We start from the raw sequence: 144,179 nt of genomic DNA, 5'->3' as shown, positions 1-144,179 counted from the left end.
TTAAGGTGTTATATACAGTGCCAGATTAAGCCTTCGGGGGGCCCAGGGCACTTTAGACAGGGGGCCCCCATGCACGTGTCATTACTGGCTGCAAACTGCATGGGAGAATATTACACTGTCAAAACACAGGCCCTTATTCAGATCTCATCGCAGTACAAATTTGTTCTCAAAATGGGCAAAACCATGTGCACTGCAGGTGGGGCAGATGTAACATGTAAAGAGAGAGTTAGATTTGGGTGATTTATTTTTTTCTGTGAAGGGTAAATACTGGCTGCATTATTTTTACTCTGCAATTTAGATTTCAGTTTCAACATACCCCACCCAAATCTAACTCTCTCTGCACATGTTACATCTGCCCCACCTGTAGTGCACATGGTTTTGTCCATTTTGAGAACAAATGTGTACTGAGCTCAGATCTGAATAAGGGCCTCAGAGTAAAGGCAGTATAAACTTGGTCAATGGGTAACTGCAGGGGGAATATATATATATATATATATATATATATATATATATATATAGGTGAAGAAACCGGCACTCCAGCGATAAGGTGAGGTAACTGACCGGGGTGCTGCAGGTGGAAGAAATGCAGAGGGGGTGGCGTAGCAGCACTCCACGGATTTCAATAAGAAGACTCCAGACACTGGTAACAGTCAACGTTTCGGAATTTACTTCCGTTATCAAGACAAACCAAATGAATACTGAATAGTGAACAACATAAATACCGTGCGCTGTGTGTAGTTCGTCCAATCCCACCGCCTGCTTCCAGGGTGTCAGCTCCCGTCTCTCCGCCATTTCCGGGTCCGTCAGGCCGGCGTGCTGATGTCATCAACCTGCGTTGCACTCATTCCCTGGTTGCCTAGGGAACGCCTCACGCCCGCCCGTGTTGCTGGTCACACTGAGCCGGCATCCGCGATCTCAACATCTGAGTCTCCAAAGCGCTACTATGAGACTTCCATCAAGCTGTGTGTAGTGCTCGCTGGCGTCAAGGGGAGAGTGTACCGATTTGAGTGCATTTCACCAGCACACTGGAGACGGGACCCACGTAGATAGCATCCGGTTGCTAGGCAACCCACTAGAAGCTGTCTGGAACGGAAAGGAGACACAACAACACATAAGTGAAAGACATGGACATAAGTGCATAAAACCAACAGATCACAGTATCAGTGAAGGGAACTGACATAACGTTGCAAATCTAGAGGCCAAAATCAGGGTAATTAAAGAAAAATATTAAATGGCATGTGTTCATTAAGTCCCTTGGGGCTCAAGGTTTGGAGCCTGAAAATCCAATAAGTTTCCAATTTTAGTAACTTGAGGGCCCTGTCACCGCCCCTAATGTCCAGTGGCACGTGATCTATGATCACATATTTCAGGTTGGCCAAAGAATGTTTGGCAGCCACAAAATGCCGAGCTACCGGCTGGTCATTCTCTTTATTGTTGAGTGCAGTTTTAATGGCGGATCGATGAGCCGCAATCCGTTCCCTGAAGGTTCGGATTGTTTTCCCCACGTAGCATAGACCACAGGGACATGTGATCATATATACTACGTGGGTACTTAAGCAGGTAACAGCATGCTTGATGGGTATTTGATGTCCCAAGTGCGGGTGAGGAAAAGATTTGGTGGTGCGCATCCCACTACAGGTGGTGCATCCCACACATCTTGTACACCCCCCGGGTTTGCGTTGTGTATTGGGTGGTAATCTGAGGGAAATGTCCGACCTCACGATCCAATCGCGAAGATTACGGCCGCGTTTGTAGCATGCCATAGGGGTCTTATTTTTCAGTACTCGAAGATCTTTGTCAGTCTGTATGACCGGCCACAGAAGCTTGGTGTTTTTAGAGATGACGTCATCAGCGTTATTGTATTCTCGCACCCATCCAAACCTATCATCGAGGTTTTTCTTAGGCCCTGATTTCTGTAACAATTGACTCCGGGACAGATTATTGACTTTGTCTCTAGCATGTGTCAAAGTCTGAGCAGAATATCCTCTATCTGAGAATCTTTTGACCATGCTGTCAAGGTTAGAGGAGAGTTGATCGTCTCTGCTAGTGATTCTTTTCACTCGGATCAATTGAGAAAAGGGTAAGCCTTTTTTGAGTGCCGGGGGATGGTGGCTTTGGGCACTCAATAGGGTGTTTCGATCGGTGGGTTTAGAGAAGGGGGATGTCTCCAATTTCCCGTTGAGTATAGATAATTCGACATCAAGGTAGTGGATAGTCGTCTGACTTATCTCGTAAGTGAATTTGATCGGACAGTCCCTAAGGTTGATTTCATTCACCATATCTTCAAACGCATTCCGGGTTCCTGTCCAAAACAACAGGACATCATCGATGTACCTCAAATAAAAAATTATTGAGGCAGCATAACTGGACTGTAGGAACAGATCTTGTTCCACGAAGTGCATATACACATTAGCGAACGAGGGTGCCACGGGAGATCCCATGGCACACCCCGTCCGCTGTTGAAAAAACTCTCTGTCAAAAATGAAGAAGTTGCGAGTGAGCGTCAACTCTAGTAGCTGGTTAAAAAATGGGACGGGAGGACCAGTGTACAGAGGATCAGACTCCAACAATTTCGCAGTAGCCAGCAGCCCCTCACCATGCGGGATGCTGGTGTAGAGGCTACTTATATCCAAGGAGCAAAGCCACATGTCAGGAACTGGATCCCCGAATCTTTCAATTTTGTTCAACTGGTCCGTCGTATCTTGAAGATAGGAAGGTAGTCGCTGTACGCATGGCTGTAAGAAGTGATCTAAGAAGGAGGAAATAGGACTGTATAAGGACTCCCGAGCCGAAATAATGGGTCGGCCGGGAGGACTCTGGGCATTTTTGTGGACTTTCGGTAAACAATAAAGGACTGGTGTCCTTGGAAAGTCTGTGGTAAGATATTCCCGAGTGGTGTTGGGTATCCAGCCCTGGTTAACCGCATTAGTGAGAATCTGATCCAACTCCTTCTTGTAGCCGGTCGTTGGGTCTGTTACCAACCGTTCATAGGTGTCAGGTTTGGATAGTTGTGAGTAGACCTCCTGTTTGTAGGCCGTTACATCCCACAGGACGATCCCCCCACCCTTATCGGCGGGGAGAATCATGACATCCTCATAAGACTTCAAATTTTTTAAGGCCTTCCATTCTTCCTGGGACAGATTAGAGCGTGAAGGAATTTTGGGGACGTTCATCACCACCTGAGAATCAAGTACCTTGATGAAACTCTGTATTGCGATATTGTTGGAAGGTGGGTCGAACCGTGACTTCTTCTTGAAGATATCATATGGGGTTGGGACAAGTTCAGGTCTGTCCCCAGATTGATGCCCGAAGAAGTCCTTCAATTTTAAGTTTCTATGAAGACGGTTCAAGTCTATCCTCCATTTGAAATCGTCCCACTTATTAGTCGGGACGAATGATAGACCGCGATTGAGCACTCGCGTTTCCATATCGGTCAGAGATCTGTTGGTTAAATTAAAGATTAGGTTCTCTTGGTGCGTCCCTTGGTTTTGGATCCTTCGCCCTTGTCCTCCCCTGCGTTGGGGCCGTTGTCTTTTTTGATGCCTGCTCTGGTGCGGACCCCTGCACCAGGGCGCTTGGCGTTTTTTGAAGCCTGGTTGGACTCGGCCTGTGATGCTGTCGACTCACTACTAGTATCAGTCTCAGGACCGCCTCTGTTAGCTTGTCGTCGTTGTCGTGTCGATTCTTACAGCCATGCGTACAGCGACTACCTTCCTATCTTCAAGATACGACGGACCTGTTGAACAAAATTGAAAGATTCGGGGATCCAGTTCCTGACATGTGGCTTTGCTCCTTGGATATAAGTAGCCTCTACACCAGCATCCCGCATGGTGAGGGGCTGCTGGCTACTGCGAAATTGTTGGAGTCTGATCCTCTGTACACTGGTCCTCCCGTCCCATTTTTTAACCAGCTACTAGAGTTGACGCTCACTCGCAACTTCTTCATTTTTGACAGAGAGTTTTTTCAACAGCGGACGGGGTGTGCCATGGGATCTCCCGTGGCACCCTCGTTCGCTAATGTGTATATGCACTTCGTGGAACAAGATCTGTTCCTACAGTCCAGTTATGCTGCCTCAATAATTTTTTATTTGAGGTACATCGATGATGTCCTGTTGTTTTGGACAGGAACCCGGAATGCGTTTGAAGATATGGTGAATGAAATCAACCTTAGGGACTGTCCGATCAAATTCACTTACGAGATAAGTCAGACGACTATCCACTACCTTGATGTCGAATTATCTATACTCAACGGGAAATTGGAGACATCCCCCTTCTCTAAACCCACCGATCGAAACACCCTATTGAGTGCCCAAAGCCACCATCCCCCGGCACTCAAAAAAGGCTTACCCTTTTCTCAATTGATCCGAGTGAAAAGAATCACTAGCAGAGACGATCAACTCTCCTCTAACCTTGACAGCATGGTCAAAAGATTCTCAGATAGAGGATATTCTGCTCAGACTTTGACACATGCTAGAGACAAAGTCAATAATCTGTCCCGGAGTCAATTGTTACAGAAATCAGGGCCTAAGAAAAACCTCGATGATAGGTTTGGATGGGTGCGAGAATACAATAACGCTGATGACGTCATCTCTAAAAACACCAAGCTTCTGTGGCCGGTCATACAGACTGACAAAGATCTTCGAGTACTGAAAAATAAGACCCCTATGGCATGCTACAAACGCGGCCGTAATCTTCGCGATTGGATCGTGAGGTCGGACATTTCCCTCAGATTACCACCCAATACACAACGCAAACCCGGGGGGTGTACAAGATGTGTGGGATGCACCACCTGTAGTGGGATGCGCACCACCAAATCTTTTCCTCACCCGCACTTGGGACATCAAATACCCATCAAGCATGCTGTTACCTGCTTAAGTACCCACGTAGTATATATGATCACATGTCCCTGTGGTCTATGCTACGTGGGGAAAACAATCCGAACCTTCAGGGAACGGATTGCGGCTCATCGATCCGCCATTAAAACTGCACTCAACAATAAAGAGAATGACCAGCCGGTAGCTCGGCATTTTGTGGCTGCCAAACATTCTTTGGCCAACCTGAAATATGTGATCATAGATCACGTGCCACTGGACATTAGGGGCGGTGACAGGGCCCTCAAGTTACTAAAATTGGAAACTTATTGGATTTTCAGGCTCCAAACCTTGAGCCCCAAGGGACTTAATGAACACATGCCATTTAATATTTTTCTTTAATTACCCTGATTTTGGCCTCTAGATTTGCAACGTTATGTCAGTTCCCTTCACTGATACTGTGATCTGTTGGTTTTATGCACTTATGTCCATGTCTTTCACTTATGTGTTGTTGTGTCTCCTTTCCGTTCCAGACAGCTTCTAGTGGGTTGCCTAGCAACCGGATGCTATCTACGTGGGTCCCGTCTCCAGTGTGCTGGTGAAATGCACTCAAATCGGTACACTCTCCCCTTGACGCCAGCGAGCACTACACACAGCTTGATGGAAGTCTCATAGTAGCGCTTTGGAGACTCAGATGTTGAGATCGCGGATGCCGGCTCAGTGTGACCAGCAACACGGGCGGGCGTGAGGCGTTCCCTAGGCAACCAGGGAATGAGTGCAACGCAGGTTGATGACATCAGCACGCCGGCCTGACGGACCCGGAAATGGCGGAGAGACGGGAGCTGACACCCTGGAAGCAGGCGGTGGGATTGGACGAACTACACACAGCGCACGGTATTTATGTTGTTCACTATTCAGTATTCATTTGGTTTGTCTTGATAACGGAAGTAAATTCCGAAACGTTGACTGTTACCAGTGTCTGGAGTCTTCTTATTGAAATCCGTGGAGTGCTGCTACGCCACCCCCTCTATATATATATATATATATATATATATATATATGGAAAGAAAAAAGAGTGAAGAGCGCCAGAGGTTTACCAACCACCTTAATGATATATATAGTGCAAAAAACACAGAATACAATATAAAATATTTTTATTAAAAAATCAGATGATCACATCAGGATTTCATCTCTAGAATGCAGTTTCAATAACTGCATTCTAGAGATGAAATCCTGATGTGATCATCTGATTTTTTAATAAAAATATTTTATATTGTATTCTGTGTTTTTTGCACTATATATATCATTAAGGTGGTTTTGACTTTTATTCGGAAATAAAAGTCAAAACAGACTTTTTTTCCTCTGCAGATTGCCGGAGGCACGTGACGTCAGCAGCCCACCCTGAATAGGCATCGGCTCGCCTGTGTTCCAAAGGGAACGCCCAGTGTTTTCATGGGGATGCCCATAAAAGGCTGGACGTTCCTCTGCTCCTGACCGGTGTACTCCCACACCCGCCCCGTGCATACGCCTTGGCGAGTGTGATACTTGGCGAAGGCGTTCGCACAGGGGGTCTGCACATATGCAAATTTGTGCATGAGCAGATCCCAACCATTGGACCAAGGCTGAATCTGTCCCTTTCCGATCACTGTTCGATCACCCCCTAAGGGCGTCACACATAGGGCTATTTCGCACTGTCCGGCTCCTGCCGGATGGCGAAATCCCGCACGGCCAGGTAGCCGTGCCGTGCACAGTTGTTGTGAATGGACACTATTGTGTCCATTCACACGGGAAAACCACAGCCCGGCCGTCCAGTTGCAGCTGGATCCCGCCACTAGAAGGGACGGCTGCCGGTCTGTGGCCATCCCCTCCATGATAAACTACAGTGTACTGCACGGCTTTCTGGCCATGCGAGTTTTCGCCGCCCAGCAGGAGCCGGAGTGTGTGAAACCGCCCATACACAGTTAAACAGAAACGTGGACTTTTTTTCAATGTTTTTATTGATTTTAAAAATACAGAAGTCAAGAAAACTTACATGTGACATAAAAAGAGAAGTGGGAAGTGAAGGGAAGACAGGATGGATACCCAATCGGAGATACATCACATGTACTTGTAATAGCATACATAAGTAAACATTAAATAGGTGGGGTAACAAAACATAATGCTGGGAATAAACAGCCCAAGAGGTCTGAACTGAAAGAATGGCTAGGAGCAGAATATAGAATAGCCAAGCAACAATCAAACTAAATTGGCTGCCCCCTACAGGATGGGGCTGAGAGTTCAGCAATGAAGAGGGGGGAGGGCGTGGTGCGGCAGAGGTGGGTGGGTCTGGGAAGTTATGATTGATTAATTGTGAAGCAGGTGCAAACCCATTATGATGGATTCAACGCAAACAGCTTTGCTGGATGTTTTTACCCCACAATTCACTCGGAAAGTGGGCAGCTGAGTGGCTCAAGTCTCTGGGAGACTTGCCCACTATTTCAGGGGGCCAGAAATGCCACCCAATTTTCAAGAGCTTCCTGGCTGTTCTGGGAGAATGGGCAAGTATGAACCAAAGTAGTGTGTTTAGCAGTGCAAGTCATTGGGCGCGAGTTGTGGTCAAACCTCTGAAAATGCAATTTTTAGAGGTTTGGCCATTTACCACGTATGCCCCAAGGTCCAGAACGCAATAGATTCCGGGCTAGGATGCAGTCTAAAGATGTTTTTGCCTATATGCTCCTTTCACGTTTCCCCTCTCAGAGCGTGTGTGTGTGTGATGACTCGGGGGAACAGTGTGTGTGTGTGTGTGTTTGTAGTTAATTAAGGGGACAGGATGTGTGTGTGGAGACTTGGTGACTGGAGTGGACAGGGTGTGTGTGTGTGTGTGGGGGGGGGGGTGATGGGGGGGGGGCAGGGGAGGCTGTGTGCGTTTAGCGCTTGGCGGGGGACAGGCTGTGTATGTGTGGTGACTGGGGGGCTGGCTGTGTGTGTGTCTCTGTGTGAGTGGTGACTGGTGGGGGCAAGCTGTGCGTGTGTGTGTGTAGTGACTGGAGTGGACAGGCTGTGTGTGTCTCTGTGGGTGGTGACTGGTGGGGACAGGCTTTGCATGCGCGCGTGTGTGTGTGATGACTCGGGGGAACAGTGTGTGTGTGTGTGTGTGTTTGTAGTAAATGAAGGGGACAGGATGTGTGTGTGGAGACTTGGTGACTGGAGTGGACAGGGTGTGTGTGTGTGTGGGGGGGGGGGGTGATGGGGGGGGGGGGCAGGGGAGGCTGTGTGCGTTTAGCGCTTGGCGGGGGACAGGCTGTGTATGTGTGGTGACTGGGGGGCCAGTCTGTGTGTCTGAGGGGTAGATGTATGAAGCAGTGATAAGGGAGGAGAGGTGATGCTAAATCAGCAAATGATGTCATAGTAACGGCACAGGCTAACATATCTTCAATATAGGAAAAAGAAATACTTTAGTTGGGCCAACTGCCCAGGTAAATTGTTAGCCAATTTGGTTAAAGCGTCCATGGGCCATAATCTCTTCAATGTATTTATTTATTTACTTACAGTTTCTTATATAGCGCAGCAGATTCCGTTGCACTTTACAATAGTAGACAGTGATAAAACAAACTGGGTAACAACAGACAGAGTTGGAGGTAAGAGGGCCCTGCTGCAACCTTACAATCTATAGGGATATACAGTATGAGGGAAACACAAGGACAGGCATCAGTATCAGCATAGCAGTCCCACCAAGTTACAAGTCCAGAAGGGAAGCTATATAAGACATAAGTGCCTCAGAGGTTTATGCGTGTAGAACTTAAATATGATCATTTTTAATATATTTGACAAATATTCGATCAGACTTCTCACAGTAGTCTGTGACCATTTATCATACCCGGTGGGGTTTGGGTGAGTTATTTTGTTTCTGTGCAGGGTAAATACTGGCTGTATTATTTTACACTGCAATATAGATCTCACTTTGAAGTAAAACCCCACCCAAATCTAATTCTCTCTGCACAAGTTACATCTGCCCCACCTGCAGTGCACATGGTTTTGCCCATCTAAGAAGGAATTTGTCAGAAAGAATAAACTAGAATGACCCCCATTGCTCCACCATTACAAGTAGAAATTGAGTCCAAAAACATCATTGTTGCTCTTAGCTGTGGTTTATGTGTCTTTTTCATAATAAAAAAATGGTATGTTTGTGTTACAGTGAAAAAGTTGACACATGTTGACATGTCGACTCCTGTGAATTGAGTGTCCTGCTTTTTACAGTATAAAAAAACCTTTCTGAATGGGTGTAGATGGTTATAAAATAACTACCTGGATATATATAACCAGGTACTGTATTAGAATGAATATTACCTAAAATTAAACCAACCTTTCCATGTTGAGAAGTGTAGAAGTGTGGATATGCTTCCAATGTGTTTGAGGGCTGTGTGTGGCTTGAAGGTAGTGAAATAATGGTTTTCACTTAATAGCCTGCAGCATTGCTTATTACATTCAGGTGTATGTGTTTGACTAGTAATCAGTGTTAATTAGCAGACCCAGGCGTCCGCTCTCATGCGGTATCTCTAGGGGTGGTCTGGAGCAATCTTTGGCGTCCGCCTGTTTTTGGGCCAAAATGCACGGTGCATTCGCCGATCGAGGTGGTTGTGGCACCGTCCATTTTGTGTGCACACCCCCGTGGACACCCATGTTTACGCCCAGTTTTCCTCATTATTCCGGCCCCTCCCATAAAAACGCCCACATGCCGCCCGCAATGACCGTATTCTTGCGGACAGGTTTTTTCGCACGGAGAGACCCATCCGTGAGCGGTGTGAGGTCGCCGCACATGCGCATTGTGAAAGATACGCATGCGCAGATGAAAAAAAAGCCTGATCCGCCCGTATACGGTCCCACCGTACCAAACAGAGTAACCCCCTGAGTTCCTAATAGTTCCTGCTGAAAAATAGCATTCTCCCTACTCTTTCCTCAGTGGAGCCCAGAAACACCCCAGAAATTGTTACACCTTCAGATAGCACATACACCTGTCCCTTTAACAGATGAATAAAGAATGGATATCTATGGGAAGCCACCTTAGATTAGCATTACAGGTACTCTGCTCTGTGAACTAACAAATGTGTGTGAGACAGGAGGGGGTGGGGCCACTACTCTGGACAGGACCAGATCATAAAAACAAGTGACTGGCTGATGGCTGGTTCCACACACTCCGGGTCCTGCCGGACAGCGAAAACCCGCACGGCCAGGGAGCCGTGCCGCACACAGTAGATTATCATGGAGGGGATGGCCACAGGCTGGCAGCCATCCCTTCCAGTGGCGGGGTCCGGCTGCAACCGTGCAGCCGGGCCGTGGCCGTCCCGTGTGAATGGACACAATAGGGTGAGATTTAATAGGATGAGAGATTCAGAAAATGAGAGATTTGGGAAGAAATCTCCAGTTTTTTTAAAGCGGCAATCATTTACACTGCAAAATCAACCTGGTTTAGCAGTGTAAATGATTGTCGCTTTAAAAAAACTGGAGATTTCTTCCCAAATCTCTCATTTTCTGAATCTCTCATCCTATTAAATCTCACCCAATAGTGTCCATTCACAACTAATGTGTGCGGCACGGCTCCCAAGCCGTGCGGTATTTCACCGTCCGGCAGGAGCCGGAGTGTGTGAAACCAGCCGATAAGGCTGGTTTCACACACTCCGGCTCCTGCCGGACAGTGAAATCCTGCACGGCCAGGGAGCCATGCCGCACACATTAGTTTATCATGGAAGGGATGGCCACAGCCCGGCAGCCGTCCCTTCCAGTGGCGGGATCCGGCTGCAGCCGTGCGGCCGGGCCGTGGCCGTCCCGTGTGAATGGACACAATAGTGTCCATTCACAACTAATGTGTGCGGCACGGCTCCCTGGCCGTGCGGGATTTTACCATCCGGCAGGAGCCGGAGTGTGTGAAACCGGCCTAAATGTCCTCACAGTTGCACCCACCTACCGGAAATCTCCTATGGCTATTATGCCCTATATACAGGGCTTAGGCTAGTTTCACACACTCCGGTTTTGACCGGACAGCAAAAAGCCGGACACACTTTGTCCGGCTTTTTGCCTGACAGTTGTCTCTTTCATATGCACCGGCTCCGTGAGCCACTGCTGTGTAAATTTGAGGGTAAAAACTGAAGTGACGTCAGTTTGGGGGCGGTGGAGAGCTAAAACCGGACACCAAATGACCGGTGTGTGTGAAAGGCCTCCATCGCCCTCAGCACACACTGACCTGTGAGGACGGGACGGCCACGGCATGGCAGCCGGACACTGCAGTGGAAAGATCCGGCTGCTACCGGGCAGCCGTGCCGTGGCCGTCCTGTGTGAATGGACACATAGCTGTCCATTACACACTGCAGGGATGGCACGGCTTTTAAGCCCAGCGGGATTTCGCCATCCGGCAGGAGCCGGACAGTGTGAACTAGCCCTTTCAGTGGCACTAAAGTCCAGAGGCAATTAATGATCCAGCACTGACCATGTATTAAGCCTCCAACTGTCATTTTAACCCCAGCCTGTAACTTGTCAGTTAGGAGCTGATCGGCTACAGCATTAACCAATTCCCCAGGCTTAATACATGTCTCCTGGATTCAGGGGCTTTTAAAGGGAGGAGAAGGCCTGTGTGCAGCCACCTTTGTCCTGGCCCACTCCTCTCTGCTAGCATTCAAGCAGCGCTATAAATGGTAGGTAGAAGAGGGTAACTGCGATAGACAATGACCAAGTAAATACATTTAAATTGGTCAATTTAACAGTGGATAAACAGTGACATAATTGCGGATTAAGCACATATAAATTCCTATATGGCACATACACAAAATGATATGTGCTTTATTTGCAGTTATGTCAATATTTAATTACTATTAAATGGACCATTTTAAATGTATTTACTTGGTCATTGTCTATCGCAGTTACCCTCTTCTACCTGCCATTTTGTTCTGGGGAAGTAACTATCCCCATTGTTTGTAACATTTGCTCATACCTGCCTACCCTCCTGCATTCTGCAGGAGACTCCCTGAAATAGCAGCAATCTCCCTCTCTCCCTCATTAGTCTAGCAATCTCCCTTATTTCACCTAGCTCACATTATACCGTTACATTTTTTGGGGAAAAAAGGAATGAGAGACAGATACATTTACATTGAATTATCAGTGCCATTTCCCAGCACTTTAGCAAGTATAGTAGCTCTTACTAACTGCTTTGGGGCTCATCTACATTTGGATACAAGTCATAATAAAAGATTTCTCTCAGATGTATCAGTGCACACCCACGCTTCTAGGTGCCACATTCACAATCTTTCCATATATGGATCTAAACACTCCCTTTGGGCGAAGCATGATATGCCCCCTCAATGGGGCGCTGTGCAAACTTTTAATACCAACTATAATCTCCCTGAACTAGCTTTCAAAAGTAGGCAAGTATGCATTTGCTTGACCAGTCTCATTGCAGAGTGCCCTAAATTTATTTGATATTCTCTGTTTGTTTTCATGTAGCGCTATAAAGTCTGAGCACAAGAGGGCGCAGACTCTAACACGTATGCGCTGATCTCCAGAAAGATGGCATTGCAGACGTTTTACCGGGGATTTAGGCAGCAATGCTGCCTATGTCTTGGGACTATGAAGGGGTAAGTATTAAAAAAATAATGGGTGCAGCATGTGCGGTGTTGGACCCCTGGGACTCAGGGGCCCTGTGTGCACAGCACACACTGCACCAATTATAAATACACCACTGCCCTGAGTGTTGGCTCAGACAGCCCTAAATATCTAGGAGTAATTATACAATTACCCAAAGCCAGACCATTGAACAGAGTCAAACTATATGAGGAAGCTGGTGACCCCTGGTGCGTGGACAAGTAGATTTATGAAAATGTCAGAGTTTCAGTATAACTGAACAATTCTAAACTGCTCTCAAGTGTAACAGAGAGAATGAACAGCAGATGTTTGTATTTATGTGAACCTAATTAATAGTCTGTATTTGTGACTGGTTTTCATTTCTTTTTGCACGGTAAATGTTACCCTATTATTTATTCATACCACTGGGCCTGATTCAGACCTGATCGCTGAGCTGCGAATGTTCGGAGCCCAGCAATCAGGTAAAAGCTGCCGAGGTAATACGTTTGCAGCCATGCACACAGGGGAAATCACGTAATCACTTACCGTCTAACGGCTTTCCCCCTGTTCACAGCTGCCAAGTAAATTTAGACTGTGGGGAGGAGGCCACTGTTGACAATTCGGCCCTCCCTCCCAACAGTGAAAGGCCGCCTTTGTTTTCTGGGGCACTCCCAGGAAATGCCAGAGTGCCACCCACAAATGGCCTATGGCTGTTAATCACCTTGAGTACCACTCGCATACGCGGCCATTCCATAATCGCTCTGGCTGTGAATTCAGTCTCAATCTGCCCCACTGACCAGACGGTGAGATACTGCAACATCTACTAGTACAATTAGGGTTACCACCTATCCCCTTTAATTCCGGACACATATTAATTACACAGGTTCGGTGGAAGTTTAAAATCAGGTGAAATGGATTCTTGAAGTCTGCCAGCCACAGAACCTGTGTAATTAATATGTGTCCGGAATTAAAGGGGAAAGGTGGTAACCCTAAGTACAATTGTCCTTCAGGGGCAAACGCAGGATTTTCAGAAGGGGGTTTCCAGGGGGGCAGAGCAAAGCATGGAGATGGACACTTAGGTGACCCAGTATATGTCGGGTCAGTTAAAGTATTATAAATAGACCAAATGTATAATAATAATAATAATAATTCATAATAATTATACAACAGTGTAGATCCCTGGGCATATCAATGTATTGGGGCCCATACTGATCCTCCAGTGGTAGGGGTGGGGGAAGCTTTGATGTCCCGCGGGTGGTAGGGGGTATTATATCAACCGCTCAGCATGTAGGGCCTGGATCAGTAATTTCCACTAATTACCCCATTTACTGCACAGATGGTGGGAGAAGGGGACATTGGGCGGAATGAAGGGTCCCTGATACATAACTTCCAGGGTGGTAGAGGATGTTTAATATGCAGAGCAGGGGTGTATAGTGGAGTGGGCTTATTATTCATAATTTTCTGGTGGGAGGACAGCTTGCTTGACTGCGGATATCTCCAGTTCCCGGAAATAGATTTCTTAGATTTTAGTGGAATTAAAAACTAGAGAATCCCACTTACCAAATGCTATAGGGGACTAGGGGATCAGAGTTCAGGAGGCAGAGCAATCTGCCCACGAGTATATAATACTACATACCAGGTGTGTGTAGCTGGAGCAGTAACCAGCTGCTCGACGGCTGATATCTCTGGTTCTGGGAACAGTAGATACAAGCTACTAGTGTCCATCAAAGAGGGGGAATCCCAGCTTTAGGAATATACCCTCAGAAAAGCTCTAAATCAGACAGAACCTGAAATATCTGTCTGGGATTAGCAATTAACAGGCTTGGATGGGGACCACTGATTTGAAGTCAGATATCTCCGGTTCCCAAGGGCCAATTTTTAAAATTCTTATACCCCTGGAAAGAGGGGACCCTCAGCTTTCAGAATAGGGCCCTTAGACTCCTGGGGGGGGGGTTTCTGGGTACTCAGAAACCCCCCTGCGTGCGCTACTGTCCTTATACATCTCCTGGCACTAAAAAATTTGATATGATCCTCGCCAAGGTAAAACAGGTGCATAAGCTACTGTTGCTGGGCTGTATGTATCCTGCAATAGTGCCGCTCTGCAATCTACACACATTGAGGCTTTTTTTTTCAGGACACTTTTGATTCTAAAGCAAATTCTGGCCAATGACTACAGTGCTGAAACTGAATGATGGGTGCAGTCTGACCTAATTACCTCTACTGATTTGCAGAGCCCTGCGATCAGATAGCCGATGTGCCGCCAGAGTGAAATCCTGCCCTGTGTAAGGCTGGCACAGCTTACAAAAACTTTGCAGATCGGCAATTCGCAGCTCACTCACCATCGTGTGATTTTTTCAGTCTGTGCGTAACCCAGGACCTACTCAGCCAGTGCGATAGTAACAGGCAGATCAGGCCCTAGCTGACATCACACGCCCTCCCTGAAAACGCTTGGCTCATGCCTGCGTTTTTCCCTGACGCTCCCAGTAAATAGCTGGTTACCACCCACAAATGCTTTCTTTCTTTCAATCAATTTGCAAAAAGACGCTAGGTTTTTATTGCTGTATGGCCTTCTGCATGTGCGCTACAATCTGTGCGCATGCTCAGTCATTCGATAATCGTCCAGCTTGCGGATTCCCAGCCCACCAATCAGGTCTGAATAACCCTCAATTTCCAGACATACAAGGCTCAAGTATATACAACTAGTATTTTAAAAAGGGAGCACAATAACATTCCGTCATATATAATTGCTTTCAACTTGCTGGGCTTATTGTATAGGCTTATTGTGCTTAACGGTGTTTATGCAGTAGTATTTTTTACACACAACATTATAAATTTGTATATAAAGCAGTGTTATATTTATAATGAATGCAGTGTGTGCAGTGCACATGGGGGGGGGGGGGGGCTGCCCACCCTGGCTGGTCAGTCCTATCAGGTTCCCTGGGTGTGCTGTGCCCACCATACAATATTGAGGAAAATCCCAGTTACATCAGTCACTGGGACTCCCTTCAGCCAATCAGGGCTGAGCTCCAGAGGAGTTCCCTACCTGATTGGATGTAGTCGTCTCCATTGACATGGCTACACCCAATCAGGGCTGAGCTCAGATTTCTCTCAGTCTCTGACTATACACAGATGCAGCTCTTCAAGTGCGGGGATTGGGAACAGCAATTTTTTGACCCCTTGGACTGCTGTTGAACAAGGGGACCAACCTGTGGGGGAGCATGTGCCAAAGGGCCTTATTCTAGTTCAGTCTTTCTGCCAAAATCCTTCTTAGATGGACAATACCATGTGCACTGCAAAGGGGCAGATGCATACCCTCCAACATGGCCCATTCCATTAGGTAAAAAATGCTCTGTTTCTGGACTTCCCTGCCAGTGGCAGTTACAGAGGTGGGGCTGCAGCACAGTCCAATATTCAAACAGGGGAGTCACACCTACTGCCACCCCAAACATCACTGTCAGTTGATGTGACCCCCCCCCCCCCCCCCCTCTTTGAATATTGGTCTGTGCTGGAGTCCAACCTCTATAACTGCCACTGGCAGGGAAGTCCAGGAACGGAGCATTTTGTACCTAATGGAATGGGTCATGTTGGAGGGTATGTAGATGTAAAATGTGCAAAGAGAATTAGATTTAGGTGAGTTATTTTGTTTCTGTGCAGGGTAAATACTGGCTGCTTTATTTTTACACTGCAATATAGATCTCACTTTGAAGTAAAACCCCACCCAAATCTAATTCTCTCTGCACAAGTAACATCTGCCTCACCTTCAGTGCACATGGTTTTGTCCATCTAAGAAGGAATTTGTCAGAAAGAGTGAACCAAAATAACCCCCAAAGTGAGTATGCATGTTTGCGTGTGTGAATGCATGTATGTTATTAAAGTTATACTGCCCTGGGTGTGTTTTTTTTTTTATTGGTTATGTTATTTATTGGGCCTGCAAGTCCCAGCAGGACCAATAAAGCCCCACATGCTGGGACTTATGGTTCTCCAACTCCCTGCATGTGAGGAGGCTTGCTGGGACTTCTTGTTCCACAACACAACCCAACGTTATTTTTTATTTCTATTTTAATAAAACAATCAGCTCGGCACCAGGGGACAGCAGACAGCCTCAAGCTTCAGCCTTGGATGGGTGAAATCTGGGGAGGGTCCTTTTATTGAGGGATCCCCACACACCAAGGGACCATGTCCAGGATTGATCAGCCAGGATAATCCGGCCCTGTGTCTATCTGTTACAGAGACACAGGCCGTGTATGACCATACCTCCCAACTTTGTCCCTTCAGGAGGCGGGATGCTGCTGTTGCGCGCCGGAGGCGTGCCGAAATTTTCGGGGGTGTGGCCTAATTTGGGGGCGTGGTCTATACTCACGGCTCTTCCACGAGGCCACGCCCCCATTTTGCCGCTATGGGGGCATGACCCAGAGGCTCTGTGAGCCTCTAGCCATGCCCCCAGCCCCCTGGCTGCGGGAATAGACGCTATGCGCATGCGCACAGCGTTTATTCCACGCTGCTTAGCAGCTGACAGGGGGGACTCCCAACAGCCCCCCCCCACACCGCGGGACACTGCCGCCCGTGGGTGGGACAGTGGGACAGGCCCTGACAATCGGGACTGTCCCGATAAAATCGGGACTGTTGGGAGGTATGTATGACTATATTCAGGAAAATTTACAGAAATGTTTCCTCAGACCATCTTCACCTCCTCCTAGTGCCAGAATCTGATACTGATAGAGTAAAGGGGCCCACTGTTTTCACTAAACTATATCTGCGAGGAGATTATGCTTTAAACAGGTGACAAATGGAAAACTGCTTTCAATACCAAAGGTGATCACTTTGAATACCTCTTTTGGATTTTGCAGTGCAACAGCAGTGTTCCAACACTTTGCCAACAATTTATTTTTATTTTTCAGACCTGATCACTGGATTGCTAATTTGCAAAGTCATGCATTCCAAAGATAATTGAAAACTCATTCATGGTTTTTCTACCCTCATTTAAAAAATTACAGATCTCACAAAGGGCCAGATTCTCTAAGCTTCAAAAGTGATAAAATGGAGAGTGATAAACAGCCAGCTAATCAGCTCCTGTCTGACATTTTTCAAACCCAGCCTGTGACATGGCAGGTAGGAGCTGATTGGCTGGCTGTTTATCACTCTCCATTTTAACACTTTTGAAGTTTAGAGAATCTAGCCCCATGTGATAAACCACCAGCCCATCAGCTCCTAACTGCCATGTCACAGGCTGTTTGAAAACTGACAAGTAGGAGCTGATTGGTTGGTCATTTATCATTCTCTATTTTATCACTTTTTAAGGCTTAGTACTGGGGTAGCCAACCCTAGTCCTCGAGAGCTACCGACAGTGAATGTTTTGCAGGTCTCCTCACAGAATCACAAGTGAGCTAATTAGCTCCATCTGTGGATCTTTTAAAATATGTCAGTGATTAATGAGTGCAGCTGTGCAGCAGCTAGGTTGTCTGGAAAATGTGAACTGTTGGTAGGTCTCGAGGGCTAGGGTTGGCTACCACTGGCTTAGTACAATCTGGCCCAACCACACTGATGGTCAGAAGACATGGCCCGATCTGGGTTTACAGTCTACAACTCGCTGAGGCAGGCTGCAATGGAAGGTAATAGGGCTGAGGATGGTGGCTGTGGCTAATGAGGGTACTGAGGGCCTTGGAAAGGGAGGGTGTGGGGCTAAATTTAATCCCACTGGTCTGGTATGGACTATTTGAAGGAATGCACTCACTGGTCTGGACTTTCTGTAGTGACTGAAAGCTGGTATTTTGCAATTAGTTCTGCAACTGTGACGGCTCAGCAGGTGAGGTCAGTCTTCTGTAGGGGCTGGGGTTATCAATGCTTGTTTGATTCATTTAATCTAGTAATCAATGAATCTAGGGGGGAATAAACGAAGGCTGTGTACACACGGGTGCGATTTTGTGTAATATCGCGGGCAATATGGTCGCTGAGCGACAGGGGCGTAACTAGTACTTTGTGGGCCCCATAGCAAAATTTTTAAAGGGCCCAACTCCACCGTGTCACTACAATGCCACTTAGGGGGCATAACAAAGTGAGCAACAAAGAGGGTGTCAGGGAAAGAGATAGAAAAAGAGAGAGGAGCAAGAAAGAAAGGAATAGTGGAGTGGTCAGAAGAGAGAGATTGCTTAATGGAAAATGAGGGAATGAGTGAAAGAGAGAGAAGGGAAAGCAAGCAAGAAAGAAAGAAAGAAAGAAAGAAAGAAAGAAAGAAAGAAAGAAAGAAAGAAAGGGAAGGCTGTGAACAGGAGAGAGAATGTCAGGGAGGAAGAGAGATAGAGATGCAAGCAAGACAGAGTGAAAGTGCTCGGTAGAGAGACAGGGATAGATAGACAGAATGAGATAGAGAGAGGGGGAAGGAAGGGGGGGAGAGAAGAGGAGAAGGGGGAGAGAAGAGTGGAGGGAGGGACAGAGAAGCATAGGGGAAAAGCAAAAAAGAGGAAAGATGGGGGAGCTGGGGGCGTTAGAGAGTTGGCTAAGACAGTGGAGAGGGGGCTGCAAGCCAAGGAGATTTCCATTTACAGATGGATTTTATTGGAGGTGATCCAAGGCCTCAGGCATGGCAGCTAAAAGAGTGACTGTGAGAGGAGAGAGGGAGAGCCAGGCTCTGACAGCCATCAGGTTGTAATTCCCCCTCCTCTCCACCCTTCAGTACTACCTGTGTACCGGCCGGTCCGGCAGTGAGCCCTGGTCTTCGGCTTCTCTGGTCTCTGGCTCCCCCGCAGAGTGTCCTCCTCCCGCCATGCACACTGTAGCCGCCCGCATCCTCCTCCCCCGCAGACTGCCGCCGAGTGTCCTCCTCCCGCCGTGCACACTGTAGCCGCCCGCATCCCACTCCCGCGGGAGTCTGCCTGTGCTCCTCCCCTGCACACTGCGGCAGGGGCCCAGGTCTCCTGCTTCTCTGCTGTCCGCCGCCGGCCGGGTCTCTACCTCCTCCGTATACTGCCACCAGGTCTCCTGCGTCTTCGCCATCATTTCTCCTGTTCCTCCGATCCCTGCCGCTCATATTTAAATAAACAAATAAAAAAACTTCACAAGGGTGCAGGGGACAGCCTGCTGGGCCTCGGGCCCCCCCAAGCTCACGGGCCCCATAGCAACTGCACCCCCTGCACCCTCCATAGTTACGCCACTGCTGAGCTACCATATTGCCCGCAAAGGGAGTGTGCACCGGCAAAATATCGCCGGGTGCGCGCTCCCGTTTTGTCCCCCGTAGTGATCGCTGGTCGCAGGAACATGCTCCTGAAATCAGAAATGATAGGACCCAGGACCAACAAAATAGGCAGGGCCCCACCACCACACACCTTGACCCATATACACACACTTAAGCACTTGCACTACCCCATTGGAACTCTATCCTCTCCTTCCACTCTACACACATACACACACCTTGCCATTGACAGGAGACCCTGGTGGCAGCATTGTGGATCAGGGATGGGCCAGCTGCACACTCGCGATCATCCACGGCAGGACAGTGCTGCTGCGGTAATATGACTTTAGTCGTGAGCCAATCGAAGCTCCTGATTGGCTGCCAGTCCACCAGCTCCAATTGGCTCATGGTACTAAAGTCATTCATATGTCCTTCTGTGAGCAATTGGACCAGCCTTGATCCACACAGCTGCCACCCAGGCTCCCTGCCAGTCTGGGCCTTTCCTTGCACACATGACACCTGTGATATGCCAATAAATAGAATGAGCAATTTTCATTCCGTGTCACTGGGATGCAGATAGGTAGAACAGACAGAACACCTCACCTAGGGGGTTATTCTAGTTCATTCTTTCTGACAAAATCCTTCTTAGATGGACAAAACCATGTGCACTGCGGGTGGGGCAGATGTAACTTGTGCAGAGAGAATTAGATTTGGGTGGGGTTTTTCTTCAAAGTGAGATCTATATTGCAGTGTAAAATCATGCAGTCAGTATTTTCCCTGCACAGAAACAAAAAAACTCACCCAAATCTAATTCTCTCTGCACATGTTACATCTGCCCCCCTGCAGTGCACATGGTTTTGTCCATCTAAGAAGGATTTTGTCAGAAAGAATGAACTAGAATAAACCCCCTAGTCAGCCTTATATGCAAAGGAGAGATCTGCAGATTAAGGACATTGGTTAGACACCAACCAATTGTGCTGCTTAGATTTAAAAAAAGAATATTGTATGGTTCACCACTGTAGTGACAATATAGTTATGTACAATTGGTGTGCTTACTTATACTACAGCATGAGACTGCAGCAGATATTATAAATTGTGCCCTTTGAAATATGCATTTTATAGGACAAATATTAAAGTGTCTAAGCATAATTAGCTGTTCCAATATAAGAACCTACTGTATACTTTTTTGTATGAAGTAAACGGACATTCCTTTTACTTTATTTCTATTGGTGCTTATTTCTAATCACATATATTAATTCCTACTTCAGTGTCAAAGAATTCCCTTATTGCAATCCTATTATATGACCTAAAATAATATAATTGTTACAATTGGGTGCATCATGCCACAGAAATATACAGCCTGTAGTCATTTGGTAAAATACTCTACCAACCAGGTACCGTAATACATCTTTATTTGTGCTCTCTATAGTTTACATCCAGCGCAACAGGGCCAGATTAAGGGGGGGGGGGGGGGGGGGGCAACAAGGCTGTCAAGAGCAGGTGTGACTTTGATGATGCAGGGGGGTCTGGCCCCACCCCCCGAAGTTCCCTTTAGGTAGCCTCTCCATTATTTTATTGAAGAGGATAACTCAAAAGTAGGTAAAAATACCTACTTTTGAGTTACAGAATGGGGGCAGTACGGATAGTGTAATGGCTAGCAGTACTGCCTCACAGCACTGAGGTTGGATACCCACCATGACCCTAACTGTGCAGAGTTTGTACATTCTCCCCGTACTTACGTGGGTTTCCTCCCACAATCCCCCCAAAAATATACTGTTAGGTATAACCCTAGAATGTCTGTGCATGTACTTGTGGTAGGGAATATAGATTGTAAGCTCCACTGGGGCCGGGAATGTGAATGGTCAAATATTCTCTGTAAAACGCTGTGGAATATGTGTGTGCTATAAAAGATACGGTTAATAAATAAAATAAATTATAGCAGTGTTCTTGATTTTGACAGCATTCAATGCTAATATGGTGTTTCTTCTTCCACTGCCATCTACTGGCGTTTTGAAGGAATATCCCATTTCTGAAATTTTTTTGTTTTCCTGCAATTAGAAACATAGAAACATAGAATTTGACGGCAGATAAGAACCATTTGGCCCATCTAGTCTGCCCCTTATTTATCCTTCAGTTAATCTCAACCCTTTTTAATCCTTATTTCTTTGTACGGATATTCATATGCCTATCTCAAGCATGTTTAAATTGTTCTACTGTCTTAGCCTCTACTACCTCTGATGGGAGGCTATTCCACTTACCCACTACCCTTTCTGCGAAGTAATTCTTTCTAACATTTCCCCTGAACCTACCTCCCTCCAGTTTCAGTACATGTCCTCGTGTTCTATTACTTCTTTTCCTTTGAAGAAAATTTCCCTCCTGTACTATGTTAAAACCCTTGATATATTTGTATATATTGATATATTAGATTTCTATCATGTCCCCCCTTTCCCTTCTCTGCTCCAAACGACACATGTTAAGATCTTTTAGTCTTTCCAGGTAAGTTTTGTGATGTAGGCCATGCACCATTTTAGTTGCCCTTCTTTGTACACTCTCCAATGTATTTATATCCTTCTGAAGATATGGTCTCCAAAACTGGACACAGTATTCCAGATGAGGCCGTAGCAATGACCTATAAAGTGGCATTATTACGTCTTTCTTCTGCTACCCATTCCTCTCCCTATGCAACCAAGCATCTGACTAGCCTTCCTCATTGCTTTGCTACGTTGCTTTCCTGCCTTTAAGTCACTTGAAATGGGATGCGGTCATTCGTCAGAATGCATTTAGGTCTACAGTCATTAGGTCGACCCCACTAGGTCGACTGGCAGGAAGGTCGACCTGACTTAAGGTCGACATGGGCCAAGGTCGACATGACTTAAGGTCGAATTTGCATAAAGGTCGACATGAGGAAGGTCGACTGGTCATAAGGTCGACATGGGTTTTTCACTGTTTTTTGAGCCGACATGTGCCGACAGGCGGTATTTCATGCCCTACCATCCACTAGGGCGTGGTGGGAGAATAAAATAGTGTGCCGAGCGCAGCGAGGCACCGTGCCCGAAGCATCGCGAGTGAAGCGAGCGATGCGAGGGTCCGATTCTCATTGCCAACTGTGTCCATGTCGACTGTGTCGACATTCGGATCAAAAAACAGTGAAAAACCCATGTCGACCTTATGACCAGTCGACCTTCCTCATGTAGACCTTTATGCAAATTCGACCTTAAGTCATGTCGACCTTGGCCCATGTCGACCTTAAGTCAGGTCGACCTTCCTGCCAGTCGACCTAGTGGGGTCGACCTAATGACTGTAGACCTAGAATCATTCTGACGAATGATCCCAACCCCTTGAAATAGTGACTCCTAGATCTCTTTCCTCCTCAGGAGTTTTCATTATAGTACCCTTGATACTATATTGAGCCTTTGGATTTTTGAGTCCCAAGTGCATAATTTTGAATTTTTTAGCATTAAACTGTAGTTGCCATGCTCTTGACCAATTCTCAAGTTTACCTAGATCATCAGTCATTTGATTTACCCCTCCTGGTGTTGCATATCTTTGTGTCATCTGCAAAAAAGGCATACTTTTCCTTCAATACCAGTTGCAATGTCACTAACAAAGATATTAAAGAGCACTGGTCCAAGTACAAATCCCTGGGGTACTTCACTGGTAACATGTCCCTCCATAAAATGCACTCCATTTACTACAACTGTCTGTTTCCTATCCTGCAACCAGGTTCTTATCCATTTATTTGTTTTATAATCCAATCCCACACTTTCAAGTTTATTTAGCAGCCTGCGATGTGGGACTGTGTCAAATGCCTTACTAAAGTCTAGATATGCCACATCTACAGCCCCCCCCCCCCCCCCCTTCATCTATTATTTTGGTCACGGAGTTAAAAAAGTCAATACGATTTGTTTGGCATGATCTCCCTGCAATAAAACCATGCTGTTTTGGATCCTGTAAAATGTTTAATTTAAGATATTCCACTATTCTTTCTTTTAATAGTGTTTCCATTAATTTCCCTACTACTGATGTAAGGCTTATTGGTCTGTAGTTACTTGCTTCTTCTTTGCTTCCACTTTTGTGCAGTGGAACTATATTTGCTCTTCTCCAGTCCTCTGGAACGGCACCGGTATCTAGGGACTGGTTGAATAAATCTGTTAATGGCGCTACCAACATATCTTTTAGTTCTTTTAGTATCCTTGGATGCGCTCCATCTGGCCCCATTGATTTATCCACTTTCAGTCTTGAAAGTTCTGTTAGGACTTTCTCCCTAGTAAATGTACTTCCATCTACCTTATTTTTATGACTGTCCTTGCAACTTAACTGTGGTCCCTTCCCTTCTCCTTCTATAGTGAATACAGAGCAAAAGTAATTATTTAGATGATCTGCAATTGCCTTGTCACCCTCCACCAAATGCTAAGTGTCTTTCTGCAGTCTTATTATTCCTCCATTTGATTTTCTCCTTTCACTTAAATACTTTAAAAAGTTTTGCTTCCTTTATCTACCGACTAAGCCATTTTCTCCTCAGCTTGTGCCTTGGCATGCATGATCACTTTCTTAGCCTCCTTGCGTATGGCAAGATACACTTCTTTGTCAATTCATGGTTATCTATTGCATATGCATACCTGCCAACATTGGAGGAGACCGGGGCGGGACAGGCGAATTTTGAGGGGTGTAGCCTGTCGAAAAGGGGGCATGGTCTAGTCTTGCTGCGCTGCCGCGAGGCCACGCTCCCACTTTTCGCCACTGTGGGGGCATGGCCAGCAGCTGCTGTAAGCTGCCGGCCAGCCCCCAGCCCCTCTGCCTGAAAGAATAGACACTGACTACAGGGGGGGAACTGCCAACTGCCCCCCCCTCCGCCGCGGGACACTGCCGGCGGCGGGAGGGATGTGGGAATGTCCCAAAATACCGGGACGTTCCAGCGATAAGCAGGACAGTTGGGAGGTATGCATATGGGCAGTGGTCATTAGTGTATTCCCCATTAAGCTGCTTGTGTTGGTACTATCAGCTCAAAATGTACCATTAACTGCAAAAGTGTTGGGTATGTGAGCCCAGTGTTTAGAATGCCAGCAGTCAAATGACTGACAGCGGCATCCTGATGCTTAGGCCCTGGGGAGAGGGTTAGTATACTCACCAACCAGTTGTCACGATTCTGAGTTAAGGTTCCAGGTGCCCTAGTCTAATACACATGTAGCTCCCCTTGTAATGCTGCTAAACTCATGTGTATAAGCGCTCAGGGACATCGCTAGTCATACTGCCAATGTGCACGTAACAAAGGTTATACAACTGGCATGTATGATCTAATGCTTGTGGCATGTGAAGGAGGATTTGGCTTTAGGCTGCCCAGCTGGCGCTGTAGCACAATGTACATAACGTAATAGTTGCATCAGTAAATCTCCCCCCCCAGTCCTGGTGCTCTAAGCTGCAGCCTATTCAACCTATTGGTTAATCAGGCACTGAACCTACCCCTAACCCTGCCTTCCTGCAGCCTAACCCAAACCCTTCCCGTCAAACTTATGTAAGGGATGTTGGCTGTCAAGATTCTGGTGGCTGGATTTTGGCAAGCTTTGGGATTCCAGCACCAGGCTGTCAAGAGCCCCACCCCCCGAAGTTCCCGTTAGGTAGCCTCTCCATTCTTTAATTGAAGAGGATAACTCAAAAGTAGGTAAAAAATACCTACTTTTGAGTTACAGCATGGGGACAGTACAGATAGTGTAATGGTTAGCCGTACTGCCTCACAGCACTGTGGTTAGATACCCACTATGGCCCTAACTGTGCTTAGTTTGTACATTCTCCCCGTACTTACGTGGGTTTCCTCCCACAATCCCCCAAAAATATACTGTTCGGTTAATTGGCTCCCAACAAATTAACCCTAGAATTTCTGTGCGTGTACATGCGGTAGGGAATTTAGAGTGTAAGCTCCACTGGGGCAGGGACTGATGTGAATGTTCAAATATTCTCTGTAAAGCGCTGCGGAATATGTATGCACTATTAAAGAAACTGTTAACAAATAAAATAAATTATAGCAGTGTTCTTGATTTTGACAACATGCAATGCTAATATAATGTTTCTTCTTCCACTGCCATCTACTGGCGTTGTGAAGGAATACCTCATTTCTGAATTTTGTTTGTTTTCCTGCAATTATGGTTATCTATTGCATATGGGCAGTTGTCATTACTGTATTCCCCATTAAGCTGCTTGTGTTGGTACTATCAGCTCAATATGTACCAATAACTGCAAAAGTGTTGGGTATGTGAGCCCAGTATTTAGAATGCCAGCAGTCAAATGACAGACATCGGCATCCTGATGCTTAGGCCCTGGGGAGAGGGTTAGTATACTCACCAACCAGTTGTCAGGATTCTGAGTTAAGGTTCCAGGTGCCCTAGTCTAATACACATGTAGCTCCCCTTGTAATGCTGCTAAACTCATGTGTATAAGCGCTCAGGGACTCGCTAGTCATACTGCCAATGTGCACGTAACAAAGGTTATACAACTGGCATGTAGGATCTAATGCTTGTGGCATGTGAAGGAGGATTTGGCTTTAGGCCGCCCAGCTGGCGCTGTAGCACAATGTACATAAAGTAATGGTTGCATCAGTAAGTTACATTGGCACCACCATCTTGTAGTAATCTGAAGAACATTACCCCCCACAGTACATTGGGACAGGTGATAGCTAACAAGCAAGGAATAAACGATGCCTTCATTTAATTCCTCAGTTGTCACCTACACGGTCATTGGCATTAATGCTGTGCAAGTCACTCTGGAAATGGAGCATATATGTTTTGCACATGAGCAGTAGGTAAATAACTGGGAAAATGACCATCATTCCATTTCTGTCCAGATCTGCACATGCTTCGCAGACTCTAGATTGTAAGCTCCTCAGAGCAGGGCCCTCTTCCCTCCTGTCTTCTAAGCCCACTTCTCTTCACATTTCACTCACAGCTCTCCAATACTCAAACACCCAGCGTCCATCTTTGGCCACCAGCCCCTAGTAGTACATTGCTCAAGTCTTCACTGCTTACATTTAAGCTGTAATGTGTATTAAACTGTGGCAGTCATTTTACCTGTACTCTATTTCTGTTATTTATTTACTGTAATGCTAAGCTTTGTCTCCCAGTACTGTTCCAATGTCCGGTGCTGCGAAACACTTGTGGCGCCTTATAAATAAAATAAATAATAATAGTACTCGTTGTGCTCAGAGTCTACTGCACTGCAAGAGAGGAGGGGGCCCGATGGAGACTGCACATGGACCCCCATCTCTTCAGAAAGAATGTACCCGAAATGAAGCACTTCTTACCAAAGAGGTGACGCACATTCCCCCAGGGGGAGGTCAGAGCTAGTGCCAGGCTTTAATCAAAGTTCCCTGACACCACTCACACAAGAGGAACAGCTCCCATTCATGTTAACTTACACTTATAAAAATATATAACAGAAGCTGTCAGGTCACATTATATCTATCTATCTATTTGTATATATATATATATATATATATATATACACACACACACACACACACACACACACAGAGTATATACACATAGGGGGTAATTTTGGTTCACTCCTTTTGACCAATTCCTTCTGAGATGGACAAAACCATGTGCACTGCAGGTGGGGCAGATGTAAAATGTGCAGAGAGAATTAGATTTGGGTGAGGTATAACAACGTTTGCCAGGGCCAGGCTGCCGCCAGCACTTGTGGGCACACAACAGAGTAGCCAACCCCATCAGCTGTCACCAAACTGTTACCCAACACTTGCTGCCCAGAATTTCCAGGAATGCTAGAAAAAGGTAGTTCTGTACATCTATTTTATGGGACATATTAATTTGCAATGTGACTTCAACCTATTCTCCATAATAATGTATACGTTTTAAATAGAATAACACACACACACAGCTGCCTAATGGTACAGCCGGCACTGCCTGGCAAGAACCCTTAAAACAATATGACACTGGGCAGCAACCTTTTGTGTGTGTTGGAAGAGCTGCTAATTTTTTGTAATTGATAACATAATAATTTGAAGATGTTGACCCAGGCAACTCCAAGGAATTCAGCTAGTATAGATACGTGGCCTAGCATGGGCACTTTAACAAGGAGTCCAGGTGCGAGTGTAACAGACTCCAACTTTAAGGGTGCGTGGCACCAATCCTACAGATGGAGCCCCTCTCATTCAGGCAGGGGCTGGCGGTAGGTTCGCCAGCTGTCGGAATGGGATGCGTGTGCACAAGACACACGCGTATCCCCTTCAACCTGAGCACCCCCCCCCCCCGCGCTGTCCCCGCCTGTCTCCCTGAAGTGGAGACAGGCAGGGTTCCCATCCTCCACCAATGGGAAACTGGGACGCGCGTGGAGCACTCGGGCGTCCCAGTCAGATGTAGTGGGGGTGGCCTGGCGAGCCCCAGCACTGAATGAGCTGCGCTACATCTGTATGCTGTTTGGATTGCAGTTGTTTACACCGCCGTTTGTGGTACGTGATGTGTACATTCAATATATTTTTAACATATACATGCATTATGGAGTGCCTGTTCTCATTGTCTTTCTAGAAATCACCTGTTGGACACAGGAACAACTTCCTTCAAGGTGGAGAACGGAGCTACCGGGTTGCTAATTAAGATCTGAGTGTTTGACATCAAATATTGCACACATGAGTGGACAACTGTGTTTGCACACTGCTGGGACTTTTAGTTCCATAATTAATCACACTTTTTTGTGCACTGTTTATCTTTGGATATATATACATATATAGTGTGTATGTTACAGCCTGTCAAAATGCCGAACAGCATAACAGTAATGTCTGTGCGTCTGTGTGCACCCAAACAGAGCAACACTGGGACAACCCGAGTGGTATCTGAAAAGTGTACCATGGAGTACTTTGAAGAAAATTCTTTATCATTTGCTACTTCCCCTTTAATACTTGATGGCATATTTTACAATGGGACGTATCCAAGCCATTTCTTCTACGACTGTATGATTACTGCTCTGATCTGTTCAGAAATGGCTTGTTTGGAAGAGGTCCTGCTGAAAACTCAAGTGTTTGCTAAGTGTATTAGGAAAAGATCCACTACCACCCAAAATAGCTGCACAGATCCCATACCTCTAGAATACAGGAAGACTTAGATTGTATAGCACAATCATCCCTTACTATACAATCACAGGGGATGCAGTCAATTTATCAATGGTCAAAATACCGACAACTGTTGGCAGACAGTCAAAAAACGATATATTAATTATGCAGACATGGTCAAAATGCCAACACTCAAAAAATGTCAACAAGTCAAAAAGTTGACATCTTTTTCATGATTATTTCTTTGAACAGACTTGTTCTTACTTCAAGTATATATAGGTATAGAGTTAGATAGCATAGCAAATTAGTGTGTCCTTGTCGGCATTGTGACCATTGGCCAATGGTGGTCGGTATTTTGAATGTCAGGAAACCATACTGAACCCAGGCACCATGTAAGGTGAAGCGGTATACTTCTACAGGTCTATGACCTAAACAAAGTATCGTCATTTTTAAAGGTCAGCATTGTGACGGTGCCTGCATTTTGTCTGCCAATTCTTTTTTTTTATGTTGGAAATCATACTGTACCCAACCACATCCATGTCCATTTTCTGGTCAGGCACATAGATGTTCCATATCAGAGGGAGAAGGCAAGAGCTTAGTTCAATTCTACGACAGTGTTTGGTACAGTGTATTAGCAAATAGCAAGGGTCAGACAAAAAGTCTAGTTATTCATAGCAAGTCACTGAGACTATGGGAATACTTTATTTCTCTGTGGTTCCTGAGGAAGTAGGATATTTTTTATTTTTAAAGTACTTTCTATCTTCCCATCCATGTAGTCGCTAAGGCCCTTATTCTGGTTCACTGGCAAAGGCAAATACCTTCTCAAATGTCAAACCCATGTACACAGCAGGGGGGGGGGGCAGATGTAACATGTGCATAGAGCAGGGGTTCCCAAACTGTGTGCCGTGGCACCCTGGGGTGCCTCAGGACACTTGCAGGGGTGCCTCAGGTTGGTGGTCCAGAAACAATTCAAATTATTTATGGTCAATGTAAGAGACAAAATCAGTGCTGGTGGCTGGCAATTATAAAATATGTGTATAAACAGAAGCAAATGTTGTCCATCACCACATAACTGACCAAAAGGATGACATTTAAACACAAGTTACTCAATTTAATATATGTTTCATCATTTTTCAAAAAGAAATGTTTGACTAGGGGTGCCTTGACAATATTTCGATGCTCTAGGGTGCCGTGATTCAAAAAGTTTGGGAACCACTGGCATAGAGAGTTAGATTTGGGTGGGTTATTTTGTTTCTGTGCAGGGAAAATACGGACTGCTTTATTTTTACACTGCAATATAGATCTCACTTTGAAGTAAAAACCCCACCCAAATCTAATTCTTTCTGCACAAGTTACATCTGCCCCCCCCCTGCAGTGCACATGGTTTTGTACATTTGAGAAGGAATTTGCCTTTGCGAGTGAACCAGAATAAGTGTGGAATTGAATTGCCTCAGGAAACTCAAATATCCTGCAACCATGGGGTTTGCTATTCAACTGTAGTATTGAGGACTGAAAATTACAAGGGATGATTTCTTAGAAAGCACAGCATTTTTTTTTCCATGCACCCTAGAGCAAGTCTTATGTTTTGCAAAATCATTATTTTTTTACAAAAAAAAAAAAACAGTCTTGCTCTGGCACCCCAGCAGCACTAATTAAGCAATTGAAAACTGCTAATTAGCTTAATCAGTATATCTGGTCACTGTAAAATAACCAGGGTCCGGTGACCCAGGACTCTGGCCTGGGTAACAAAGCAGTAAATGAGTGACCATGGTTGGATGAAAGCATAGGGACAGCCAAATCATTGGCAATTGGGCATTATACAATGTGAAAGGGGCCATCCAGGAATGACCCGGGTTGAATGTGCAGTGGAAATGAGCTTCGTTGATTAACTATTGCATACCAACAACATTCTATTATAATTATGTTGTTCTAAGAAAATCCACTTTTGTGATGAGGAGGACATGGTCAGGTCTGTGAAAACTGTATGTTTTCTTGTAGATTAACAACTGAATGACCACTAGGACTAGACTATAAAAAGTATATATCGTCACTACACAAACCAGAGTTTAAAAACTTTTTATTACATCAATTTGAGGTCTATATTACATGAGTCTGGTGCTTAAAAGTTTACCTTGGCAGTGTGCTGAAAATTAATGTCTGCAATGGTATTTTTTCTTATAAAGCTTATACGTTTGTTATTTTTTTATGGTACTCTTTACCTAGAACGGCGCCCATCGCGACCATCGAATGCACTAAAAAACGGGTGCGATGCGATGCCCGCGATTTCCCATAGGGACCAATGTTAAAAGTCAGATTGGACGCGATTTTAGTGTTCAATGCCTCAATGCCCGCGATTTTTCCATAGGAAACAATGTTAAATGGGCCACAGAGCCCTAATAGTCCCCCTGAAGTCTGAAATGGCCCCCACAATTTTTAACGGCACCCCACGATCAACGTGAACCCGAAGCGTGGCGAACGCAGCGAGCCCGCGAGGGGCGGCGGTACGCGTCCTCCGACCTTTTCATACCCCCACTATCCACGTCGGCGTGGAGTTGAGAATAGAATAGTGTGGCGAGCGCAGCGAGGGGACGCTAATACCTTCACAGGTAAACGCGTCCCCTCGCGGGCTTCACAGGTGTCCGCGTCGCCACGGACACCTGTGAAGCCCGCGTATAACTGTGAAGGTATCCGCGTCCGCTCGCCACGCTTCGGGCTCGGTGGCTCGCTGCGCTCGCCACACTATTCTATTCTCAACTCCACGCCGACGTGGATAGTGGGGGTATGAAAAGGTCGGAGGACGCGTACCGCCGCCCCTCGCGGGCTCGCTGCGCTCGCCACGCTTCGGGTTCACGTTGATCGTGGGGTGGCGTTAAAAATTGTGGGGGCCATTTAAGACTTCAGGGGGACTATTAGGGCTCTGTGGCCCATTTAACATTGTTTCCTATGTAAAAATCACGGGCATTGAGGCATTTAACACTAAAATCGCGACCAATGTGACTTTTAACATTGATCCCTATGGGAAAATCGCGGGCATCGCGTCGCACCCGTTTTTTATGTACCCGCGATGCCCGCGATTTTTTACCCCCGACGCCCGCGATTCTAATCGCGGGCGCCGTTCTAGGTAAAGAGTACCTTTTTTATATTTCAACCAATGAAATAAGTGCAATTCTGTCAGAAGTGCAAAACTGGTCAATTTAGCCCACTTACAGCATATACCAAGGCGTCAAAACAGCTGCAAATGGAAAATGTGGAGGAAATGGTAGGTATATTTTACAGCAGGAACAACCTTGTTGAGATCGCTGTGTCAGGATGGATGGGTGGGTGGATGTGTGTGTGTGTGTGTGTGTGTGTGTGTGTGCGCACTTCAACAGCACTAGTATTTCCATGATTTGTTTTAACCTTTTTTGAATTGATCACTAAGCTAAGCACAATACAGACAAAAAGACAAAACTCACAGTAACCCTAATATGTAAGCCACTGTATTCTAATTTCAACAATATTTGGGAGATTTATTGAGATAACTGTACAGAGGAGAGGGGAACATACACAAATATAAACAGATAGAATGCAAACATATGCCACTGGAGCAGTATGTATTATTTATAGGTCCTAGGTCTTTATAAGCCCTCTCTTTTCTGTTGAACTCTTGTCAAACGAAAAGCTTGTGGTGCACCACAAAACTATGCTTCCCTCTTACAGATAATAGTCACTACATGGATGCAAGAATGATGCAACAGAAGTCTTAACGGCACTTCGCAGCTGACACAGCTCATTACTTGCTGTTCAGATTAGAATTGTATTCGTAGTAGTTTTGCTTCCAATGTGTCTTGTACAGAGATTATGAAATTATTCCATATATTCCATTGAATGAAAAAGTTCATTATTAAAAATCATGCAAGGGGTGAAAAGAGCTACAAAACTGCCAAATGATGTCGGCCGGCAGGCCTCTCTCAGTTGCTGCCTATGTGTGAGTACAAACACGTTAACTTTCAACATGCTCTTGTCCTCAAGCGAGATCTGCAGTGTGGGCACAGGCGAATTGCTGCAAACATGAGATACATGATCAGTACCAGTATTACACGCACTCAATATAGACCTTCTACTCGTGTGTAAATGTAATGTCTAACCAGCACTTGAAATTATGGCAGAGTGTATACTAGACATACTTGTTGTGATTGTAACCACTAAAACCCAATCCACTGTGCAGATGTGTACAGCACATCCTCTATTTTTTATTACTGAAGAAAAAGCATTTGTAGCTACAGTATAAAACATTCTCATATAAGGTAGAACTATACAAAATAATAATATGCTAGATACGTTTCCCATTAAAGAAACACATTCAACATAATTAATCAGTAGTATATAATGGGCATAGTCTTGTAAAAGAAAACCAATATTACACCATATTCCTCAATGTTCATGATAGTGGATGCAAGTGACAGAGAAGAGAGTATCCTTAAGGGCAGGTAAACCTGATAAGGGGTCTGGAATCTATAGCACTGTATAGGTCATATTACTTTTTAGCCTATACCATTTTGCACCAACACCAACTTCTGAACCTTCCTTTGTACATGCTTTCGTTGATAGAACTTCTGTAAATTTCTGTTACTTTGTATAACCATTTGCTTTAATGCACAAAAACATCCGTTCAAGCATCCCAGAGATGGATATATTTTTATGGTGTTGGAGATTGAAGTTCCATGTTTGTCTTGTCTCACAGCTCTCCAGGTGAACAAAATGCAGCAAGGGTGGTCTCCCGGCATCTAACCGGAAAGGTCTCTTCTATAACACAGTGGTACAGGGGGGTCTTTTGATCTGAAGCACAGTGAGCCCTTAAGTGTACAAATACACCAAATGTGCATGGAATATGCATATGTAATGTACTTGAAGGTATGTGTGATTGTCTTTATAAATGTAGCACAAAGCAATAAAGGTAAGAACATGTATTAAAACGCTCTCCTATTTCACAACTAAAATAGCAGTGTGTGTCTACTGTCACAGACAGCAGGAGTACACACAGCCCTGAGATAGTGCTGTAGGGAAATGAGGAGAGGCGGATAATGGTTTACAGAATGGTGGTGGTCACCTTCAATTAGAAGAATACAGCCATGTATGTCTTTTCTCATTAGATCTACAGTTTTCATTTGGGCAATAAGCCATGGTCCCCCCATATCCTCCTGGCACTGATCTAGGAAAAGCAGCACATCAAGCTTGTGCAATATGGAATCCACCTTTGCAGGAAGGAACACAGCTTTATCTGGTCATGGTAAAATACGGTGTTAGACCGTTGCTGAAAGTTCGTAATTGTTCAAATCACCATCACAACATGATTGTAGGAGAATCATCCCCGTCAAAGGTATACACCAGCTAAAGAGTGGTAGATGGCAGTTTCTTGACACGTCGCTGTGCGAGGATGGAGGATTTAATTGGCTGCAGCTGTGGCGTCGGCTTGGAGCTGTTTAAGGCAGAATAGGTTGCAGCCATTGCTCCCTGGAACACAGAATTACATATCATTACTGCTGTATATTACATGGAAAAATTTAATCACAAAAATTATGCAAATTATATTCATCTTTGTGCAGACAAACTAGACAAAGGGTAGGATTTACTATATGTATTACCTGCCCTTTTAGTAAACTACTATATGTAAAATAAAAAATAAAAATAGTTGACTCATTTGGGGAGCTGTATCAAGCCTTTGAGAGGTTTCCTAAAGCAACCAATCAGCTTCTGTCATTTCAAACAACAAAAATAATGACAGTCTCACAACCGCGCTAAGAGCAGCTATCTAGAAAAAATCCTAAAAGAGATATAGTCAATACCCTCCACAGTAAATTACATAAAAAACGGCAGATGATTCCCTGATTGTGCTCTTACCACCTGGACGGATAAGTGGTCAGAAATATAGTCCATTTGAAATCCTTCTTTGGGGAAAACAAAGAAGGACTTCAAACGGACTTTATTTCTGACCACCCATCCGTCCAGGTGGTAACAGCGCAATCAGGGAATCATCTGCCTTTTTTATATGTTTTTTTTATCTGTCATTTCTGTGCTGTATGAAAGTAAAGCTTGTCCAATCCTCAATGGATCCAACTCCAGACCTGACTGGATAACTTGGTCGCAGGCACCGCATGCAATATAATGATACACACCTGTTCAGTTTTGCTGCAGATCTCCATTCTACATTTGCTGGAAGGATTGTGCCACAGTACACACTCTTTAAATCTCTGGCAGACCAGCTGCCGCTTACAGGGATGAATTGGGAGGAGAATTGGACATACCAGTCTCAGGAGCATACAGCTTCTAAATGAGTCTGGGATTGGTGATCTGGTCTTCTGATTTTCAGATGACCAGGACTGGATGAAACCAGAGGTATTGGGAGCATGCATACTCTACAAATGTTTGATTAAGGCTGGGTGCACATCAAAGTGATGTGGTCCTGGATGATAAAATGTGTAACTAGACTCTGCATCCTGCCATGCATGCACACTTGCAGGGGAGGATTGCATAATGTACAATACCATGCTGCATTGTACATGATCCCTTCTGGTTGGCCATGCAGCACCAGAAAATGTTGCATGTGGCCTGTGGGAGCATGCAATTGTGGGTACATACCAAACAATCCAGGCAATATGTTGTTCCGATTTGGCAGAAAACTACATATTGTGTAGAGATCGTTCTAGTGAGTACCCACCCCTAACGGGTTGGCCAGATGTTGGCTTGGACATGACTTGGACAGGTGTGTAGCTTTAGAATCAGATAGGGTGATTTAGGCTTGACACATCTCACACTTTATCCCAAATCATAAGTAGTTCTGTATTTTACCATTAATATATTCTGCTTCACTGTAAGCAGTACTAGATTGTGCTACTTTACAACAGAAAAGAGATGCATATGGGTAACATTTATCACACAACACAAACACTTATTTTGATGAAATGATATTTCTAATGTAATAAATTAGTGCTAACTAATCTAGAAGGGAAATGGTAAATGACAAAGCACAACAAGACTCCCTTACCTTAACCAACTGTGCATCTTGTCGGTTAAGCTGACTCTGAGGTAGTAAGTCTCTTTTTGTAATCCATTCATGTTGCATCACTTGACGTGCTGTTAGTCGGCGGTGGGGGTCCACGTGTAACATGCGAGTGACCAAGTCCTGTGAGAGAACAGAACAAACCTGGTGACACAGGATCACCTCATAACAAGTAAGCAGTCAGAACGTAGTCCTGATGTGTATTTGGATGTTACTTTAGCTCTCTCCTAACAATGATAAACTGATAAATCTCAGTGCAAAGTGGGTTCTCTTAGTAAGTGCTCCTCCAATTTCTTCTGAGAAATCTTGCACTCACATTATCCCCTCAATTTCAAAACAGGTTAAATTTGCCCCACAGCCGTCATTTTCACGAAACTACCAGTTTAGTAAGGAAGGCTAATCTTTAGCTAAATGAGTCACATGGCTTTATGCACTGGCAAATCAGCATTTATATTTTTAGAGCTGGATACATTTGCTTCAACATAGGTCATTGAACTACACATAGAACATTTACTTTGACAAGCAAAAATTAGTTTCTTGCTAAATGAAGCATCTGGGCTCTATGACCAAGTCAATGACGAAACGCGTTGGGCGTGGCCTAGCGTGATCTCTGACCAAAGTATCCTGGGTGATCTCCTCCGTGCTTCTGGACTATCTCCGCCAGGGAAAACCGCGTCCAACTGTGGCCGAGCTGAGTGTCACCGCTCCAACAGTCCTTGTGCGTGAAAAGAGTATTTAATTATGGCTGATATTTCTGACTGTTGGAAATATCGGCCATCAGTATTAAATCCCGGACATTTTCTGCCAGGACTCCCCTTATGCAGATTCGACTTTGTTTAAAGTCGAATCTGCATTGTCGAAGACGGCCGCTAGATTATCAAATCCACTTCCGTTTTCAACTATAGGCAGCCGTTTTCACCGGTTCACAGAATTTCTGACTATTAGAATCTATTCGGACAGTCAGAAAACAGACATTGGAGGAAATTTACTAAGATGTGTATTCTACTTCACATGTGATGTTGCTATGGGCAACCAATCAGAAACTACTTCTTATTAATTTAGCACCCTCTAGAACAGTGGTAGCCAACCCTAGCCCTCGAGAGCTACCAACAGTGCACATTTTACAGACAACCTAGCTGCTGCACAGCTGCACTCATTAATCACTGACACATTTTAAAAGATACACAGATGGAGCTAATTAGCTCACTTGTGATTCTGTGAGGAGACCTGCAAAACATGCACTGTTGGTAGCTCTCGAGGACTAGGGTTGGCTACCCCACCTCTAGAAGATAGTAGACAGGATCTGATTGGTTGCCCATAGCAACTTCACATGTGAAGCAGAAATACACATCTTTGTAAATATCCCCCAATGAATGTTAATTCACCCTAATCTTGTTTGAAACGGACGATATTTCCACCTGGTGATTGAATACCCCCCATGCAGAATAAAGTCTGTCCTCCTACAAAAACAAATAGTTTCCTTCTTCTTTGGATTGGAGGTTACAGAGATGTAGACAAATTGTCAATACTAGCAGGTTGACATGCAACATGAAACATTGCGATTGTCAGAATGTCAACATTACATTAGGGTTAAGCTATGGAGGTGGGGGGGGGGTGTAATAATTCAGCACTAGAGGGAGGGGTAGGGATTAGGGGAGAAATATTTTCCAGAATGCCAGAGGATTGGAGGTCTGATCCGGAAGCGATGATCACATGACTGCTGGGACCCAAAAGAAGCCACTCCATCCATGTGGAGCAGATATATAACTGCTGAGCCACCAGGGACACTTTTTCCTCTCCCATACCTCTTGATTAGGCTTTTCATTTATAAGTACACCCGCCTCTCAAATTGAAATATCCACAGTACTCATGAGTGGAGTGGAAGGGAGCAGTATGCGTGTCCTTATATTAAGAGTAGTGTGCGTTAGGAATTGGGTCCCTCTGTGTCTGGCTGCTGGCTCAGTACTGTCTCCAGGATTCCTGCTAACACCTGTAGGATTAGTGCTGCTGCTTTCTCCACCAGTGTCAGCTCGGGGATGATGATCGCTGAGGTCTGAAGGCAGCGCGGGTAGCTCCTAGTGGATTGCCGGTGGTAAAAGCTCGAGGAGGCACGGATGATAGTGCAGATGGAACTGGAAGTGACACAGCATAGTTCATCTCTGCGGCAATGGGAGACTCCTTCCATCATCGGAAGACTTCTTCCACCATTATATAAGGTAGTGACATCCCTTGTTTTTGTTGCAGCTTGACAAAGCAGTTTCATACAGGTGCCCTTTTTCAGATACCCAGGTATCTGTCACTTTCTCTTTCTTCCACCATTACCAATATTATTTTCAAGTACCCCAGGTTGGGGACTGCTGGTCTACATGATGAATGTCATCAGAAGTGTCAAATAACCATGACACACCCAATGTCATAAACAGGCTAGATGACCTTTAATGATGGTGTGGACACAAATTGCTAATACCACACTAAGTTGTTTTAATGTTATTTCATATGGAAAAATGTATTTTTACACGACAAAACCTCTCCTCATGAGCAGTGCTATTGTAGTATACCTACATAAAACAGCTTTATAGTCATATGATTGCATATGTCATACAGTAATCAATCCCTAGGTGTAACTACTGCTGCTCCCTGTGCAGCCCCAATTATTACACACACTTGTGTGGCAAAGTTGGCACTTGACAAATGCCAGTATTCGAGAACACCACTTACCTTTGCAGAATCTGATACCGTGTTCCAGTTTCCCCCTCTCAGCGTAAACTTCCCACCCCCAATGCGTGCTAATATCTCCTCTGGTGTGTCTTCTGGACCATTAGCAAAGGGTGTGTATCTAAGTATGAAAAAACAAACATTATTGAGGATCACCAATCCCATTTCTTTATAAAATTGAGCACTTTAATAATCACTTTACATTTACAATTATTGTCACATAGGCTACAATCATTTTATTAAAGGAAAATGGATTAAAATAAACTGTTTTACTGCTTTTTACCATTTTACATTTGCAGAGACAATACAGTCTCAAACTAACTAAACATAATCACCATCAGTAACAGCAAGTTAGAAAGCATTTGAAACCTGCTAATATCAGTAAAGTCATTCTGTGGCAAATATTGTACTTGCACATTCAGAAAAAGTTAACATATGCCATGTTTTTTGTCTGCCTATTGTCCTATTTTAATTTGTCATGATACGTTAAACAAATAAGCAACACACACTGGGGTAGTTGTAACAAACTTGGATAGCGATAAATGGGGCAATTCAATTACAGGCAAAGAAATGTGGCCAAAATCAAATCAGTGCGGCAACAGCTGCACTTTACAGCAGAAAAAATTTGCACAAATGTGCCCCATAGGGCAGCAAGCACCTTTGTGCAAATTCAGGATTCAAGGGGGCGAGGGGTGCAAAATGCAGTCACATAGCCTGTGTTTAAACCAGCCAACCAACTTCTGTCATTTTTTTTTTAATCTATTTTGGACCATAGCATAGTAGATCTAAACAAATACAGAAGACGTAACACAGCAAACAAACTGTAAAAGAGTCTAACCATAGTGACATATTGAGATATAGGTACATCAATCCTCTTGTCACTTGTCAAAGTGGTGTGGCATGGGACATTTTTTCATAGTACTCAAATCTCTACATATCCATGCTGATACACTGCAGAGAATGGTGAGTGCTCCTCTCCTTTGGAGTGTGTACATTTGGATAGACAGTTACAGATCTATCCTCTTTCATCTATGCTGTAGTCATGCCAAACAGCTCCTCTTGGCACACCAGGTGTCAAGTTGGGTGTCTTTAATTGCCCAAAAATGTATGTTCGCTGCAACACAATATGACTAGGCCACACAAGAAGACTATGCTGATTAATTGATGCATTACACTTTTAGAACTGTATGCGACAGACTCCTTATGCATCCTAGTTACACTGTGTTGCAATTCAGACATATTTTCTGACGTTAGCAGAGTTGCACAAGATCTTGCATCTCACTTTCTAGAGCAGTGGTAGCCAACTCCAGTCCTCGAGAGCTACCAACAGTTCACGTTTTCCAGCTCACCTCACTAGTACACAGGTGCACTCACTACTGACTAACACATTTTAAAAGATCCACTGATGGAGCTAATTACTTCACTTGTCATTCTGTGAGGAGACCTGGAAAACGTGCACTGTTGGTAGCTCTCGAGGACTGGAATTGGCTACCCCTGTTCTAGAGGCATCTGGCACTGCATGGCGTATTGAGGCTAGATGTACGAGGATGCAACTGTACATCATAATTTCTTGGTGAAGTGAATGGGGAACACTCCCCTGTGACAATGTTTTTATTGTGGAGTGGTTTGAAGAATATGGAAACTAGAAACGAATTAGTGTTTGAAGACCCCACCTTTCAACATATGGCATATTTCAGGGGTAAAGGCACATAGTTCTAGTTAGGCATCTAATCCAACTAGAATTCTGCTGTTGGTATTTAGGCCTCAGTTACAGCTGGGAGTCACCTGTAAGCATTTAATCATATTTTTAAACTCTGGGCCTAATGTCACTGTCTACTGCCTAGAGGTGTCATTAGATATTAAGTTTGGTAGCCAGCGCTGCTATAGATCAGAAAAGGAGAAACTGATGTGGAAATGAGGCAAACAACGCAACAAAATACATAGCTGAAATGTTGAATGTTGTAATCATTTTGCATTCGTTCTGGTTGTTGGAAGTATATATATATATATATATATATATATATATATATATATATATATATATATATAATTTGCCTTAATATGTACTTACCCTGCCAGCATTGTATAGAGAAGTATGCCCAGGCTCCAGATGTCACACCCTTCGTCATACCCCTGCCGCTTTAAGACCTATTGAAATGTCTTAGTTAGAGGAATCCTCTATAAATCTTGCCACCTAAATGTTCATATATGCCTTGTGGGAATTCTAGAAATAGTCTTATGCAAATAACCAGAACTCTTGTCATCATTAGCATTTGGACTGTCGTTGTAGATTAACTTCTATTACATTCCCCACCAGCACTCACAGGACTTGCAGTTCCATAAATATTTCAATTTTATTGTAAAATACTTTTATCACGTTGACTGATTAAGGGTTGGGTAGGCATCACTGGCATATTTATGGAATTACAAGTCCTGTAAGTGCCATAGTTATACGGACTGCTATATATATATACATACATACATACATACATACATACATACATACATACTTATCTTTCACCTTGACACAGACAGAAGTGGCTACCAGGAGTAAGCTGCCACCACAGTGGGGAGGAGCTACCTAACTGCCCTTTTATCACTGGTATTGTTAGCATAGAGAAAGCTCAGATTTCATTCTGACTATACCCTGCAGAACATTGTCCAGGGTTGAGTATGAAATGGCATAACAGCATTACCAGTGGAGGGGACAGTGCCAGGTCATGGGGGAATGCGACTAGTCCTTTAAAGGATCCCATCTCCACCAAAAGCAACACTGCATAGCAATGCTGACTGCAAATCTGTGTTCATGTTGCATGGAGCTGATGGATTCCAATATATAATGCACCCTCTTTATGGATTTTGCTACAGTATATATCCACTCTCGTTACACTATAACTCAGGACAGGCCCCCTGTTGCATTCTCTATATAGGTCCCCAGATCATATATCCTAAAAGGCATGATATCTTACACCTTGAACCCCCTCTACTCTCCACTTTTCTGCTACACCTTTCCTGTCTACTCTCTTTCCCGTATTTCCTACCTAATAACCATTACCCTCCCACCACTAACATTGTACTAACTCCCACTAATTTTAACCCTCCTATATTTTAAGTTTTTAGGAGCAAGGCTTGAATAATATGCGCTCTATAGTACAGATGGGCATGCTATAAGAAAAAATGATATGTATAATAGTAGGGTGGTGGTGTCACAACCTTACCTATGCCAGGGGCATCTGGCCCTTTAGCCCTGTCACACACACACACACATATATATATATACTTTCTAAGGTGGTCAGTCCATACTCAAACTTCTGCTCAGTGCTAGCCGTCTCCTCGCACTCACTGTCCAATGTGCTGCTCTGATTGCACTGCTCTATAGACGCATAAACAGTAATAGCATATCCTCCAACATGACCCATTGCATTCGGTACACAATGCTCTGTTCCTGGATGTCCCTGGTAATGTATGATTGTCATCACCTGTGTTGAAACACCCTTCTTGTCAATTACCTAGTTCCACACAGGTGCTGGCAATTCTACATTACCAGGGAAGTCCACGAGCAGAGCAATGTGTACCGAATGCAATGGGTCATGTTGGCGTGTTGTATGTAATAGTGGGCAGAGAGAAGTGTTGGAGGTGGGAGCAACCATTAAATTGGACTCCCGTGGGCCTCTTTTACTTTATTACCCTCTGTAGGGGTAATAAAAACAGGGATAACAATTACCCCATAACCCATTGTGCCCCATTACCTCTGGAGCCACAAAATTAGCTGTGTAACATGGGGTCATTAGTAATCCATTCTCCGCTCGCAGCTGTTTAGCAAATCCAAAGTCACAAATCCTAATTGACTCCGGGTCTCCAGATTCATCAACGTACAGGATGTTACTTGGTTTCAGGTCTCTGTGAACAACCTAGAATGGAAAAGGATAGTGTGAACATGACTCATTTTAAAGGTTACTCCATCCAAATAGTGTGGGGAGAGAAGTGCAGATATATATGTGCAGATATGCTCACCCCTTGTGAGTGCAGATATTCCACCGTCTTGCAGATTGTCAAGAGAACAGCAGACGCCTCCCTCTCAGAGAAAAATTTCTGACGTAAAATCCTGTCAAGTAGCTCTCCCCCTCTCATAAGCTCAGTAACCATGTAGACACTATTCCCCTCTCCATATACCTGTCACAGATTGTATAGTGGAATATTTATAAGCATTTGCTACAATAGTGCACTATTATGGCCTAATAGCAGATTTTCATTATTTTACTAAGTATTGCGATGAGAAAGTAATTGTAACCATAAAGACAATAAATACAAGATAAGGTGTATGATTAGGCTGAGAACTTACATCCTTTAGTGTAATTATATTGGGGTGCTGGCCATATCTGCGTAAAATCTCTACTTCCTCTGATGGGTCCCTCTTGGTTTTGTCTATCACCTGTAGTAAAGAAAAGCAATGACCAGAAACTTTACAAAAGAAAAAGAAAGGTTACTCCCATACAGCACATGTAGTTGCATATAGAAAATAAAGTGCAAAAACAAAGTAAGGTCTCGATAAGGGTCTTCATCACCTTGCAGTATTCCTGATCACCAGTGCTCATCTCCTCCAGCAATACTTAAGCTCTATCCATATGGATCAATCGATATATCACTCAGCGACCAAATTGCTGAGTGTCCCGCTTTCATTAGCGACCAGCGAGACACTCTGCCAGGGGAAGCCGCTGGTCACAGAAGCATACTCCTGTGACCAGCGATCACTTTAGGGCTGGTTGCGGAAGCGCTCTCCCGGCGTCCCGTACACACAGGGATAAGGGCGCTCCGCGCCTATATCCCGGCGATTCATGCTGAAATCGCCCCGTGTTTACGGGGCTTAAAACAATTTCTGCTCACGAAATGATGATCTACAATTCCGCCTTTATATCTTATACCTGTGTATGGTGTACTGCAAAGTCTGTATGTACGGTGTACTGCAAAGTCTGTATGTACGGTGTACTGCAAAGTCTGTATGTACGGTGTACTGCAAAGTCTGTATGTACGCTGTACTGCAAAGTCTGTATGTACGGTGTACTGCAAAGTCTGTATGTACGGTGCACTGCAAAGTCTGTATGTACGGTGTACTGCAAAGTCTGTATGTACGTGTACTGCAAAGTCTGTATGTACGGTGTACTGCAAAGTCTGTATGTACGGTGTACTGCAAAGTCTGTATGTACGGTGTACTGCAAAGTCTGTATGTAGGCTGATGGTTCACTGTTGTGCATTGTATTTATGTTTTGGTTTTAGGTCCTTTTGTTCACCAATGTGAACATGAGGCCAAATGCAACAAGCTTCAAAAAGTGATAAACAACCAGCCAATTAGCTACCAACTGTCAATTATTCAAACTCAGTCAGTTACATGGCAGTTAGGAGATGATTGGCTGCTAATTTATCACTTTTTGAACCAAGGTGCATCTGGCCCATTGTGGAGTAAAAAGGTTATTAGGGAAAAGACAACAAGGATGCGGAGTAATGCACACTAAGTAATAGGAAGAGGATGTGCAGCATGTAGCCATGCACACATTGGAGATGTAGTGGTATTCAAGTGCTAGAAGATGCTTCACCTCCTAGTCTCTAGCACAGCTTGCAATGGTAGGTAGAATGCAGAACACACACTAATAATTGTCGTATGCTCTATTTCACCTTCATCAGGGCAAACGTTTTCTAGTCTACTGTAAGTTGTACTGAAAACAAGCAGACGGGAAACAATACCTTAGCACAGATTTTCTCACCTTCACAGCATATTCCATGTTCGTTCCCTTGTGAACACACCGTTTGCATGAAGAGTACGAGCCATTGCCAATAGTCTCTCGTACTGTGTACACATCACTGAATGCAGTATTTTTACTGTGTATCTTTATGAAAATGAGAGAATGAAGAGACAGTCTGATAAGTCTAGCAGAGTAATGCCCCACTTACTGTATATTATTAGATAAAGAAAATAGGTATTACTTGAGAAATATTAAGTAATAACAAAAAGTAAAGCATAGTTGTAGACCCGGCGTGTGTCAGAAAAGGTCACCTTTGGTAAAGACAGAATGGGAGATGCAGAGGATTTGCCGTCTTCCTCATTTAATGTAGGTGCTACAAAACTAAAGCCCCGGAACAGCTGGTGAGCTCCTGCACTGGGCGGTATTCCAGGGGAATCTGTAGGACAGATAATACAGAGAATAACAGAAGCGTGAGAGACCCACCTTAAATCAAAGACTTTAAAAATAATAAGATTTTGAATATGAAACCTTTATTACCACTTTGCACAGAATATTACTTAAACATAATAGATAGGTAAACATTTGAGGTTATTTGACTTTTGTTGATGGGCTAACCTAGGGCGTGGGCTTGGGAATAATAAAGGCAATTTAGATCTAGTCCTAACTATGCACCCTAAGGGCTTTTTTGTAACCTTACATGAGAATCCCCCACAATGTCAACCACAGTCCAACAAGATTGGTTAATTAAGCGGCCTTTGTTATTTCTAGTCTAAGCTATTATTAGTGCTCTTTTTGTGTGGAATATAGGAAATGAGAGTTCCTGTATTCCAATGGATTTCCTCACATCTAAAAATATCTACCAGTCCTATAGTTATGCCCTAGAAACTGCCAAACAAACATATTTCCAAACTCTCATTTCTGCGCAAGCTTCTAACCCAACACGTATTTTTAATACATTTAAATCACTTCTCAACCCTCCCTCACCCAAGCCACTATCCATGCACAAGATCTTGCTTCCTACTTCAGGGATAAGATTAGAGATGAATTGGTATGTTCTGACATCTCTATCTCCTGTGTTCATCCTTAAATTAACTAAAATCTGTAACCTCTTTCTCAACTGGTATCTTCCCTTCATTGTTTAAACACGCAGTTATTACTCAGATTCTGAAAAAACACAATTCTCTCAAACCACCGTCCCATCTCTTATCTTCCATGCACCTCCAAACTACTTGAAAGACTTGCCTACACTCGCCTCACACACTTTCTTAACTCGCACAACTTACTGGACCCACTTCAGTCAGGCTTTCGTTCCTAACACTCCACAGAGACAGTACGGACAAAAGTTGTGAATGATCTGGTCACTGCTAAGTCTAAAGGCCACTACTAATTCTTCTAGATCTCTCTGCTGCTTTTGACACTGTTGACCACACACTTCTCATACAAACACTACAATCCCTTGGTCTTAAAGACAGAGCCCTCTCTTGGTTCCCATCCTATCTATTTAACCGCTCCTTTAGTGTTCGCTTCTCTGATTCCACCTCCTCTTCACTACATCTATCAGTTGGAGTACCTCAGGGTTCAGTCTTCGGTCCTCTGCTTTTCTCAATCTATACCTCATCTCTTGGCAAACTAATCAGCTCTTCTGGATTACAGGATCATCTGTATGCGGATGATACAGAGCTCTACCTATCCTCCTCAGACCTGTCCCCATCTGTATTGGGCAGTGTCTCTGAATGCTTTTCTGCTGTTTCATCCTAAATGTCATCTCACCACCTCAAACTGAATATTTCTAAAAACAGAATTAATTATATTTCCACCAATAAACAGTATTTATTAACCAGATATCTCTATCGCTGTTGAGAATATGACCATCACTCCTACCACTCAAGCTCGCTGCCTAAGTGTCATTCTCGACTCTGAACTCTCCTTTGTTCCCCACATTCAATCTGTCTCAAAATCATGCCACGTGCACCTAAAAAAAACATTAAAAATATGCCCTTACCTTACACAAGACACTCATACATAGTCTCCTTATTTTGTCTTCCCCAATAGACTCTCACCACTACAATCCATCATGAATGCAGCTGCAAGGCTAATCTTCCTAGTCAGATGTTCATGGTCTACAAAGCTACTCTGTCAGTCACTTCGGTGTTTACTTGTATTCTATAAAAAATGTTTTACTTACAAACAAAGCCAAAAACCAAAGTACACCAACATGCATCTCTTCTCTTATTGCAAAATATCTTCCAACCCGACCTCTACGCTCCTCACAAGATCTGCATCTCTCGTCCACACTCATTACTCGCTCCCATTCCCGATTGCAGAACTTTCTTGGGGCTGCACCCACTCTGTGGAATGCTCTCCCACACACAAGACTCTCCTCCAGTCTCCAAACCTACAATCGTTCCCTGAAAACTCACCTCTTCAGGCAAGCTTATCAAATTCCAGAACCAGCCACTTCACCTTCATATACCAGTTCCTATCTAATCACATACCCACTGTACAGTCCACACATATCCACTATTTCTTTTTCACTTGTTCCATCCTCCTGACTCCTGGGCAAACTGCTGGGTCATGTATCATACAGTACACCAGGAACCTTTGCATTCTGGGGGAATTAATGCAATAAAGAGGCTCTCTCCTCCTCCACCGCTCCTTACCTCTCTTCACTGATCTCTATCCACACTCCCTCCCGTCCTCTTCGCTCCATCGCTGACCTCTCACCTAATCACCTCCTCCCACTCCCGTGTCCAAGACTTCCCTTGCGCTGCCCCCCTGCACTGGAACAACCTCCCACCACACATCAGGCTTTCTGATTCCCTTACCTCCTTCAAGCGCTCCCATAAAACCCACTTTTTTCGACTAGCCTATTCCTCCTCCTAACCTCTTTTGATCCTCCTATCCTGCCTCCGTTCCCATCCATTCATACTTTCCTATTGTTTTTCGTTCGTCCACCCACCTCCTTTTAGTATGTTAACTCTTATGAGTAGGGTCCTCCTTCCTCACGTACTCACCCTACCTCTTTACCTCACCTGTGCTCATGTCCTGTTCTTCCCTTCCTCTACTTCATCCTCAGTCTCCTCGACAATTTTGACACCTACTTCTGAACTGATGCTGATTTTAGTTATACCCCTATTTATACTGTATTTTTCAACACACCCTGTACGTTACCTTGTAATTTGTTTGCTATGTACGGCGCTGCGGACACTTTGTGGCGCCTTATAAATAAACGTACTACTACTACTACTACTACTACTATCCTTGTGTATCAATGACTTTCCCTATAGATAGTAAGCTTGCGAGCAGGGCCCTCATACCTTTGACTGTCTGTCTGTAAATACCTTGTTTGTTGTATCATGGTCTGTTGGCAGACTGGTAGCACAGCATAATGTGTATATTCATGGACTGAAAGGAACAGGCTGTAGGAGTATTACATTCTTAATTGCCAATGCTTATGTGTCATACTGATGGTGAACCAATGAAATCAAATTGCATGTGATTGACAGCAGGTCCGATGCGATGCACAAGCCTACAAGCCGCACCGGCTTCAGAAGCAATTCTTTGGATTGCTTGCAAGCTGGGCAGTCTTGGCTGGCATCGCATGCGATATATTGCATGCAATCCTGCTGCCCCGGAAGGATCCAGTCGGCTCTTACAGGCATACAAATTTTAATAAGGAGGTTTTGCTAAAGTGGCAAAATACACTGAACACATAGCAATGATAACTAGATATTTAGGCCACCACATTTTAATTTAAATATCAGGTTAGGGTAGACACCAGAATAAAATAGTAAGCTCAGTCGATATTCTGGGTATACGGTATATCAATACAATGTGTACTCTGTATTCAAAGCACTAGAATGTATTATACAAAAGTTGAAAGATTTGACATCACATTTAGCAATAGCAAGCAGAATAGTGATAGAGATAGGAGTGGGATAGGGATAGGATTAGAATTAGTTAACGTTTTTGTTTTTTCAAGATTATTGCAGCCAAGATGCCGGTGGTCAGAAGACAGACACCAGTATCCTGACTACTATAACAACTACTATAACTTCCATACCCAACCCAGGACAGCACGGACTGAGTAATGGTTAGTATTACTGCCTCACAGTGGGTTTGATTCCCACCATGGCCCTAACTGTGCGGAGTTTGTATATTCTCCCCATGTTTGCTTAGGTTTACTCCGGGTTCTCCAGTTTCCTCCCATAATCCAAAAATATACTGGTAGGCTAATTTTGCCCACCAAAAAATACCCTAGAATATGTGTGTGTACATGTGGTAGGACATATAGATTGTAAGCTCCACTGGGACAGGGACTGATGTGAATGTTCAAGTATTCTCTGTAAAGCGCTGCGGAATAGACACCAAAAACATGCTGCTTTGATTACATGCATTACAGGTTAATCTTAACTAATGCCAAGCACCAACCTTTTGGAGTGCGTGACGTAAACTCTGTGTCAAAGTAATATGTATCATCTGGCTGTTTAACTGCAGGTTTGAACGGAGGACTGATCTCTCTACGGAACAGCTTCTGTAATACAGAAAGAGAAAAAATAAATCTGTAACTAAAATCAGTCTAGCGATGGTAATGGTACCAGTTCGGATCAGCCAGAAATGTCAAAGTTCATCTTTTTAAAAGGTTCCTGTCCTATACAGCTTTTCTTGTATAGAAGAAGGTTGCCATTGTAACCCCATGACATTTTCAAGCTGTTTACAATTTAGTCACTAGGGGGCCTATTGCAATCTAGAGGGCACATAATGATTCTTTCATACCCAAACCAGTCATATAGTGAGCTCATTTACTTACTAAAAATCCTTAAATAAAATGATTACTTGCGGACAAAATTCTTAAACATTTACAGACAAATTTCAAAATATACCTTTCATGCTTAGAGGGAGGTGTATCAAGCTTTTGAGATTTAGCGGATACATTATCCAGAGCAATCAGCTGCTACAGTAAATGCCATTTACCTAGCAGTCAATAACAATACAATTAGAAGCTTTAGGCAATTAATCCACTTTATCTCTCTCCAAGGCTTTATACATCCCACCCAAAGCGAGAGCACTTCCCCTATAACCCTGTTTTACCCATACCATATAGTAAATACAAACAAACCCTCTCAACCTCTTTTAATGCTCTTGAAAAGCATTAAACAATTTGACTTATTTTGGACTTACATTCCAATCAATAGTGAAGAAAAACGGGTGGCGCTTAATCTCTTCTGCTCCGTCAGTGCCAGATCCTGGAAAGCACAGCACAGAAAGCATAATATGTGTAGGCAGTTAGGGACTTACATGCAGAGCCAGCCCTAAACAATATGATGCCCTAGGCAAGATTTTCTCTGGTGCCCCTTAGCCCCAACTGTCCTTAGTTCCACACCTGTCCCAGCATCCATTTCCGTTATGTTAAAAAGTAATGTTATTCACATTATACCATCCCATATTGCTCCTTATTCACATTACATCACACTGTATTGCGACTCATTCACATTACACTGCACCTTGCAGCTCCTTGCTCTACACGGCCTTATATAGCTCCTTATTCACATTACACCGCACCATACAACTCCTGACATTACACCACAATGTATTGTTCTTTATTCACAATATGCCACCAAAGCTCCATTCTCAGGCAATACTTAACGGCATATGGGGAGATGATCCATATGCTTTCATGTATTGCCTGATGGGTGCTTTGCGATTACTTATTTTGTCCCACTTCCTGTCCACCAGTGTATCGCGGTCCCCGCTGCCAGAAAGAGCCAGCCCTAGGCTTGGGATGGATGCCCCTAGACTTCCTAGACACCCTAGGCAATTGCCTACCTTGCCTAGGGCCGGCTCTGTTTATGTGCTACAGCAATCAGCAGTGTGTTCTTCTAGTGTAGAAAATAACCCATCTAACAATCACTCACCTAGGCGGTTGGTTGGATTCCTTTTAAATAGACAGCGTAACAAACCCTGCGCTTCATTGCTGAGAAACTGGGGCATCCCAAGTTTGGCTCTGAGAGAGATGAAGAAGTGACAATTTGGTAAAAAAAAAATCATGTATATAGCAAAAGGATGGGGATGAGCAGCTGAAGATCTTTAAAGTAATAGTTAAGTTACATTCAGTAGCTGTCAGGAACTGAAAACACAACCTCAGACTATTATGAAGCAGTGATAGGCGGTTGAGAATGCAGCCATTTTGGGATTAAGCTCTGAGCTCAGGGAGTGCTACTGTCAATTCTGCAGTACAAAGTGATAAGGCAAGCTAATGTTCAAATGCACTGGAAGAAAAGCTTGTGCTAGCCACATAGTGCCTTATATTCTGGTCAATGTTCCTGAACAGGCAGGGGAGGGCTTGCTAGCAGGCAGACTGGACATGTTCAGGCCAGGTGCAGTCTGTATGGTCTTAGCATCAGTAGAATTTCGAGTACATCTGGAACTGTGAAATGTGTGTTGAGTTTCAGTGAAAGTGGTGTCAAACATATGTGAACGTGTCCAAGACAAAGATCCCTGTTCATACAAGGACTTTAGTTTTTACCAAATAGATAGAGGACAGCGTCTTTCAGGTCAGCAACCTACTTTAAGATTAGTGTCATGGTTTCCTTGCGGTCTTTGCCTTGGAATGGTAGTGATCCTGTAAGCATCTCAAACTGATGAAATAGAAAATAAATACTGTTAGAAGTAGTGGACACAAAATGTAATCTTTCAATGCTTAACTCTTCCTAACCCTTTCATTGCTAGGATCCTGTGCAGGACATACACCTGATGTGGCCAGACTGAAATTCACTTCTGCTGGAAACAAATAACTGCTCACACTTACTATACCATACTTAAATGTTAACTGTTATCACCCATTTGTAAAGCACAATGGAATTTGTTACTATATAAAATAATCTCATAATAAAGAATATTGTGGTAGAATGTTGGAAAAAAAATGTACTACGTTCTTTGCAATACTTTGTAAAGACAGGATAGCTCTGGTCTAGTTCCATCCATGACATTGCCACAAACCACAGTACATACAGCTTAAGGAGGATGTTTGTGTGCACACTGTTCCAGAGGGATCCTGCAACAGCCCCCATCCCCCCCTCCACACACACACCCCCTCCAAACCCCTTAATGTAAAAGAAAAAACAACCCCATCAAACAGGAAGTTCGCATTTAGCTTTCATTTGAAGCACTGTGCAACACTATGTACACATACACTTACTTTATCTATACACAGGAAGATGCTAGACCCCTTACTTGTATGGATAGATCTATCTATAGAGATATCTATCTATCTATCTATAAAATACCAAAGCGTTTTATATGTTGATCCCTATACCTCTCAACCAAAATGATACATTCTGCAGAATGCAAAAGATGACTTTCCAATTAATTGAGGTAAACCTGAAGTGTACCTTAAATGAATAAACTCATCATGATTGTAAAAGGGTAAAAATAGCCTTATTGTATTAGTTGTGTCTCTTTAAACTGGGTTGTTTAACTAATTTTAGGAACTTTTGATTGAATATTTAAAAGACTTGGTCAGCTCCCTTTGTACAGCACTGCAAGAACATTTACCATGAGTACACCGTAAGACCACCAGTCCGCACTGTGTGTGTGGCCCTGCCGATTCACCACCTCCGGAGCCATGTACTCCACTGTGCCACAGAAAGAGTATGCCTTCTTCTCATGGTCTATTGCCTCCTTACTGAGGCCAAAATCTGGAGAACAAAGAAAACATAAGACTGACAGGATGATCAACACAAAAAGGCATGTGACAGACACATGCACTCTCCATTAAGAGCAAGGAGAGTTACTAAGACGCTCCCAGCACAAAGGAGGCGGAGGTTGTAAAAAAAAAAAAAAAAAAAAGTAATATAAAAGGATGTCTTACCAGTCAATTTAATGTGGCCCTCCTCGTCCAGCAAAATGCTGCAAGATGGAATAAATACAAAGAGTCATGCATGAAACACCACACCGGCAGTACACATAGGCCCTTATTCTGGTCTATTTGCAAAGGCAAATTCCTTCTCAAATAGACAAAACCATGTGCACTGCAGGTGGGGCAAATGTAATTGTGCAGAGAGAATTAGATTTGGGTGGGGTTTTACTTCAAAGTGAGATCTATATTGCAGTGTAAAAATAAATCAGTCAGTATTTTCCCTGCACAGAAACAAAATAACTCGCCCAAATCTAATTCTCTCTGCACATTTTACATCTGCCCCCCCCCCAGCAGTGCACATGGTTTTGTCAATTTGACAAGGAAAATACATTTGCGAGTGAACCAGAATAAGGGCCATAGTGTATCATTATACACTGTCCCCTCGTATGACATTAGAACAAAAAATTGAACTGAGCATGTGGGAAAGGAAGCACTTACTTCTCAGGTTTGAGATCACGGTAAATGATTCCTAGACTGTGCAAATGATCTAATCCCAGAGCCAACTCCGCTAGGTAAAACTTCACATCCTCCTCTGTAAACATTACCTAAAGAAGAAGAAATGAAAGAAATAAAGGAGCTCTAGGATAAAAAAAAGTTTAGCATTTTATTATATATACTTATTAAATACACAAAAACAAGTGATTGGAGGACACAGGATAAGCATTGCAGCAGGTTTTTGTTTCTGATTACCCTATGCGGTGCTATACCTCTTACTCCTCTACCACTCAGCTGCAGCAAGACACTCAAGTGCATATGTATTAAGCCTGGAGAAGTGAAAAAGTACCAGCCAATCAGCTCCTGTCATGTTACATGCTGGGTTTGAAAAATGAGCATTAGGTGCATTATAGCTTTCCACTTTATCACTTCTCCAGGTTTAATACACCTACGCCTCTCAATAAGGCTAGACTCCCACTCAATCTTTTCCAGTCATTACTGTGATAAGCACACAGCCATATTCAGCATTTGAAGGAAAAACATGGCGGAGAAGGAAGGAAAGCTGCAGCGTGCGGGCACAGGCATCTCATAGGGATTGGGAAAATAGGAAACCCCTGGCCCTACCCTGTGCATGGCCATCAGCATTCTGCTCAAGCTCACACTGGAGGTTGGCCCTGTCTAACTTAATAATTTATTATTTATTTATGAACAGTTTCTTATATATCCCGCACATATTCCGCAGCGCTTTACAGACAATTCAAATGGAACATTAATAAGAAAATCTGTGCACTCCACACTTGCAAAACTTCGCTCTCAAAGTGCATCCGAAAAAGCCTAAACATAAGGGCAGATACGGAAGCGAGTACAAAGCCAGTTTGTGTGGGGTAGATTTATTAACAAACGATCAGGGGAATATGCGCTATCCCCGTGCCTTATGGCAGGGGATAGCGCTTCCCCTGATCTATGACACCCGCTGAGCGGGTGTCTAGCGTGCGGCGCAGTGGGGCAGGAGGCATAGCACAGCTACTATATTTCGTAGTGTGCGCCTGCCTCCTTCCTAATTTATGAACGGTCAGCATCGCTGACCGTTCCGCCGCCTGCAGCTATTGACTTCGACAGCTGCAGGCGCCGATGCCCTATGCCCACAGCAGGAATAGCGCTGTCCCTGCTGCTGGCTCTGAGCTGCACTGGACCAGCCAGCCGGGGGAGCAGCAGACAGCGCGTCAGCTGGAGGAGGCATCGCCGGAGGGGGGATTTAATGCTCCCCCGCTTCGGCGGCAAGATCTTAGTAGATCTTGTCGCTCTCCCCTCCTGCTTCACCTCGCTACTGAGGCAAAGCAGGAAGTGTTGTAGCGGCGCTTTTATCGCCGCTTTAATAAATCTACCCCTGAGTTTGTCTTGTATTAAATTGCACAAGTGAAACTCAGAAAGCGGATGCACACATGTATAGATTAGAGGGCTCCTGGCACTTACCACCACCTAAAAGGCAAAGTTGGGGGAGGGAGTGGGCATTCTAATGTATCCACTGTACAGTTCGGGCATATGCGCCACAATTTCAAATGTGTGCACATAATAAAATAGACTTATATACACCTGAGAAAGTTATTTTAATTACTGGTGGTCTGTGGCAGATTTCCAGAAGATTAAATGGTTGTGGCTAGGCACTAGGGGCCAGATGCACTTAGTTTCAAAAGTGATAAAATTGAGAGTGATAAACAGCCAGCCAATCAGCTCCCACCTGCCATGTCTCAGACTGTGTTTGAAAAATGACAGGCAGGAGCTGATTGGTTTGTTGTTTTTCACTCTCCATTTTATCACTTCTGAAACTTAGTGCAGTGGTTCCCAAACTGTGTGCCTAGGCACCCTGGGGTGCCTCAGGACACTTGCAGGGGTGCCTTGGGTTGGTGGACCAAGATCAATTCATATTATTTATGGTCAATGTACCAGGCAAAACCAGTGCTTGTGGCTGCCAATCATAATATATGTGGACAAACAGGAGCAAATCCTGTCCCTCACCAGATAACTGTGACATATAAACTCAATGCACTTAATTTTTTTTTTTTTTTCTGAATTTCTCGATAAGAAGCATTTGGCCTAGGGGTGCCTTGATTCAAAAAAGTTTGGGAACCACTGTCTTAGTGCATTGGGCCCTATGGCAGGCATGGACAAACTATGGCCGTCCAGCTGTTGTGAAACTACAAGTCCCATCATGTCTTGCCACAGTTTTGCTATTAGGGAATGCTAAAACTATGGCATGGCATGCTGGGATGTGTAGTTTCACAACAGCTGGAGGGCCACAGTTTGGCCATACCTGCACTAGGGCATTCTAACACTAGGTATTTCATCTGCCAGGATATTGATACCATCCCTATCCTACTGTTGTCTAATAGCACAGACATATGCTGCAGCAAATGTTTAAAAACATGAGAGGTGAGAGTATATGACCTATGCTTGTCATAAACCGGGTCCATTTGCTACTGGTGCTGATCTGCAGGCATCTTGTGTTTACCCCTCATTGTATACATGCTATTTTTATTTTAAGCTTTTTTTGAGCATATTAGACCTCATCTGCGACCACCCTCTGCATCAGGAACAGAGTGTTAGTGGAGTACAGATATACAGATGTTATGAGCAGCTCTTAGGCTTCACACTGACCTCCTTGGAAAGACGAGTAAAGAGGTCTCCACCACGCAGGAAGTCTAAGATCAGATAAAGTTTCCCCTCTGTCTGAAAAGCTAAAATAAAGGTACAACAATTTCAGTCATAGAAATACGTTATCACCTGAATACAATCACCAAATTTCACATCGATAGAAAGGGTGCCCAGTGGCGCAATTCAACAGCAGCTGTTCCAGAGAGAACACAAAACAAGATGGTGGCTATACACTCAAAGAACCCCAGCGTGTAGTACCCAATTTGTAGTTTCAGGGTATGATTTTCTATTCAAGCTGCAGTGGGATGTGGGTACTTAGACCACATAGAAGGTAAACATGAGATAAACAGACACTGAGCTAAAATAGAAATTAATTTTAATCCAAGAAAATTAAATGAATAAAAATAGAAACTAAAATAACAATAAGAACAAAGGTCATTAATCAGCAGACATTCTATCCACTTTAGTCTTGTTAGTAAGCCACTCAGAAGTAATGTTCCAGAGGGAGGCTGTTAGTCTCCCAATAAAGATAAGGGGTATAGAAAGAGAATTGTACAGTGCTCGTGTTTCACGGAGGTATAAATTAATGAATGAATACGGCTAGATAAAGATATACATTTATTTGATAAGCTCCTGAAGAAGACGTGGGATTGTCCACGTTGAAACGCATTGAGCCACAAACCACCTACACACCATCTGGATCCTTATTAACTGCTTAATCCATAAACCATTCCCAGGTACCATCATCTGCTATCCATGCGAGGACAATTGCATATCTTTGCCAACTATATTATGAAGTATGGATTCCTTGCTTACTAATAGAAGTTATACCAGCACAGACATTTAATCATCCTGGGTATCTCCTTATTGCTGGACATTATACCGAGACTTCTATTCCTCCGAGAGGACTCCTATCAGGTCCATTTGATGTGTGCTTTCGAAATCATGTGTGAAGTTTCATCTATCCACTGAGTCTCACTATAGTTGACATTTGCATGTATTTTTAGTTTTTCGTGTTTTTATAAAATATTTATATCGTTATCTAGTTGTATTCATATAAATTTATACCTCAGTGAAACACGATGGCTGTCCAGTTTTCTTTCAATAACAAGTTTTACAGCACTGTTACTTGTCTGTGTAAAGCTCAAACTCACACTTACCGTAGTGAAGCCTAACTACAAATGGATGGTTAACTTCAGCCAGGATATCACGTTCCATTTTAGTTCTTACACGATCTCGCACTATGAGAACACAGGAAATAAATAGATTCATGAAAGGTTTACAACGTGTGTGACTCATTCAGTCACCAATAACCGAGATCAGTAACAATAACCTGTTATCAGGAGAACATGTGTGAAAATATACATTGGTAACAATCCAACAGCATTATTTTAGTAATCTTCTCTTAAAATTAGAAAATATTTTATATGAATAAAAATGTAAATCACAATATGAATGCAGAGCATGGTTAAGGTTATATGTTCTGTAAAATACCTTAAAACTATGTTTATTTTGTGATTTTCTTATATTTTTGTCTATTAACCCCCCCCCCCCTCCCCCTTCCCCAGTGGTGATAGCCAATGTGGCTCCTATATAGATGGGATAGATGGAGTGAGTAATTGTAACTCTCCAATGCACAGAATGCCTCTAGAATGTTCTTGAATGCACTCCACAGTAATGTATCTTCACTAATTTTCCTCCTGCCCCACAGCAGTGCACAGGAAAACAGTTCCTTATCACAAGCAGTAATGTGTGCAGCAGCTGGACATCCTAGCAATGTCCAGGGGACATATTAGAGAGAAATGAATTCCCACCAATTAGTGTTGCCGGCTGGCACCTCTCTCCAGACTACCTTTCACATGGGTTCAATTCCCACCATGGCTCTAACTGTGTGGAGTTTGTATATTCTCCCAGAGCTTGCATGTGTTTCCTCCCACATCCCAAAAATATATTGTTAGGTTAATTGGCTCTCCACAAAATTAACCCTAGAATGTCTGTGTGTGCCTGTACAAGTAGGGAATATAAATTGAAAGCTCCACTGGGACAAGGACTGATGTGAATGTTCAGATATTCTCTGTAAAGCGCTGCGGAACATGTGTGCACTATATAAATAACTGGTAATAAATAAATATTGCTTGAGTTAAGCGAACTCTTAGAATTTGTGGCTCTATATTCTAAAATGTAGTACTTTTTCAATTACTTTGGGCTTGGCACCTTGTATTCTACATCAAATGTTAATATTTTCTTGCCTAGATCTTCTTATATTACAGATCCAGTTATACATTTACCTTATGTATTCATTTTCATACTAGCTGCAATACATATGGGTACTTAGGTTTATAAAGGATTGCCTTTTGTTTTTTAATGGTTCATATACCCAAAGCACCCTTGAGAATAAAATGTTGTAATGAATAATTTCACTGGAAGATTACATAATGTAATATAGATTAAGTATTAACAACTTTTGTAGCATATTACATGGTGCTTTATATTTGGATATATACTAGCATTTGCATAAATTTTTCGCTATGGCAAAAAAACAATAAATTGGTCACTGCGTCCTGCCTACCTTTAAGTGTGGCTTTTTTTAGCACTTTCATTGCATAAAGCTGATTGTTGTCAGGTGGAGTGATTTTCCGAACTAGAAACACCTGAAGAAAAAAAAATAAAGTCATATTTAAACAAAATTATTACAAATAAGAAAGCTAAAAACCACATAAGAGCAAAGATAGACCATTAGTAGTAAAGTCAGAAAATAACAAGTGCAGCGGGACAATCCTTGAAGCTGTTCTTTTAATGATATTGGTTGTCCAAGTTCCTTGTTGTTTGGAGTAGGGAATAGATTATATTGAGAGACTTATGGGGCCTGCACACGGGAGATATGTGTTCTGAGCGATGCTAGTTCACTCAGAACACTGAGCACACAGTGCTGCATAGCGCTGTGCCACTGAGCGATCTCTCAGGGCCAGTGTTTTCACTGGCGATTACATATTAATTCAGCATGCTGGATATTAATCGATGGAGCAATAACGACGCAGGGGCCAGCGCAACGCTATGCCCCTACACACAGAGCGATGTAGGGGCATTTTCTAAGCGATCTAGTGAGATTGCTTATGAAATGCCCAGGAATCGCTACGTTTGTAGTCCCCATTACACTGTGAAGTGGCTGCTTGTCTAGATAGGCGATTATACAGGGTAATAATTCCATTTGCTGCTGTATATCCCTCACACACCCTAAAGAGTTACCCACCCAGGCAGCCTCACAAAGCTATTCTTTCTACAGAAACGAGGACCTACTCCAAACAAGGACTACCACCATGACTACCATGGGATATTTTACTGGGGCAAGAAGGGGAGACCTGGGTCCTGGCTCAGTGTGAAAAGGTCTACAAGGGTCCAAACTCACTACCAGGGTTATTCTTCCAGCGTAAAGGTCATGACTAAAAAGGATATGATTGGTGGGCGGACATCTACAAGTGTACACTGTTAGACAGAAGACCCTAGGAAACGCATGCAAGTGTGGAGAGAATATAAAATCTCCACACAGTTAGGGCTGCAGTGGGAGTCAAACACCCAACCTCATTGCTGTGAGGCAGTAATGCTAACCTGTTTACCATTTGTGCTACGCTGATATACACTTAAAGTGTTCTTGAAGAATATTGAATTAAATATGTATTTCCTCACCATTATAAGTACTATTGCACCCACACCTGTACATTAAATAGTGCTTTAACATTACAAATCAACAAATCCTGAAACTACTTAATAACAAAAAAATTCTTTATTTACATGTAATTCCTAAATTGAATACTTTATGATATATCATAAGATAAATAACACACTCACCTTTCCGAAGGATCCCTGTCCCAGCACCTTCATCAGGACAAAGTGGGATGGATCAGCCTTCTCAGAGCCTTCCTTGACATGAAGCGTAATGGGGAATTCCTTCACTACCACTTCATCCTGCTGCAAAGAACAAACAACCACTTAACCATGTTTCTGTAGTCAGATTGGAAATCAGATCTATTATACCAAAGTGACTGTATAATATGATCACATGGGGTTAATCCTATCCTTATGAAGGGTGTGATGTGCCATTCCCACTGCATTTTAAATGGCAACCCAAGCATGCACGCTTCACAGGATAAAAATCAGTCTAATTTCACTCAAAACTTTTAATAGCCATACAGGGTAGTGAGCAAATTTGGGCCTCAAATAAAAAATGTGCCCGCTGCCACGATGACTCACACCTGCGAGATCATTGATAACAGTAGAATTGACCCCTAAGACTTCTGCCTGATCAATTTTATATTTACCCTATATTTTGTATTTCTAAAAATAGCCCCTTGAACAGGTACATTGTCAATAAATTAATTAGGTACTTTTGAATTAGAACAAACATTTAGTGATGCAGAAACAAGAAGACTTCCAACGGAAATAACATAACAAATGCACAGTTTTCAGCAACACACCCCCTTCTGAAATACACAGGAAGTGGTGAAGACATCGAGCAGAACACAGATACATTTTAAGTATTTATTGATAATTCTATTTTATGTGCTTTTCCCAAATGATCTTATTAATCTCCAACAAGTACTTATGGTATGGCTGTAGAAGTAGTGACTTGTACTGACCACGCTGCCCAGGTGTGCTCTGTCTGTTAGAGGAGGACATTGAGATTTATCCCTCTGTTTTTTCTGTATCCAAAGAGAAAAGAGCGTCCGAAATCCAGGAATCCTAACCTCTTTCTCCATGGGGCTTAATGCCCACATAGAGAAGGAACAATGCAAGCACCTCAGAAAGATGAACTGGACCACCAATCTCCAAACCTTCTGTGCGCTCCGTTACGCTTCTATTTCCAGAAACTGAAAGCAGTTTGTGAGAATTAAAGTGTGTGCCTAAACTTCCCCTACCTTAACCTCAATAGCAAAATACAGTATAAACCAATGGTGATGAGACACTGCACTAAGCACCCTCCTCAGTTACCAACATTACAGAGTACAATCTCTTTCAATTACAACTATGATTTAATCAAAGTTACTTTTACAGCACAGCAAATTACATTGCGCATTACAAAATCGAAATGGGGAGAATACAAAACTGGGTAATAATAGACAGACCGAAGGTAGGAAGGCCCTGTTCGCAAACTTACACAGTCCATAGGGAAATAGGGATTGATCACAAGGATAGTTCTCTATTGCATAATGGTCCAGCTAGATTGCAAAGGTTCTTGGTGGGCTGTATAATATGATCACATACCAAAGTTGGCCTGAGGTCAGGAGGATGGGGAAGTGAAGGAAGAGAAAATAAGGGAGTATAGGTTTAGACTGTATAAGGATGTATTTGGATAAGAAAGCGGGTGGGTGGTTCTGGAATTTGAGAAGCTTTAAAGTGTCAGGTGCACCATTGCCTGTTGCAGCACAGGCTGAGTGGTACCAGATGGGAGAGATATAAATCTCATTAAGCGTGAAGAGGTCGGGTTGGGAAATATTTTGAGACAAGAGATGTCAGTTGGTATACTTTGGCTTGTGTGCAAGTAAAAATGTTTTATATTGAATAAAGTAGAAAACAGGTAACCAATGGAGGGAATAACTGAGTGGATTCACAGTCCATAAATGTCTATGCAGGAAGAAAGATTAGCCTTGCAGCTGCATTCAGAATGAATTGTAGTGCTGCGAGTCTGTATTGGGAAAAACCAGGAAGGAGACTGCTCCAATAATCAATGTGGGAGATAAGGAGAGCTTGGATTAGACTATTAGTAGCGTCTTGTTTCAGGTATGGCCATAGTTCAGATATGCACAGTCTCTGCCGTGATGCACTCCGCTACAGCCCAGTCTCTGCCGTGATGCACTTTGCTACAGCCCAGTCTCTGCCGTGACGCACTCTGCTACAGCCCAGTCTCTGCCGTGACGCACTCCGCTACAGCCCAGTCTCTGCCGTGACGCACTCTGCTACAGCCCAGTCTCTGCCGTGACGCACTCCGCTACAGCCCAGTCTCTGCCGTGACGCACTCCGCTACAGCCCAGTCTCTGCCATGACGCACTCCGCTACAGCCCAGTCTCTGCCGTGACGCACTCCGCTACAGCCCAGTCTCTGCCGTGACGCACTCCACTACAGCAGAGTCTCTGCCGTGACGCACTCCCCTACAGCACAGTCTATACAGTGATGCATTTATCTACAGTACAGTCTCTGCCGTGACGTACTCCACTACAGTACAGTCTCTGCCGTGACGCACTCCGCTACAGTACAGTCTCTGCCATGACGCATTCCGCTACAGCCCAGTCTCTGCCGTGATGCACTCTGCTACAGCCCAGTCTCTGCCGTGACGCACTCCCATACAGCACAGTCTATACAGTGATGCATTTAGCTACAGCACAGTCTCTGTTGTGAAGCACTCGGGCTAAAGCAAAGTCTCTGCCGTGACGCACATCGCTAAAGCACAGTTTCTACTGTGACGTGTTCCACTATATTGATATTACATTAGTTTTACTGGCATAGCAACATTTACTTCTATATTAAAAAAAGAAAATGAACAAATCCTAAGTTTATTTCTGGCTTGCTAAAAGCATGACAAGCAATCAAACCACAAGGGTGCAGATCTTCCAAAGGCTTCAAAATGTGGCATTAGATTTCAAACAGCCAAACCATCTCATTGCCACACGCACAGCACACAAAACTTGCCTCTTTCATCTTTGTTTTGGGTCGGAAAATCTGCTTCAACATCTCTGGACGAAGTAGTGTAGCATTACTATTCTGCCTGTTCTATCACTGTACATGCAAGGTACAAAGCAGGGTCACAGAGCATGATACACGGAGTGGTGAATGGGAAAAGTAGTAACTGGAAGCTTCTGCAGCTGAAGGAAGAACATAAATGAAGAAAAAAAAGAGGAAATATTGCAATTTCCTCCAAAAAAGCAGAAACTGCAAAAAGGGGCCAGAAGTCAGGAGGGTGTGATATACACATAAGGGGGACAAAATAGGAGTGCATGGAAGGTGATGGTGGTAAAGAAAATAAATAAATGACAGACCAATAATATATCTGCATGACCAGAAATCTTTCTGCCTTTCCACAAACTCAACTGTTCTCCGTTCAGTTTAACTAAAACCAGTGACGAGTGCAATAGAATTCTGTCAGACTTCTGTATCATTGATATGCAATGACGTCACAATTCTGTAATAAATTTGAGGGTAAGACACGTGTAAAACACCCCTGGCAAACTTTACAGAGTTCCTGCTTTCTGCTCTGGCCTGTAGAGACTGTAGCATTCCTACCTAGAGTCTGCTCACTGTCACCCAGACACAAGAGGGAAGAATCTGTAGGAGCTAAATCCTAGGTAATCCTACTGAGAAAGCATGACGCAGGCACATGACAAATGCATAGAAAGACACTTTGCTAACATATAGACAGCCACCAACATATTCCAAGATTATTATTAATGAAATATTTAATTTGGTCTTGCCCTTTCATATACTAATCCCAAAAATTATATATTGCTTTCATATCTCCATCAAGGCAAATTGTTCCTTTAGAGCAGCCGTGGGGAACCTCCAGCCCGCAGGCCGTATACGGCCCCCGGAGCCGTTTTTGTGGCCCACCCACTCGCCCGACGGCTGTACAGCGAGTCAATTACAGGGGAAATCTCGCGAGAGCTACCGACCTCACGCGAGATTTCCCCTGTATGAGACTCCCTGCACAACTGCTGGACCACACAGACCAACGACTTGTAACCTGCGGCAGCAGCCGGAGCGTGGAACGGCTGCTGCAGGACGATTTGTAAGTTGTTTTTTTAAATGTCCCCCCGAGGCATTATGCCTCAATGCAAAGGGCCCTTGGACCCCAAAAGGTTCCCCACCCCTGCTTTAGAGAGTCTGGCAACAGTCGGAGCCACAAAATATCCCTGTTGAAGGACCACACTGCAAACTAGCTGGTCCAAATATAGTTAGCACAGATCATTTTGGGCATATTTATAAACATGGTATGATATTTACAGCACATGGGTAGAGTGTCTGTCACTGTGTTGTGTATAATGACTGGCACATAATGCAGAGTATGAGGATGTCAAAATGTTTTGCAATGTTGACTTTGAATGTGTTAATAATGATGACATAAATAATTCGTGCAATGTTAACATTGGTGAAACTTAAAAAAAAAAAATGTGTTCATTCTATCCCTAGCGCAGTGGTTCCCAAACTTTTTTGAATCCTGGCACCCTAGAGCATCAAAATATTTTCAAGGCACCCCTAGGCTAATTGCTTCTTATCGAGAAATTCAGAGAAAAAAAAAATTAATAAAGTGCATTGTGTTTACCATATATACTACTTTTCAGAACATTTTTTAAAAAGCCCCCCTCGGCTTATACTCGAGTGAGGGTCCCACTTGAGTCAATACGTTTTCCCAGTTTTTTGTTGTAAAATTAGGTGCCTCGGCTTATATTCGGGTCGACTTATACTCGAGTATATATGGTATATGTCACAGTTATCTGGTGGGGGACAGGATTTGCTTCTGTTTGTCCACATATATTATGATGGGCAGCCACCAGCACTGGTTTTGCCTTGTACATTGACCATAACTAATATGAATTGATCTTGGTCCACCAACCCAAGGCACCCCTGCAAGTCTCCTGAAGCACCCCAGGGTGCCTAGGCACACAGTTTGGGAACCACTAGCGTTAACCTTAATTGTCACTCTAATGGAAATGTCAACATTCTTAAATCTTTTTTGTATTATTGAAAACACCAATATATTAACCCTTTGAATGCCAAGGGAATTTGCAAATATGGGTGTGAAAATTGGCAAGCAAACGTTTTTATTTACCCTTTGAGTGCCAACACTGCCGTGAGAGATTTTCAAAATATCGCCGGTCACAGCGACTGTTCTTTTTTTGGGGTGCAATATGTAATCAGACTTTAATTAATTGACTTGGCTGTATTTGTATTTATACTAAAAACAGTCGCTGTGAGTGATGCTGGCATTTTTTGCAGATATTTTGAGGATCACTCACAGCAACATTGGCACTCAAAGGGTTAAGAGCTACAATATATTCAGAGATAAATGTATACTTTATATGTATACATCTTTAGCAACATACGAAGGAGGGGGATACAAAAGCGGCAACGAACATTGCTTCCACAGTGTAGTGCTAGGACTCATTGCTATGTCAGTAGGGGGTGCCACAGCTGCAGAGAATAAATACAGATGCTAGGAAAACCTTACACATGTTTAGCCTGTAATTCATACAAGCTACACCGTTCGGTCACTGGATAGGGCCATTTCCACCTGTTTTGTTTATGTGGCATGCGATCCAATGCTGCATTCTTGGATGAAGCACTGAATCACAAATTCATCCAGAAGGAGTCTTCTTATATCAGACTCCTCCTGCTGCATTGCCAGATCTGTTCATTGCTGCTGCTTCCAAGTATCCAAAACAGCCGGTCTTGTGAGGGTGTTCTCAGTATGTAGTGGTTCGTGGAAGATCAACTGGCGAATCGTTGACAGGGTAATGGATACCCAAAACTCATTGATGTGAATGGGGGCTATTCTGAGCCCCCCATAAGATCTAATACAGTGGTTTTCAAACTCGGTCCTCAGGACCCCACACCATTCACGTTTTCCAGGTCACCCGACAGGTGCACTAATTACTGACATTAAACATTTTAAAAAGATCCACAGGTGGAGCCAATTATTTCACTTGATTCTGAGAGGAGACCTGCAACACATGCACATGAGGACTGGCTTTGAGGAAATGTCATCTAATACATACTGCTGAAATTCAATGCTGGCTATGAAAGAAAGGTGTCAGAACACACAGTGTATCACAGCTTGCTGCGTATGAGGCTGCGTGGCAGAAGACTGGTCAGTGACCATGCTGACCATCATTGAAAGCACCTCCAATGGGCATGTGAGCATCAAAACTGGAGTAATGACGAAAAGCGGCCTGCTCAGATTTGTGGCACTTTGTTTTACATCATGTGGATGGCTAGATTAAGTATATGCTGGTTACTTAGGGAAGAGATTGTAACCATATGTACTATGGGAAGAAGGCAGTGCAGTGGAGGCAGTGAGATAATTGAGGCAATGTTTTGCAGGGAAACGTCGGTTCCTGGCATTGACGTTTGTGGATATTACTTTGACACAGACCAAGTATCTAAACATCACTGTAGCCCAAGTACACCCCCTCATGTCAACAGTATTATCAACTGCCTTTATTCTGCTCCTGAAGAAGCTGAGGGATTTTTCCTCAGGGAAACGTGGTGAGCTGCTTTGCATCATCCACTCAGAGCCAGACTACTACATCATTGGTGATTTACCCACTGGAACTTAACATTCATCCAAAACGACATCCACTGGGACTATTGCCCATTATCTCCTGACATTTTGTATCCGGAAGCCATTCCGAGGCGACCATTCCAAAACAGCAAGTTCATCCAGGTTTACCTGCATTCAGCTTTTGGGACTGTGGACAATACCATCTACTCACCATTAGCCACCCAATAACCCTTAGGAATTGCGGCCCACCTGGTCACCATCTGGTCGCTATATAAACATTGGAGACTTATCCCAGTTCATCATACCATCGATCACCAGTGGTAATATGCTCTGCCTAATGTGTTCACAATATTCATGATTGCATGTGTATTTATGGAATTCCATAGAGTTTCATATATTTTAACTTCTTTTAATTAATTTTTTATAATAACGTAATAAAACAACATATTTAGAGAAATGTTTATTTTTATTTACTACTTAAACAGCCGGCGCTGGTACACCCCCTTTTCTCTCGTTACACACCTGAAGAATGAGTTGTTGTAACACTGATATGTCAGGCCAGGATATTCTGATGACTCTTGTGCTTTAAACTGACCGGTATGACAACTTACTATGGATAAATACCTTTTTTTTTTGCATTTGACGCCGAGTAAATCAGCTGGAATCATAACAATAAGCATACATATTGGTTTTTGCAACCATGTGCCAAAATCATCAGAAGATAAACATTACTGGAACTAAGCAGTCTCAGCCAATACCCAGATTAATCTCCATTGGTTTATTCAGCTGTTGTATAACTAGGAGTCTGCAGGATCTACTGCTTTTATACGAATACTATTCCTTCCAAACTAACTACAAGGTTTGGAATATGCTTCAAGCCCACTCACCTCCCTGCAAGAGACTCAATTCTGTGCCGCTTAGAACCTTTCTGTCACTGAAATGAATACTATGGAGTATAAGCATCAAATACACTATATAGGACAGGATTTTTTTTTCTTTACTTTTAATAGAAATCAAAATACTGCTGGCCTCAGGCATGTAATAGTAGTGAGCCAGAGTGCATCTTCAGACATGTAATAGCAGAGCGAGCCAGAGTGCACCTTCAGGCATGTAATAGCAGAGAATACCAGAGTACAGCTTCTGTGGAATGACAGAAATGGATGACATAATTCTACCCTTCTTAAAAGGCCAGCTTTCTTACGACCAACAAAATTACACCTGTAACATAGGTAATATAGATAAAAAAAAAAAAAGGTCATACAACCAATAGCACAAGCAATACAAGAGCTATTCAAGTTGGACACTAGAAAGCAATACATACGAAACCCAATAATAGTGATTAGCTATTATCATTAAAAAGTGTAATCTAGAGTTTTAGATGTGTGGATATGTTGTTTTGATACTCAAGTACATCTACTTGCTGATATCCATGGCCTGATTATGCAGCGGTGGTGACACGGACACATATATCGGAGTCCAACTGTGTATGCTTACTGCACCGGACAGGGAATGTACCAAGCATTGCATCTGCCAACCAGCACATCCAGCCACTTACCTCAGACACTAAATTGCATGTGTCCTAAAAACATATTTTAGGACCTAGGAGGCTCTGCCCATGCGCACTGGCCCACCAGGGGTGCTGGGAGGGGTCCGATTGGATCGCTATCAGGACAGAATGTGCAAAAAAGCCCATAGACTTTTATAGAGTAACGCCAACAAAAGCTGGCAATGCCCATCATATTCTGAAGCTTGATACATATGGGAAATGCTGCCAAAGCTGAAAACATCAATTTTCATTTTTTGGCCGCATTTTCATAGTAGTACATCCCGCCCAAAGATACAGATCAAAATTACACACAGATGCATGCAATTGCAGTGGGTGCTTCTGTGTGGTAACTGGGGAGATGGCTAGGTAGACGAGGGCATCTCACAGGCAGTGACTGCATCTAAAGATGTAAAGATGCTCTACTGAAAGAGGCAACCATGGTTCATTCAGGTGGTGATTCTGCACCTCTATAGGGCTGGTGCAATCTCCAAAAATGAGACAGATAGTGCATCTTAATATGCACAGCAGTGGATCAGCAGTTTCCTTATTAGGAAGCGAACTGGCCAAAGCATCAGCATATGGACACAGTAGCAGCTGCATAAAAAGCCATAGTTGCTGCTGCAACTAAAACCACCTCTGATCAGGCCCTTAGTCTTAGGCCTAAGGAAAGATTAGAGTGAAGTGTTCCCGGTAAATATGCCTACATATCAAGCCGTCCGTACATACTGCACAATAGCAAAATCTAACATGCCATGCTGCATGGCATTATTAACTATATCGTTTACGACCCAAGGCAGTAGGAAATTATGGGTACACACTAGACAATTTGTCATTCACATACGGCAAATAACCACGCCATTGACATTGCCCTAGCATGTACCTAGCCTGGATACACACCTAAAGATTTATCTGTTTGGTAAAACCAAAGATCTGGCATAGTATGCGAGAAAATTATAGTTCCATTTGCTCACAAAGGCTGGAAAATGGATTATAGTAATTTAGACAAATTGGCTAATGATATAAATTATCCAATAATTTTTAGCAATTTTACAACATTTGGGAGCAAAAGGGTCACTTTCACTTTCGCTCATACTTTGCCAGATTTTTGGTTCCACCAGATCCAATATTTCTTCTGTTTAAATGAAAAAAAAAAAAAAAGCATGCTTTCATAGTAGGCACACATATATAGGGCCGTATTCAATGAGAATATTGACGGCGTGCAGCGAATCCCGTTTAGGATTTGCTGCACACTCGCCACTGCCCGCCGTGTTCCGGAGCCTTGCTGTCCCACCTATTCAACGTCGCAGGGGCTCGCTGCCCCTGACGACGAGTGTGAACCGCCGCAGGGAGCATGAGGACGGTGGCAGGCAGGGAGATGGAAGTCTCCCTGCCTGCCCCAGAACGTATGTGGGGGGGAGGTGGGCTCCCTGGAAGCCAGGCAGCACAGGCTGCCCCCTGGGAGAGCCAACAGGGGACCAGGTATTCACTGCACCCTATCATGCATATGTAATGATCGGGTGCAGTGAATATATGAATATCTAATGAGTGGCTCTTGGGCCCCTGCTGGCTACTCTGTGTAAAAAAAATATATATATAATTTTAAATTAAATTTATATTCATGTGCTATAAGCACATGATTAAAAATAGCATGCCCCTTCTCAGAATAAAATTCCTGATTTTTTGACACCAAATGTAAAACAACAACTTTATTTTAAAAGTTCACTTTCCACTTCACCATGAAAAGATGGCGATTTGCTACACGGTGACACACGGCGAAAATCACTTAGAAAGACGGCGAGAAGTGTACGTTGAATAGGGCGATTCACTTTCGGACCCAAAAAAATCACCTTCCAACGCGAAAATAGCATAAATTCGTCGTGAAACAGGGCGAATTATCCTCATTGAATACTGACCATATTATCGGCAAGTATATAAAGAAAATTAACGCTTTAAGTTTCTAAATTTTAGAGTTTTCATTTAAAACTGCTTAATAAACATTTTCCATATGTTCATAATGATAGACACGTTTTAATGATATCGATGAAATACTGATTAGATGGCTGCTTATGCTAAATTACCTTTTCCATAGGTGAACAAGGTGGTCTATCAATAATTTCCATTGATGAAACATGGCTTATTGGATGATTTCTATACTCCTTTAAAGCAAATACTTATAAGAAAACAACTAATCTATTAAAAATATCACCTCTTCAGTACACAACTTTCAACAACTCCTAAAAGAGAAAAATTATACAGGTTGAGTATCCCGTATCCGAGTATCCGTTATCCGAATTATTCCGAAAACCAGACATTCCAGAAAGTGAATAAAAAATATTTTTTTTTGCTAAAAACTCACTGGGGACATTTGTAACAGCACTACTGGTGACATGATATGTAACTGGCACTATATATGTGCAAGAAAATGATTGCTTGGCATTCAAATTCAATATCTGAGATAGTACACAAATTTTGTTTCATGTTTTGAAACCTTGTTTTTTGAACAAATAAAATATATTTGAGTGTATTTTATGTGGTAATAAAATATATTTGTGTGTATTTTATGTGTTTATACAGCATACATGCAAGATACTTCAAAATACATAATTGAAATATTAAAATATTCCGAAATACGGAATAATCCGTTATCCAAAATTCTCCTGGTCCCGAGCATTTTGGATACGGGATACTCAACCTGTATGACAAAACCAAGAAAAAAAATGGAAATAAAACAGCTTCTGGAGTCTGGAAAACATCCGGCAATGCTAATTCTATTCATGTCAGAAAGGAAAGCTGGAGGTTCATTTTAGAACAGAAATGATCATGCTGGAAATTCCTTCTGAGTAAATGATGCATACCTGCTGGATAAATCAGACATGCTGTAACTGCAAGATTGGCTGTAACTTTAAAATACAACCTAGTTTAAATTCTGCAATTTACTGGGTCTTAGAATTGCAATCATTAAGGGGTATGTGACCTGGGTGCCGGATGACTGCCCGACAGTTGTGAATCTGACGGTCAGTACTCAGATATCAGAATCCCGACTGTTTAAATGCCCAACAGTCGGCATCCCAACTAACAGGGGCTATTCTCCATTGTGGGGGGTCACGACCCCGATAGAGGGAGAACAGAACCTGTGGCGAGCGAGCAAACCACTGAGGCAGCAAGGGGCTTCTTTCAGCTCACCCCCTGTCGGAGCACCGGCAGTTGGAATTCCGATGTCAGGATACTGATAATCGGTATCCTGATTATCGGACCACCATACCACACCCATGTGACCCTGATATGATACACTGCTGCTCACTCTGCTCCGGTCTTGCTTCACCCTTTGCCTCTCCAACTGTTGGACCAATTACTGCACTAGTCCAGCCAGCCATTTCTGGACACCATCGGACTCCACGATCCTACCGCCAACCTAAGTGGACACTGCTGCATCACCTTTCCTCCGGGGGATATTTGACGGCTCTTCCTGGACCTGTTCCCTGTAGCAAAGCAACAATGTAGAGAAGTTATCTGGTTGGTGGTCCTGCTCAGGTCCTGTGGCACCCAAAGAAAAGTCCTCCAACCTCTGGTCAGTCTTCTGCTGTCTGTGGGCTCTCTGATAAGATAATTGGCACTCCATAAGCCTCCAAGAGTCTTAATTTTAATGTGTCTCCCCTTCAGCAAATTCTGACACGGTCTACTCTCCAGCTACATACAACTTTGCAGAAGCCTCAGTTTATGCTGCTCCACTCAAATCCATTAGCACAGCTACATATCGCGTTACCCCTTTGTCAAGTCCAGCCTGCTGTCCCTTCTGCTTCTGAAGACACCATTTCACATAGCCCTTGGAGCACTCTTCATTCTTGCAGTGTCTGCCTGCTGTTTTAACTTACCTCTGGATTGCACACAGTGATCTCATATTCTACATATCATCCGATTGACACTGGTCTTCCCATATTTTTTAATCTGCCTTTTAAAGGGGCATACACACTGAGCGATTTTGTGCTATTTTCTAAGCAATCTGACTAGATTGCTTAGAAAGTAAGCACAGATCTCCCTGTGTGTATGCCCCGAGTGATTAAATATCTCCTGCTAACTAAGTCAGTGCATGCAGTCAAAATATAGTCAAATTGTTTAGCAAGTTACTGCAAATCTCTCTGTGTGTACAGAATGAGAAATAGTGATCGAGATCTCTCATTCTGAACCACTACCCCGCCTTTTTTTGCTTAAGCAAAACGGCTTAGCAAAATCGCTTAGCACAAATCTCTGTATGTGTATGTGCTCCCCATGAGAAATCTGGACACCAGGAAATCACCTACCCTAAATAGCGTAACAAAATTGCTTAGCACACATCTCTACGTGTGTATGCCCCTTTAGACCTTGCAATTTCTCAGTGTCTCAATAAGCTTGGTAACTTGTATGCTGCAAATGTTTTGAAAAAAATAGAGATCAACATAAACAATCCTCCTCCTCAAACTCTCAACCAGAAACACAACACTGGTTCTTTTAATGTCTCTACTGACCTAACCACTTTTATGATTTGCAATATACAGCCTGAGAGGTGTGCGATCATCTTTGAATTTAAATCAAGACTGCAACTACTCAGCCAGACCTGAACACATGGTTGACAAAATCTGTCAATTCAAAACATCTATGGAGCAAGAGCTAGCTGAGGTCCATTCGTAGCTGGTTGCACTAAAGGAGCAGATGGAGGACCTTGCAAACAAGTCCAGGAGCAATGATCCACAGATTTGTAACATTACATAAATCTTCCTGAACTAATTGCTTATGGACCTTCTCCAGCTTTCTCAATTATGTTCCCTCTGAACCCTCATCTATTTTCAAGTAACCCTTAGTTCTCCATGAACTGAAACTATGGGGGTTATTCAGACATGGTCGCTGGGCCTCTAATTTGCAAAGCTCTGGGATCGTTTAAATCGCTGCCCAGCCTGAGTGAAATCGTTCCCTGGGCAAGGCTTGCAAAAATTATGCCGATCAGTTAATAGAATCAAAATAATATGCAGGCTGCTCACCATCAAATGATATTTACAGTATGCAGTCTGTGCGTAGAGCAGGCATTCCCAACCACGGTCCTCAAGGCCCACCAACAGTGCAGGTTTTAGTGATTTCCAGGCTTCAGCACAGATGGTTTAATCAGAATCCCTCAGATACTAATTAAGTCACCTGTGCTCAAAGCCTGGATATCTAGAAAACCTGCACTGTTGGTGTGCCTTGAGGACAATGGAACATTGAATGTTGAATGATGTTAACGTTCTTATTTTAAAGTTGCTCACCATTGCATCTGCTACTAGAACTAGGGCGGTTAAGCCTGACTAGATGTTGGGCGTGAAAGGGTACGCCTGCGTATTCCCTGACACTACCAGAAAAAGGGCAGTTACCACCACCAAACGCCACCATGACAGGATGGCCTCATGCATACTCACCACATTCCGTACACATGTGCAGTTGTGCAATAACTGCCCAGCCTACGAATTCACAGGCATGTGATCATGTATAAATAATCCCCTATACATATATCCCACTCTCTTATGTTATCTTGTTCCTCTATATGTTATGGACAATGTAACTCCGTCACATTTGGGCTTCTCTTTACCTCTTAAATGTAGATAAGTAGTTGTTCTATTTTCTTGAGTCCATTCTATATTTCCAGTTTACAATTACATTGTGTATATTATTTTCCTACCTACAACTAGATAAATGGTGGCAGCCATCTACTATTAGGCAAACTGTGGCAGGGCACGTTGCTATGTGTAATTCCACAGCAGCTGGACGGCCTTATGGTGAATACCCCTGGTCTACAGCCTTGGGATAGTCATGCAGCATTGTAATACTTAGGGCAATATCCTATTACCCACATTTGCTGATCGCCACTAATACTCCTTTTACACCGCCGTAAAAACCCGGGCTTGTGGACCCGGGTCAGCGGTGGTGTAAATGGGACCTGTGTCCCTTTACACAGGACTTCTACCCAGGTCCTGACCAGGGAAGAACACGAGCAGGACCTGGGTAGAGGGCAGTGCAAACGGGTACTCAGGTTCATCTGACCCGGCTCCCGTTTCCGTCAATGGGGGAAGCCCAACCTCCGGACCGCAGCTTCTTCTGCAGGTTGGATGGGGGGGGGGGGGTTCGCAAAAACAGACTACGCTGCTGTCTGCTGTCCTCTGCAGGCAGCAGCGGAGGCGGGGAGGAGGTGAATGGATGCCTGTGTGCAGCATCCATTCACCTTATGGTTGCACGGGGGCTTGCCCTCAGCGTGACAATCGGTGTTTCTGGCGCTTGGAGATTATGTCATCTCCAAGTGCCACCTCAGTTTACATTGCGGTAGGCCTACCTGCAGTGTAAATGGTGCAAATCCCGGATCCGACCTGGCTTGGAACATGTTCCAAATGCCGGGTTGGATCCGGGATTTGGGTATAAAAGGGGTATAACTGTCTCACACGGCTATCCTAATAGCCCCAATAAGCCAAAAGCAGCAACGGCTTATTAGGTATTTTCTTCACTGCATATTCCCAGAAAGAAGCACTTCAGCATTGTGAAAACACATAGGTAATAGCCCCCTCTAAGCTCTGTAAAAGTTTTGACTTGTGAATAGTATCATGTTCCTACATAGTAGCGGTCCAGAATTGGTTTTACATTCTCATTTATTCCCCTTTTACACCAAAATGCTGGGTCAAAACTGGATTTTTGGACCCGGCATTTGACTCCGGCGTCCCCACCTGGCATAATGCCGGGCAGGTGACATCGGCGGAGGCAGGTACAGGGAATTTGGCAGTCGGGACCCTGGCGACACCAACAGACACATTGGGGCAAGCCCAGCAGCTTTCCCTGCTGCCCCCAGCCTCCATCCGCGAGATGGATACCACACACAGGCATCCATTCATCTCCTCCCGCGTACTACAGCAGACAGCAGTGGAGGCTTTATGCGCCCCCTGCTCAACCTCCAGACTGACTGCAGGATGCTGCTGTCGGAAGGTATGCGGTCCCCAATTGGTGTAAACCGGTCGCAGGTCAGATGACCCAGGATTAATCATTTGCACTGCCCCTGAATCTGGACTATTTACCGTATTAAATGACCAAGTAACAGGACCGGGTTATTTTTTTTTTTTTTTTACCCCATTTACACCAAGCACTGACCCGGGCTAATTCGGCAATAACCAGAGTTATTGCTGTGTTGTTAAAAGGATATAAAGTAACATAGTTATCAACTTATTGAAAATTGGATATACTGTAGTTCTGCATGAATAATTAAGTGCTGAAAGTTGTTCTTCACTAAACAAACTACGGTGTGTGGACGGTTTTCATTTTTTGAAACATACTTAATCAGACACAGGATTTGAGAGTTAACATGGCTGAGCCCAAGGATTTTGGTATTCAGTAACCATGTTAAATTCGAAATATTGAACGTGCCTTTTTTCCCCTCGCAGCCACAGAGATGTCAGTTTTTGGTGCAGAACACTTGTGGAAGTATCCCCCGCTACACCTCATGACCTCTTATGTTTTAGTGGGGGTAATAGCCCCCTCTAAGCTCTATTTTATATTACCTTCTGCAAAAGTTTTGACTTCATGATTTAGTGAAGCCATAAACTGCTTTTTCTCCAGCACTTTAGCTAGAGAAAGCAATATATCTTGTCTTCATATTTAGCAGATAGAAATGTACAGAGAAATCAGATTTCTCTGCCTTTCCCAGGAGTCTTAGAAGAACTGTATACCTGGACAGGCCCATTGGTGTCAGCCAAGAAAGTCCCAACAGGTGCTAGGCAAATTATCCCATAAGTCAGTGGCCTGGAGTATCAGATTTATTTTTTACGGCGCATCTAGGATAAAAGGTTTTTAATTCACCATTTTAAAGAAAAAAAATTATTAAATGGGGCTTACCGGTCATCCTTAGGTGCAGTTATGTGATGGTGTACAGCTGTGTTTCGGATTGCGCACATGCTCCAGGATTGGCAGCCACTAGCACTGGTTTTGCCCATCACTTTCACCATAAATTTGATTTTGTCCTGGACCACACCTTGTGCAAGAGCTACGCGACACCCAAAGGTCCCTAACCACACAGTCTGGGAACCACTGCCATAAGTATATGCCTATTATTATTCAAAAAGTTATTTTTATGTGGATTTATTAAATGTGTGGGCATTTTACTTGCAGCAAACTGTGCTCAATACAGCCAAGCCTATGTTTATTTAAAAGGTTTATCTATTGTTTGGGATTGATATGCAATGTTGATGTTCACATGGAAATGTTGAACATAGCATTGAGACACAGCAGTAACAAGATTTAAAGCATTCAAATAATTTCAACATTAGGGCTTTAAGCATGGTGCTTTACCATCAGGTTTAGTATTCTGTTAACATGGTTAGAATGTTCTAGGTGTCATTACTACCATGTCAACCTAACAAGTTGAACATTCCGATGTCCACATTATCATAGTTCACATCAACACATTAACTATATATCTATTGTTCAAATAAAGACATCAGCTAACTCCAGTGCTATATATTTTCCCTTTCCTTTCTACACACAGAATAGGTAACTATCTTACAGGAGATGGCACAAAATATTCTATTTTATAAGCTATTTATTGCTGTATAATTTCCACAGGCATGGCTCACTTGCCATCTCAATAAGACACCTCAAGGGAAACTGGGCACAGTGCACTGGTAACCTGAATGCATTAAGTTCTCGCCAGGGAGTTTTTCCATTTAATATTTATTTGCATTTAACAATTCTCTCAAACTCCAGACTTTATATTTAATATAAGCCTGCTCAGTCTGCCCCCATCTGGCTACTTCATAATGCCACCTGGCTAGAAAATTATTATTTGAAGTAAACAGTGGTCATGGTGTACTGCACACTAATGGGCCCCTGGGCACTGCATCCTAGTCACATGAATCGGTCACTAAAACATTAAAACCACTTAACAGTAAAGTGACTGGGGAAGAGCTTCTCCAAAGAGACAAGTCTTGCGTGAGGTGTTCCCGATATGCAGTGGTTTGTACCTACCACAAGTGGTATGAGGAAAGACAACCGGTGAACCATCAACAGAGTCATGGGAGCCATAGCTTAATTATACGTGTGGGGAGCGAATGCTAAACCGTCTGGTCCCATTGTAGCACAAATTCTAGAAAAAAACAAATGTAGGCTATGACAGATTGGTGTCCGAACATTCAGAGCATTGCTTCTTGCTGCATACAGCTCATGCTGACCCCTGTCCGCTGGCAAAAATGCCTACATGAGCATCAGAACCAGACCAGGAAGCAATGGAAGAAGGTGACCTTGTCAGATAAATAATGGTTTCTTTTACATACTGCTGATGGCCAGACACTTGTGCATTATTGCCTGGGGAAGGGATGGCAGCAAGATGCACTGTAGGAAAAAGGCAAGCCCGTGGAGGCAGTGTGATAGCATAGACTATGTTCTACTGGGAAACCTTGAGCCCTGGCATTAATTTGCATGTTACTTTGTCACGTAACACCTACCTATATATTGTAGCAGACCAAGTAAATCCCCCTTCATGGAAATGGTGCTAAAGGATGACATTGGCCTCTTTAAGCAGGAAACTTCCACATGCCACATTGCAAAAATTGTTCCAGAATGGTTTGCGGAACATGACAAATCATTCAAGGTATTCATTTAGCCTCCAAATTTCCCAGGTCTAAATCCTATTGAGTATCTGTGGTATGTGCTAAAAAGTCAGTCATGGAGGCTCCCCCTTGCAACTTATAGGACTTAAAGGATCTGCTGCTAACATCTCTGTGCCAGATAACACAGGACACCTTCTGAGGTCTTGCAGAGTCCATGCCTCAACAGGTTACAGCGCTTTTGGCAGCACAACAAGGACATATTTATATTTGAAGATTCAATGTGATCTGCCTTTTCTACATTTCTAATATTTATAGGATACATTTTTTATTTATCAGGGTTGACTACTTTGTGATTTTAAATACATAATTTATATAGTTCTATTTGCAAAATAAATACCGAAATCTCTCCTTTATATGAATTATTAATTCATTGAGTGTATTTATGTATTTTATTGTTTCAATAGAAAAAGGTTTTAAAAGGTTGTAATAAAGTTTTCATTTTTATAACCTTAATATTTAGAGTTGCTATATTTATACTTTGGATGCTACTACCAAGTAAATGTAATAAATTGTGCTCATGCTCAACATAAAACGGTCAGTTGATGGTATATCCTAAATAATAAAAGGCTAATACTACTCCTCACCCACCTCTATTAGGTGGAATTCAATCGTTTTGTACCAGCATCCACTAGATTGCGCCCGATGGAGCAATTCCAGTCTTGCTGCATTCGGGTGCACACCGCCGGTGATACGTTCATTACGGTTATGTTGTCCTGTCATTTTTACTGGCTGGTAACTAGTAAAATTAAAAAATATTTAATTTGTTGAGAATCCACACCATGTGAATAGTAACATGTTCCTACATACTAGAGGTCCAGAATTGGTTTTATGTTCCAATTTTTTCCCCTTTTACACCAAAATGCCAGGTCACAACTGGCATTTGACTACTTCAAACCAGCATCCCCACATGGCATAATGCAGGGCGGGGGACATCGGCGGAGGCAGGTCTGGGAAATCTGCCAGTCAGGACCCCAGCGACACCAACTGACATGTTAGGGGCAAGCCCAGCAGCTTTCCCTGCTGCCCCCAGTCTCCATGCACCATCTGCGAGATGGATACCACACACAGGCATCCATTCATCTCCTCCCAAGCTCCGCTGCTGACTGCATACTACAGCAGTGGAGGCTTTATGCACCCCCTGCCCAACCTCTGGACTGACTGCAGGACGCAGTTGTCGAAAGGTATGGGCACCCCAATTGGTGTAAACAGGTCTAATCGTTTACACTGTTCCTGAACCCGGAACATTTCCAGGATTGAATTGCCAGGTAACAGGACCTGGTTATTTAAAATTTTTACCCCATTACACCAAGCACTGACCTGGGTTAACACAGCAATATCCAGTTATTGCTTTAGTGTAAAAAGGGTATAAGTAAAATAAGTATCAATTTATTGAAAATTGCATATAGTTCTGCATGAATACTTAAGCGCTGAAAGTAGTTCTTAACTAAACTACAGTGTGTGGATTGTTTTTATGAAACATACTTAATCAGACATAGGGTTTGAGAGTTAACATGGCTGAGCTCAATGTTTTCGTTATTCAGTACCCATGTTATTTTTTTAAACGTTGAAAGTGCTTTTTTTTTATTTTTTATTTTCCCTCGTAGCACCGGAGATGGCTGGAAATTAGGCAAAATCCCTATTTTGGGGTAAAAAAAAAAAAAAAGTCAGTTTTTGGTGCAGAACCCTCGTGGAAGTATCCCCCGCCGCCCCACATGATCACAACATTTACTATAGATTTCAGTAGAGAGAAGTGTTTGTCAGGGAGGCCAAAAAGTGGGAGAAGATCACAGTAGCCCAACCTGGAGATGACCAGTAAGTGGATGGGGGCCTTTTTTGTAGCATCCTGGGTAAGAATGGGTCCTGGTAATATTTTTGAGGTGGAAACGGCAGGACTGCTATAGAGCATGATTTCCTCTACTCAGCGGTACATGAACATTTTTGAAAATATCTGGTAAATTTGGAATGCCAGGTTTGAGGTGTTGAACTGCAAGGATAAATGGTGGCCACTGGAGCTACAGAGTTTAAAGCAGAAGTAAGTTATTGTATAGGGAAGTGGCTTGTTCAGGACAAGAGAAAGAGAATACAGAAGTGTATCAAGCAGAGGAGATAAGGAAGCTGTGTCAATGGCCTCAATGTTAGGCTTAGAGACGGTAGCCTTAGGAGCTAGAGATGGATAACTTAAAAGAAAGCAAGTGAGGAATGGAGTAAGCCAGGGGGATGGCAAATGACGGGTACTCGGGGTTAACAGGAACAGTCGTATGGCATGGATCTTTAAATGTAGAGAATGTAATGTATGGTTCTGGGTGTATAGGCTGGTAAGAGTATCTGTAGAACAGAAGGACCTTAGCACCACCACCTTGTGGAGTTCCAGATCCGGTGTCTGTGTGAGAATGTGAGGCCCCCAGCAGAGAGAGCAGTGGGAGTAGTGGTGTCAGAGAGGAAATCCAGGTTTAATGTAATGGATAGGAAATTCAGGGTGTTGCATATAAAAAGAGGTCATGGGTGAGGACCAATTTGTTGCAGGCAGTTTTGGCATTCCAGAAGGGCACATAAGAGAGAGGGAAATATTGTTTGGAACCGATGTGGATGAGATATCTGGGTTGCTGTAGCTTGGAGGTGAGAGTAACTTACAGGGCAGGGGTGATGGTGTGGCTGCCTGAGCTAGGAAGGGAAACTGCAGAAGATGGGCAGGGAGGGAGTGCAGTTTCTTAATACTTACATGTCACTTGGGGTGATATTGTGCAAAGTGCACAATGGTTTAAAATGTGTGGGACATTTATAAAGGGATAGGGGGGGGGGTGTATGGATGGAGTTCTAAATGTAACTAGAGCTTATATTTGCTAAAAAAAACATCTGAATTATCACTTTTTCTTCACTGCTACAAAAATGTAAAAAAAAATAATAATCAGCAAATGAAATCTTTAAAGAACCCCAAATATTTAGCCCCAAGCATGGCGAGCTTGGCGAGCCATGCAAAGGGAACATTGTGCACTTTTTTTAAAATGTCCATGTCGACTGTGTAGACATTCTGGGGTGAAAAATCCCATGTCGACCTTGCCCATGTCAAGCTAATGCTTGTGTGGACCTAATCCCATGTTGACCTTCAGACATGTCGACCTTGATGCATATTGACCTTCCTCTTGTCAGCTATGATCCACATACCATAGGATTGAATAGTTAATCTTTAGAAGTAAACATACTGTACAAAACAAAACCAACCCTTCTTGTTGTAGCTTAAAAGGGTCTCTAAAACATCCCGTTCTCAATTAAATCAGTGTTTAATCAAGTATTTGTTTATTAAAAATGTAATTAAAACTATATAACCCCCCCCCCAAAAAAAAACAATAAAAAAAAACATGTAGTCATCATCAAAGTACACATAACATACTTGCAAAAAGTGCATTGCAGATAGAGACTGGTTACATGCACTACATGGTGCTCAGAGGCAAAACAAGAACACAAGTTATCCATCAAGAAAAACAACAAATGTATAAATACAATTTAGAGAAAACTCAGGAACCGCCGAGGAGTGTTGAAAGCCAGCAAGGAGACTCCACCACGTCCTGAGCAATGTAATACAGATAGTCTAGGAGTCCATTGATGAGCCCTCTCCTCTACCAGCTTGAAAATACACCAAATATATCACTTATTATGGAACCTAGACACAGAGTGGCAGTTGTAAAATAAAGGCCTTTCGCGTTTAGACACATCACATACAAAGGCTCTCCATTTATAGGGGTACGGAGGATCAGGTTCCAAACAATACCGCTCAACAATAATCTTAGCCATGATGGTAAGGCATAAAGTATATCGGTAAAGCACTCCTCTACAGCTGGGTACACATTAGACGACACTGCAAACGATGCGATGTCAGCAACGATTTCCCTTGAACAACTGTAAACTCCTGAAAAAACAATATAGTGCATACACACGATTTTACAAACAATATCATCCGTGGCCACAACCAGTATAGCTTTTGCTGACGATATTCTCAGATTGCGCTGTAAGTACAGAGGACATTGCTAACCCCCCTATTTAGTGAGTACACACGAAAATGTTGTTACAATGTTGTTACCATACATATCGTTTAAAATATTGTCTAGTGTGTACGCAGTTGAAATCGAAACCAAATAGATAAATTCTAGGTGATAATGGAGGTAGAGTGTGTTTAATATACTTTACACAGTGCTTCCATAGCACTCACCTAGCTTCAGCAACTTGTGCTCTACAGAGCCTCGTGGATATTTGGCTTCAAAGCAAATACTCACTACGGTGAGGTATAAAGCATTGCTGTGGGATGGGGCTCGCAGATGATCAAAAATACACCAGCTAGCAGTAGTCCAGTTGTGTCCATATTACTCCCACATCAAAAAGGTCAAAACCCAGAAAAGCGGATGTCTATTTTGAGTTATCCAATGCATATTCCCATATACAGTATGTGAGCTGCACATCTACATAACATCCATATCACTAAGTCAAAATGTAGCTGTATATGTAAACTAAACAAGTAATAGTAATGTGCAAACTAAACCTCATCCTTCCTATGCATTCCTTATATCCAGTCTGCAGTTAGGTATCCAGTAGTTTCTGGAAGAAAAAAAAAAAAAAACAGGTGTGGCTGACACACCTTCCTGTACAAACATGCCGTGACTGTTAGACTGACTGCCAAGGCACACGCAGGGCAAAGGAGAACTTGTACGTCATGCTAACCCGTAATCTGCTGCAGAGGAAAGAAAAGAACATTATCAGCGGTTAGGAAGAATCAATGGAAGCTACTATGGGACGGTTCTGTGTTGGAAGCAAAGATAAAAACTATAGTAGAGGCATAACTCTGGGAGGCAATGGAGTCATCTTCCGCCAGACTCCTGCTCCCAAGGGGGCACCTTTCCTCCGCTGCGAGTTTGAATCAGTTAATTGAAAGCTGTTAATATCACTTCTGTCGCTGACTCCCCCACCTAGAAGGACAATAGAAGTCACATTCTCTTTATTCTAAACATCATTTTTGCAAGTGTCTAGCTATATGAAGATACCACATTACATAGCTCTGCCTAATAGTAATGGTTTTAAACTTACAATTATACATAGTCAAAATCTGCTGACTTACAGTGCAGTAGCAAATGGTTCCATCGATAAGGGGTCTCTCTCCAGTGAGACAGGTTACAGGTTCTAATCTTATGGACATTAGGGCTGCTTAGTATTGTATTTGTTTAAATAAATGTGGTACAAGGTATACACACATGCATATTGAGTGTTACAGTCTAAAGATAATCTGGATGACCAGACGCTGCATTGATGTACACGGCTGTATCTGTAGGCTGTTCGGCGGCCGGGGATGCTATTTCAGGATGACCACGGTTGGTAGAGCAGCCATTGAACGGGGATGACATCAGCAGAGCGAGACACGGACTGGAACTCGGCCACCGGACAGCCATAGGAGGACAGGTGAATAAATAAGTATTGTTCTCCGCTACAAGCGGTGTTGTACTTTTCTTTACAGGATATATTAATATAGTAATTAAGGTTGAAAAAAGACGTTAATACATCAAGTTCAAACAATTTGACTTATAACTACTGACTTGAATAAGTCATATCTATAGGATTCCCTTAGTGGCCAGAAATGTATCCAGTTTTGATGTAAATTCATTAACAGTAGTTGCTGTAATCACCCCCATCGGTAATGAGTTCCAGAATTTTACTGCTCAAATGGTGATGCTCAAATGGTGAAGAATCCTCTTCTTAATTCAGTACAAAATTTATTTTCCTCAAGCCTCAGTACATGGTCGCTTGTCCTAAGTATAGGCCTGTTAGTGAACAAATCATCTGATTCCCAATTCTGTATTTGAACATACTAATCATATCACCTCTCAACCTCTGTTACTCCAGTGAAAACATATTCAGCCTGGTTAACCTATCTCTGTATTCTAGTGATTCGAGTCATTTTACTGGCCTTGAAAAAAATGCCTCAGGGCATGGAAAGTTGGGCGAATACATATATACATATCTATACACATATGGAGAAATCCAGTGAGTGCTGCCTGCGATGTACTATACACACACACACACACACACAAAAGCATGGGGATCGAGCAAAGGGAGGGATGTGGTATACCTACACGGTGTCAGACATAATAAAAAGTAAAAAAAAAAAACCTCATGTCAACCTTTGGACTGTCTAACTAATACAGGTTGACCTTTTGATGTGTCGACCAATCGTGTTTGACCTTTTGACTGTTGACCTAACAACCTGCACCCCTTCTGGTCAGGTTCCCTATTCTGGTGCACTCTGTAAAGCTAGGTACACAGCGGAGCAATTAGATACGCTCATAAATCTCCATCAGCCCATATCACCAGTACATACAATGTTAAATGAGAGACCGAACGAGAACGGATTAGTTATTTCTGAATAGGCGCGTTGTCTCTAAGTTTGACGTGTAGCACATCAAACCTATCAGTAGCGCAAGCGACATGGGGAGTGTGCATACAGTATGGCACATACATACTGAGCGTTATGCCGCCCGAGCCGTCCCACTGTGCGGCATATCGCCCAATGTGTACCTGACTTTAGTCTCTCAGTATATCATAGGAATGTCACTAAATCCAGGCAAGACTACCCCAGGTGGTTCTGAAATGGGAATGTGGAAAACGTAAATAGTATTTACAATAACAAGCGCTTATGTCTTTTTATGTCATCTGCACGGTGTTTACACAAGAAACTTTTTCCACATTTGTATAATATTGCAGACAACCAGGAACACTGTTTTTTGTCACGGCTGCATTTTGTGAATTTCTGTCACTTTAACCCTTGCAGCATGCCACCAGCTCTGAAGTCAGAGAAGTCATAAGGGTATATTTAGTTATGTTCAATTTTCAGTATTCGATGATTTTGCATGCTATTTGTGTTTCGTTTGCAATCTGAAATTTACTAAAGGCAAAATCGAATGTAACATTTAATGACCAACAACGGTCCTCGAGAGCTACCAACAGTTCACATTTTCCAGACAACCTAGCTGCTGCACAGGTGCACTCATTACTAGCTGAAACATTTTCAAAGACCCACTAATTACTTCACTTGTGATTCTGTGAGGAGATCTGGAAAACATTAACTGTTGGTAGCTCTCGGGGACTGGAGTTGGCTACCCCAGACCTTCATTATGATTTTTATAAAAGTAGAGATAACCGACACTCTGTTGATATTTTCGCAATTATGTGCATATATCAAAGCCTAACACTGCTGCCACTTGCAGCGTTAACCTCTACGGAAACTCAGGCACCATTTGTGGGTATGGGTTTTGACTCAAATAAAGGTTTTTTTCTCTGTTTTCACCCAAGATATTAATTCTTCAGTGTATGCCGAATCTCCACATATGGGGCAGGAAAGAGAAACAGCAAAAAACAGACCGTCAGGCACACTTCTTTATATACATAAAATGAATTCCAAAAAGGGGGAGATCCCAAAAATCCCAAGGTGGATGGCTTACACGTGCTTACAGGTATAACGTGTGTGACAATCCTATCTCGGTATCTTTAAAGGGACCACCAAGTAGTGCTCAACGTGATATTGGCTTACATGTGCTTACATGCAAGGTGTTAGGGATACACATGTAAAGGTATCTTTTGCTGGCTTACTGTAGGACCACCAGTATTAGTGCTTATATTTGATATAGGCTTACATATGCTTACATGCAAGATGCTTAGGGTACACACAAAAAGGTATCTTTTGCTGACTTCAAAAACAACAATGCTCACACTGTCTTACGTATTTGCACGCAGAATCAATCGTATAAAGGTATCTTTCTCTTTGCTCAGGATATCACATGCAACAAAGAAAACATCTCCTCATGGTGCAGATATGATAAAATACATAAGGCTTTATTAACACAAAAATGTTAAAATTGTCAGGCCAAGCCTCGTACCGTAGGTCAGGGATATAACAGCAGGAAAATGAATGGAAACCCGGGTAGCTCCTGCTGCAGTCTCAACCTGGTCCTCTGTAGCGTGGATGGCCTCCTAAAAACACTCCTCCAACATGTTTCGACGCTCCAGGCGTCTTTTTCAAGGTGGAGTGTATGTATGTGCACCCAGGGTATTTATCCCCCTTTTTTCCGGAAATGGTCATAACCCGGAAGTGGGTGTAAAAACGAACTATAGTCTGGAACTTATTTATAAAAGACAATCTCAGCATGGTATTCTATACATTAGCAGCCCGCCATATTAAGTAGCGTTTAAACGTGTCCCGTGGAACCGGGATCACTCTCGTATACAATTTGCGGTGCTGGACTTCCGCGATCAGGTGACCTGATCGCACTGACAGTATCCGGTCTGACGTCAGAGCGTCAGACGCAACAAGCAAGGGATACACCAGTGCCTACGGAGTGAGGAGACCACGTGATGTAAACAAAACATCACGTGGTCAAAGCACGTCAGTGCTAAGAAGCAGACGGCAACTTACAGATAGATGTATGCGACGTGACTTTGTGATTATGAATTGCTATGGAAACGCTCATAGGCAGAAGGGGATTTTAAACTGATACCAGCATACCCAGGTTTCCATCCTTACAAAAGTGCATGTGCATATATTAAATTGATTATCTAGTATATATGTAAGGATGCAATTTAATATATGCACATGCACTTTTGTAAGGATGGAAACCTGGGTATGCTGGTATCAGTTTAAAATCCCCTTCTGCCTATGAGCGTTTCCATAGCAATTCATAATCACAAAGTCACGTCGCATACATCTATCTGTAAGTTGCCGTCTGCTTCTTAGCACTGACGTGCTTTGACCACGTGATGTTTTGTTTACATCACGTGGTCTCCTCACTCCGTAGGCACTGGTGTATCCCTTGCTTGTTGCGTCTGACGCTCTGACGTCAGACCGGATACTGTCAGTGCGATCAGGTCACCTGATCGCGGAAGTCCAACACCGCAAATTGTATACGAGCGTGATCCTGGTTCCACGGGACACGTTTAAACGCTACTTAATATGGCGGGCTGCTAATGTATAGAATACCATGCTGAGATTGTCTTTTATAAATAAGTTCCAGACTATAGTTCGTTTTTACACCCACTTCCGGGTTATGACCATTTCCGGAAAAAAGGGGGATAAATACCCTGGGTGCACATACATACACTCCACCTTGAAAAAGACGCCTGGAGCGTCGAAACATGTTGGAGGAGTGTTTTTAGGAGGCCATCCACGCTACAGAGGACCAGGTTGAGACTGCAGCAGGAGCTACCCGGGTTTCCATTCATTTTCCTGCTGTTATATCCCTGACCTACGGTACGAGGCTTGGCCTGACAATTTTAACATTTTTGTGTTAATAAAGCCTTATGTATTTTATCATATCTGCACCATGAGGAGATGTTTTCTTTGTTGCATGTGATATCCTGAGCAAAGAGAAAGATACCTTTATACGATTGATTCTGCGTGCAAATACGTAAGACAGTGTGAGCATTGTTGTTTTTGAAGTCAGCAAAAGATACCTTTTTGTGTGTACCCTAAGCATCTTGCATGTAAGCACATGTAAGCCTATATCAAATATAAGCACTAATACTGGTGGTCCTACAGTAAGCCAGCAAAAGATACCTTTACATGTGTATCCCTAACACCTTGCATGTAAGCACATGTAAGCCAATATCACGTTGAGCACTACTTGGTGGTCCCTTTAAAGATACCGAGATAGGATTGTCACACACGTTATACCTGTAAGCACGTGTAAGCCATCCACCTTGGGATTTTTGTGATCTCCCCCTTTTTGGAATTCATTTTATGTATATAAAGAAGTGTGCCTGACGGTCTGTTTTTTGCTGTTTCTCTTTCCTGCCCCATATGTGGAGATTCGGCATACACTGAAGAATTAATATCTTGGGTGAAAACAGAGAAAAAAACCTTTATTTGAGTCAAAACCCTGACCATCACCATTTGAGAGGATAAGCAGCGCAGAGATCTCTAAACCACCTTTTTGTTACATGTACTTGTTTGTTTTAGCAGGTTGTAGTTGCTAAAATTAGAGATTCGTGCAGCCGCTTTGAGGTGAAGCGCCGGTTGTTTTACAAAATCTTTCCTGTATGACCATTTGTGGGTATGAATGGGGTAGTGGTGGCAAAAACGGAGGCGTATTGCTGATATTTTTGGGGCATGTTATTGGGTTTGCCTGCGAATCCATATTCAAGTAGCGCATCTCTGTTCCACATGCCACACTGCGTTCCCATTTATTTAAGGGAGCTGGAAGGATGCGCATGTGTGTTGTGAATGAGTGCACAGTTACTGTGCCTTTGCAATTGCTCCACTAGAAGTTTCTGTACTTGTTAAGGCTGTTGTTGTTTTTTTATATATAATTTGTACATCCATTTGTATGGCTAAGGAATTTCGAAAGTTGGCAAATGCTGCTGCCGCCCCAAGGTTAAAAGCGAAGCCCACCAGAGCCATCGCAAACTCTCACAGTTTGCAGCCATCAGCAGACAAACGGTCACCCATAATCCACCAGCGTTTCCTCAACCACTTCCCATTAACTAAAAGTTAATACATCCAAACAGTCACTTTCAGTCAATCATTGTGAGTGAGATTGGTCTGCTGAGTAAATATTGTCCACAGCAAATTTAGAAGGAAATCCGAAACAAACAAAAAAACAGTTTATGATCTATACACATTACTAAAAAAAATGGACTCAAACACGTGGTTTACTGTGGCTGTAAGGAGATTATGGGCCTCATTCAGAGATGAAGGCAGAACATTCCCTGTGTCTTTCGATACCCCCTGCCCCAAAAGGTAACAGGCTCCAGCTTACAGGGAACTGTGTGCTGACAATGCAGGACCCGTTCCAACCATACACATAACAGGTCCTGTGCATGCTCAGGTGTCCCAAAACCAAAGATACACACATACAGTATCTGCCAACTTTTGCTGGATAGTCCAGTTTTCTTTTTTGTACTGCTTTTGTATTAGATTTTTTTAGGGGATTTTTTGAGGTGATCTTGAAACTGAACCCAAAAGGACTACTTAAAATCAAACATCAAATTCTTTTTAAATATCTAATGCAAAATTGAGCATTGGTAAAAAGGGATATGATGGAGGATTTAAAAGTTTGATTGATATCAGCCAATTTAAATTGACCATACAATTGAATCCAAAATCGAACATTTACAAAATTGTCCCCATTGTTTCTATTGTATTGCAATATTTCAGGTCATACTTGCCTACTTTTGAAAACTAGTTTCAGGGAGATTGCAGTTGGTAGTAGAATTTTGCACGTCACCTTATGAGGGGGTGTGCCATGCTTCACCTAAAGGGCATCTCTAATTCCATATATATGGAGATATTGTGAATAGAGATGGTCAGTAGTGGCTCCTACCTTATGGTAGGAGGGGGGCTGCTGCTGGCTGTGATGCCGGCTCCCCCCTGCCACCGCTGCTCCTCCTGGTCCCCGCTGCATTGTTCCTAGTGCTTGTACAATGATGACAGGCACCGGGACTGGCGCATGCCCAGTACCAACCTTTGTACTGGACATGTAGCCAGCTTCTATGGACTGCTTCGGCAACAGCCCTAGAAGTGAAATCACAGTCCTGGAGCCTGTACAATATAGGGACCAGCACATGGACAGTACTGCCATAGGTACTGCGCATGTGCAGACCCTGGATTTTATGGGCTGCCATGTAGCAGCCCATAGAGGCATCCCAGAGGGAGGGAACACCTCCCAATGGGACTGTCTTGGGTGACTGGCAGGTCGGACTTCCAAAAGGAAGTCAGTGCCAGTCACAGTAGATTGTGAATGTGGCACCTAGAAGCGTAGGTGTGTGCTGCTACATCTGAGAGGAATCTTGTAAAATGAAATATCCAAATGTAGATGAGCCCCAAAGCAGTTAGTAAGAGCTACTGTACTTGCTAAAGTGCTGGGAAATGGTGCTGATGACCAAATGTAAATGTATCTAGCTCTCCTTCCTTTTTTCCCAAAAAAATGTAACACTGTAATGCGGGCTAGGTGACATGAGGGAGATTACTAGACTAATGAGGGAGAGAGGGATATTACTGTTATTTCAGGGAGTATCCTGCAGAATGCAGGAGGATAGGCAACTATGTTTCAGGTATGTTTAAAAGCTTAAATAAATCAATCAATCTGGTAAAAACATGTGAGACCCTAATAAGTCTATTAGTTATATATGGATTTAAGTGAAATCACTGAATCAGTTTTCCAAGCTCTTGACCTTCATTAAGCTTTGTACAATAAAACCTAAAGGCAGCATATTCATGCATGGAAAACCGGTTTCATTGTAACCGGTCAAATGTAGCATTACATTTTCAATGTGCAATTTAGCATACATTTAATGAGCTTTCATGCATTTGCTAACGTGTGAAAAGAAAAAATGTAATTAAAAAATCAGATTGGTGTAAATGAGTCCTGAAACATTCTTCTGCATGTGAGGAGTGTTGTGTAGACTCATCATGCATAAGCAAGCAGTCTCTACAGAAAACATTATATAAACCATCTTTCGATTTCTTAAATCCTACTGCAACAAGGAATCTTCTTCCTCGTTAAAGTTACATTTTCAGACCTCATAAAATCAAATCTGCTAAAAAGGGATCATTTTGTGACATGCAATGTATCCCCTAATTAAACAGCGTAGAAGATTTAATATTTTCAGGTGACAAGTCCCAGCATGCTTGACACATGCATCATTAATCTGGTTTATTGTAATAATGGTTAGCCTATAAAATCCTGACATACTGTAACAGGCTGATGGCACTCACACATGGAAGCGTGTTATGCAATGTGTTCTGTAGCTCCACAAGAACAAGATTAAGCAATTCAAAATTAATAACATTTTCCTGAATTGAAGTTTGTCCGTACATAAGCGTTCCACAGAATTGCAAGGAAAGAATACATGTACACTGCATCATGTGTACTTTTATTACAGAGAACAGTGGTCCCTTTTATCAGATGCATTTTAAATATGCTCTTAAACTCCTTTCAGACAGAGAATTTGCTGTAGGTATTTGCTGGGTCAATCTGGGTCCATTATCTGCGTAAAACAGTATACCCAGGAGCAAAATGCAGGGCCCTCAACCTTGGTCGCTTAAAGCCTTATTCCCTAGTCTGTTCTAAGCTGCCTGCTGTCTGAAAGGTTGCAACCTCATTTTTTTTTGACCAAGGTCATGCTTAAATGGAGCAGTTTGGTAGAGGAGTAGTGTCGTGACTCATGACTCATCAGTCTGTGATGTCCACTTATCTGGACTACACTGTTTTTCATGTCGGACACAGGTCAAGTGTAAAAGGGGTTGACCAGATCATAACCAATGTCCAAGCTGTAGTGTGAAAGGGCATTTAAGAAAAGGGCGGGAAAAAAAACCCTCATGAAAAGCAATCTATGTGATGCTAGCAAGGAATACTGCATTCCCATATTGTGGTGACCAATACAGTCACATCTTACATTGATGAATAAGGCTTTGTAGACAAAACTGAAGTGTTACATATACAAATATAAAGAACCAAGTTTCCGGTGGTCACTACACTATAATAAAAAGGATATCTCTGCTCCTTACCTCTATGGGGGAAGGGGGGGTTTGCGCAACGACAGCCACTAGATAGTGCCCGACAGAGAACCTTAAGATCTGCTCTGTTCATGCGCTAACCTTACGGTTGTGTTTTCATCATTTTGACAGGCTTGTAACTAGTAAATTATAAGACTCTTGTCATAAGATAGATAGATAGATAGATAGATATTTGTACTGTAGTGTAAATTAACTATTTCAGTTAAAAGTCTGTGGAAAGACTGTACTAAGAAAGAGGAAATTAAGTAATGTCAGCGTTGGCAAAAATAGAGTTTGCTTGAATACGGTACCTAAATGCGCTTTTGGTTTCAAGTAGATCATCCCTATGCCAGCTTGTTATAAGGAACATCTGGCTTCTATACAAGACTAGCAGGCTTCTGAATACTACATAATTCTGCCAGCTTGTAATGCGCTGACAAGAAGAGAAGCAGATGCACAAGCAATAGTTTGCCATATGACTACATTGTACATTACCGCAGCCTTGGGCAGGAAAGCAGATTAATGAAGGCATTGTAGAAACATTGCTACTATAAACTAGTGAATCTGTAGCATGTATGGAAGCTTGCACAACTATTAAATATTATACTTTTAAGGTGTGTACAAACTTGTACAATTTAAGGTGCCCACACACGCACCGATCCAGGCGTGCGTTGTGGGCTTAACTAGCACACATAGCATCGCATCGTATGCCTTGTGCATGCGATGCTATGCTATAAAAAGCTAGTACAAAAAGTTTGTGCAGCACATACTTTTTGTACTGTGCGATGAGGTGCCGCGGGAGCGCGCACCCCATCGCATAGCATCGCACCGCCGGGATTGGTGTGTGTGTGGGCACCTTTAGACTATGTATACAATTTAGACTATGTAGTGCAGATCTGCACTATATAGTCTTTGCAGCCAAGACTTTCTGGCTGCGATACGTGAGCGCGCATCGGGATAGCAAGGGTTAAAACCCATACAATCTGCAAGAGATCCAGATGAGATTTTGACTATATAGTCAAAATCTCATGCACATTGTACAAGTGTGTACACACCATTAGACACTAGCAAGTGATAAAGTTATCCCGCAAATGTAATTACATCTGTAATGCAGACATGTTTACATATTTATTTGGGGAGTATTTATTTATGGACAGTTATTTATATAGTGCACACATATTCCGCAGTGCTTTACAGAGAATATTTAAACACTCACATCAGTTCTTGCTCCAGTGGAGCTTACAATCTATATTCCCTACCACATGTACACGCACACACACACAGACAATCTAGGGTTAATTTTGGTGGGAGCCAATTAACCTACCAGTATATTTTTGGATTGTGGGAGGAAACCGAAGTACATGGGGGAAACCCATGCAAGCGCGGGGAGAGTATACAAACTCCACACATTTAGGGCCATGGTGGGAATCAAACCCATGACCTGCCTCACAGCACTGAGGTCATGGGTTAGATTCCCACCATGCCTCTAACTGTGCGGAGTTTGTATATTCTCCCCGTACTTGCGTGGGTTTCCTCCGGGTACTCCGGTTTCCTCCCACAATCCAAAAATATACTGGTACGCTAATTGGCTCATAAAACAGTAGCCCTAGAATGTCTGTGTGTGTGCATGTACATGTGGTAGGGAATATAGATTGTAAGCTCCACTGGGGCAGGGACTGATGTGAATGTTCAACTATACTCTGTAAAGCGCTGCGGAATATGTATGCGCTACATAAGAAACTGTTAATAAATAAATGCTTGCGGCTTTCATATTAAAGTAGAGAGCTGGCAAATTTGAAGATTTAAGATGGCCATTAGCTTCATTTCTGCAGCCTGCAGGTGTCACCATTTCCAACCTTTATTTTAGTAAAGAAAAACCAATGCTAAAATTGATTACCACAACAGGCAGATCAATGTAAGATGGTGGTCTGACAAAAGCAAAGGTGTGTACTTTATTTTGGTTAAAACCAGCACAATACAAAATCTATTTTTAAAAGTGGAATGGGGAGGAAAATGTATGGCAGTTCATTCACACGGGCAGCACGGACAGTGTAATGGTTAGCATTACTGCCTCACAGCACTGAGGTCATGGGTTAGATTCCCATCATCGCCCTAACTGTGTGGAATTTGTATGCTCTTCCCGTACTTACATGGGTTTCCTCCGGGTACTCCAGTTTCCTCCCACAATCCAAAAATATACTGTTAGGTTAATTGGCTTCTAACAATGTGTGTGTGTGTGTGTGTGTGTGTGTGTGTGTGTGTGTGCGTGCGTGCTTGCGTATGTATGTGGTAGGGAATATAGATTGTAAGCTCCACTGGGGCAGGGACTGATGTGAATGTTCAACTATACTCTGTAAAGCGCTGCGGAATATGTATGCGCTACATAAGAAACTGTTAATAAATAAATGCTTGCGGCTTTCATATTAAAGTAGAGAGCTGGCAAATTTGAAGATTTAAGATGGCCATTAGCTTCATTTCTGCAGCCTGCAGGTGTCACCATTTCCAACCTTTATTTTAGTAAAGAAAAACCAATGCTAAAATTGATTACCACAACAGGCAGATCAATGTAAGATGGTGGTCTGACAAAAGCAAAGGTGTGTACTTTATTTTGGTTAAAACCAGCACAATACAAAATCTATTTTTAAAAGTGGAATGGGGAGGAAAATGTATGGCAGTTCATTCACACGGGCAGCACGGACAGTGTAATGGTTAGCATTACTGCCTCACAGCACTGAGGTCATGGGTTAGATTCCCATCATCGCCCTAACTGTGTGGAATTTGTATGCTCTTCCCGTACTTACATGGGTTTCCTCCGGGTACTCCAGTTTCCTCCCACAATCCAAAAATATACTGTTAGGTTAATTGGCTTCTAACAATGTGTGTGTGTGTGTGTGTGTGTGTGTGTGTGCGTGCGTGCTTGCTTGCGTATGTATGTGGTAGGGAATATAGATTGTAAGCTCCACTGGGGCAAGGACTGATGTGAATGTTCAAATATTCTCTGTACAGAGCAGCGGAATGTGTGCGCTATATAAACAACTGGTAATAATAACAATAACAATAATTTACATGGGCATAAAACATCAAAGATCAAAATTGAGCACCTTGTACAGGATTTATGTTAGGCTCTGGAAAAAGACTAAGGTCTCGTACATTAAAATTTGTGCCCTAGGGTAACCTTTAAAATGTATTTAATTTGTTAACATAAAATGGTTGGTTTACTCGAGAACTACAAAAATAAACAGAACCCCTGTTATTAGGGTGGCTTGGAGCGTTATACCGCATGCTTGCTATCAACCGCTATAAATAAGGTGAGGACAAAGAAAACACAAACAAACCAAAAAACAACTGTTTCCATTGGATACAAAGTAGCAGCCATCAGGCATGGATTCCTTCCTTTCTTGCATTTTTATTCCCTCCCAGTAACATATTGAGTATATAAAACTTGTGAAGGTCCTATGTTCTTTCATACACAAGACTTCCCCACCAAGAGCTTAATTGGTTCATGATTTAAGCATGGGTACTACAAAGAGAAAGGGAAAGGCTGACCTACATATATACTTTATTTATGCAATATTTAAATTCCAATAAAAGTATATTGTAATCATGGCATCCAATGTCAAACATATATACATGAGAGAGAGCGCGAGAGAGAGAGCGCGAGCAGTGTGCATTCTGCCTCTGCATTACTAGTATGCCTCTGCATTACTAACTCCCATTCCCCTATAAGGTACATCCACAATACTGGAAAATGGTTTTATTCATACTTGGAAAATGTGAAATTTCATTTGGAGATGTTAGCTGGCATATGTTTGGCAAAATACTACACCATAAATATTCATCTTTGGAAGGATGTATGCAGCCTAATCAGAGCCGGCCTTAGGCATAGGCCAACTAGGCAATTGCCTAGGGCATTTGGAATGCCTAGGGGCATCAGCAGCTTCTGCTGATTAAAATGATATGCAGCATGCCTATATTCTGTGTGTGAGTGAGGCTGTATCTGCAAATAGTGTATTAATGGAAATCACTGTAACATAGCATTCCGTATGCAGGTACAGCCACAGTCGCACACAGAATATAGGCATGTTGCATATCATTTTAATCATCAGAAGCTCCTTGTGTGCGCTGGTCATAACATTGCAAATAAGATGAATTTTCAGCAAAAAAGGCACCGAATGGGTGCGCTGGTTCTATTTAAAATATTGCGGGTAGGGACACCAAAATGATGACTGCTATGATGAGGGATGATGGTGCTGGGAAAGGGGAGCAGGGTCAGAGACGGAACTAGTGGCGGTGCTAGGGGGCACCAGCCAAAATCTTGCCTAGGGCGTCATTTAGGCTAGGGCCGGCTCTGAGCCTAATGATTTTGCCATTTGGAGATGTTGAGGACTAGCATATCATTCCAGCCGCTCTCAGCCACACTGGAGAATAGACATGAAGATGCACATCATTATTATCATGACAGTCTTGTGAGCCCATCAGCTCCGCAGCAGGGAGCGATTTAACTCTGTCATCGGCATATGCCCAGTCTCCATGAGCCCCGCCTCCTCTGGCCCCAGGTTCATCATAAAAAATTATTGATTCTTACTTCAAATATTTTTGACTTATTTATATTTAGATATTATTGAACAAACCATACAAAACTTAGCCAACAAAATCACAGCAATGGGGCAATATAGTAAAAAATGTATCCTAACTGCAAAACCAGAAATAAACATTTGTCTTTTGCAGAGCCAGCTAACCCCTAGCCACCAGTTTTGGTGACCTAAGATGACGACATCATCTATGTGTATCCCACTTCGGCTTATTTATAAATCAGGGGGAAAAAAATTAAAAATTTAACATTAACAATATGGACTATAAAATCATTATTCCTTCAGTAACGGTTACAGGAATAAAATTCCTTGATTTCTCCTGAGTTTCCTGCCACTGAAGCATCAAGAAAGGAGGTGGTAGCCTTTAATGATCCAGTAACCTGATCACATAAAAGCTTTGTGTCACCTCCTGCTGTAAGGAGCAGGACAGGAGGAGGAGGAGGAGGGTAAGATAGGATCAATATCCATCAAATCGCCCATGCTTTCAAATGGAGACAGACACTGCAGCTCCTACCCTCCCCTCTCATCTTCCACACAGCCGAACAGACAAACATGGTCACATAAGCACTTGGTGGTTCTGTTACAGTATATCCCTTTGCAAGCCCAGACACAGACACATACCTGCCTCTCCTAAAATGCCGGGAAAGACACTTGTTGATAAACATCTACTGTATGGTAGAACAGCCAACAGCTAAAGGGCTAAACATTTGCAGAGAACACCAGCAATATTGAATTACTATTACTAATAGTAATATCTTTGTAGCACAGGGATGAAGACACAATACATATCGGAAAACAAGATTATTTTTTCAAGATGTAAAAAAAGAGAGCTCTTCTTCCTCAATATACTCCATGCAGCTGAAACCAAATCCCACACACAGGACATCCGCTACGATAATGACAACCACTGCCTAAGGATGTAAAATAATTATAAAAAAAATGCAATTAAGACTAAGGGGCAGATGTATTAAGCCTGGAGAAGAGATAAACTGGAGATAAAGTGGAGATAACTTGGAAGAGTTAACGCACCAGCCAATCAGCTGTGTTTGAAATATGACAGTTGGGACCTGATTGGCTGGTGCGTTATCTCCTTCCACTTTATCTCCAGTTTATCTCTTCACCAGGCTTAATACATCTGCCCCTAAGCCACTTCATTTATGAGCTGAGTAGACAGCATAAAATTACTCACGATGTACTGGGAATTTAGTCCAGCATACTATATGTAAGAATGGTCTTCGTTCATTTAGAGCACCTACGCTTATTATAAATAGCAGCGTTTGTTAATTACAAAAACAAAGGTTCCTGATTCAGGCCGGTTCACTAGGCTGCCTATACTCACAGTCTAACGAACAGGTAAGCGCCGCCTGCTGGCTCACCAAATACCTGCGCCTCCCAACCGCCCAAATCCCCTCGCTAGCATGTGAGGGGATATACACGTGAACGCATCCTCCCACATACGGCCATCCGGCCGAAAAATCATTAGATGGTCGCCATCCATTAAATGAGATATATATATATATATATATATATATATATATATATATATATATATATATATATATATATAGATGCGGCCCGGCACTCTCCTCTTTGTTTTCAGCTGCCCTGGTGCCCCTCCGAATGTGTAGGAAATAAATGCTGACTGGCACTCCGGGGTCTTTGAAAAAAACGTGTTGTATTCACAGCAACAAAACCAACATTTCGGGGGTGGTCCCTCTTTTGTCAAGGTTATCACCCACACACCTTGACAAAAGGGGGACCACCCCTGAAACGGTTTTGTTGCTGTGAACACAGCACCCACTTCCCAGGATGGGGTGCATTGGCCTGTGACCACACACTCTAGTAAATACAAACACAGGGGGCCCAGCACTCACTACAACAAACTAACTCACCTTAACATTCAAATAATCAATTAAATAAATAATGGGGTTTTAGTTCATGAATTGATCAATGCATTTAAGCTTGCAGCCCATCGCCAAGGGACCCCATTTCACTGCAAGTCCTACACTAACAACTGATTTTCATGGGAACCTGGCAACTGTTTGCACATCATAGCTAAAATGAACATGTGTTCTTTTCCTGGGTAATTATATATATATATATATATATATATATATATATATATATATATATATATATATATATATATATATATATATATGACAAGGGGGTCCCGGCACTCGTCCTTGAAGGTACAAATACTTGAGGTGCCTTTCTATTTTCAGAAGAAAAGATGTAGCAAAGGATTTGCAGATGGCACTCTCAAGGTTTTACAAATTCTGCACGGCGGCAGCAATGACGGAACAAATATATCAACACAGACTTGTGTGTCAACGTTTCGGGCAAAGCCCTTTATCAAGACATATATATATATATATTTGTTTATGTTGCACAGCCGCCGTGATTGGTCTGTGAAACGATGCAGTTCACAGACATGTCACTGGTACACACAGGTTGATCATTAGACAATATATCAGCCAGGCAATGGATAGGCCAATGTATCTGCCAGGTTGTAGGGATATACATTGTTGAGCACAGGTCAGGTGGTTATATTATATTCACAGAAGTACTAATTAAGTCACATGTGCTCAAGCATTGATTTTCTTAAAACCTGGACTGTTGGGGTACCTTGAGAACACCTGTTCATATAGATCAGTGGTTCCCAAACTGTGTGCCATGGCTCCCTGGGGTGCCTCGGGACACTTGCAGGGGTGCCTTGGATTGGTGGACCAGGACCAATTCAAATTATTTATGGTCAATGTAAAAGGCAAAAACATTGCTGGTCTGCTGCCAATAATAAAATATGTGGACAAACAGAAGCTAATCCTGTCCCTCATCCATAATTAAACCTTTGTATGACGTATAAAACAATTTACTTATTTAAAAAAAACAATTCTGAATAAGAAACTTTTGACCTAGGGGGGCAGTGAAAGAAATTCTGATGCTTTACGGTGCCGTGATTTTAAAAAGTTTGGGAACCACTGATCTAGATCATACCTATTTTGCAAAATGTATTTCTTGGCATCCACCTTCATCCATCAGTTGGAACCTCACCAATGTCCTAGGTCACCGCTTTACAATATGTATACCACTGTCAAACTAAAAGCTCAACTACTGTATATAGGAGGTGACATCAATAGAAACTCTATGTAGAGGACATCAAATTGTATATATTTCAGCCTTTTCATCTTTGTTGTCTTCTCATCACCTCAATACATGAACGATGATATAAACCTCTCACCAACTGACAGAATCAACCTATCGGACTTCTGTTTCTGTGGAATGAAATATAAACCCAAGTCCTTGGGCTCATTGCTTAAGTGGCATACCGGACTCAAACCTTTGTTTCCAAATCCAATTTGTATCCAATCAGCTTGGGGGTCTGGGGTACGTAAGACAGGTGGGTCAAGGGGAAGGGAGGTGGGGTATACTATGTTGAACATACCTCCCAAAATGCTATCTACCTGGACTTTCCTCTTAAAACATGATAGATGCACCTGTGCGTAAATATGAGATTTCAACACAGGTAATCACAAATAGTGAAGTATTAGCATTAAGCATTTTGTTCCTCCTTAAAAGGGTCAAATTGGAAGGTATGGATTGTACTGTATATGATAAATTTAAGCCAATGGTGTATATTAGATTTAAATGAATAGTTTATAGCTCTGCCTAATTGACAGGCAACTATTTATAATGTGGAACATTCTGGCTACATTCTGGTTCCCTACACAGAAGGGAGAGTTAGTGACGTCATTGTGCTCCAACCAGGAGACCTTAGACACAGTATTCCATATGCCCACTTAATCTGGCTACGCATCCAAGAAACATCTCCAGAATATGCACACACCTTGCATAAAACACTTACAAAAACTAAGCCATGCAGCAATTACCTTCTTACTGGTATTACTCTACCCAAAAAAAAAGTCACTTTAAGACAATTCCATGACACTGTAAAGTCTACCTTTCATAGTCAGTTGTGTTTAGTCTCAGAACATCTCTTTATACAGCACTGTCCTTGTAGGTCTCCCCCCCCCCCCACCCTTAAATCAGAACCTCACCCCCATGCAAATTAATTTTGACTGCGGTACTAATTTTATCACAGCTGCTATTACCTCCCATTCTCCAAGCTAATTGTCTGTACTTTTATTGGAAAACGCTTTTACCATTTGACATTGAATAAAATATAAAACTATAAAAAGTAAACTGTGCCAACATACATTTCACTCTTCTCAAAATATCTTCCAATTTGAACGGATTTGCACTACTTATCTGTACAGACTAGCTTCTCTCATTCCAATTACAGGACCAGCCCCATATGGGGACTAAAATGCACCTCTTGGAAGCCCATACTGTGTGCCTGATGTCATAGCGCCATTGGTATGACAGCATTGCATACCAAAGAGGCAGCTAAGCCAGCATCACTGGTAAGAGCAGTGTGAAAGTTGCAGTTGGAGACTGCAGGTTGGACTGTCTGGAGTGCGGTCCTGCAACATTTTGTTCCAGTTAGGAAGCAAGGGATGTGAGATGAAGATGTTGCTGCCTAAAGAGCTCTGAGCAGAAACACTAGTTGCAAATCCCTAGTTACCGCCTTGTACAGGAGAAAGTTTAGGAGAAAATGTAACAAACCTTCTACAAAGTGGATAACTGGATAAGTGAAGGAGTGTCCCATAGTAACCAGAGTCTACCTATTATTTATAAATGTACTTAATACATTTTAGTGAGAAGTTGATTATTAACAATGGGCAAATTCACTTGAGATCAACAGACAAAATCTACTGGTGTGCCACATAATTGAACCCTTTGATTGCCAACATCTGAGAGATGTTTAAAATATCTGCTAAAAATGCCAGCGTCGCTCACATTTGTTATATAAATTCAAATAAAAAATTTAGTGTAAAAAAAGATTATATTTCCTATATTAAAAGGTAAACGCTACAAGTGAATTATGATTTAAAATGTTTGCTTGATAATTTTCACACCTTTTTTTGACAAATTAACTTGGCACTCAAGGGGGGGTATTTTGTAAGAGTGGAGTTCTATTTCACATGGGATGTTGCTATGGGCAACCAATCAGAATCGACTTATTATTTATTTAGCACCTTCTAGAAGATAAAAGATAGCATCTGATTGGTTGCCCAATTTCCCCCAAAGAGTTAAAAGTGGGGAAAGTATACTTTCAAATATGGGTTCCCATTTGGTTGCAGCTGTTATTAAGAGTGATTACTGCACATTACATTATGTATTATATGGTTTGTAATGATCTACTGGGTCTCAAACTTTTGAAGACATTAAGCATATTTAGTTATACTAATAATGAAGTCGAGTCTGTACAATTGCACATACCTATGCTCCTGATGAAATGCATTGAGCAGCTGTACCCGTGGCTGGAGGACAGTATCGCTATTGGGAAGGACCACCGATTCCGCTTGTGCTATCCGCAGTTCCGAATACTAGAGGACCCGTTTCTGGCATCCCTATCGGAACCACAGGAAGTGGTTGGTGAGATCCTCAGTGTTTTATCACCGGCTGGTGACTATACGCTTGTTTTATCCTACTTTTGTGAGTGCAATCTTTGAATAAATTGTTCCCCCCTGAGTTGCAAAGGTGTTGCACTATGTAATTTCTTTTCCAGAAGAAGTGCTAAGGGACAAAAGTGAATCATTTAACCCGTGAAAAAGAACTGGGTCTAGGTCATTATCTCCATCCTTAGGAGAAACTCTTTCACTAATAGAGAAAGAAGATGTCAGTGTCCTCAGCGCCTCTTTCCTTTTGGTGTACTAATAATGAAGTAGCAAAGATATCAACAGCTTGCAATCATATCATCCCATTACATACAACTAATCATTTACTCATACATAATAACATGATTATAAACACAGAACAATTAATTAGATTATGTCTGAGTGATTACAGAATGAGGATTTCAAAGGCTACCCCATGTAATCTCATTCAGAGTGAGACAACTCACACGCACATCTCCACTGAGCAAGGTATGTGATGTACATAGTTTTGTTGTTATCGGGCTTATGCAATTAATGGCTTAATATCTTACCCAAAAACAATAATTTTTTAATGACTGATTTGGGTCAAGAATATATACTTAAACCGTATGCAACCTACTTTAAAAAAAAAAAAATCTATCTTTTTTTTTTTTTAATAAACACAGGATTTCATAAAAATAGTACTTTATATGGTATACTGTGTATGAACATTAACTTATCTGTGGCTCTGTATCCATATTTTGGATTGATATGAGATCACAATAATCAAAACCATTCATGAAATTAGTCACAATATTTATAATCGACATCTACCGTATTTAAAAAAATAAATAAAAATAACACAACCCAAAACTGATATTTCAATGAATTTATGTTCAGATGGTCATTTTTTTTTATAGAGGAATGCTGTAGAAGGCAAAGGTGATGATCTCTATACTGTATATGTCCTAGCAGGCTGCTCCCCTCTGCAGATACTATTTGGGTTGCGATCAGATGCCGATCACTGCAAAGCAGCAGTGAACAGGACAAACCAGGGGAGTACAAACAGGTCAGATGGGCGGGTATTTTGAGGCTGTTAAATTAAAAAATGAAAGCATTTTTTTTTCCGAAATGGCTCTAGTTCTTGAGAGAACAGATACCTTCAATTAATAGGGAATTTATCTATAACAAGCTAACCTTAATACACCATGCATCCCCAGAATAGCCATCAGGTACTGTGCAACTCTGCTAATGTCAGTTGTCTTTTTGACGAAAAATGCATCTCCGTTGAACAAAACATGACTAGGATGCCCAATAAGGGCAGTATTCAATGAAAATACTCGGCATGTGCAGCGAATCCTGTTTAGGAATCGCTGCACAGTCGCCGTGTTCCGGAGGGCTGGGGCATTCGCTGCCAGCCCTCCCTGTCATCGTATTCAATGCCGCAGGGGCTCGTTGCCCCCGACGGCGATTCTTAACCCCTGCGGGACGGCGGCAAGCAAGGAGATTGAAGCCTCCCTGCCTGCGCCGGACACTGTGGGGCAGAAGCAGGAGAGCTAGCAGGGGACGCGGGTAGGGAGCAGCTTTCACTGCTCCCGATCGTGCATATGTAATGATCGGGAGCAGTGAATATATGAATATCTGATGAGCGGCTCACGGCCCCCTCCTTGCTGGTATGTGTAAAAAAAAAAATGAAATATATATTCATGTGCTGTAAAAATAGAATGCCTTTTCACATAATAAAATTCCTGATTTTTTTTTTACACCAAATTTAAAAAAAAAAAACTTTATTTTAAAAGTTCACATTCCAGTTCACCATAAAAAGATGGCGATTTCTACACAGTGACACAGCGAAAATCACTTCTAAAGCAATTCGCCATCTGATCATTGAATACACTCACGGCGAATCCCATTGAAAAACCACAGTGAATTGCGGTGACTATCAGATGGCGAATTGTCCGTCATTCACTGTTCATCGTCTGCAAATACTGCATGTTGAATAGGGTGAATCACTTTTTCAGTGAAAAGATTCACCTTAGAGCACGAAAATAGCACACATTCGCCGTAGAACATGGCGAGTCAGCCTCATTGAATACTGCCCTAAGACTTTGCTGATTAGTTTGATATATGACATGATATATATATTTTGTGTGACTGAGGGGAAGCTGTATGATTAGTCATTATGGGGAGAAGTGGAATCTGCGCATGTTATATTAAGGCCATTGTGAAGGTAGATGACATTTAGCATAGTAATATTGAGGTTCTAACACTTTTTAAAGGACAAGTCAGAGAGTAAAAGGCTCAACAATAGTAAATTAAGTGTGTATGTGAAAAATGTGAAGCAGTTTACCTCAAGCTTTTAAAATATCAAATTGCTTGGTGTTTGGTGGTGCAACAGTCTGGCATGGCTGAAAAAAAGGTCTTTTGTAGGAAGAGTGTAATAGTTTAAAAAAACAACAACACATTACAACACCCAGGGTTTTAAAGGATCACGTTTTGATATTTGAATGAGACATTTAAAATACTATCATTTATCAATAATCCTTTTCACCATATAAAATAAAGTTATTTGGGAATTTTGGTTAAGTTTGTATGTTACTTGGAAAGCATATTTGGTCTCTCATATCCAGTTGCTGCTATGGGACATTGGGAGGGCTGTTCAAAAGCAGAAATGCGGTAAAACCCCCGTTATCTGAGTTTTTACCGCCTTTCTGCATGTTCTATTGCCCCTCTGCAGTGTCAGCACTGCGGACGGAATCGATAGCAAAAGCTGGTGATTACCTGCAGAAGCATATGGGCTTCTTACCTGCGGCCGGCCCCGGTGCATGTTGACTCACAGGTCTCAGACCTGGAAGTCCAGCACTGGAGCTGCATCGCAAGGGACAGCTCTTATCGCAAGAGCTGTCCCTTGTTTTAATAATCGCATATGTTAGAGCATACGCAATTATAAAAAATGCGGTACCCTGCGAAAGGGGTGCGATGCAGGGCAGCGGATGTTAGAACATCCCACCCATTATGAAGAAAAACACACTTCGAAAACTTAGATTGCAGTTTAATTCCTCTATTCATATATTCATCATCTACTCTAATATTTTTGAAGAAAATACCACATAACAGGGGATTAAAGACCCGAGGCTTGCCACATTAATTTTTGATTCAAAGAAAATGAATCCAAGTCCTACACCAAAATCGTGACTATACAGGCCACAAAAACAAAGATTTTGTTGTGCCAGCCATATCAATGCAAATGAGCATCTAAAAACGTAAAAAAAGGTTGAGTATTCTATATATGGCTACAACTATTATATATTCTTCATATTTGATATTAAATGTTTTAGCAAAAAAAAAATTCATTTTGCAATAATAATTCATTTAGATTGACATTCTTTTCTAAAGAAAAATAGTGACAATGTATTTAAGCTAACATCCATACTCGCTGGGCTGAAAAGTGCATACACACGCAATTTTTGCCCTTCTGAGCAATTTTCCCAGGAAGGACGCTATGGAAAGCCATCCAACCTGTCGCTCATCTGCTGGTTATACCAGTAGATGAGTGGCGGCCACCAACGATGATGCTGGAGCGCCCATCAGCGCTCACTGTTTATTGCTGACCCGTATACACAGGGCAGCTTTTGAGCTAAAAAAAAAAAAAAGCTCAAACAGCACTGAGCTGCTTTCAGCTCAAAGTCGCCCATTGTGTGTGGACCTTAACACAGTGGTTCCCAAATTGTATAGGCAGCTTGGGGTGCCTCAGGTTAATGGACCAGGACCAAATCAAATTATTCATGTTCAAGGTGCCAGGCAACCCCACTGCTAGTGGCTGACATTCAAAGCAAGTGGACAATCAGAAGCGTACCTGTACCTCGCCACACGCACAGTAGTTAAACCAGGGTTGCCAACCCTCCCGGAATGGCCGGGAGGATCCCAAAAATCGGGTCCCCCTCACGGTCCCCCGGAAAGGGGGGCAACCCTCCCGGATTCCGGCTGTCCCCTTCCCCCCTCATGTACCTTGTGGTGGTGGAAGTGTTAAATTGCAGCAATCCGCGGAATTTCGGCGGCGGGGCTAAATATGCAAATCGCGCATATTTAGCGCCACCCCCCCTCATCGGAGACCCGCGTATTGCGGTATTTGCATTACTGGGGGCAGGGACTGATGAGGTCTCCATCAGGCCTCACCCCCAGAAGTGATGTTGACACAGTCTCCTCTCCCGGGTTCTCCCGGAGAGGAGATTGTAAAAGTCGGCAACCCTGAGTTAAACCGAAGGATGAAAGGTAGGCCCAATTTGTGGCATTTAATTTTTTTTTTTTTTAAATAAATACTTTTATCCTAGGAATGGCCATGAGGCAAGAAAGTTTGGGAACCAGTGAACGAACACATATTGCCAGGTTCTGGGCAACAGCAAGCCAACATTGTTTTTATATACACCTAAGTAGGGGTGGCCAAACCAGTCCTCAAGATCTACCAAATGTCACATTTTTATTGCAAATTAGATTTTTATTGATTTTGGGTATAGCAAGTGCAGTCAAATTCAGTTACAAGGTTGTCAAGTAGAGTAAAATACTTGCAGAGTAACGAACACAAAAACTGATGCGATAACACTGGTATGAGTGACAGGAGGAAGAATGGGTAGGGGTACTCCGGTACGTTTGTGATTATTACCATAAGAAAAATAATACATATAATCTTATATATGTGTAAATACGTGTGAACAGCTGAGCATTTTCAAACGCGGAAAGGGTCAGCAAGAAAGTAAGTAAGAGGGAGGATAGGAGAGTTCCAAGTCGCTGGGAAGGGGAGATACTAAGAGGAATGGGAGGCCATAACTTCTTTGTAGGTTGCGGTATCTTTGAAGAGCAGCCACCGGGACCAGGTATTCCTAAACTGGGCGTGTCTATCATCGACAGAGGCTAGGATGTCCTCCATGTAAAAGTCTATTTTTTTGAACCATTCCTTTATTGTTGGAGGAGAGGAGGAGCGCCATCTCACCGGGATAACCGACTTAGCGGCGTTGTTTAGGTGACATAACAGGGAGTTTTTATATCTCGAGAGGGGAGCTGGGGAGAGGTGGAACAGCCAAAATAATTGGTCGGTGGGGATCTGATCACCGAGAATAGTCTTAGATAGTCTAAAGATCTCTGACCAGAAAGGCAGGATGAGCGGGCATTGCCACCATATGTGTAGTGGATTCCCCGGAGCCCCGGAACAACGCCAGCAGGTGTTGGGGACTCCAGTATCCATTTTGGAGAGGGTGTCTGGGCATCTATACCACCGAGACATTAATTTGTATTGAGTCTCGCGAACTGCAACATTAGTGGAACATGCGTGTGCTAGGCCAAAAATCTTTTCCCAATTTGTGTTACCTATCTCTTTTCCCAATTCATGTTCCCATGCTACGGTGAATTGGGGAAGTTTAAGACTAGTATCTGCTAGGATAAAATTGTATAGTATAGAGATAGTATGTTGGGGGGGGGGACTTATTGGCACAGAGGAGTTCGAAAGGTGACAGAGGGTTGATTAGTGTGTTGAGAGGACCAAGAGAGTGGAGATAATGACGGACCTGTAGGTATCGCCAGTATTCCACATTTGGTAATTTCCATTCAACTTGAACCTCAGCAAAAGTCAGAAGACGTCTCTCGCTCACCAGCTGTCCGACTCGGAAGAGTCCCCCATCTATCCAGCGGCTGAAGGCCTTTAGGTCCAGACCAGGGGGAAAACAGCTAAGTGCAAGAAAGGACCTAAGCGGGGAGGCTTTTGAGGAGAAGGAGGGAAATTTCCTAAGGGATTTCCAGGTATGCATGGTGGGCCCTATAGTGGGGTGATCTGAAGCAGGTAGAGTGGGGAGCCATGGGGCTAGAAATACCAGGGTGTGCAATTCATGCTGCTCGATCTGAACCCATTGCTTCAACGTATCTCTTCTCGACCAATTAATGATTCTTGATAGTAAGCAAGCCTGGTAGTACCCTCGGATGTATGGGAGTCCAAGATGTTGATCTGTTTAATAGGTCTAGTCTCAAACGCGTTCGTTTTCCTGCCCAAACAAAATCTCGTATTATGGTCTGAATATCCTTGAACCATTGTTGTGGGATCTTAATGGGGAGAGTCTGCAGAAGGTATAGGATCCTGGGGAGAAAATTCATTTTGAGGATTCCCAGTCTACCAAACCAAGAAAAAGGTCGGGCTCTCCAAGATTGTAAGTCATGTCGCAATTTAGTAAGGAGGGGAGTGAAGTTAGCCTCAAAGAGTCCGGAAAGGCGTCGAGTCAAATGTCACATTTTTAAACATGTGCTGCATTCCTTCCTAACTGACACATTAATACAGATCAACAGGTTGTATGAAAAACATGAACTGTTGGTAGAGCTCGAAGACCGGTTTGGCCGCCTCTGCCTTAAAGTTACAGTAGATTAGACGCCACAAACTTGTAGTGACAATAATTGAGATAACACTTTTAAAGAAACAATTTAATTAAAGACTTCAACTACTAAAGTATCGGGTAAAATATAGTGGTCATGTAAAAGCAAATTAAAAATAAATAAAAGTACAACCAGCCCAAACACAAAATTTGTGTGTTTAAAAACAGATAATTATTTATGAAGTCAAATGCGCGATCGGGTATCGATTAGTAAACAGTGTCTAGGTCGACATGCACTTGGTCAACATGGTCAAAAGGTCGACACAAAAAAAAAGGTAGAAAAATGAAAATGTCGCCATGCATTTTTCTAATTTTTTGATGTCAAGGTCAACATGGAACTCCAATTCGTGCTATGCTTCGGGCCTGGTGCCTTGTTCCGCTTCACTGCTTTAGCGTTCTCAATTATAGTCCATGTGAATGGTATAGTATGAAAAAGAAATTGTGAAAAACTCATGTCTACATTTTTCCTTTCGATTTTTTCACCCGGTCGACCTTTTGACTATCTACCTAGACATTGTAGATCTAACACCCGGAAGGAGTGTAATCATATGCTTTCAGCATACAATAAATGTACCTTGGGTTGTTTCATATAGGATACCAAATAAATGTGTGGTGCGCTATTATCAACAGCTGGCAAGGGGTAGTCACTCCCCTAAATGCAAAAGGTATATATAAAGAGATTGCCAGCGCTGGCTGAATGATAGATCTCAGACGGTTCAAGATAAAATTATGTTCATTAACTATACTAAAGATCAATATAAAAAATGAAGAATAATGTAATACACAATCATAAAAATCAGAATAAAGGATGGGGAATGTCACATCGGTGACATCAAGTAGTATATTGTGGTATATAGCAAATAAAAATAAAAAATCAGATATCACTGAATGTTCTGAAATTGCATGGGAAATATACTACCAACTTTTAGTAGAGCAGTCAGATGATTGTTTTAGAGATAAGGATGCAAATCCTTCCAATTATAGGTGATCCAATAGATGGTTGCTCTATGATTCCAAGAGCTCAAGTGTGCTTTTAGGGATCTGGTGTGCTTTTAGGGATCTGGCTAGATATTCCAGAAGTAGAGGTGTCACTTTACCAGCGTCTGGTGGTGCTCTAGATGTGCAGGAGAGTATGATGAATCAACGGCCAGGAATATCCGATTAAATGATGCTTGTTAGTATGGAATGTCCAAATATATTTGGACATTCCATACCAACAAGCATCATTTAATCGGATATTAGTTGCCATTGATCTATCCTACTCTCCTGCACATCTAGAGCACCAGAGACTGGTAAAGTAACACCTCTACTTCTGGAATATCTAGCCAGATCCCTAAAATCACAACAGAGGCCCTGTGGTCGCCATCAGGATATCTTGAGCTCTTGGAATTATAGATCAACCATCTTTTGGATCACCTATAATTGGATTAATTTACAACTATATCCCTAAAACAATCATCTGACTGCTCTACAAAAAGTTGGTAATATATTTTCCACGCAATTTCGGAACATTCAGTGATATATACCACTATATACTACTTGATGTCACCAATGTGTCATTCTCCATCCTTTATTCTGATTTTTATGATTGTTTTTTACATTATTCTTAATTTTTATATTTATTTATACATTTATCTTTAGTATAGTTAATAAATATAATATTATCTTGAATCGTCTGAGATATATCATTCAGCAAGCGCTGGCAATCTCTTTATATATACCCGTTTCATATAGGATGCCGTGTACGATCTAAGCAAACTGGTATAAGGGAGGGACTACTAGCAAAAGCAAAGTAGTACATGGATTACAAAATTGGTAAATGTAAAGTACAGTACTTGTGACAAGTTGCTCCATATTTGTGGTCAATATGGAATCTCTACGTATAACAAGCATATGAGTGCCACTGGAGAAATGAATATTGTAAATTAGATCCTTCCAAACATGGCAGCTACATTTTCTTTTCTTCTCAAGGTATAGTACCATGAAGAGCAAATGTGGTTAAGAAATTGTGCTTATAAACAGATCAGTGTGTTCAACATAATACAGAGGCTTCTATACTTGTCAGATCTGAATTAAATTGAGCATGTGTGGAAAGAGATGGATTGATCTACAGTATACCAAAGCAGCATTTTCACAGTCCTCAGGCAATTATCAATGCCACCGGGGGTTATTTTATTGTGTGTCAATCAGTAATGAATGCACCTTTTCTTCAGCATGGAGTATGGAAAACCTGCACGGTCAGAAAACCCCTAAGAATTGGAGATGGCAATCACTGATCTATAGTACAGATGCACCCCCAGGTAATTTCAAACACACACACTGGAGTCAATGTGGACCAAGTTACAATGTCTTATTCAGTCCATTACCCGAAAGGAACTCCTAGAAAACAATTTTCGGTTAGGTATAAATGCTTGACACATTTGGGTCATAAAGATACTCATTGCTGCTGGTGCTTGCACACCAATGGGCTGACTCGCAGTTTTGAGCAAAGCAATAATAAAAAAATTAAAAAAAATGCAAGTATTTTTGCACCTTAGTAAAACCATGTTGCACTGCAGAAGTGGCAGATGTAAATGTGCAGGGAGATAAAAGTTGGAGGTTAGCCAATTTAAATTGATGCATAAAAATAAAGCAAGGGGCAATTCCAGGAAAATAAGGAATAGAGCAAAAAACCTGAGACAAGAGGTCAACATGAGTTAATTTTTGTGTCGACACCTGAGCACATGGACCCAAATGAGTGTACCGCTTTGCTCACCATGCTCCGGACAGTGTGCCTCACCCCACTACCGCTGTGCTAGGCACACTTTTCCATTCCCAGTGAGAGTCCATATGGATGGCAAAGTAAGAAAGAGCCAAAAAAAGGTAAGGAAAAAAAAAATTTTGAAAAACGCAGGTCAACCTTTCCAAGTGTCGACCATTGCCACGTTGAACTACGGTTTGTGTTTTCCCTTTGTCAATGTCGACCTTGTGCATGCCAACCTATTGATGGCGACCTAGACCTAGCCAGTCATCCGGATAGCAGCCTAAAACTTAAGGTCAACGCAGGTACAATGTGTTGGCGTTCTTAATCAGGGCTCTATTCTGCCAATAGTGGAAAATGATTTTGATTTGTGATCTTTTACTTACTGGATAAAAACATTATAATGGACAGGCTTTTATTCATTTGCTTATAAATCAATGAAAATATATACAGTATGTTCTTGATTATATCCTCATAATGAGCATGATCAGGTTTCAAATACCACCAAATGCAGTGTTTAGAGGTTTGGTCGCTTACAGTGTATGCACCGAAAAGCGGTAGATTCCAGGTTTGTATGCACAATATTAGCCTATGGGCTTCTTTTGCATGTCCCTTCTGAGAGAAATCCTCCCAGCAACCCCTGTGGCATGTCAGGTGATGCATGTGCAGCTTGGACTCCATGTCATAAACACCGAATCCCATCACCGCAAAGGACAGTAAACCGGTAAACCAATAAACTGGTCCTTTGGCAAAATTTTCAGGCATATGGTGTTAAATGCAGATATGCATGTGGTGAATGACGGGATGCATGCAATGCTTGATGTATCCTGTCCAAAATCTCAACATCAGGATTAATCTAAAGGAAATAAGGGAACTGAACAGAAAATTCACTCTCTAGGACACAGGTCTTCAACCTGTGGCTCTCCAGATGTTGTGGAACTACATGTCCCCTAATGCCCTGACTGTTTTGGCATGCTCTTATAGGAAAAAATGTGGCAATGCATGTTGGAACATGTACTTTCACAACATCTGGAGGGCCACAGGTTGAAGACCCATGCTCTAGGATATGGTGACATTAAACTGCACAACAGCAAAAGTGACTTAGTTACTGAAAATGGTAAATATATCGATACTGAAGTTTGTAACCACAAGCTCAATTTCAAATTATATTGGGGGAGATTCTCTAAGCGAAAAATGCGGTAAAAACCTCGTTAACGGGGTTTTTACCGCATTTTGGGATGCTGTAAGCATCCCCCGCCGGGTTACCGCGGCGGGGGGCATCGCCAGAAAAATCTGGCGATGCCCCATAGAAGCCAATGGGCTTCTACTGCAACCCTCTGCGGTAGAAGCCAGAGCTGTGCTGCCCGGACCTGTGACCTCCTCCCTGCACTGATCCTCTTCCGGGTGCAGGGAGGAGGAGAGCCCGGCACAGCAGCAGCAGCGCCGGGTGTGTGAGGGAGGGGGGAGCCGCCGGGACCTGCTGGGACCCGGCGACTCTCACTGCCAAGGACAGCTCTTAACGCAAGAGCTGTCCTGTCCTTTGCTATAATTATTGCATATGTTACAACATATGCGATAATTATAAATGCGATGGGCGGCGAAGGGGGGCGGAGATTCTTAGAGAATCTCCCCCTATTGTCTTAACATTTTTTCCAGGCTGTAACTGGAAGTAATTGAATCACATTGCAGAGGTTAACTAATACAATTAGCCTTAAGACATCATGTGACGAAAGTGAGCTGCCAAGTAGCCACCTGCTAACACTGAGCATCTTTTCACCTGAAAATGCATCTTACTTGTAATGTGACCAGGATGCACAGGCAGATGGTGTGGAGTAATTCGGGATGTGAGACTGAAATATGTATACAATGTGCTACAATGAAGTATTCATGACTTTTTTCATGGCAAGTTCTGTAGTTCACAGTACTTTCTATACTGATTTCAGTCTCAGTCACACTCAGATATACAAGGGTCACATATAAAATTAATCAATGCAGTTTCCTGAGGTGTCCTAGTCTTGTCATATTTTGGTAAAAAAAAAAAAAAGACACCCAACGCTAGCAGAGTAGTAGGAGTCCTGGCATGCCAAGGGTGGCTATTTGGCCAACTGCAGTTATTACGTATGAGGACACATCTGCAGTTGCTTTGATCAGGAAGTGTCACCATTTATACAGCTGGATCTCAGTCAGTGATTACACAGGCTGCATGAACCATGTGCTGAGTAATATTTTAAATAATTCTGAACAAGATTATGTTTTAGATTAGTCAATAAATGTCATTATATTTCTGGCAAGTTCCAGAGGCTCCGTAACGGCTGCATTTGACGAATGTACTTCTTCATTAGTCTTGGATTTGGTTTTGAACATACCTATTTGTTGCCTTTTTTATTTATTTTTTATTTGCGCTTCCTAGATTCTGAATCTACATTTTAATGTCGAAACATTCAAATTTGTGCAATTGTGTCCTTAAATATGCTGTAAGGCATATTTCCTAATATGTGGGGTGGAATATCCTATTAGCCCCAATGTCAGCGTCCCTTAGTCATGCTACCCGCTTCTAGCAGGTTTTTATGCTTTAGGTGCCTGAGGCACGTGAGGCATAATCGCTAACAAGCAGCCCCTGGGACCCACGATAACACATGAGATAGTGGACTTATCCCCAATACTATGTGCTTTTGTCTGACCCAAACAGTTGCCAATTGTATACCGCAACAATGACCAACAACAACATGCTCATTACCCACTTGGAGATTCCGTTACCCCAGCATAAAGATTCTGTTACTTTATTAAAAAAATATCCACAGGTTACACAAGTTGTCATAATTTTACCATATTTATGTTGATGCATGGCCAGGATGTCCCCATCTTACAATAAACCCATGACCTCAGTGCGTTGAGGCAGTAATGCTAACCATTACATCATCCAAAGTAAAAAGTAGGGCCGTTGTACTTGATTGTCATATCGAAGTGTCTAGATTGATTCTATTTCCTGTGGTTGAAGGTTGAGGATATCTGCTTGGTGCTTGCTGTGGATTAGTCACTGCTAGATTTCCCATGTGCTGGCCCATATGGGCATGTTGTGTGATTTTCATGGGCTTACTTATTTGCCATAAGCTGGGGCATGCTACGTCTGGTGTTCACTTGGCCAATCACTATTTAATGCTTTGGTTGGAAATTAGAAGGACCTCCAGATTTAGGATTCCTTTTTAATCGGACCAGAATGGTGTAAAGTTCTAAAATAACTTGCCTTATAACTTTTTACGGATGCAGTGGGTTCTAATGGGTTTTGTACTTTTTGAGGTTTTCTGGTTGGCCTCACATAGCCGGCTCATTGGTTCTCGAGGACTCAAAAGGAATGCTGGGTACACACCAGGACAACTAAGGCCCGATCCCCTCAATCTAGATCCAATTCCGACCAATTGGATGTGGATTGTGTGGTGATTGGGCCCTTTTCTGTCCTGGTGTGGACCGATACCGATCCGATGCGCGGTCCCGCGGGTTGGTCGGTAGTTATTCAGATCCTACCTGCTGCAGGTAGGATCTGAATAACGACCATACTGCCGGATGCGGATCGCCATTGGTTCAGACCCGCTCACGGTGCACATCGTGAGCGTGTCGTGCCCCCCCCGCATCACCGTGAGCGGGTCGGACGAGACACTGACGACCCGCTCACGATGCACATCGTGAGCGGGTCGTCGTGGTGTGTACCCTACATTATTGTTGGTGCAGTAGGGAAAACTACTGTCATTGCATTGGAGGCATCTTGATCTTTCAGATGCCCTGATTAATGATATTTTCCCATCACACTGTTGGCAGTTTAGCTCCCAGAAATGAAGGGGATAGCTCAATAAAAAAAAAAAGCACCAAATACCCGTTGGCCTTATCAGGCTGCTTGGAATCAGTTTGAAGCTTTTCTTTCTGTAAGTGTTCTTCTGGAATGTTTCAGGCTGTTAAAAAAATTGACATCTCATGTCTTGAAAAAGGTGTTTTACACCGAAACGCGTCGACAGCCAGTGTGGAGAGTGAGCAGCCATCACATCTATTCTACCCAACATTGGATGTATGTATATTTTTAAAGAATCTTTTTATTATTATTTTTTTGGTTTTATTTTTTCTTGTGTATGACCATTGTGGGTCTTGTTTTTGGAATTTGTGACATCCTACCATCATGGGGATGGAGGACTTTTAAAGTGGAGAATAAATAACTTTTTTTATGGAAGAAAGAAAGATCGATGGTCACTGCCTTGAATTATTGAAATTCCCCCTCTTTGGGCAAGAACTCTGAGATACTATTTCCTTTCACCCTATGCATACCGAGTACATGTCTGGATGAGGATCTCCCAGTACAATACCAGTAGCACAGGGCTAATATAAAATGCTACAGGAGTGTAAACACTTATCCAATCGTAAGTCGGGGTACGCCGATACGATTTACATTCAGAATATTCCACCCTTACGGGTTATAGAGATTCAGATTTATTTTCACCTGGTGAAGGATAATTATCCACAATTTAAGAGCACATAAAGATACCTTTATGAACATGTTGAAAGCACCATTCAGTGTGAGTCCCGGTACGGATGTACTTTTATCACCATATCTTTGGTAAAAAATTCACTGCTTCATAGATCTCAAAAAGAGATATAAGGAGTAGTGACGATACTACACATTGTCTATTTTTTTTGTTGTTTAATCCATATACACGTTGGATGGAGAGAATCTTGATCACTATGAACACTTGAAAGGAAAGGCAAAGAACCTGCTACGGGCTTATACTGTTCCATACTTACCGTGAGTGGGGTATGCCTACTATTTTCACAACACTCGTATATATATATGATGCACTAAATAGGAAAAGAAACCTCTATGTGTGTGCCTCCCCCTTGTCATAAGTGAGTGAGGTGCGCCTATGAGATTCTTCTCCCATCATAAAGAATTCACAGCATAAGTCAACAGAATCACACATTGGTGTTTAATTTTTATTTTGTATGGTATACACATCACTGGGAGCCAAGAGGGAGGCCATAGAGAAACAATCAATGGAACAAGTACCCGCTACGTGCACATACAGTGCCATTCACACTGTGAGTTGGGTACGCCCGTCTATGCTCTCCTACTTCGCTCCAGTAACAGAATCATTTTGCTTGGTCTATATCTAACTGGTGGCTTCTCTTTTGATTTATTCCCTGAGAACCATCGGAAAAATTATCAGAGAGACTGCACGAAGTATTGACGGCCAGAAAAAACATCTGGACGGTTTGCGCCTCAGGAAGTTTGGAAAGTCCACTCTTGTATTTTCTGTGTTATTGTTTTGGTTATTTGGTGATAACTAGGGATAAGTACGAACTAGAGGCAGCATTGCGCCAAGGAAGGGTCATATCCTATAACTTGTTTTTGCATCTCATTCTATGTGTTTTCCCATTCATCAGAATTGTAGAAATTTAATTTGGATTTGGATGGTCGGCAAAGGCTAACCACATTTGGTCCCAGTTTCCAGCAACTTGCAGGCACCCAGTTACAAATTAGTTTGTTGTTGGATTTTAGATCTGCAGTATCATAGGTTTGTACTTCTTTGTTCAAAGTTCTGTTGTTTCAGCTTGATGTTCCAATTCAGTAAGTTAGGCTGATTTTTACCTTACTGGGGTCAACGGCAATGATTGCCTGGCTGGGCTTTTTTGTTCATGTATTAGCTGGAGAGTTGGAAACCTATCACTTGTTGTGAAGGGCAATTGACTCCACAAGTTGTTGTCCTCCTTTTGCTAGTTTAAGACTTACGGTACCTTAATAGCCTACATTCTTTCTTTGCCACCATATAGACATTTTCTTTTATTAAATAAAAAGGTAATTCAGTCTGTCTTTAGTTGTATATGGTTACCGGTGTCTTTATTTTAGATCAGTGGTTGCTATAGATGAGTTTGCATTTCATACCAAACTGACATGCCAATCTGCACATATAGAAGAGGAACACACAAGAAAAATGTTCATCTGGCATTCTACCATGTGATCTCACATGTAGAAATATAAAACCTTTTCCCAGCACACATCCAAATCACACCTTAATCCTGGAGCCAAAAGAACTGAAGTCTACACAGCAGTGTTCAGTGACACATGCTATCATCATTTCCTATTACATTTTCTCTGATTCATAGGAGGAAATGGATGATCATGTTATATTACATAAACATTACATTCCTTATATGTACAAGATAAATAATTCCCCAAAACATCAGCACAGAAAAAGAGCCATCCACTTTAGTTTTTTGTTGACAATTCAGGAGCCTACTTTTTAAAAAGGTAACTGCTATGAATGGACTTCTGAATATAGAAAAGAACAGTGGATTAGTTCTACCAAAACAATGAAAACTTCACAATTTGCTTAAGTATTGCTAGATTTTATCATAATTGTCATTGACATAATTGAATTTTAATTTATTCCACAGGGAAAATGTTTTAGTGGTAACATCAGTTACCTAAATGCATAGTTAAATAATCGACTGTCAAGCTGGTGATCACAACTTTTGTGCCCTTGAAGTACAGTACGGCCTATAAAATGCTACTATTCTGAAAGACCGGGGTAAATGATTTCAAGGTAATTGACATTGTCATCCTAGCACTCAGCAGATCTCTGAATGTGTGGGTGGTGAGATAAAGAAGCATTAGCAGCCATTATGTGTAATCTCTAGTTACCTGAAGCAAACTTGCTTTTTTATTTTTTATTTTTTTTACTTCAGCTATACAGAAAAACTGTCATGGAAACAATGCAAAATTTATATATATTAAAAAAAGTTACAAGACTGGTAACAGTGTTTGAACAACTATCTATTGTATATAGATGGGTGCCGGATGACTGGCCAACGTTCGGGATCCCGACCAACAGGGACTATTCTCCCTCGTGGGGGCCCTTGGAGGGGAGAATAGAACCTGTGCATTGCCCCCCATTCGGAGCATCGCCGGGCGGGATTCCAATGTCGGTATACTGACAGTCGGCCAGTTACATCACACCTATATAGACCCAGGTCTTGAAGTAAATGTGGGAGATTTTATTGAATAGAGGAAAAGCTGAATCTTAATCATAATCTTTTGATAAGATGTTAAAGAGATTATGGCAGTCAGCCCCTCTACTATGGCCATATTCAGGATATCTACAGGGTTTCCTAGATGTTTATTTTAAAACGTAATAAACCAAAAGCAAACCGCCCTTTTTTCTTTTTTTTTTAGTTAATCTGCTTCATCGACACATGGTGGTGTCTTAAAGTGTTACTTATTCACACACCTTTATATAGACATCAATACCATATTACTAGTGGTACTTTAAGTTACCGCACAACAAACCTGTGGTTCACCCGAGCATGGTGGTACCCTGCCTGCTCCAGCTGCTCGGTATTATAGGCACGCCAGCAATCGGAGTAGATCGTCATTCCCGATTCAATGACTTGATTGATGGCGGCAATCAGGGTACTGGCGTCACGTCTTTGTACTCGTGTAACAAAGCACTCGCCGGTGTCTCGTGAAATGCCTCCGAATAGCCACTGTTGAGGCAGCATCCGTCCCACGTGACTTTTCCTCTGCACAAAGAGGCTCTCGTCGACTTTCCCTGGCCCGCCAATATGACGTTGGGGCTGTGCCATTAGGTCCACGGTGCAGGCCTCCTGCATCAGGTTATTGTAGAACACCATGGATTTATTTGACAACTTGAGTTGTCGCTCACAGAAACTGATACTTGTGAGCTCCTCCGCTCATGAATAAATGAAGCGTATCAGCATCCGGAAGGGTAAACGGCAACCCGGGAACCAATGTGCCGCACAGAGGCTCACCTTCTTCAGACATGTTTTGATATGGCAGCGCCACTTGCACTCCGTAATACTTAAGCGCATTGGGTGGCCATTAACACAAGTTTGTGTCACTGGCAGCAAATGGTGCTGTTGGAAGAACACCACTGCCGCCTCCTCTGTCTACGGCAAGCTGAACATTGTGACAGGTTCTGCAGCCATTACGCAGTCACTTTTCCTTCACCTCTGACTGAATCTGGCAGGAAGCGGGAACACTAGGCTACTTCTGACTGACTACACTATCTACGCAGCACTACGCTGATTCTGACAGTGCCGCTACGCTAACTGCATAATGGGCGCCATGCTAAATATACAATTACCATATTAACTAGTGAGATCGCATGGCACGAAAACATGCCATATGATGTGAAGCGATTGCACTACGCCTGCGTATGTATGTTAATTGGGCGCCCTGCAAAAACACAAGTACCCAAATTCTCCCCACAATAGATTACTTTTTATATGTAATAAAGGTAACTGCATCCACAACACAGTGCGTCTTTCAGTTATGCCCAAATCACCAGTAAGAAAGCGGCAAGAAATGCATCTTTCCATATAGACAGTGTCTCTGCCTCACTATTGTTTTAGGTTTTTTTATGGTTCAGCTCTAGGAATAAATACTATAAAAACTTATAGATATCAAAAAGCCAACACAACAAATATCCATGCTTTATCTACATCATTAAAGTAATACCCCTTTCACACCAGCCTAATTTTCCGGGTTAGGCCCAGGAACAACCCATGACTAGCGATGGTTTGTAAGGTTCCCAGGTCAAAATCCCAGGAAAATTTGCCGGGATTTCAACCCTGCTTTGGAGCAGGGTTGTTCCCGGGTTCAACTCTGGGTTCTAGCCGGTGTGAAAGGGGTAGGGGGTACTAACCCGGGTTGCCGGTCCACGGTGTGTGTGGTCAGGCCGGGGATCCACACAGGCTGCGGGCGCAGATGACAGGACAGGCGGCGGATGAAGATGATGCAGCTCTCCAGCATCCTAACTGCCCCCGGAGAGCTGCGTCATCTGCACCCGCCGTCTGTGTGGATCGTCGGCCTGCACCAAAGACCAGCAACCCAGGATGAGTATTGTCCACCCCCTCTGCCACCATCCTAGCTCCTGCCCACCTCCTGGCCTCACTTTGGCAGCACCAAATCAAATATAGGTGGAACCAACACCAAAAAAGGTTTGATTTCAATATGCTTGGCAGTCTAGTGGTCCCCCAGACCTATACATTTCAAATAATACCCCACCTCCCCCACTGAACACAGACCACAAAACTCCATCATGCACACCTCATTACCATAATCCCTCGAATATCGCACCCCCAGTGGAGAACAGAAACATCCCATCAATTGTTACACCCCCAAATAGCACCTACTCCTGTCCCTTTAACAGATGTCATAATGGATATAGATGGGCATCTGACTTAGATGAGCATTGCAGTGTTGCGTACTCTGCTATGTGAACAGGCAAAGGTTACTTATATGGGAGACAGGAGGGGGGGCGAGGGCTCTACTCAGGTAGCCTCATAGGTGCATCGTCCTCCCAAGAATCTTCCCTGTAAGGTCTACGGCCAATCCGCCCTGGCTACTGACAATTCTGGAATTCACACATATTTTACTGGGATCCAAGCTCACTGACCAGACAAAAATAAGCACAACTGGACAATGCTCACTTCCTCCTGCAGATCAGATCAGACATAACACCACCTGAGGGGAGATTCCTCCTCCCAGAGATGTGTGCTGGGCAACTCCTGATGACACCAGGGAGACACTAAGCACACATTTGGTTTATGCATTTTCCTGAATTAGTCCCATCACTTCCCTATGTGGACAGCCCCCATTTACTGTTATGAACAGAAAAAAGGTTGGAGGATATCCCTTGTGGGGCGCAACAAACAAGGTGAGTGAAATAAAATATAATATATTACAATCCTTAAGTGTTGATGGAGGATCCGTTTTAATGTGTTGTTCTGGTGGTCAAACGTTTGATGGTTTTTCTCACAGCAGGGTGTATATAAAAATAGAAAATGAAAAAAAGGTTTGTGAGACAAAAGATAACAGTACAACAGATATGCAGCATATCTGTTGAACTGTTATCTTTTGTCTCACAAACATTTTGTAAAAAGAAGTAATGCTGGCTATACCGTAAAATTACACCTGTATATATATACCTTGCATTATGTAGATTGGAGCATCTGTTAACAAGTAATGTGACAAAAAAAGTGGAGTATAATATGGGAATCTCTGCTCCAGATGCCTCCTCTCCTGGCTTCCGGAATTTCCTGATTGCAGTTAGTAACAGATTATACAGCCATCAGCTGCCATAAGACTTCACAATATGTAATTTCAGAAAATTAATTAGATCAATACAAATCATTTAATAAAATATCAATTAGCAATCAGTTTTTCAGGTTATTTCTTTTAATAACAATGCCGACTGCCTCGGCCCACTACTGAATGGCTTCTGAGTATGGGGGGGATGCACAATACAGTACCTGCACACTGTAGGCGCTATGTAGTTAATCACCAGGCACAGTGTACTGTCACAAATTCTGTAACATGTAAACCATATCTCAAAACTATCCTTATTTAATCAGAACTTCTGAAAAAGGACCCTGAATAAAAAGGGAGTTAATGTGGTGTATAAAAAAAAGAAAAAGAAAAAAAGAAAAAAAAAAGAAACCAGTCTCAAACTAATTACGAAATATTCTGATTGTTAGACGGACACTACAATGATTTTTCCACAAACTGACATTTTCAAATGAAGCCGTGAATCATAGAAGCAAGCACAAGCCTGTGGGCCTAATCCAGGTTTATATGTAAGTGTACAGACACAAGGAATCAGCGGTGCGATTCAGTTAAAATTCAAATTAAGCAGTAGGTCTCTTTAGGAGATAAGACGCCATTGCATTTTAAATCATGCTGCAACTGACAGGGGGCTGTGAGCAATATCGCAGGACCCATTCAGCACATGTGTAGAACAGGTGTAGTTCCTGCAGATACCCCACACCAACAGACTTTTTTTGGGGTGGCATCCAGGGCCTGATTCAGGCCTTTGATTACCATCCACCTCTGAATCAGGCCGTTTGGATATTTTTAAAAGAATGCTGTTTAGGGACAGCCTAGTTCAAATGCAATCAAGGATGTGGCACATCCACATGAGACCAGGCCTAGCCTGTAGCTTGGCATAATGATCCCCATTATTCATTGGTGGTTCACCATGCAAGGAGGGAGTGTGCACACCATGTTCAGAGGAACACAGCTATAAAGTGTGTATGTAAAAAAAAAAAAAGCATAGTGATAGATCTTTTTGTAGGCGTTGGTCGTAGTGTAGTACTAGATTGACTTCAGGCTATGAATAGGCAAAATATCTCTGAAAATCCTACATAGGAGCTCCGTCTTCCACTAACCCCAAAATGGTCATACAAGAGAGCTACTAATAACATTATGCATATAGAACTTTTCATGAGGTTCCTCTAATTGAAGTTAACAGATAAATCTGATAAATGTAGTCTATGACCTAATATTACTTGAGTTTCATTTGTACAGGCCAGATTCCTGATCTGCCAAGCCATGCTTTTCCCTCCTTTTTTTTTTATCAATTACTAAGTTATTCCACATAATGTACAGTGAATACACTATGGGCGGGATGTATCAACATACATCTCCGCCCTTCGCACGGCAGCCGCCGCGATGCTACCGCATATGTACTAACATATGCGGCCAGCATCGGGCTGCTGTAACGGAGACCCCCGCGATACCTGTGATGTTGGCTGCGGGGGTCTCCGTTACCTCCCAGCGGCTGCCAGCATCCCCCTGTGTCTCCTCCTCCCCCCTGAAGCCGGATGTCCTGCCGGCTGTGACACCAGGGGGAGGAGATGATCACGGGAGGAGATGATCACAGGAGGACGGGAGGGGGTGGGCGCGCGGACGTCGGACGGCGAAAGAAGCCCATAACGCTGCGGACGGGTATTGATACATAGGAAAATGCGGTAAAACGGGTGTTTTACCGCATTTTCCCGTTAGTACATCCCGCCCTATAAGCTCTGAGTTTCAAATTCAATACAATTAATTAATGGCAATAACAGTGTACAGTAAAAGAAAAAAAATCTTACAAGATTATATATTTAGAAAGAGGGGGAATGAAAAAGACAAACAAACAAACAAACATAAGGAAGGGTAAAAGGGGAGGAACAGGGGTTAAAGTGGGCAAGAACTGAGTACCGGCAGTTGTAATTGAAGCTGGAACTCCGTTCCGCCTCCTTCTGCCCACACTTATATTTAAATTTCCTCCAGCAGGCTGGCTCATATTAGAGCTCAGCCTCCGGAGCCCGCCTAGCGTCCCCCTGCCTCCGCAGCAGTCTAGCACACTGTGTACGGCTACCCCACCAGCCAGCATCTGTACACAGTGTAGCAGTAGCACCTCCGGCTGCTTTCTTCCTGTGACTAGGTGGCCATCAGTAAATCATAGCTTGCGGACTGGCTCCTGATTGGCTGCCAGACCCCGAGCCATTTAGAGCTCACAGGCCGGCAGCCAATCAGAAACCAGCCCGTAAGGTATGATTGGCTGACGGCAAGGGGTAGAAGAGACGGGTTATGCGCTCCCATTCGAAGGGAAGCGGCAGTGGAGGACGAGGAGCCAGCCAGCACTTGAGGATGACATGGACTCTCCTCTCCCCGACAGCAGCAGCAGCAACAACGGTGAGTTGTGCTGCTGCTGGGATATTCTGTTACATATTGGGGGCATATGTGTTTATTGCACTGTAGGGGCATACCAGGCTGGCACTGTGGGGGCATATCTGGCACTGTGGGGACATATTTGGCACTGTGGAGGCATAACTGCCACTGTGGGCAAATATATGTGCCTGGCACTGTGGGGGCATATGCAGGGCCGGTGCTAGGTTTCTTGGCACCCTAGGCAAAATCTTGGGTGCCGCCCCCCACCCCCCCCACCAATCACTTACATACGTTCTGGATTAAAAATACTCTTTAAAAGTATATTATATATATATATATATATATATATATATATATATATATATATATATATATATATATATATTAGTATAATATGCAATATATAAGTATACAGTGCACAATAAATAAAACAAAAATAAAAAATATACACAGTACCGTGTCTCTGGGGCAGGTACAGCTGCCAGCCAGGGAGCACATGGAGGGAAGTAGGAGACGAGGAGCTGCAGGGCAGGCCTGCAGCTTGTTACTACAAGCATACTGCTTACGTACAGTGGGAGGTAGTGGGAGGTAGTGGGAGGCGCCGGGTGGACCGGGCAGCTGAAGAAGTGTCACTCAGCGCTGACTGGTAACCATGGTAACCGGCGGCCACGATGGTGGGGGGAAGGGGGGCGGGCGTTGCGCCAGATGGGTGTTCGGCGGCACAATGAATAGAAATAATTGCAGAGCGCCCGCACCTCTACCCCAGCCCCAAATAAGCTCTGTGCTTGTGGCAGGCATGAGGTCGGACGGGCGGCTGCTGTTGGAGGTGCCCGCTGAACAAAGAGCGCCCTCTAGTGGCCGGCGCTCTAGGCAGCTGCCTAAAGCTGCCTAATGGTAGCCCCGGCCCTGGGATTATGTGTAATGGCCATTATGGTGTGGGGAGTATTGTGCAATTGCCATCACAGTGTGGGGTGTAATAGGAATCACAGTGTGTGGCATAATGTGAAATGGGCATCACGGTGTGTGGCGTATTGTGTAATTAGTATCACGGTATAGGGTGTAATGTGTAATTGGCATCACGGTGTGCGGCATAATGTGTAATTGGGATTACAGATAAACAGTATAATGATTTCAGTAGCCTTTCATTGTTTGGGCTTGATTTGTGAGGTGTACTAAGTCACTGTGTGGCCTTCAGCCTGCCAACTTAAGTGTGGGAGGACAATGACCATTCCTGCGGTAACCAATGTTTGGTCATGCAGGTTGCAAAGTGAGGTGTAAGGTAATTGATTTCCTGCTAGACCATGCCCCTTATATTAAGCCACACCCTTTTTTCTTCACTATCACGTTATGTATTGGGGGGGGGGGCGCATTTTCATTTATTCGCCATGGGAGCTAAATTGTCTAGAAACGGCCCTGGTTGGAGGTGCATTATAAAAAAAAAAACAGTTTTGTGATAATGCCTGTGTGTATATACACACACACACACACACACAGGCTCTCATTCAGATGGTCTCATAAGCTGCAAATATCGCAGCTTACCGAGCTCCTAAGATGGCCCCTGCTGAATACATGCCGCCCACCCGCCAATGAATACCCTTGGTACCATGTAAGGGTGGCATTAGGGGCATGGCTTATTCCAGGTGGGAGGTGCTAGGTGTGTGGCCCACAAGGGTGGGTGTAGAGAAGTGAGTTCCACCACCTCCCTTGGACCATTTTAAGCACTGGGGAGGAGGTAAACCAGACATGTGCCTCAGAATCGCCAACTAAATTATAATACACATCCCAAAAATTAAAACAATGTACACATCATTATCACGATGAGAAGAGAGAGAGAGTAATCTAGACATGTCTAAAGGGTCGCTGTATATAATGGATTGACCCTGTCTTTCCTTGTAATCACTCCATTTAAACCACTTCATATTAATAGACTATGTAAAGGTGGAGTATTTGCAATTGGCTGTTTCAAACAGGAAGTGAAGTGTGTATGCAGTTTATTAACAATATGACTAAATGCAACGTATCGTGGGTGTTTCCAAAATTGACCGATGGCAATTATTAACTGGGCTCTCATTGCTTGGGGCAAGCATATAATTATGCAATGTAGTCGTGTACAATGACAAGAATAAAATAATTGTAAAATTAAAAATATAATCTGTTAGATCAATTTCTGATCAGAACAAAGTATTCCTGCAGAGAAAGAACCAAAGAAAAAAAAAGAAAAAAAACGTTTGCGCCCGTTGTATGGCCAGTAGCTTGTTCTACTTGTAGAGTACATACAACGGCCGCAAAAGTTTTCTGATTTGAATTAATTGAATTAATTGTTCACTTATAACATACACTCACCCAAGTAAAAGGAACACATATCCAGCCCGTGCATCTTGTACATATTGTTAAATGTTTGTCAATTTATTAAGTGGTATCTATTTCACTTTACGGTTTTATTGGAACACTAATAAAAGGTATATTTTAATAAGGATTAATCTTTCTCTTTAGTGCGCCAGCAAAAAAGAAAATCTTTTCTTTCTTCTCTTTCTATATTGTATATTGTACAGCTTTGTTTTTTGTTTTTCTTATGCACAAAAAAAATACAATAAAAAAGTATTGGATTTAAAAAAAAAATGTTATCCCTTCCCTGCGCACCAGGACACGCGCAGATATTCAAGTGTCACATGGTTTTGATGCAAAAATACATGAAAAATATGCTACAGTCCTCAGTGCATTTCACTAGCGTAATACATCTTGCGCCATATGGTTTATATGTAGGAGTAAACGTCTGTAGATTAGGATTTCAACATGGCTAATTCTAATTAATAATATTAGTTAATTAATCATTTCTAATTGTACACTAGCTGTATGGGAATGGCAGAATTCCATGTAAAAATCACACTGCTTTATACAGAAACCAAACCGCAGTATTTAAGAAAAACGCGTACCTTTTCAGCACAGTGAGAATACAGCACACATGCTGGCTCTTAGATGTCACACAAACCTTTTAGAGAACTATGAAAAGTAAATAGTAATTTATAAGTAAGCTCAGTCCAGTAACAAACTAAGGTCAGCTTTTCACCTTCAACTTTGGACAGGATGGAACTGCACCAACCATCTGACATTATACAAACCTAATGCTGCTCCTTAGGTCTGTGGTGCCGCTGCCAACCACTAGAGGGCGTCTGAAGGAGCTACATTCAGGGAAACACACACACACATGCTCACCACCGTCTGAGGGTGGGCGCAGGTGAGCTCTTTCATGTGCATCCCTGTGGGTGGCTTCACCTTTTCAAGCAATTTGCCGCAGTAGGATGCTATGCCATCTTCTGTCCTAGCCTGCTCTGTCTCGGAGTCTGTTCTTTATACAGTATATGAAACATATGACATGGCTGTATTTCTAAGGGAGACTTTATGGGGGGGGGGGGGGGCTATATTTATATAGCGCACATATATACCTCAGTGCTTTACAGAGAATAGTTCACATCAGTACCTGCCCCACTGGAGTTTACAATCTATATTCCCTACCACATGTACATGTGGGAGGAAACCGGAGTTCCCGGAGGAAACACACAAAAGCATGGGGAGTATATACAAACTCTGCACAGTTAAAGCCATAGTGGGAATCAAACCCAGCACCACGTTGCTATGGGGCAGTACTGCTAACCAATACACCATCCATGCTGCCCAGCGTGACCCCTAATTGTTTTGCGATGCCAAAGGTGCAGAGTATTTTTTGTTCATTTTTGAGCAGAGCTGTGCGCAACACATTCTAAATTCCTGCTCTACAGCTACTCTCAATGAGACCCGTTTTATGCATCATGACACCTAGTTTGAAAAGTGTCATGTCTCTATCACACATTTTACAGATGAACTGTGCACAGGAAATTCGACGATTCTTTGTTAAACAGAAAAACTAATATCCCAAATTCATGCATTGCTGTATAGTAGCATTTTAATCGTGATTTTTTGTTTACCATAAGACACAAGGAGGAGATCATAGAAAAGAAGATTGTAAGTAACCTTTACACAGGGCTGCAAATACTAAAGGTTTTATTATTCTTCAAGTGCAAGGTTTTTTTTCCAGAGACTTTCACCTGCAAGTCAAAAATATTAATAATTATAATGTGAGTCTATCACCTTGAAGAAAAGTTTGACCTGTCTCTGCTGAATAGCTATCCTCTGACTGGCAAAAGTGAACCCATTTACTAGAAGCACTGTGGCAGGAAGTTGCTCAGGAGTGGGGGATGGGAAGACTCTTCTTACCTTGTTTGCAGCACATTTCCCTGCATCCTCTGGGCCAGCATGTCCGTTCTGCAGAAGGATTAAAAGAAAAAAAAGAATATTATGAAATAAGAGTTCATACTATTCCAACAGAAAAAGCTTAGCTTGCTGCACTACTTTAAAAAAGAAAAAAATTAATCTGTAGAACAAAAGATGTTTGTAACAGAGTGAAAATATTTGTTTTATAATTATGCTGATCATATAAAATACCAAACAGTCATAAACAATATTCCAGAATAATGAACCAAATAAAATAAAAAAAATAAATAATCAGAATCAGAGTAGTGTTCCCGCGGCCGCAGCCGCTGTACTACGTCCACAGCGTAGCTTAAGCTGCTGCCGTGTAACTACACAAAAAGTCAGTCAGGCGTCCCAGTTAGTATCAACGTCGTGTTCCCACCCGTTCGCGGCCAGCCGGAGCTTACGCAGTTAGTGTAGTCAGTCAGCGCTACGCAGTTAGCGTAGTCAGTCAGCGCTTATAACATTGGGGGTTATTCTAGTTCACTCTTTCTGACTAATTCCTTCTTAGATGGACAAAACCATGTGCACTGCAGGTGGGGCAGATGTTACGTGTGCAGAGAGAATTAGATTTGGGTGGGGTTTTACTTCAAATAAAGATCTATATTGGAGTGTAAAAATAAAGCAGCCAGTATTTACCCTGCACAGAAACACAATATCTCACCCAAATCTAATTCTCTCTGCACATTTTACATCTGCCCCCCTGCAGTGCACATGGTTTTGTCCATCTAAGAAGGATTTTGTCAGAAAGAGTGAAGTAGAATAAGGCCCATTGTGTGGAACCATTGATCATTTTAACCTGCCTGACATGACAGGTGTGAATGTGTTCCTGAAACACCCCCACTATCCATGCCAGCCTGAAGCATGGCGAACGCAGCTGACCCCGCGAGGGGACACGGAATATATGTGAAGTAATCCACGTCCCCTCTCCACACTTTATAAAATCAACTCCACGTCGATGTGGATAGTGGGGGTATGAACAGGTTGGGAAGATACGTAACGCGTGTGCTCGCCACGCTTCAGGCTGGCATGGATAGTGGGGGTTTGAAAAGGAGGCATTTGCCAGTATGTAACATGGCGCACTGGAAAATCCGTCCTTTTAACCCTGTCTCCATGAAGCGGACACGGGCAGGGTTGCCGTACCCTGCCTGCCAGAATTACTGAGAAGCACAAGCGTCTGAGACGCTTGTGCGTCTCAGACAGATGGAGTGCCTCTACGCCGTCGCCCGCATGATCCCCTCTACCCCGGCATCCACCAGAGCAGGAGATATGGCAGCTACTGGCGCTGTGTGACAGGCACTCTCTAAGCTTGCCCGGGATGCCGGGGACATAGCTGCACAACGTAGCTTAAGCTAGCCGTGACATTGTAATTAAAAGTAGCCTCCCATCAAAGGCTAATAAGGTAGAGCAATGTAGAAATGCATGGACTGTCACTAGACATAAGCAAATCATTACAAAGAAATTGGGCAGACTATGTCATCAACTGCAATGTCTCTATTACATATTTTCTCAATCTACTAGGAACCATTTTGTTTGTCGTTGTCACTACCATGGCTACCACGGTCACATGATCTGATGTAGCAAGTTAAAGAAACATTGGAACGGCCACCTTCTCAGTATGCTTGATCTAATCAGAATCCCCCACATCCCTCCTTCTATAAGTTGATTTTATATAGTGTGGCGAGCGCAGCGAGCCACCAAGCCCAAAGCGTGGCGAGCGTTCCGCTGCACTCGCCACGCGTCGGGTCACGTGGAGAGTGGTGCGGTTTTAGCTGTTTTACCATATTAACTACTGTGATATCTCATCTGATCTCATCTCATCTCTGCGATGCGATTTCACTCAGGGTGCAGTGAATAAATGAACTAAATTAACTATTGAGCGTACGTAGAAAATCTGGGCGCACTGCTAGGAAACAAGTACCCTATTTTGTATTGCTATTGGGCAGTTCAAAAGGATGAGCTTGTGTAAAAGGCAGCAAACCTCTACAGAGCACAAATGCTCTACAAACGGATAGCTGCATAGATGAGGATAAGGCCAAGGCTGTTACAGTGTGCTTTGTCTTTTGAGACTTTTGTGATAAATAACACAAGACAGCGCCTTATACGGTTGTAGCCATCGGTTAGAAGTCTTTAAAGCCAATGGGGGCAATTCTCTATCACAGAAATGCGGTTAAAAACCCAGTTATCAGGGTTTTTACCGCATTTCTGTATGCTGTATTGTACCTCTGCAGTGGCAGTGCTGCGGAGGAAATCGCCAGCAAAAGCTGGAGATTCCCTGCAGAAGCCTATGGGCTTCTTACCGCAGCGCTGTTTTAGGGATCCGTCACGGATCCCTCCCAGCATGCCCTGCGGCCGGCGCGTCACTCTGCCCATGTGTAAATGGACTCCCGGGTCACATACCCGGAAGCCCAGTGCCGGCGCCGCATCGCAAGGGACAGCTTGTGCGATAATTATTAACACCCTTGCGTTAATAACCGCATATGTTAGAACATATGCCGTTATTAATAATGCGGTAGCCGGCGAAGGGAGGGCGAACAGGGATGCGGATGTTACAACATCCCGCCCAATGTGTGAAGAAAATAAAACCTCAAACTACAAAGGAAACTCAGAGTAAACTCCTATACAAACTAAACAAGTCCCTGCTGATGCAGACATTAGCATCGGCATGGAGGTGGCAATGGCAAGTGCATAGAAACTTTCCAATGCTGAGGGGAATAGGGAGTGACTGTCATGCAGAAGCTGCATCATGACCGTCGTGAACGTGGACCCCCTTGTCTGAACAAGGGAGTGTGTTTTTAAAGACGTGCGGGAGTGTCCATCGTTAACTATATGGAGTGTACACACTAGGCAATATTGTAAACAATATCGCCTAGTGTGTATGGTGTTTTAGATGGAAGATTAAGCCCTGTACACACATGGTGACACTGCCTCTGTGCTGTAGGAGGTGCTTAAGCACAGACAGCTTGGCACACAAGCAATAAATCTGCGATGTGTGTTAGGCAAAACACTGCGATCTAGCAGGATAGACAGTGCATCACCAGCGCTATGGTGCATACACACTGAGCCATCCGTGCTTCATTTCTAAGCGATCTTGTCAGATCGCTTTGAAATGGGGCTCAAATCGCTCCGTGTGTATTCCCCATAACGGTTCTGCTAGGGTTAGTGGAGTTTAACTCCGATATATTACCGCTCGATTCCAAGGATATCCATAGGGATTAGCCAAGAAACCAATTTTGGATATGTATTTCTCCGTCCATGAATGTCTGAGAAACACCACATGGATCTGCAGAGTTGACATTTTAGGAATAGATAGGAGAATTAGGGACAGTTCTGAAAACGTATTTACAGTACTGTTGCGGCAGTTAGTAAATAGGAATTGTAAAACTTCATAAAAAAACTTACCAAATCATTAAAAAAAATAAAAAATAAAAAAAAAAACATAAAAAGGTGCCAAGAAGATGAAAAAAAAAAATAATAAAAAAAAAAACACAAAATGCACCTTTGCAAAATGACTGGCAACATTGCAGTATACTACAGCTCCTAACAGCAGTACTGAGGTAAAGTTGTTTGCAATGGCAATCTGAATATATTTACTTTTTTTTTTTTTTATTCCCTCCACGGAATTATTAGAAACGGTCATTTGTGAAATAGAGGCAAAGTCCAGCCCTTGAAGTATATATTACCAGTGTCAATTGTGCCAGAAGCAGAACAGTTAAATAAGCAACACTGCATCAAGCAGTAGGCTCCCCCTTCTCGCATTGCCATGGAAATGGCAAGGTACAATGGAGAACAGTGTATAAAAGACCTTGTGGTACATACTACACCAGAGAAAGGTAACATGCTTGTTTAGGATGTCATGGTCATGGATCTGCAGCTATTGTGTATGAGGAGTACTGCAGCCAAATACAGGATGTCTAAACATCATAATGGATTAAGAGGGGGGGGGGGGGGGGGGGGGGGAGAGAGTGCACAACAGACACGCAACAGATCTGTATTTCTGACACTTGCACAAAGGTATTCTAAATAAATACACTGCAACACTGACAAATGAGCAAGGTGTCCCGATTGGGTTTTTTAAGCTTACCAAACCCGAAATGCAAAACTATTCTCGCAAAACATAATATGCACATTACTGTACAGAGATGGAAATGGTCATTTGCATGGGAAGATTAATCCTTACACGGCATTGTTACAAATCTGAGGGGTGAGTGTGGGGGGAGAGACACACTTTGTACAGCGTACAATGCAGCATCTTATCACAGGGGCCTCATATTCACTGTTCTTCCCAGCCAGGAAGCTGTATGTCAATAGTAATTTTATTCCTAGTCATTAAATGGGACAATTACATTTCTACGTTTTCCTTTGCATCCAAGTTTACAGAGTATCAGTATCCATTCACTACACAATTCATTCACTTAAGTTAAGGATACAACACACACAAGGATAAGGTCCAACAAATTTTATTGGTCTTGCTGCAAGTGTTCATACAGAATGGAAGCAAGGAATAGTTTTACTGCATCTCCTTCTTACCAGCCCCAAGGCTACATTGCACACTAAGGAATTTCAGCTATGTGGACAGGGCTTGCAGCATGTGTAGCGTTGTTGCACTGAAGGAATGATTAGGATGAAAACCAAATACAAAACCATCTATTCCATGCAAAGGGGTAATGATTAAGAGGTACAGCCCTGGATTGCATTGTAATATCTGATCCTGTCACTGGGATATATCTCCCTGTACATGGGGAGCCAATCCCTGCAATGCGTTTAACACTGACCCCTCACTGGCAGTGCGGTCTGTATCCCACAGGCTACAATCTCAGAATGGCTGTAACCCAGGAACCCGATGCGATGATCGCTGCCCGATACGAATACATCAGGCAGTATCGCATAGAAACCTATGGGCAATGCAGCTGCTGGTGGAGCAGCAGGGATACGAGATTCCTGCTGCAGACCCTCCTGATACATTTGTGGGATAGTTAATATTTGTGGCAAACCCCCAAAAACGGGTGTTCTGGGGGATTTAGCTGCAAATATCAAATGATAAATGGGTTCCTAAAAGAGAAAGTGGCCCATAACACCCTTCCCCCAAATAACTTCAAGAAAGTACTTAGCCCAGCAGAATATATGTATTGGGTGCATCCATGTTCTAAAATATCACCCTCTTTTGGAGTCTATCAACTACAGATCTAACACTGCACAAATTAACTGGTAAATGGCGCAATGGCCCTTTTCCTAGCTATCTGCATATGTGCACTACAATATCGCTGGGAATATAGCCACCACCCCAGACCTGTGCATGAACCTCAGAGTCCACTAACTTATGCTGTCCTTAGAGACTATTAATACTCCCCTCACCAAGCCAATTGGGGTAATTGTTTGTAGGTCGACATGTAAAAAAAAAAGTCTACATGCATTAGGTTGACATGATGAAATAGTTAACATGCAAAAGGTCACCATGGTTTTAAAAAAAATTTTGGTGCCTATGTCGACATAGACACTGTATAAGTGTACCACGTCCACTCGCCCGGCTTCAGGCATGCTATTTTATTCTCTCTCCATGCCCACTGGGATGGTAAAGTATGAACAAGTAAGTTTAAAATCAAATATCATAATCATGTGGACTCTTTTGACTTCAACCTTTTTCACGTATCTACCAATAGTGGATGATCTATACACGGACGACTTAATGACTGTATCCCGCCTATTGTGAAACCCGTTGCATGGCTCTTTACCATTACCATTCAGAAATCCTCCAGTCCCCCCTCATTCAGGGATCGGTAGGACTTGTCGATGGCCAGGATCGCAATGGTGAGTATATCGACATTGAATACCGGCCGCCGAGGGGAGTGAAAAAAAAGCTCGCCGCAGGTTCTATTCTCCCTCTATGGGGGTCATGGAGTCTGTATACTGACAGTCGGGATCACGACTGTCTGCCAGTCATCTAGCACCCCTCCTTTAATCACCCATCTCACTCCACTCCATTAAGGGGCATACACACAGAGATTTGTGCCAGAGATTTAGCATGGGAGATTCAGGGCCACATGTAATAAGTTTGAAAAGGGGATCCGGGTAGCAGCAGCTGGGAGCTTGTAGCACTATTTGCCAGGTGGTGGGGCAGGAAGCCCTGCTGAATTTGAAGAGATTAAGCCAATCAGCGTCCGGCCAGTCTTTTCAAAATGTTTTAAAATTCAGCAGTGTTTCCTGGCCCGCCGTCTGGCAAATAACGCTACTTAGTTCCCAGCTGCCACACAGACTACGCTGACTGCCCAGCGCCACAGGGACCCTGCATCACACGGACCCCCTGCCCACCCCCCGCTTCTGCCAGTTCCCCGGGGATATACATGCAATAAATCGCATGCGATTAAACTTTATTATCAGATACAAAGGGATTTTGGAAACAACAACCGTGCCCCAAGACTGCAGCAAGAAAATACCAAATGGGATTACCACTCCCAAACAAACAACAGATTGTAGAAACAGGTAGGTAAATTCAAATGCGCTGTCTTATTCTATCACAGAATAAAATATATGTTCTTTGGAGCTGTATGTGCTTCACCCAAGGGTCTGTTCTTATGGGGTTGTATGTGGGGAGACACAGAAGTACAAAAAACCATCAAACTAATTCACAGTTTGAAATGGAGTATCCAGACCAATATGACTGACCTTAAGCAAAGGCCCTATAGGCACATAAAGGTATCTTTTTCCCTCCTTGATTCTTATGTATTCCCCATATGGTTAAGATCTCACCTGCAAAATGTGCCCTATTTGCACCAAAAAGTTTATTCAGGATAGTTGCAGTCCGCACTCGGATGGAAGGAAGATCCAATTGGCTCCCAGAGGGTTTTTCAAAAGAGTTTATTTCATAAAAAGTACACCACACAATAAAAACCATAAAAAGTAAACAAGGACTAAGTCCTGCATCTAAGTCTGGAACGACCAACACCACAGCTCACCGGAGATCAAAGGTGGTGGGTCTCCTGAGATGGCAACACAGGGACCAGACACCAGACCTCCAAACCACGACTCATTTTAGACAATTACAGCCCATTTGAAGAGATTCAGCCAATCAGCGTCCGGCCAGTCTTTTCAAAGTGTTTTGAAATTCAGCAGTGCTTCCCGGCCCGCCACCTGGCAAATAGCACTACTTAGTTCCTAGCTAGGGTGGCCAATCCCAGGATCGGCGGGATCCCGGGATTTGGCCCCCAAAAACACCAGGATTTCAATCCCGGGATTTCGGGATTAGACCGGCAGTATGAAGCCGCACTCCCGCCCGCCCACCTAGCCAGCAAGCAGCAACCCGGGTCCCGGCAGTATGAAGCTGCCCACCCACCCAGCCGCAAAAGTAAGTAAATGCGGGGCAGCCAGGGCAGTTTTTTTATTAGGAAAGTCAATCCCGGGATTGAAAAAAATTCCCTGGGAACTGGCTTCCCTATTTCCAGCCGACACATGGACCACGCTGAATGCCCAGCGCCACAGGGACTCCGCCGGATGCCCCGCACCATACGGACCCCCTGATAGAGGGGGCTGTTCCAAGGGCTCCCTCTTTCCCCAACCTCGCATGACATCAGCAAACCGGCAATATTGGCAGGTTGCTGTAGGGGCCAGAGAGAGCAAAATGCAGGGTAGCTTTGGGTCTGAACAGTTTACAAGTCCCTGTTCATTTTGCGATCTCCAAGCGGTATTAGTGTTAATTCTAGCATCATGCACCTTCTAGCACAGACTGGTCTGTGTTATTGCACAGACATACAGACTAGATTCTGCTAGAAGCCCCAAAGCAGTTAATAACACCCCAGACAGGAAAGCGGAACTGCACGGGTTTTGGAAGTTGCAGGGTGCTAGAATAAACACTACTAATAATAAAGTTTAGGAAACTACTGTCAATGTTCTCAAAATAGCATGACATTTGAAGAAAAAAAACAAAACAATAAGAAATACAGATCCTAGAATATCATTGCTGATTCAAACAAAAGACATAACAGATGGAATTCAATTTTTTGAGTTGACTCTCTCAGTGCTGGATGCCTAACAGAGAAATTCAATTGTTGCTCCTTTCGGGTGCCAAAGATGACATTTGGGGACCCAAATGCAAATTTTCAGATTGTGGGCCAGATGCACTAAGCTTCAAATGAAGAATAATAAACAAAAAGCCAATCAGCTGCTACCTGTCATGTTACAGACTAAGTTTGAAATATGACAGTCAGGAGCTGATTGGCTGGTTGTTTATCACTCTCCATTTTATCACTGTTTGAAGCTTAGTGCATCTGTCCCCTTGTACTGTAGTTGGGTTTAGCACTGAATGGCAAGGTTAGGACATTAAAAGAAGCCCAAATGAGAAGCGCCAACGATCTCCAGTTTAGGCAGTAAATTGGGGTTTAAACAATTTATTAGCCCCCCCAAAAATGTATTTAGCCATTTTTTTCCTAATTACATAATATTGGAGTATTACAAAAGTTGTCAAATGCATTTAGCAGCAATTGGATCCTCAGCTATAGGAACATTGTATTACTGCAATGGTAGTAAGCAGTAAAAGTTTTTTTATACAACTTGCTCATCATGTAAATTAGCATAGTAGTCTCCAACAGTGACTCACATCCAAGCATGCCCATTAACACAATATGGGGGGTATTCAATCTGTAGGGAAATATTGGCACTCACCTATTCAATGCTGTTGTTAATGACCTCAATAAGAGGATGTTAGATGTATTTAGTTGAACGGCCGCGAGTTGTCGAATTCACGCCCGTTTTAAGACAATCTATGTCTGTTTCCGCCAATTTACTGACTTTCCGGCACTCGAAATTCAAAACGTTGAATTCCCACTGTTGAGTTAGTGCCGGATCAGAAGAAACCATCTGGGATCGTCCAGAGAATCGGAATCCCAGATTGAATATATTCCCCAGCAAATATAGCGATAGCAGGCAGCAAAAGCAGCAAATATGCATTTATCTCATTTTCAGTTTTAGCCAAAGAAAGGAAGAGAAAAAAAGTGCAAATGGGGAGTGGGTCACCGGGACAACAAGGTAACAGATTTACTATATAATAGCAAATAATAACAATTCAAGGAACTGCGTACTGCATGTTTACACTTCTTTCTGTGCAAATAAAAAGTTGAAGGTGACTGACTAAATACATAGTTATACTTCTGTCACCTAGCCCAAAGTTGCACTTGGGCTAAACTTAAACCACTGTAAGGAAAAACAAATTGATAGAAATGAACTAGTGAAAGGCAAACTTTGAACGAAGATTCCAGCGCAAGCTTAAAAAAAAAAAAAAAAAGAAAGAAGAGACCCATACTTCACATCAGGAGGCTAGATGCAGCCCAGAACACAATCCGGATTTTGGGGCCGATTTATTAAGCTTGGTGAAGTGATAAACTGTCTGGGTTTTATCACCGGCCAATCAGCTCCTACCTGTCATATTTCAAACCAAGCCTATAACTTCACAGGTAGGAGCTGGTGATAAAAAAAAAAAACACAGACAGTTTATCACTTCACTGATAAATCTACCCCTCAGTAGTAAATGAAGATCACAGTACACAGCACGTCGCAGTTTGATTGACAAGCTGAAGGCCATATGCAGGAGGAGAGGGGGGGTCGTTGCAAATGGAAGCATGTCACCTCCGTTTGTAGGCGGTGCACTAAAACCGGTGTCTGGGAATTTGGCAGTTTAGAACTGGTCACCGAGGATTGCTCAGATATGCCATGGTCAAAGCCTTGTGTGCGATGCTGAGTCTTTGGACAGATGCTGCATTTCTAAGAACCTGGTGGTGTGCGTCTTTTATGTAAATGATTGCCACTTGCATATGCACCCAGATCTGCTGTTCCAGAAGAGACAGAACAGACCCGGGATTGCGTGCATCTCTGAATCAGGCCCCCTGTGGCATATGCAATTAGGTACTTGTTTCCTAGAACGGCGCCACCGATTTTGATTGTGAGCATCGCGTTGGAAAAAATTGCGTCGATCACATCGCATGCGATGCGATCGATGCGATTTTGCATTAATTTTAATGTGAAATGACCCAAAACACCCCATTGTAATAGAAACCCCCCCTGATGTTTGAAATGGCCCCCAATTTTAACGCCACCCCGCTATAGACGCCAACCCGAAGCGTGGCGAGCGCAACGAGCCCGCAAGGGGCGGCGGTACGCGTCCTCTGACCTTTTCATACCCCTACTATCCACGTCGGCGTGGAGTTGAGAATAGAAAGTGTGGCGAGCGCAGCGAGCCCGAAGCGTGGCGAGTGCAGCGAGCCCCTCGAGGGAACGCGGATACCTTCACAGGTGTCGCGGCCCATCGCAGGTTTCACAGGTACCCGCGTCCCCTCGCCACGCGTCGGGCTCGGTGGCTCGCTGCACTCTCCACACTTTCTATTCGCAACTCCACGCCGACGTGGATAGTAGGGGTATGAAAAGGTCGGAGGATGCGTAGCGCCGCCCCTCGCGGGCTTGCTGCGCTCGCCACGCTTCGGGTTGTCGTCAATAGCGGGGTGGCATTTAAAATTGGGGGGGCATTAAACATGCTTTTTACACATATTCAATGTTAAATGGGCCATATTGGTCCATTAACATTGTCACCTATGCGAAATCGGGTTGATCGCATCGCGGGCATTATAATGGCCCGCGACGGACGCGATCAACCTGATTTTCACTTTAACATTGTTCCCTATGGGGAAATCACGTCGGTCGCATCGCGGCCACCTACGGGCTGTGATGGACGCGATTTTCACTTTTACCGGCAATTGAGCCAGTTAAAGACAGAAAATCTGGTCCATCGCATGCCTTAAGTACCTTAACTTAAGGCATGCGATGTACCACGACGGGCGCCGTGCTAGGAAACAAGTACCTGCAATTACTGTACAACTTAATAGAAATAGTGCTTACTATTGTATAGAAAAAAGACTTAAGCTGGCTAAACATGATGACAACCTGCTCAAATCATGATTGTGCCAAGATTTCCCTTCGACTCCCTGGCAGTCCAAGACTCGTGAACACAATGTACTCAAGATGGGTCGTGTAGTCCAGCTGCTTCAAACGACCGGTCGTCTTACAATCAATAGCATGCACCTTAAAAACACTCAAGATTGTCTTTAAGATTGAAGCTTCATTTTATACCCCATTCTCACTGCAGGCAAATTGCCGGACCTATCATTGCGACCCAGGAATTTGCCTTTTAACACGGGTTTTTCTGCAGTGTGAACGGGTCGCATACCCGGATCTCATACACTGGTAAAACCCTTCTTTTTACCAGTGTTTGAGATCCGGGTATGCAGACAAGGGTTGACCCATTCACAATGCAGAAAAACCTGTGTTAAAAGGCAAATTACCGGGTAGAACTTCTTCACCCGGTAATTTTCCTTGCAGTGAGAACGGGGGTCCTGCAAAGCTGTGTATTTCTCACTGGCAGTGAGAACACGGTATAAATACAGCGAAAACAGGCACTCAAATGATGCCTGTCATATGAGCTGTCATATTACCAGTCATATGTGCAAAAAAAACTCCCACTCATGATCTGCTCCCAATCACGATTGATCAGAGGTGCAGCACGTGTGATTAGAGGATCAACCGCTGGACCGCGCATCGTACCTAAACACCTCTGAATGTGAACAGAATCCATAGTATGTCCCCCCCAAAATTGTATGTTTGGGCCCAATATCGTTCAGGTGTATTAACACCTTTGTATTTGTCTGTGTGGTGTACCAAGATATCAGTTTTGCATACCTTACAACATGACCCTCTCCAGGAGGGACAAAATGGTCTATTCCTGGACTTCCATCACCTGTGTTGAAACATCTTTCATATCAATTAACCTGTTTAAAACAGGTGATGTCAATCATAAATTAAGAGAGTAGGCCAGATACAGAGGGTTGTGTCCCTCCTGAAATGGGTCATGTTGGAAAGTATGATTTTGTCTAAATTATGTTATGTTTCTTTTAAAAGGCCACATATCTAATGTTGTTTTACTTGACTTTATCTAAAGTAAATCTACAAAATCAAATGCAAAAAGGTGTTCAACATGTGGCCTTTTTTTGTTGGCTTGTTTTCACTGATGTTTTAGATGTTCCTAATATATTTACGTAAATAAACACAATGTAGATGTTGAAAAATGCTACAACTATGTAATAATAGATATTAAAATATTAATTACAAATGGGGCAGATGTATTAATCCTGATAAAGTGGAAGGTAAAAAACACCAGTCATTCCGCTCCTAACTGTAATTTTGCAAACACAAAAGATTGGAAGGTGATAACACATGAGCCACTTAATCACTTTACCAGGCTTAATGTATCAATCCCAATGTTTCAAGACACATACATTTGTTTTACACACCCAAGGGTGTGGGTATGAGCCTTAACGTATTGGAAGTGAAATTATTTTCCCTGTTTTTGCAAAGGGCACAAAATTCTGCAGATCTAATATAGTCTATATGTGACATATTCCATATATAAATAAGGCGGGATGCAGTTTAAATCCCGGCGGTCGGATCCCGGCGTTCAGAATCCTGACGCTGGAATCCCGACCGCCGAAATCCTGACACATTCTCCCTCCGTGGGTGTCCACGACACCCCTGTAGGGAGAATAAATTAGTGTGCCGAGCGAGGCACTGGGCCCGCTACGTGGCGAGCGCAGCGAGCCCGCAAGGGGGGGCAATCCACGTCCGCCCCTTGTCGGGATTTCGGCGGTCGGGATTTTGAAGCCGGGATCCCGACCGCCGGGATTTCATACTGAATCCAATAAGGCACCTAGACAAACTGAACACAGTACACAAGGTGTATTGTGGTTAAATGCACTGTAAATATGTACTGAGGGGTACAATTTGTATGCTTCTTTAGACTGGACATATCACCAGGTCACTATGAATCCTCAAAAGAGTACCCTAGCAAACAGCTCATTCCCTTCTGCCTTGGTCCTGGAATTTAGGTGCCCCAGGCAAAGCATTAAGCTTTTTAGAATGGTTCACTGTAACTCTAGCCAGAACTCTCTTGTATTCTAGTTGCTGTTAACTTAAGTTTATGGTGGCAGCAAACTATTCTAGATAGATAGATAGATAGATAGATAGATAGATAGATAGATAGACACACCTAACTTTTGGCACTGACTACTAAGAAAGCACTTTTGGGGGTATCTGGAGGGGCGGGCAGTATTAACCTTGTAGCGAGAAAAAGAAGCAGCCAATCAGCATGAAACTGTCACATTACAGGCTGTGTTTAAGAAGAGGAAAGGATTGCTTTGTACTTTATTATCTCCAAGTTTAAATACATCAATCGCCAAATCTCAAAAATTAGGTTTATAAAACTAGAGAGTGCACAGAGTAATCATAGTCACAATAGTAACAAGTACTACGGTTTGGAATATTTCACTTAAGGAAAGAATGTACATCTAATGTATTTACACTACAGAAATATTAACATAAGGTTGTCCCTGGTGGCTAGAAGGAATGTTAACTCTAGAGCTGCAAAAAGGAATTTTAGAAGGAACGTTTAACCTAAACATAAAACATGTATTTAAATCGTCTCCTCCTAACAACATCCCAACTTCAACAGCTGTGGCTACTAAGCAATGGGAGGTGCATCATGACCGTTTTTGCGGTCCGTTCTGTACTTTTAAAGTACACATCGTATCAGATCGCATCCCTTGTGCATGCACTGCGATCCGATACGATGTGTACCTAGTACAAAAAGTATGTGCAGCACATACTTTTTGTACCGTACTATGTGATACGCGGGAGCGCGCATCGCATAGTACAGAACGGCTCCGTGTATGGGCAGCTTTAAACATGCTACAGTATATCCCAGTATAATGGAGGCTGCAATATTTTTGCAGCAAAATGCTTAGAAATATATTATAGAAACATAGAATTTGATGGCAGATAAGAACCACTTGGCCCATCTAGTGTGCCCCTTATTTATGTACTTATCTACTGTATTTAATACACCAAAACCCCTTCACCTCGCAAACCCGGATCAGACCTGGGATAGCGATCCTGGCACTTTCACATTAAACCCGGGTCACACATCATACAAAGGGGGCGGCCTGGGTTTAGTCCAGGTGCTGGGTTGGTTGACACACACACACACCAACAACACCACCACAATAACTATAGCAGCAGACCAAACAAACAAAAAGCTATAGTCGTTATCTGGTACAATGAACATTCGAAGATTGTGTGCATTAATAAATTCCTATGCACGCACATCTATAGTACAAAGCCAGGACCTTAGTAATTATCTCTGAAATATTTAGTATGGGTGAAGATCAATGTGGAAGATTGAAACTCACCATGGGTAAACCGCTAACACCGCCCTCCCCCCCCCCCCCTCCTCAACAGAAATATTAACAATCTCTAGGTTACACTACACCTCTGAAATGTACAGTAACCAAAGTTTACTTTTAGCTCCCTTTATCTGCTGTTGTGTTTATTGCCATGGCAATATCAGGTCATTAGAACAACTGAAATAAAGAGATATACACACACCCAGTAGGAATATATAAGACAGCCATCACATTAATAAGGAAATATGAGTGGGGGATTACACAGTGCTGTAGTTACATGCTGGAATCACTTCAAGCAAATAGCCCTGTTAGATATTACACACAGTACATTGTAACCAACGTGGCATCGCTTCCCCAAATCTCTACCCTAGAGCACAGAAGACACCTGTAGCTCCTCAATGCTACAGATTGCTTCATTGCAGCATGTGAGCACAAAGCACATTTACCGATAGACAAATAGACACAAAAACATTGGTATTCAGCTTTAGGTCTTGCTAGACTGATTATTCACGCAAGCAAAATAAATACAATTAATCTGACATTGCACCTCGGAAAGCCCCAGCTCAGTCACTCACACAGACAGCCTTAATTGGCTTGCAAACTGGAGCAAACCATTACAGATACACAAAGACAATGCACATGGAAGTGTATTATCCTCTCATACTGCGCGCACAGGAGGTGCCCTCATACATGCACACACAACTACCAGTAGGAGCATGGCATGAATGACAGGGGATGCACACATCAAGCCGATTGTAGTGACACTGCCACTCACATACACACTAGTAATGCCGGGAAGTGTTGTCCGCAGCACACACTCCAGTCACACTCGGAATTACTGAAGCCACACTCACCTCCGTGTCCTCCGGCACCAGCTCCACTTCGGGCCAGAGATCCACCAGTTGCGCAAGAGGCATGTTGCACGGGCCAGTACTCTGCTTCTCCTGTCTCCCTGCACACACTCCAAGTCCGCACACTGACTTACTGCCTAGCCCCTCCCCTCACTCACTGACAGCACCGTTTGACCCCGCCCCTCACTCTTTGACAGCCGTACCTCCCCGCCCTCCTCCCAATCTATTGGCTACCTACAACCGAGCAGCTTTGGTCAACGCTGGTTTCTGGTAAAGAAGGGCGGAACTAAAATGAAAACCACGCCCCATCTGACTCCACCCCCCAAGCCCTCAGGTAAATCTTTTCTGAGACAAGTGGTAAGAAAAGCGCTGGCGAGCGCGCAGCATATACGCCATCATGTGGTTGGAAATGTTAATGACGTTAATCTGCTATGGAACGCTGTATCCGGATGGATGGTAGTCAATAGTTCGGCATCAGATAATGGTCAGGGTCAAAATGTCGACAAGGTCAAAGTAGATATTTTTTAATGACTTTTCAGGGTTAGGGTTAGAAACCAGAGGGTAGGGTTAGGTTTAGGATCGTTTAAAATAACACAAATAGCCATCTGACCTGCCTACCTAAATCAATGTTAACTATTTAACTGTCCACCTTTTGACCCTGTTGACTATCTAGACCAGTGGTCTACAACCTTAATTGAGCATGAGCTACTCAAGACAAAAAAAAATATCCCGGAGAGCTACTAAAATAATACAATGCCGCACAATGTAATGCCCCTGCACAATATGCTGCACACTGTAATGCCCCTGCACAATATGCTGCACACTGTTGTGTCCGACACATTATGCCACAGACTGCAATTCCTCTGTTGCATGATGCCACACACCACAATGCCTATGATACTATACTGCACATTGTAATGCCTCTGGCACATTATTCCACACATTGCAATGCCCCTCACACCTAATGAATACCTCCCAACTTTGCCAGCGGACAAAGAAATATATGCAGGCACGCGGCAACATTTTTTGGGCACTGTTTTTGTCGCTGTGAGGGCATGGCCAGTGCTGCGTGAACTGCTGGCCATGCCCTCAGCCCCTATGCCTGCCTGATTAGACACATGCACAGTGTCTAATCCCCGCAGGACCGTCCCAAAAAAACGGGATGTCCTGCAAAAATTGATACAGTTGGGAGGAATACATTATGCCATGCCGCAATGCCCGACACATTATGCCACACCACAATGCCCCCCACAGTAAGGCTTATAATAAATTGTACATTTACTGCTTAGTGCCAGGAGTCAATACTCGTTGCCAAGGGGTCAATACTCCTTGCCAAGGGGTTAATATCCATTGCCAGGGGTTAATGCTCATTACCAAGGGGTTAATATGCATTGCCAAGGGGTTAATACTCATTGCCAATAGGTTAATGTCACTTGCCAAGAGGTTAATGCTACTTGCCAAGGGGTTACTGCTCATTGCCAAGGGGTTACTGCTCATTGCCAAGGGGTTAATATCCATTGCCAGGGATTAATGCTCATTGTCAAGGGGTTAAAGTTGGTTGCCAAGTGGTTAATACTCATTGTTAAGGGGTTAAAATCCAGACAGACGCTAGAAATCATATTTGACTTCTAGCATCTGACAGGGAGCACAGCACTGCAGCATTACCAGGTCAGACGCTAGAGGTCAAATATAACCTCCATCGCCTGTCTCCTCCGAAGCGAGGAGTGTGCAGAGGAAGGCGGGTGCAGCTACAGTGAACAGGCGGGTAGGTGGTCGGACATAACGGGTGGGTGGCCAGACACACGGGAGGGCACAGGCGGGCAACAGTGGTCGAGCCACCTATTTTGCTCAAGCAAGCTACTGGTTGGCGACCACTGATCTAGACACTGCCAATACTTTAATCCACCCCCCCCCCCATAGACCTCTATGTGCAGACGTCAGCGTGATTCATTATAATAAGTAACCAATTTATGTTTTTGATAAAGCTAATGCCATATCATATTGGGGCTGATTCAGAAGTGCATGCAGCTAAATGCACAACTTGCACACAGGGTACTTGCAAAATTAGAGACAATGGGCGAGATTCTCTATTACAGAAATGCGGTAAAAACCCCGTTATCGGGGTTTTTACCGCATTTCTGTATTCTCTAATGTCCCCCCGTAGTGTCACCGCTGCGGAGGGAATCGCCAGCAAAAGCTGGCGGTTCCCAGCAGAAGCCTATGGGCTTCTTACCGCAGCGGTGTGTGAGGGATCCGTCACGGATCCCTCCCAGCATGCCCTGCGGCCGGCGCGTCAGTCTGCGCATGCGCAGACGGACTCCCGGGTCATAGACCCGGAAGTCCAGCAACGGCGCCGCATCGCAAGGGACAGCTCTTACCGCAAGAGCTGTCCCTTGCGTTAATGACCGCATATTTTAGAGAATATGCGGTCATTAGAAATGCGGTGGCCGGCGATACTGGGCTGCGGATTTTAGAGAATCCTGCCCACTGTCCGTTTGCATTTGCATTCACTGCTCACATATAGGATGGGGATATCGGCAGGGTTTCCTACTTTTGAAAAAAAAATACAGGGAGAAAAGTAAAGGCAGGGGGCGTGGTCATGGGTGGCCATAGGCGTGGCAACAGCTAAAGTGGGCAGGGTCACAACCCCTTTCCGCATGTGCATTGAGCATTTTTTTTTTCAAGAGGCCTCCGATTTGTATATAGTAGAGCTCATTATGTTTTGGGTTGTTTTAAGTCATAATGGCATCATTTAAAAAAAAATAAAGTTATTTTCAATGTTCTGCCTACAATATTTAACTTATGCATAATAATTTTTTTTACATTTTAAATGTAAAAATGTAATAACTATTCATAAATTATTGTAGGCAGAACATTGCAAACAAATAAATTTTTACTTATTTAATATGCCAGCAGCCATCATGATATGTCACAAGATGCAGGGCGAATTTTCCGAA

At 43.0% G+C, this 144,179-nt stretch overlaps 1 protein-coding gene across 1 annotated transcript; it reads right to left on the bottom strand.

Moving 5' to 3' along the window:
* Positions 1 to 31,635: 31,635 nt before the first annotated feature.
* On the bottom strand, positions 31,636 to 141,388 carry RPS6KA1 (ribosomal protein S6 kinase A1). The gene is made up of 22 exons (XM_083173297.1): positions 141,226 to 141,388; positions 126,066 to 126,113; positions 58,961 to 59,080; positions 57,684 to 57,765; positions 56,275 to 56,355; positions 55,118 to 55,197; positions 52,466 to 52,572; positions 51,980 to 52,017; positions 51,664 to 51,806; positions 50,677 to 50,747; positions 50,025 to 50,113; positions 49,291 to 49,355; positions 48,541 to 48,643; positions 44,421 to 44,545; positions 44,131 to 44,253; positions 42,714 to 42,803; positions 42,386 to 42,544; positions 42,121 to 42,282; positions 40,443 to 40,519; positions 38,375 to 38,492; positions 35,642 to 35,779; positions 31,636 to 34,110 (listed from the first exon to the last, which is right to left on the bottom strand). Exons 1-22 carry the CDS (start codon positions 141,286 to 141,288, stop codon positions 33,988 to 33,990), a joined length of 2,205 nt encoding a protein of 734 aa, XP_083029423.1. The 5' UTR covers positions 141,289 to 141,388; the 3' UTR covers positions 31,636 to 33,987.
* Positions 141,389 to 144,179: the final 2,791 nt, after the last annotated feature.

Source organism: Crinia signifera, chromosome 2 (genome assembly GCF_055691185.1).
Source record: "Crinia signifera chromosome 2, ASM5569118v1, whole genome shotgun sequence".
NCBI lineage: Eukaryota > Metazoa > Chordata > Amphibia > Anura > Myobatrachidae > Crinia > Crinia signifera.
This window is presented reverse-complemented; position numbering and strand designations above follow the sequence as displayed.

Excerpts from the sequence above, each read along its gene's own strand:
- RPS6KA1 (XM_083173297.1), bottom strand. The coding sequence starts at position 141,288 with ATGCCTCTTGCGCAACTGGTGGATCTCTGGCCCGAAGTGGAGCTGGTG. Across the intron at positions 57,766-58,960 it reads GACAGGGATCCTTCGGAAAG|GTGTTTCTAGTTCGGAAAAT; the intron begins GTGAGTGTGTTA and ends TTTTTTCTTCAG. Across the intron at positions 50,748-51,663 it reads GGTCTTACGGTGTACTCATG|TTTGAGATGCTTACAGGATC; the intron begins GTAAATGTTCTT and ends CTATTTCATCAG.